Here is a 116,545-nt window from a genome sequence, read left to right as displayed (position 1 = left end):
TTAAAATCAGGTCTCTAAGTGCTGCCTCCAGAGAGAAGCAGCTCTTGACTATTCCAACTAAAATGAAACCACTTGCTACCTCCCTCTTATTCACCTCCATATTCTTTTTTTTCTTCCTAAGTGACATGGTCTTGCTATATTGCCCAGGCTGGCCTCAAACTCCTGGGCTCAAGTGATCCTTCTGTCTTAGCCTCCTGAGTAACTGGGACTGCAGGTGTGCACCACCATGTCCAGTTTGGACCTCTGTCTTTCATAATTTTATCTATAAAATTCAGTAGAATTATTTTTAAATCTATACTACTAGAATAGAAGCTCTTGAGGGCAGAGAGTGTGTCTTTTTCATCTTTGTAACCGAACATCTAGAAAAGGACTAGAGGAAATAGTAGTCCTATCTCAATTCATTCTTTCATTCACTCAAAATTACAGAATTCACGGGTCGGGGATTTACCTCAGTGGTTCCACCACCTGTCTTGAAAGCGCAAGGACCCAAGTTCGATCCCCCGTACCCAAAAAAAAAAAAAAAATTTACAGAGATCTTACTACCTGCGAGGCTTTGTGCTGGGGCTGCAACAGTGAATAAAACAAACGAAGATTTTTTTATTCACTGAACTTATTTATTAATACAGGAGTTGGGAGCGAGGGGGATGGAGACACAGGAAGTAATATAAAGATATGAAGAGAACTGTAAAAGAAAATAGAGTAAAAGTTTATTAGTTTTGATATTGGGGGATCAGGGAAGACCCCTTTGTTGAGGTGACATTTGAATATATCCATACACGTTTGGGAAAGCATTCTAGGTCAGAGGGAACAGCAAGGTAAAGCCCCTGAAGCTTGTGTGTACTGAGCTAGGAAGCCAATGGGGCAAGAGCAGGTAGTAAGTTAGTATGGAGAGTGGAGACCAGATCACTTACAGACTTACACACTAAAGAAAGACTATTTTATCCTAAGAATGACTGGGAAGCCCTAAAGGATTTTGAATAAATGACAATATTTTGTTTATTTATTATTATTTCTTACATGATCTCATTTATAAGTGAAGTTTACTGTGGTTGATTCTTTTAACTGTCCACAGAGATGCAAAATAAAAGCTGAAAGTCCAGTTAGGAAGCTACTGCAGATCTGCAAGATTAGTATTGCAATGGAAGTCGTAGTAAGTGGTTGGACTCAGAACGTACTTTCTTTCTTTCTTTCTTTCTTTCTTTATTTATTTATTTAGGTACCAGGGATCAAACTCTGGTCCTTGTGCTTGTGAGGCAAGTGGTGGAACCACTGAGCTAAATCCCCAGCCCTCAGAAGCTACTTTGAAAGTGGCATAGAGGTGACTTGCTAAGAGATTGAATGTGGGGTGTAAGAAAGTCAAGGATGTCTCAGGTTGACATGAATAACTAAGTAACAATGCCTTACACTAAGATAGAATGTGGGGGTACAGGAAAAGGGTTTTTTTTGGGGGGTGCATTCAGTTCTAGTTCAGACATCTTATTGGAGATGTCTATTAGATTTCCAGATGGAATAATAAACAACTATAAATATGAATCTGGAGCTCATAGAAGGGACAACTGGAGGCATAAATTAGGGACTAAGTTATAAATAGCCGTGGGATGGGGAAAACTCACTTATTAACAAGGAAGAGAAGCAGTCTAAAGACTGAGCCCTCTAATCCTGAGGGATTCCAACTCATAGAAGTCATAGAAGAGGAACATATAGAAAAATTTATTAAAAAGGAGCAGTCAAGAAAGAGGAAGACTAAGAAAAGTAAGGGGTCTTATAAAACAAGTTTTTAAAAAGTTCAAAGAAGGTAATATAAACTGTCATTCCTGCTCGAGATTGAAGCTGACTAAAAATTGACCATTGTATTTGGAAATATGAAAGACTGACAAGAGTGATTTTAGTGGCACTATGGGGATCAAAAGTCTTCCCCTCTGTATGGTTCCTGTATCCATACTCTGTGGACACCATTGCTATTACTACCAAATCAATGGCCATTACCACTAATTTCTTTCTTATTTGGGGTTTCCTATTGAATTTGAGGTTGTGATAATTATCTCTGTGAGATACTCAATCCCACTGAATTCTGTGATACTATATTCCATGGTTCTATTTTTATCTCTGACCATTTATTTCATTAGTGTCTCTTCTTCATTCTGCACATTCTCTCAAAGTGATTGTATCTATTCTTACAGTTTAAACTTCCATCCACACAATGATGACTCTCAAGTCTTTATTTCTAACCTAGGCTTCTCTTTCAAGCTATAGGCTCACAGATCTGATGGCTAGTGACACTTTTTTTTTTTTACAGCTTTATTATATAACTCATATAATCCATTCACTTAAAGTGCACGATGGAATGACAATGCACAAATATGTGCAACTGTCACTGCAGTCAATTTTATAACATTTTTATACCTCGAAAAGAAAACCAGTACTATTTAGCTATCACTTGCCCCCAACTTCCCATGCTGCCACCCAGCCCTAAGAAGCCATTACTTTTTTGGGGGGTGGGGGGAGGATTTTTGAGATAGGGTCTCGCCATGTAGTTAAGGCTGGTCTTATACTCATTATGTAGCCCAGGTTGGCCTTGAACTTGCAGTGATCCTCCTGCCTCAGCCTCCCAAATGCTGGGATTAGAGATATGAGCCACCGCATTTTTTGTCCTTAGATATTTTTATATTTTTTTAGGGCCAGGGATTTAGCTCAGTGGTTCTGCTGCCTGCCCCGCAAGCACATGGATCCAAGTTCGATCCCTGGTACCAAAAAAAAAAAGAAAGAAAAGGGAGATATTTTTATATTTTGAATTTTCATATGAATGGAATCATATAGTATGTGGTCTTTTGCAACTGGCTTCTTTCACTTATAACAAGTTTTAAAGGTTCATTTATGCTTTAACACGATGTTACTTCTTATGTTCAAACACTATTCTGTTGTATGGATGAATCACATTCTGTTTATGCATCCAGCTGTTTTTTGGGGGGTTGGGTTTTTTTTTGGAACTAAAAAAAGACTATTTATTGAGGCCAAGAGTATACAAACAATATAAAAATCAAAAGCTTATCTATCATTTAACTAACTTTCCTTTCTCTGCTTGTCCAATGAGAGTTGGATGTTATTTGTACATTTTCTAAGGGTCCTGATCTGTTCATGAAATCTTTATACAAGGGGAAACTGAGGGGCACATTCCTTAAGAGGCCCTTTGGGAGAACTCTCACCAGGGCAGGAGTAAATGTTCAAGTCTGCCTACTTCTTTCCCTTCTGCTTCCTGTATACTACAAAATAATCATCGCACACAATGGTGAGGCCTGCAGTTAGTGAAAAGAAGCTCTGGAAGCCCACTTTGGCCTCTTGACACTGGTCTAGGTCCGTCATGATTTAATTACCACAGCCAGAGGGTCTTTTTGATTTTCAAAAACCCAGGGAACTCCTCTTCCATGAGTATTCACAGGTCCTCCTTCATTAAGTAGCCTTTGTCCCCAGCAAATTTGTGAAACATAAACATCACGGTTTCCATGGTGTGTTCCATTTGGGACGGCATTTTACTGAAGTCTGTTGAAACGTGGGCTTGCAGGCTGTGGACGGTGGGCAGGCGGCTTGGGGGTGGGTTGAGGCAGGGTTTCACTATGTAGTTCAGGCTGGCCTAGAACTCAAGGCTATCCTCCTGCCTCAGACTCCCGAATGCTGTGATTACAGGCGTGCACCACCACATTGGCTTTCACTTTCTTGATGGTGTCCTCAAGCACAAACATTTTTACTCTTAGTAAGATCCAATTTTTTTTTTTTTTTGGTACCGGGGATCGAACTCAGGTCCTTGAGCTTGCGCAGCAGGCGGCATCCAATTTATTTTTTGATGTTTGTGCTTTTGGTATCATATCTGAGTCCTCTGCCAAACCCAAGGTTGTGAAGATTTTACCCTGTGTTTTCTTTTAAGAGCATTAACTGTAGTTCCTACTTTTAGGTCTTTGATCCATTTTGAATTAATTTTTTGAAATTCTATGAGCTAAGTATCAAACTGTTCTTTTGCATAGGGATAGTCATTTGTCCCAGCACCACTTACAGAAAAGACTTATTCTTTGTATACTGAATGACCTTGGCACCTTTGTCAAAAACCAATTGGCCAAGGAGCCGGGGGTTTAGCTCAGTGGTTCCATTGCCTGCCTCGAAAGCACAAGGTCCTGAGTTTGATCCCCGGTACCAAAAATAAAATCAGTTGGCCACAAATAAATAAGTTTATTTCTGGACTCAATTCTATTTCATTGGTTCCGATGTCTGTTCTCAGGCCAATACCACCTTGTCTTATCATTGTTTTGTACTAAGTTTTGAAATTGAGAGGTGAATTCTATTTTTTTTCAGTATGGTTTTGATTATTCCATGTCCACTGAAATTTCATATGAATTGCTTTGTTGTTATTTCTGAGACAGGCTCTCACTATATAGTTCAGGCTGGTCCTGAACTCACTATGGAGCCCAGGCTGGCTTTGAACTTGAAGTGATTCGCCTGCCTCAGCCTGCCAAGCCCTGGGATTACTGGCATGCGCTATCATCATATGAATTTTAGAATTAGCTTGTTAATATCTACAGGGAAGTTTCCTGGTAATCTGATGGATTGCACAGAATCTGGAGATCATTTGTTAGTGTAGCCATCCTAACAATGTTAAATCTTCTGATCCGTGAATATGGATGTTTTCCCATTTACTTAAATCTTTAATGTCCTTCAAAAATACTTTATAGTTTTCACAGTATAAGCTTTGCACTTTGTTAAATTTATTCCTATTTTTTCTCATTGATGGTGGTGTGAGTGGAATTATTTTCTTGATTTCATTTTCAGATTAAAATGTATAGAAATACTATTGATTTCTATTAATTTATTTACTTATGTATTTAGAGACAGTGTCTAAGTTGTGCAGGCTGGCCTTAAACTTGCAATCCCCCTGCCTCAGCCTCCTGATGCTGGGATTACAGGCCTCCACTACAATGCCCAGTTATATCTTACAACCTTGCTGAACTCATGTATTATGGATTCCTTCGGAATTTTTATATACAAAATACTTCCATCTATGAATATTACTAGTTTGGGAGAATGTTCAGCTAGCCTTGAGCATGCCGGGACATGTGCGCGCATGCGTCTGGTACAGGTAGGGCAGGAGCCCGCCATCAGGCTGAGCAGCCACAGAAGCCACCTTTCTTCCTTTTATCTTGCCTGTCTTAATTAGAACTTTCAGTACACTGTTGACTAGAAGTAGTGAGAGTGGATGATATCCTTGTCTTATTCCTGACCTTAGGAGAAAAAACATCCATTTTCTGACCATTAAGGATGATGTTAGCTATAGTTTTTGCATGATGCACTTGAGCAAGGTGAGAAGTTATATTCTGGCCAATGGCACTTTAGTATCCCAGAACTCATCTTTACTGTACCTTCTGTCAAACTCCGACTGCTCCTATTCTTATCTTAGTTGGCATCACTATTCACCTGTCTGAGGTTACATTCCCTAGAATCAGAGCCTGAGAAAGAGATTTTATACACATGGTTTATCAATAACCTGTGATGAGGTGAGGCAAAAGATAGAAAAGGGAGCGGAAAGTTAGGCAAAGATAGAGGTTCAGGTGATAGGTTTAACCTCCACTGGAAACTCTGTAACAGAAAAGGCACAATTGTCCCACCTTGAAGAAAGTATGTTCTGATTACACAATTAATGATTGCATATCATAATTGATGATGCTACTCCTATCGGAATCCCAGTGGACTTCTTTGTAGAAGCTGACACTATATCATTGGCTGTGGTGCTGTCCCTGGGAGGTCTTACCTCCTAGGGATGACCAGAAGTAACTTCTGTTGCCACAGGCTGGTTCTCAGGAGGAGCAGCCATGAGCTGGTGGCAGGTTGTATCATGGGTACCAATAGTGTGGGCTACAGTTTGCTTCTAGCCCTGCTCAGACCCTTTTGCTGTGTACATTACGTTAATATCACCCAGGTAGTTTCTCCAGTGTTCTTGTCACAATTTCTAGGAACAGTTAAAGAGAGGATAAATAAGCTATAAATATTCATATCATCCCTACCACCCATTCTGGTTTTCATCTCCCCATTTCTGCTGGTCTTAACTGGTAGGGGGACCCAGACGTATCCCTGAGGGTTCTGAGCCCCTGGTGACCATGCCCTTAGCAGCCACAGTTATTCACTTACCCATACACTTAAAACTGAGTATGAGAGGGGCAAGAGATATACCAGGGGTTGCTCCCATTAGGTAGCAGCAGTCTTACCCCCTCCTTATGAAGAACCAGGTATCCCAGACACTATGGTAACTTCTTTTCTTTGCCTAGTAAGTCTCCTGGCACTGTGAGCCCAAAGTAATCAGATGGCAATCATATCTTTAAGTTTCCTGAGATTCTTATGTTGTGCCAGTTGGAAGCAGGAACTGGCCCACAGACCTATAAAACTTAAAGTTGCAGAGCTGTGTGTGGTAGTGCATGCCTGTAATCCCAGTCCTTGGGAGGCTGGGGCAGGAGGATTGCTATGAGTTCAGGGCCAACCCAGGGTACATAGTAAGTTCAAGGCCAGCCTGAACTACAAAGCAAGACCCTCCCTCAAAAAACTACAATTAAAAAAACACTAAACTACAATAACAACAACAACAAAACCCCAAAACAAACAAAAAAGAACTTAAAAGTTGCAGAGACAGGAAACACAAATTCAAACGGATAACTGGGAATGGTGTCAAAAAGGGACACTTCTACTTTCACATCTTGGTTCCAGAGCCAGTTAGTGATAAAGTACCCTGATATGGTCCAGTAGGGTGTACACTTCATTGTGAAGGATAGTGCCCATCCTTGCCAGCACTACATTTGCCCCTAGTCAGGCATGGTGACACATGTTTAGCATTCCAGAGGCTGAGGCAGGAGGATCACTGCAAATTCAAGGCCAGCCTGGGATACATAGTAAGTTCAAGGCCAGCCTGAACTACATAGTGACACTCTGTCTCAAAAAATCAAAAACAAAACAAAACTGCCCCTTCAAAAGGCCATCTCACTGCTCTACCAATCCAACATCTTCCTCATGGAAAATAATTTGGTGGGATTAGTGGATGTCACTGCTCACATTACCATGGGCATATGCCCACTGGGACATCTGATTTGCCATTTAGTGGATTTTCTGTTTCAAGGCATTGCTATGTTGAGTCTTTGCATGGCAGTATTGGCTAAGGTACTACAGGCAGGGCAGGAAAAGCAAAGTATGTTATCAGTCCTAGTCAGGATACATTTTTACCTTTTGCAAAATAGAAAAGGGTCAGTATAACCAACTCTCCATCAAGTGGCCAGTTGTCTTCCTTGAATAGTACTGAACTGGGGATTCAGTGTTGGTCTCTGTTGCTGACAAACTGTCCATTTAGCAGTAGCAGTAGCTACATTAACCTTGGGGGAGAGTGGGATGCATGCTAAAAAAACAACAAATAGCCTCCATCTCTGCCACCATGGTGATTTTTTCCCCCCAGTACTGGGGATCAAACTGTGCCCAGCAGGTGCAGCCACCATGGTGATTCTGTTCATAACCACACTGCAAGCACTCGGCTATCTGCTGTAGTCCTGAACAAATAATCCTGTTCATTTGGTCATGTAGTGCTTTGGTGGTCAATACCTTAGTAAGTCCCTCTCATAGATTTATCCAAACGCTTGTCAGTAAACCTTGTTACCTATTTTCCTGTGTTGTTCCTTCCGAGCCCCTGAGTTCATGTATGCTTTATCTCAGGTCACTTTTTTCCCCAAAAGGGATGATCAAGTATGTTGCCTGAAACCCTACATATTGACAGGTTTTCCTCTCATCATTTTGGGGACACTTCTGAGTGAGGCTGAGACATCCCTGCCTGGCTTGTCGATTTTCCCCCTCTTGTCAAATGGCTAAAGGAATTCTCATGTGGCCATAGGTGTCATTTAAGAAAAAAGTAACACAACAAAGGAAGATGACATAAGGATGGTCGTGGCTTGAGACCTTCTGATCAATCTGACTTGAGTCACCAAGTTTGCTTGGGCCTCTTCCTAAAATGAATTGTGTTTTATGATGGATTCCTGCTATATCCACTCACCTTGATTTGGTTGGTCTGACAACCAGCGATTGTATGTGAAACTAGTCACACGGCTTTTGTTTGGGCACAGAGTCTCTACTGGTGCCTAACAGCATGCATAGTGGTGCATGCCTGTAATCCCAGTACTCAGAGACCTGAGGCGTGAAGATCACAAGTTCAAGGCCAGCCTGAGCTACAAGGCCAGCATGGATTATATACTAAGGCCATCTCAAAACAAAACAAATAAAACCTGACACAGGGGCTGGGGATTTAGCTTAGTGGTGCTGCCGCCTGCTTCATAAGCACAAGGTCCCCAGTTCAATCCCCAGTACCAAAAAAATACCAAAAAAACCCCCTGGAAATTTAGCTCAGTGGTTCTGCCACCTGCCTTGCAAGCATAAGGACCAGAGTTCGATCCCCGGTACCAAAAAAAAACCTGACATAGCACCACAACTGGGACTACTATTTGCTTAAGTTTCCAGTTGTCTACTGTTACCTACCATAAACCATAAAATTTTAGCAAAGGCTAGACAAGTGAAACCAAAGGAGGATATGATGGAGACCAACACTCTTGCATCCTTTAAGTTTTTAAGGATAAAACTAATCTTTGCCCTTTCCCCATATGTAGTATTATTTTTTATTCTTTGAGAGGTAGGCGTGCAGTTTCAGAGAATCTACTTGGATTTTCTGCCAAGTCCAAAACATGCTCTTTTTTTTTTTTTGGTACTGGAGATCAAACTCAGGTCCTTATGCTTGCGAGGCAGGCGTCGGAATCACTGAGCTAAATCCCCAGCCCAACATGTTCATTTTTATCTAACATCTGGAAACGGGAAATAAGCACAAAGTAGGTTTTAGACCCTTATTAGGTCAGCATTCCATTACCTCACTCCATATTTCCCTAACACAGAGTGAAGCTGGGGTGTTAGGAGAGCAAGCACTATTGTGGGGCCTTGGGTACTTGGTTATCAGTGTCAATTCCGGTTCTATATCCATTTCCCAACTCTTCTGGGTACTTTCCCTAGTGTGTGGTTAAGTAAATAAATGCCTCTCTTTCAACTGATAGTTTTGTGAGTCTAAGAATTATTGTAAGCTTAGAAACTAGACAAAGAATTGTGCCTTTTCAATTAAGTTACTGACCTTAGCCTTCTCAGCAATTTTTTTTTTGGTACTGGGAATTGAACTCAGGAACTTGTGCTTGCCAGGCAGGTGCGTGGCCACTGAGCTACATCCCTGGCCCCCTCAGCAATTCTTGATCTCTCTTATTTATAATTCTTATTGGCTGCCCAATTATCTTGCTCCTAGGACTACCCCTGTTCAGTTAGCCATGTCTACTTTGAGCTTGCCACATCTTGCTTCTAAGAGTTAAGTGTTGCCCTCTGGCATCTGCTATGTCAAGATCCTACTGCTCCTAGGAAAACTAGTTCTTGAAACATTTCCATCAGACCCAATCTAGAGACAGCCACTTCTAAAGTTCTCAAAATTGCTGGTACCCTTAAATCATTGCCTTTCCTATTGCCTTTATTAAAAAAAAAAAAAAAAACACAACTCCCAGACCCTTCTGAGGAATATGGTCAGCTGGTAGCCTTTTTTGTATGGTCTGCCATCACTTCATTTAATGAGGGCCATGTTTTTCCCCAGTTCTCCAAAGTCATCTCAACAGCAGATTATGACGACTTCATAAAGCTATGAGAGTATATTCTAGGGTTCCAGGAAAATGTCCCTATTATCTAAATTTCATACGAATACATGAAGCCACCTATACAACCACAAATTTATGATCTAACATACAGAATTTTAGACCAAAGGGGGATTTCCTATAAAGTTGAAGAGTAGCATAAAAATTTCATTAAATCTAAGCCTTATAATTTTTTGTTTTGTGCTGGGATTTGAACCCAGGGTCTTCACACTGAGCTAAATCCCCAGAGCCTTTTTTATAATTGTTTGAGAGAGAGTTATGCTAAGTCACTAAGTTGCCCAGGTTGGGTTTGAACTTGTGATCCTCCTGCCTCAGTCTCCCAGAGTGCTAGGATTACAGGTGTGTGCTACCATGCTCAATCTGTAAGTTTTTGTGGGGTTTTTTGGTATCGGGGATTGAACTCAGGACCTTGCACTTTTGACGCAGGCAGCAGAATTACTGAGCTAAATCCCTGGCCCCTGTAATAGTTATTTTTTAAACTGCTGAAAGGACAGGTTAAAAAAGTGCTAGAAGCTAAGTGTGGTGGTACACACCTGAAATCCTAGCATTCAGGAGGCTGAGGCAAGAGGATCGCCACAAGTGAGGCCAGCCTGGGCTACACAGTGAGCTCAAGGCCAGCCTGAACTACATAGTGAGACCCTCTCTCAAAAACAATAAAAAGTTCCTAGAAATGTTCTTAGTGACATATTCTTGCTACAGAACAGATTTTCTAAAGCTGACCCTCACATGAGAGAACTACAAATACACAAATGTGTCAGTTTGGCTAGGATCTATGGCAAGACTAAGGAGGGCCCCCAAAGCAATATTACTCAGAGGCAGTTTGTAGACTTGTGCTCATCTCTGAACATTTTGTTGCTTGTTTTACCAATCTGTGATATGAGGAATTAGACATTCAGAGTGTTTAGGAACTAACACTTGTGATATCCAAATACATACAGTGGACTCAATCTGCTGAACAGGGTCTGGACAACTTGGTGTTGTCATGCTTGCATGTGAACTGCACATCGGTCATGTGCAGTAGGACCACACATTGTTAACACGAAGGACTAGGTCTTTAAAAAACAAACCAAACCTGGTTCTTTTCTACATATAGTCCGAGAAGGCCTGCCCTCGGATACCAAGCTCTATCCTTCCACAAGGCCTAGAATAATTCAAAAATTATTTGTTTGTCTTGTTTTTGTGGTATTGAAGAATGAACTCCTAGGGCCTTTGCACTGAAGAAATAGTGTGTTGAGCGTAGAGAATCACCTGAAGTCAATTTGCCCATGTTCAATCCAAGTAAAAATAAGGGAGTGTCTTGGAAGCAACGGTAAATAGGGCATCTTTCAGATTCCTGGCGTAAGCCCTGGTCAGGTCACCAGAAGTGAGAGCTATGACAGAAAATGGGCATAAGGTTCAAATGGCAAGGTCCTCCTGTCCTTCCTCCCTTCTCTTATCCTTGTCATTTTGTGGCTGGAACTTTTAGGAAGAGAATTTTGGCTTCTAGGTACCATAAACACCATCACAAGTCCGACTGTGCTTTCCCATCTCTCAAAGAGTAGAGAAGTCTCACACTCAGACTTAGGCTCTTCCATGCTCTGATAAGTTATAGTACCTGGACTTTTCTTCAACCACCTGAGGCTTTAACAACATTTCCTTCCTGGGCCAGGGATTTAGCTCAGTGGTTTCGCCACCTGCTGCGCAAGCACAAGTACCCAAGTTCGAATTCCCTTGTACCAAAAAAAAAAAAGAACATTTCCTTCCTTTCTGATGCCATGGAGTATATGAGATCTTTAAGGGGTGAAAACGTTTAACCCAGAGTAAAGTGACATGTCAGGAGCTCACAGGGACTCAGATGATGAATGTTAATTTGTTCTGGCAAGAGTTATTTTCTAAGTAAATCGGACAGCCAGCTGAGGTGACCAGATATCCATCAAACATATGACAGACAAGGTCCATAGATTAACTCTGAAAGGGAAGCTCAGCTCAAAGATAATTTAGAAAACATGTTAACAGTATATTATTAACAATAATGTAAGAATTTAAAATATAGTGTCAGTTGAAGGGCTTTACAGATTAAACTACCCAAGAGGAAATGAAGATAGCTATCTAGTCTCCTTTGCCAAATGAGGTGTAGGCTGAGCTGAAGAAGGGTAGTGGAGGAGCCCAGAATGAATCTTAAGATTCACACAAACACACACACACACAAAATTCCCACATTGCAGCTTACAGAAACTGAGGAAGATTGGGAAAAGACCTGGATGAAAAACTGGCCATATTCCTCACTCATAATATTTATTAGACACTGCCTCACAGGGCCTGCAGGAAAAGGAACCCCAGCTGCTTCCCTCGCCCCTTCCCAAGCATCTTCCTGAACTAAGGATTCCCTCAGATGTCTCAAACCAAGACATACTAGGATAAGTACAGATAAGTACTATTCATTTGCCAGACCCGACACTACAATTATGTGTTTGCCAGGGAGGTGGGGAGCCAGTGAGAGCAGTGGATGGACTAGATGAGGAGAAACAAAATGGGCCCTTCTTTGTCACTACTCGAACTCAGAAGAGTTGGAATAAACAAAAAACAGAGGAGATAAGAGGACAAGCAGGGGGCAAAGGAAGGTCAGGGGCTGGGTTCATGTAGATCATACGGCATCGTAGAAAAAACCAGGATAGCCACTTGAGTTCTCAGGCTGAAATAAGGAGTTGAGGGCTCAGCACCTAGAGGGAAGAAAAACCCCAGGGCTTCTATTCTGACCCTATTGTGATTAGATGCAAAAGCCCTTTCCCTTCAGAGAATTCAAATGGTTTGTGTGAAGGCAAGAGGGCATGGTGACAGACCTACAGCCCCAGCCCAGGCTAAGTTTCTCCCCATTCCCAAAGGTCCTGCCCAAGAAAAGTACAGAAATAACCATCCCAGGATGCTGCCCCTGTTCCCCCAATCCAAGAGTAGGAGTAGAAACAAGGCACAAAGACCCTGGAATTAAAAAGTATACATCAGTGTGGCCATATATAACATTATTTTGGGAGAGGGAAGAAGGTACATGCCCCAAAAGGGATGCCTTCTTTCACCTGGCAGGCAGTTGGGCCTTTGCTAGTAGCAGAAACCACAATGGAGGGTTCATAGAAATCGCCTGCAGAACAGATCCAATTCCTAGAAAGGCAGAGGAAAAGCCTCAGTTGGTATGGCACAGTCTTGAATGGAACAACAGAGGGCGGTAGGCAGACCACTCCTGCAGGCCACTCCTGCCTCAGTTCCCAACAGTTCTGTTGACTCCAGATGTTCCCCATGGCTGGGACTCAGGGAGGAAAACATGTTCTGTTTCACATGATCAGACACTGTTCACCACTAGCACCCGGTGGGCCTGACAGATTGAGGGCATCCAGGTCAAAGTTGAGGCCAGGAGGCTGGAGAAGAGATGAAAGGACTCAGATAACTGCACATATTTCAGGTCAGAGCTTCTGAAGGTCCATCTCTAGCAGCAATAATTATCACCTTAGGTGGAATCACTGGAAGTTACAGATTTCTGGAAACTAGGAGCTCAGATTAAAATCTAGAAGACATACTTACCATCTCCCCAGCCAGCTCTTTTGGAGGATGGCCCAAATCCTGTAGCTGAAAAAGAAAGAACATGAGGTAGAAAAAAAATCTCAGAAAAAAACATAGGGGCCGGAAAAAAAAATCTGATTGGTGATCTCAGACTTCTTCTGACCATGCAACATGGCCTCTCTTGTGCTCCCTCCTCCACCCAGATGGTCTGGAGTACAGCATCCTTCCCAGCTACCTCCTCCATTTCACACCTAAGTGGACAGCATCAGTGGGAAAACAGCCAGAGGAAGCCTCACCTGCTGCATAAGATCTAGCACCATCTCAAAACGAGCCTTTTGAACAGCCTCGCTATCTGTGGGTGTCTCTGCTTCAAACTGCTCACATATTTTGCCCATGACTTTGTGCTGCTCCTGATATTTTTCAAATTGCTCTGGAGGTAGAGATTCCCGGTGACTCTGTAACCATTCCGGATACTAAGGAAAGAGACAATGGGTTGGTAAGAATTAAGTGAACAATGGTAGGGAAAGGAAATGAGAACAACCCTTAAAACGTGATAGGAAGGGGGACATGGGAGAAAGAAAAGCTAAATAATCAAGTCCATCATGAAAAGTACGTCATCTGGCTCTACAGACGTCATCTGGTCACTACAGACTGGCAAATTATTTCTGTAAAGGGCTAGGTAGTTAAGTATTTTAGGCTTTGAGGTTCTATTTGTGGCCTCTGTTACATATTCTTTGTTGTTATTGTTGCTTAATAATCCTTAAAAAAGGTAAAAACCAGTCAGCCATAGTGGTACATGCCTATAATCCCAGCGTTCTAGGAGGTGGAGGCAGGAGGATTGCAAATTTGAGCTCTGCCTGGGCAACTTAGTGAGACCCTATCTCAAACTAAGAGGAAAGAGAATAGTTCAGTGCAAAGGCCTTGGGTTCAATCTTGAGTACTGGGCGAAAAAATACAGTAAAAACCATTTTCAGCTTGAGAGTTGAACTTAGGCCATAAAAACCTTGGCCTGGTGACTTCTGGTCTGCACTGCTCATTTCACTCTTAGCCAATGTTGTCTTGTATTACTAGGATACTTCTATTCCCCTATTTTTTCTCTCCAGTAAAACTTTAAATTCTTTGATAGCAGAGACTATCATTTAAACTACTCTTAAATTGTATATAACATAAAGCCTCAGTGAATCTTTGTTGGAGAAATGAATGAAATATCAGAAATACAAGGGGTTGATCAGACAACCCAAACCTTGAGCCAGTTTACAAAAAAACTAGTGCTGAAGGATTTCCTTTTCTACCTCAGCATTCTCAGGGTGGTAGCTTTATTTTCCCAGAGACTCCCCCACCCCACACTCTTTTTTTGTACACTCAAGTTACTCTCTACAGGCTCTGAGCAAAGCAGCCCAAATGATGGTATGAGAGCAAGTATAGAAAAACAGAAATGGAAATCCACAAACCTTTTCTGTAATCTCCTTCAGTGATGGGTATAGAACATCCTTAGACAGTAGGTTTTGCATGATACTCTGCATTATGGGGAGGATGTTCCCTTCTCCATCCCCTTCATCCATGCCCAGCCCTTCCATGGCCTTGGTCAGCTCCTCATCCGACATGCCTGAGTTCTGTACAGGACAAGAGAGAGGTAAACAGTGCGTTGCCTTCCTGGGAAGCTTACAACCCTTTCAGGTAAGAAATACTTAAACATGCCTGTAACAAAAATAATGAGGCAGGGGCAGACTAAGGAAGATACCCACGAGTATCTGTCTTTTGAGAAAGCTGGTGAAGTATCTGAGAGTGGGCCCCTTATGTTCTCCAATCCCTTCCTCCTTACCTGAAGATCAGTGGCATTTTTGGCTAGTCCACTTAATGTCTCCTTTAGGCAAGTAGTGAATTCTTGCTGAGAGGTTGCATCACTACCTAGAGAAGATTAAAACAACTAGGATCATTTAGTATTTTAACAGTTTGCCTACATAGAATAACCAGGTTATCAGCTGGGATATGAAATAACTAGTAAATCACTATCACTTCAAATCTTTGATTATTGTTACTTTCATGGTCATTTCATAAATCCACATAGACTGTCAGTTTATTCTTAACAATGACACCCACAATAACTATGTCCTTTAAAATGGTCAGCTTTAGACAATCTTTCTATTGCTTTCCAACTTATCTCACCCTTTTCATTAAGCAAAATTCCTATATCTCCTCCCATTGCCTCACCCCACCCCATGTCTGCGACATCATAAGTGCTTTACTGAGAATTCTGGTGTCAGATATTTCCCTTTGTTTGGAGTCTCCTCACCCACTCTCCCAGCAGCCTCTGAGAGCTTTTGGAACTGCTCCACCAGGTGGGGCTCTTCCTCAGCCAACTCCTTCATTGCCTTCTCAAACTCTGCAGTGGCTTGGGAAGCCAGCTCACTGTCAAACAGTTCCTGGAAAAACTTCTCTTGGGAGGCAAACAGGGCATCCTGTAGGGGAGTCATGGGCAAAACAAACCTCTTATGGCACCATACTGTTCCTGGCTTCTGACAGAAGCCTGGGTAATAAGCTCTGGAAATGTAGCACTTCCCTCCTACCCATCTCCATTGGACCATTCCATCTACCTCTCCTGATCTGGATGGCAAGAAAGGCATCTGGCCATTGAGGAAAGGGTATGAGGTAGCATTATCAATTCAATACCTTAAACCTGCTCTTTTTTCAGAGAACTTCCTTGAGATTCTCTACTTAACCTCAAATCCTTATTTTACAAGGACTGAGGCCTGTAAGAGCACTCGGCAAAGTGAGGCCAAGGCACCCTCCCAACCTCCCCTCTGGCCCATAGGGGCCTGCCCCACCTCTGCTCAGAACTATGGGCCCATCCCCTCCCTCTCCCTTTAGGGGGTGATATTTATACTTTGGCAGTGTCTCCTGGCGATCTCTTCTGGGGCCCTGAAGCATCGGGGGCCGTGGTGGTAGGAGGAGGTGCTGGGGAGGGTTTGGCTTTATCGAAATCATCAAGAGCACCTTCAGAGACAAGAGACATGGTGTGTGTGTTGGGGATGGACAAGGATGCAAAGCTGGGTGGTTAATGGCCACTTAGGATTACCTACATTTTTTGGGGGGGGGGGATTACCTAAATTTTGAGATCAAAAAGAAATTCCTTAAGGCGAAACAAGTGTCCATCTAAAAGCTGGGAAGAGAGGGTTTAAAAAAGTTCGGGAGAGAGATCTCCACCTACACACTGTAATAATTCTCTAGAAATCTCACATCAATATCTAATAGGAGCAGAGGTCACAGATGTCCTCATCTCTCTGAACTCACACTAGAAACTTAAAGGGATTAATCTTTGGCAAGAAAGCACAAGATGTTCCACCCAGCTTTCCATTAATCCTGATATTACCACAAACTAAGGGGCTCCACACTACACTGCATGGCAGGGTATCACACTCTCTTATATTATCCTACAAAATAGTTTTCCCTTATCAAGCTCCTAGAGCTCTCTCTCGCCTCATTCTCGGCAGATAATCCTGTGCCAATTCAGAGCCACTTGGCACTCTTCACTGTTTCTGTTCACTTTTTTTACCTGCCCTCATGTATGTGACTGAGCAAAAGATTAAAATTTATTTATTATTTATTTTTTTGGTACCGGGGATCAGACTTGGGACCTTGCGATTGCGAAGCTGGCGGCGGAATCACTGAGCTAAATCCCCGGCCCAAAAGATTAAAATTAAAAAGAAAAGTTCACCTCTGTCCTGAAAAGCCTGTGTTGTCACCGACACTCTGCTTGTCAGGCCTAGGCAAAGGGCACTAGCCCCACTCTGGGCAGGAAACCAACAGAGGAGTGGAGGACAAGGCTAAGAAAGAAAAGAACATCCACTGGCTTTCAGGAGGATAAACTTAATTCCCCTAGATCTTTTCATCCTCGGTTTCTCCAAATAATGGAAAAGGAGTCTGCTTTTGCCACTGACATGATGAAAAAACTATAAGGGTCTCAGAAAAGAAAAAAGGCTGAGGGAAGTGTCTTTTATACTAAAGACAGGAAGAGGCAAAGAACGATGCCCTACGGGCTTCAGAATGAATGTGTAATAAGTGAGTGTCTGCTTCGCTGCCCACCGAGAGCTAAATGCTGATACTGGCGTGACGGGAGTTAGACTTTGAGAATTTACTAATTTAAAGCAAAGGGAGTTTGGAGAGAAGTCGTGAAACACCATCAGATGGTTACCATTCCTTCCCTCCTGCAGGAAAATTAAATGAGCAGCTAGAGGGCCCAAGGTGAACTCCTCAGCTCCCTTCGCGAAGGAGGGACAGGGTGACCCAAAGATTTTCTATGGAGTCGCAGGCAGACCTTTGCTCCTGGCAACTACTGGAGAGACTCTCACGCTCCTCCTCAAATATTTCAGGCTCACTTAACTCCGGAATGGGTCCTCATACCCGCCTCCTTAGGGCTTTTCCCTTCTTCGGCTCTTACTTTCCAGAAGCTCCTCCAATTCCCGGTCCGCTTCGGCCGCAACACTACAACCTTCCTCAGAAGTGGCCATCTTGCTGCCTCCGACTTGCCGTAGGAGGCCCGACTCGGGGCACCGCCTAGTGCCCCGCCCTCTAGCCCCGCTCCCCCTGCTTCCTGCAGCCAATGGAATCCTTGGCTTGTGAGGCGCCGCCATTTTTAAAGGGACAGGAAGCTGTGAGGTTTCGTGGGGTTTTGTTTTTGTTTTGCTTTTGCAAGAAACTCTTAAACTGGGCAGATTACTGTTATCTTCTGCCTGGTTTATTACTGGTCTCGAGTCTTTGCTCAGCTTCTCACATTAGTAGGAGAAGCTCTTCCATTATATGTTCCTGAGCTTTGGATAGGCTTCGTTAGGACAAACTTCCTAAAAATAACCAGAATCTATGCATTTATAACCGAGAAGGTAATTATGGTGCATGTCATTGTTTCCCTCCTCACTTCCTTCAGTATTTCACTCAGATGTCATCTGAAATGTTTACTTTGGTCTCACTAAATAAAATTACAACCCTTTCCCCCGACATTTTCTGTTTCCCTTCTCTCCTCAATCAGGTACACTGTCTGACATACTATGTACATATTTATCTTGTTCATTGTCTGCCACCCCCAGCCCCCACAAATGTAAGGACCATAAAGGTTAGGATTTCCACTCTTGTCTTCATTGCTGTAGTCCCATCACCTAGGCTAGGGCTTAAAATTTAGGCACTCAAAATTTAGTGGGCAATAATTAGCCACTCTCCCAGACCTCAATCAAGCACGCTTTGCCTAATCTAAATGAATATCTTTCATTTTCTATTTTCCATCAGAACTGTCAGGCTAAAGGACTCAAGGTCAGGAACTTAAAATTAAATATGAGACAGAAAAGGTGACTCTAGGACCTTGGACTGAGCAAAGGGAAATTTGAGTACAGTAGTAGTCAACCTGCCTTTTCTGATACAGTTTTTCACACAGAACCCAACCACCACTAGAGTGAAGATGGGGAAGGCTCAGGCAATGACAACTCTAGACATTTTCCTCCTTTGAAATTGTTCTATTGAGATCTGTTAGAATGTAACAACTGAAATAGACACATACCTATTTTATCTTCTGTTGTTTAAGATTTTGTGCTGAGTATCATGGAGAATAAGAGAGAAATCAGGGCCAGTTCCTGGTGTAACTACCTGAGTTGGGATCAGCTAGAAGTGAGATTAGAATCACACACACAAAGAAAGTATGATAGAAGATAAGAGACTTAAAAAAGGCAAGCATAAAATGCTCTAGAATTTTTTCTTAATTTTATTGGTTTCATTTTTTGGGTTTTGTTTTTTTTTTTGAGATAGGGTCTCAATATGTAGTTCAGACTGGCCTTGAACTTACTATGTAGCACAGGCTGGCCTCGAAATAACAGTGATCTTCCTGCCTCAGCCTCCTGAGTGCTGGGATTACAGGCACATGCCACCACGCCTGGCTGGGTACATTTTTTATATACATAATGATCACATTCATCATGGAGAATTTGTACCCGTACATAATATATCTTGATTCTTTTTTCCCCATTCCCTTCCCCTCCTTCAACCCCTTTCCCTCTCCTTATTTACAAAAGCTGTTTCCAATTTTTCTATTCTTTTTTACCTTTTCTCTTCTTTCCCTTCCCCCTCCTCCCTCCTTTGCTCTCCTTCCCATTTGAACATTTTCTTCCTACTTTCCAATATCTATCATCCATTTTCATCCTTATTTACCCTTTTGGTTTTTCACAAGAGAAACAATGTGATATTTAAACATGTGTGTCCAATTTATTTCACTTGAAAGTATGGTCTCAAGGTGCATTCATTTATCTAGAAATGTCTCAAGTTCATCCTTCTTTATGGAAGAGTAGTTCTCCATTATATATAAAAACCATTTTTTAAATGTTAATCCATTGATGGGCATTTGGGCTGTTTCCAGGATTTAGCTGTTACAAATTGTGCTGCTATAAACGTGGATATGCATATAGAGAAATCCCATCTAAATGATAAAAATTTTTCTTTTGAGACAGGATCTCACTGTGTAACCCAGGCTGGTCTTGAACTCATGGCAATCTTTCTGCCTCAGCTTCCTGCTTCATCACTTTCACCTTTTACCTTACACATTTGAGTACTGCATCAAGCATCAGATTTGGGACAGGCTTGTAAAACCGTATCTGTAAAAACCCTATTTTCTCACAAACACAAGTCATATATTTTGGGAGAGTTTTCCGAATTGGAGGTCATAAAACCTAATCCAGGCCTGGCACAGTGGTGCATGCCTGTGATCCCAGCACTTGGGGGGCTGAGGCAGGAAGATCACAGCGAGCTGAAAGCTAGCCTGAGCTACATAATGAGTTCCAATCCAGCCTGAACTACATAGTGAGACCTTGTCTCAAAAAACAGAACAAAATAAATCCCCCCCAAATTAAGTCCTTTTTGATCTAAACTACTATAATCTAATCCTTCCCTGGGTAACCTCTCCCTCTGAAACTTTTTATTTGTTAAGTTTATTGGTACATTTTAGGTATACATTATGATCATATTCATTTTTGGGAATTTGTACCTGTATGACATATCTTGGTTCTTGTTTTTTCCCATCCTCTGCAACATTTCTAACAATTTATTCCAGACTAACTTTTTCATTCAACTCCAAACTAATTACATGTCTATCTCTAATAGAACTATGTTAAAAAATATATAAAACTTACCTATCTGCTTTGCACTAATGTGATAATACAAGCATGTTAATAAGGAAAATACTAGAAATTAAGATAGAGTCAAAGGGGCTGAAGATTTAGCTCAGTGGTTCCACTGCCTGCCTTGCAAATGCAAGGACTGGAGTTTGATCCCTGGAACCAAAAAAAAAAAAAAAAAAAGACTCAAATAAAATAAATATGATTTATTATGATAAAAATAAAAAGATTCTTTCTTAAAATAAAAATAAATATGATTCTTTCTTAGCTTTTTTGAGACAGGGTCTCCATATGTAGTCCAGGCTGTTCTTGACTCATTATGTAGCTCAGGCTGGCTCTGAACTTGCAATCCTTCTGCCTTGGCCTCCTGAGTGCTGGGATTACAGGCATGTATCGTATCTGGCGTCTTTGCATTATTAAACTTGATTCTGCTTTTCTGTTTTTATGAGTGATATTTTTAATGTCAATATTTGTGTCCTTACAGCTGTCTTTATAGTGAATACTACTGCAAAAATATTTTAAAGTATGTTTTTAATATTAGTCTCTTAAGGACTTAGTGGTTCTTCACTTTTTTTTTTCTTTTTTTTGAGGCAAGGAAGGTCTCACGATGTAGCACAGGATGGCCTTGAAATCACAATGATCCTCCTGCCTCAGCCTCCTGAGTGCTGAGATTACAGGCATGTGCCACCACGCCCAGCTCCACTATTTACTGACTGATGTCATTCTTGTCTGATATTCACAATATGTATTTCACATATATTCATCATGTCTCCCCAATTATATAACTTGAGATTGTCAACTTTTTTTCAGATCTGTGTTTATGCTTGTGTGCAAATTTGGTGATTTAATTTGTAAACTTAAGGTTTTTATTTTTGGAAACATTTATCACCAACTTGCCCTATGTTTACAGAATGTTTATAATGAGAAAAATGCAATCAAAGTGGTATACAAAATTTTGAGAAGGCAGGCTTAGTTTGAGAACGATGTTTAATAGAACAGGAAACAGGGAGGTAGAACTTTCACACATAGGAAGGGGATCTAAAGATGGAGAAGGGATGGAGACAGGAAGGGGAAGTAAAAAGGATCAAGATGCAGTATGTCTATATATCAACTCCCCATAATGAATGTATTCATAATGTATGACAATCATCTATTTTAAAAAAACAAATCTTAAGCTAAAAATATAAAGGCTTGGGATGGGGATGTAGCTCAGTGAGTTTGCCTAGCATGTGTAACACCCTGGGTTTGATCCTCAGTACTAAAAAAAGTAAAATAGAATATAAAGGCCTATGCTTTTTGAAGCAGGTATTCCACTTGTAGTTTATTCTGACATACTTCTCCCACCCAGACAATATATGTTTAAGTTATTTATTGGGGACCCTGGCACAGGATCATAATCTCCTGCTCAGTGCTATGACACATAGCGAGAAGACAGAGTTAGAATTAAAGAGACAGGTAAGTGGGATGGCCAGTGCTTGAGCAAACAGCAAAGACCCTGAACAGCCAGAACTGTTGATATTTATTGGTGACACAACCATCGTGAAGTTGGGGTGCGGGGACCACATGTGGTTGCTAGGGATACATTGCTAATGTAGGCAAGGCTTGTAAAAGAACAGACAAAGCATTCTTTTGTTAGGAACAGAGCAGACAAGGTATAGGTTGTGGTTAAGAAATAACCTTATCTTTTCAGTTAAGAAGGTTTTAATTCTGGGAATAGAATTTGGGTATGAGTCACTTTGACCTTGGCTGCCATGTTATCTCATATTAAGCTCCACAGCTTCACAGGCCATTTCTCTGGTCTCTGGTGTGGCTGTTGGTGGAGAGTTTGTGCTAACCTGCACACCATCCACAGTGCTCTCATGAGTCACGTAGGCTTCGGTCAGACTCACTTCTTAAGCCAATTGTGGGGTTAACTCTTTATAGCCAGCAGTGCTTACAGCCTGCTTTGGGCATAATCAACAGGGCAGTCTGCCACAGTTTTCATTGCAATAATGTTGATAATTGCAAAAGATTGGAAGTAATTCAAATATTCACCAAGAAGTAACTTCATAGCTTATTGTACAATACATACTATGCAGAGAATTGCAAAGTTAAAATCTCTTAATGTACTGATAGAGAAAAATCTCTAAAGTATAAAAAATGAAAAAATGAGGTACAAAATGCAAAATGTTAAATAGCATGCTTCCATTTGTGTATGAAAGGGAGGTGAGGAAGAACATATCCGTATCTCCTTATATATACATGAAAATTTCTGGAAGGATAAACGGAAGCCACCAACAATGGTTGGCTCCTTTGAGAAAGGTGATAGGAGGGGCCGGTGATTTAGCTCAGTGGTTCTGCTGCCTGCCTCGCAAGTGCAGGGTCCCGAGTTCAATCCCTGGTACCAAAAAAAAAATGAGTTCCATCCCCGGTACCAAAAAAAAAAAAAGAAAGGTGATAGGAACTGAATGACTCAGGAAAGGGGTGGAAAGCTTATAGGAGAGTTTTTAATATTTACTGATTTCTGAACTATGTGGATATATTATTTATTGAAAAGCTGAATTTAAAATGTAAATCTTTTAAATCAAAGACATAGAACATCATTCTCCCCAGTTATTCTTAGCACACAAGTAAAATAAATATTTTATTATTAATATTATCATTAATGTTTTACTTTACTAATATTGCTGATCCTTGTAAAATATATATCATATACTAATTAATGTATGTATATTACAGGTAAAATACCTAGAACAAGAATAGGCATACAGGAGATGATCAATGGATACTGGCTATTATTAGCAATAGGTGGAAGGTGGCAGTCAAAAACAGGATAGAAGAGCTACTTCCTTGCTTCCCATTACTCTCACAACAGGTTAGGTCTGTGCTTAACATATATCTCACATTTATCCTACAAAAAATAGAATTTTTTTCCCTGATAGCAGGTATCTGGTAATTAAAGATCACTATTGAAGGACAGATATCTGTTTTGGTGGAGCAGCTACATGGAGTGAACAACATGCAAATGTTCAGGAAATAAAAGTCAAGCCAAGAAACTCTTGTAGAAATTTACTTTATTTATCATGAGAAACAAAGTATGACAATGGTTGTAAAGGACAAATCAATGAAAAGTGGTGTGCATTTTGGACAACTAAATAATTTCTTCTCAGGCCTTAAGTTTCCAGTACACAAGGTTACCTGCCTAGGAGTTTAAATGATCAAGTAAAATAGAGGATAGCGAAGAGTTTGGTGTGACTGAGAAGACACGGTATCTTATTTGTTATGTCCTACTCTTTTCTAGCAGAAAGGAAACAAAGGTTGTAGGGAGGTTAGGAATAAATACTAAAGGAATTTACTAAACAAATGTCCATTATAAAGTTTTTATTTGTTCCTTGCAAGAGCTAAGCTGGAAGAACAAGGCTAACTGTGACCACAAATGTTGTCATTCTGAGAACAGGAGGGGTCCTCAGGGGCAAAGATGTCCAATCTAGATGTCCTGATTTGCCACAAAAGTAGAGAAAAGGGACATTAAGTTTTATGGACAGCCAAACAGCAATAACCTAAGTGTGGCTGTGGGCAGAGGTTGGTGATATGAGGGTACAGGGACTAATTCTCTGAAGGAAAAGTCTATGATTGACCTACACACACAAAGGGGGACTTAGCGAAACTGAAGAGGACTGATCCTTAGACCAATCACATCTTTGCCAATCTCTGTTGCCTGTGGAGAGGAAAACAGAGGACCAAATTAGAGATCTGTGAGGTTGAGGACCCCACTTTGTTCCTATGCTCTTCAATCAACATTTGTTACTGAGAAATGGAGCAATGGAAAGAAGCTCTAGATTTTTCCTATACCACTGCCCCAGGAAAAAGGACTACAGTGGTTCTTTCTCTTCCTCCTTCCCTTGATATAGTATAGTAGATACTTTTCTTTTTTTTTAAATTTTAGTATTGGGGATTGAACCCAGGAGTTTATACATGCTAAGAAGTAAGCATGCTATCACTGAGATACATCCCCAGCCCTTTTTATTCATTTATTTTTTGAGAAAGGGTCTTGTTAAATTGCTTACACTGGCTTAAAACTTGTAACTTTCCTGCCTCAACCCTGAGAAGCTGGGATTACAGGCATGCACCAGGCTGCAGATGCACTCTTGAAAACAATACTTACTGTAGTGACCCTGCAGATCTGACCCTTGAACTCAGGGGAATAGCAGGCCCCACTGAGTGGACACTTCTCCACTGGTTTTCCACGGTAGATGGGCCGGTAAGATGCAGCACAAATGTCAAAGGGGTTGTGCATGTCATAATTGAGCTGACAGGCATCTGTGGGGTTCTTCTCACAGGCAGACAGGATTTTTCGGGTCTAGGAAAGGGAAAGGAACTTTATTTAAGAGGACAGAAAGCAACACACAACAATTAAAATGATCTCATCATCATGGTTTAGAAGTATCTTTGATGTTTTTGGGTTTTTTTGGTACTGGGGATTGAACTTGGGACCCTGTGCTTGCAAGGCAGGTGGCAGAACCACTGAGTTAAATCCCTGGTCAAAGTTTCTTTGATGAAAGATGCAACTACACTACATATGAAGAGTTAAGAACTGCCACTCCTATTGTACCAAGCTTTCTTCTTCTCAGTACCAAAGTGGCTCCATGTATCTGGATCCACAAATTTTTACAAAGTGTAGGAATTATCAGGGTAAATCCCAAAAAAGGATGAAAATAGGTTCCTATTGCCCAATAAGAATACTTTTAGGACAAAATAATAAAATGTGTACGTGAATTAGTAGCAGTCAAGATGGGATATCTGGAGTTTAAGGAAAAGGTTGGGGTTATTTTTGCCAACTGTTGCTCAGACAAAGGACTAATATCTAGAATATATTAAGAACTCAAAAAAACCAGATGCACACCTGTGTTTATAATGGCACAATCTGAAATAGTTAAATCTTGGAAACTGTCCAAATACCCATCAGTCAATGATTGGATAAAGATGTGGTTTTTTTAATATGATGGAGTACTACTCTGCCATGAAGAAGGATAAGCTTGAGACATTTCTAGCTAAATGGATGCACCTTGAGACCATACTCTTTTTTTTTTGGTACCAGGGATCAAACTAGACTCTGTGCTTGCCAGTGGCAGGCACAACACCTCTGAGCTACATCCCCAGCCCACCATACTCTTTCTTTTTTTTTGGTACCGGGGATTGAACTTGGGACCTTGTGCTTTCGAGGCAGACCCCAGAACCACTGAGCTAAATCCCCGGCTCCCCACCATACTGTTAAATGAAATAAATTGGACACACATGTTTAAAAAGCGCATTGTTTCTCTGGTGTGAAAAACCAAAAGTGGAAATAAGGGCTAAAATGTATAATAGATATTGGAAATGGGGAAGAAAACATTCAAATAAGGGGAACAAGGGAAGGGGAGAGGGAAAGGAAGAGAGGGACAAGAATAGGGTCAGGTATTTAGCTCAGTGGTTCTGCCGCCTGCCTTGCAAGCACAAGGACCCAAGTTTGATCCCCGGTACAAAAAAAAAAAAAAGAAAAGAAAGGGACAAGAATAAAAAGAGAATAAAGAAAAAAATGGAAACAAAGCTCTTGTAAATAAGGAGGGGAAGAGGATGGGGGGGAATGGAAAAAAAAGAATCAAGATATATCATGTACAGCTACAAATTCCCTAATACAAATGTTATCATTATGTATGTAAAATGTACCAATAAAAAAAAGTACTTCCTCCTAAAAAAAAAAAAAAAGAGCGGGGCTATTTGCAGTCATACCAGTGCCATGTATGAATAAATTATTACTTTGATTTCCAGGAACAAAAGGGAATACTCAAGTCAGTAAGTAAGCAGAGCGTGGCATTCTGTTGGCTCATTTTTGTGGAATGTTGTTATATATTTTTTTCTTTCAGAAGCAAAGACCGTGGTCTTCTGTGAGCAGATCTGGTTCCCCTACGGTCATGGAAGGAGCTCCTACTTACCTGTTGAGCCACCTCAGGCTTAGGTCCAAGTTCCAGCAGGCGCCGAGCAAAGGTGGCAGCTGTCTTGAAGTTCTTGAGCTTGAAGAAGAGGTTGAGGGCTGTCCGCAGCACTAGGATCATGTGCACAGGCTGCAGGTTGGAGTGGGTGAAATAGGCTGCCATCTGGTGGACAGAAAGAGGGACACATGCCAGGCTGGGGGATGTCATTTATCAACAGCTGCACATGCTTAAAAAAACAAAGCAAGACAACTTAACAAGCCTGGCTATATAAAACACAGAAGTCCTCTACCTCCTAGGTCTGGAGGACTGATGAGATGAGGAAGAAGGATGGAGAAGTGTTCTCCTTACAGAAATGGAACAAAATTTCTCTTCCTCCCCAGAGCCAGATCTGGGTTTGGAACCAAAGAATTTAGATCTTATGGAGGGTATAGGGGACACTGCCTCTGCAATGCTGAGTCCCACAGATCTTACCTCACAGATGCGCTTCTGCTGGTCTACAGTCTCTTTGGGCAGCTTCTTCCTCTCTATCTCCATGGACAAACCCACAATATACTCCCGGCAAATGGTGATGAGCTGCTGGGCCTGGACAGGTTGCAGAGGAAGGTCATGGTAGTGGACAAGAATGGAGGAAGGACAAGAATCTGGGGGTACTAGGTTTGGGACAAAAGGCTAGACTCCTCCTACCTCAGCAATCTCCTGTTTATTGTCCACAACAAGAAGTGGCACACTGAGTAAAATGGAACGAAATTTTTCCACAGCCTCCTCAAACTTGCCAACTGTAGTGAGCTGGTAGCACAGCTGCAACCGCTGGATGAGGTCATTCAGCTTTAGGCCTACAGCTGGTACACCATTTTTCAGCCCTGCATCCTTCCTAGAAAGGGGAAAAGTAGGAAGAAAACAGGATCATCAGTAGCCAACTAGGACTCAGTTTCTTTTTCTGGCAAACACGATCACAGCCACCCTGTTATGAAAGTAGCTGGGGAATAAGATGGCAGCAGGCGTAAACCTAACCCAACAAAATAACAAACCAAAGTTCTTTTCCTGCTAGGAAACCCTGTCTCTGGGACAATTCTGTGTCACTGAGGATAACATTTGAAATAATCCACCACAATTGAGACAGACAGAGGTAAGGAACAGGGGCCTTACCAATTGCGGTTGGGGTAGGCATACATGGTGGGAAGGCAGGGCAGAGCCTGATAGGTAGTACGGCCTCGGGCATATGTCTGTAGGAACAGTTGCTTGTAAGGGCCAAACTGGATTACTCCTACCTGGTCATGAAGGAGCTGGGAGAAGACAGGAAAGAAATACAAGGATTTTGGCTTTACCACTTAAAAACTAATTGTATGTAATGAATTCATTAACTTCTCTGTACTTGTTTTCTTATCAGTAAAATACATTTAATTAGAGCAGCTACTTCCTTATTAATACATATATTTAGGATAGTGCTTGGCACACAGTGAACATCAAATGTTAGTGGTTGTTGCAAGTTTGAGGCCAGCCTGGGCTACATAGTGAGTTCAAGGCCAGCCTGAAATACACAGCCAGACCTTGTTTCAAAAGATAAACCAACCATCTTCCTGAGGCCCTGGGCTGCACATACTCAAGAGGAAGGGCCAAGGTTATTTGAAGGAGACTTACCCGCATGGCTGTTTCAAAAGAGCCTGCCAGGATGTGATCAACTGGAAGCTGAGAGTTGTTGCACCAGATCTAACAAGAAACCGAAAAGTCAAACCAAATGAAAAACTGTCCTTTCTCTTTCCAAATTATCCTCCTCCATATCTATTAATAGAAAAGTATCCAATGATTTACACATTAATCAAGTGCTAGCCAGATCAGAAAGACATCCTCACAGAGCTGTGCTTTCCTACATACTTGAGTTGGGCTTGTTCCTTTGGTTGGGGGCACAAAGAACCCATCTTCAGCCCCACCAGCTGCCCCAGGGGGTACATCCTAGAGGAAAAACAAAAATGAAGTCATTTAAAAAAAAAATGAAGTCATTTAAAAAGTCTTTCAAGCACTTTGTTCTGCAGAATCTAAGACACAATCATTTACCTTATTTTCCACTTCTGCTGGGGAAAATACCCCCATAATAGGAGCCACTTCACCAGTAACCAAAAGCTCCAACTCAGATTTAAAAAGCTTGCTGCCCTTTCATAAGCTGTTGCTGGCACAGCCCTATCTCATTCTTCCAACTTGCAAATGGGAGACAAGCATCAGTTAGAGGCATTTCCTAGGTCCCCTCCTTTTTGGCTATAACAGGACAAATAGAAGAGGTGAGGCCACTAATTCTGACCTTCTCATTCTTCCTTCTTTCAAGTGGGAGATAAGCACTAGGTTAGGAGGAGGGTCTAGATAGCTCCCTAGTTTGAAGACCATAAGAGAGATGTGGCTGGTGATAAAGCTACTAGTTTCCACAAGGAGAAATGGAGAAACTTTCCAAGGGTGAGAATTCCACATACCAGCTCAGGGGGGAGCTCCAGATCTTCTTCCACATCCCAGCCACCTCCTTCTTCCTGTCCTTTGCCAAGAACATCATCCCCTAAACCTTCTGTAGCCTCCACAAACCCATCTGCAAGGAAAATCCAGATCAAAATAGACTTGGGTGATGGCACAATCTCAGCCAAAGGAGAGCAAAATGTTGAGATCCTAACTGGTTCCATTGTTTAGAAGCCTGGAAAACTGCCCCACAACTAGTCCCAATCCAAGGAGTTCCCCTCCCCAGAGCAGCATTCCTACCTTCATCCAGCTGCAGTTCTGCATCCTCTCCCCAGCCCTCAGTGCCAACCGTGTCAATGTCTATGTCAGCAGCCAGTGCTCCTCCCTTCCCTAGCAAGAGAAGAATAGCCAAGAGTCAGTTATAGCCCTGCAAGACTGAGATACAGTCTTCTCTGTAGGCAAACTGAATCCTTTTAAAGAGTTGCCCAGGATCTGTCTAATTATTTTCATGTATTATGAATTTTTTATTTATATGTTATGCTAACCTACAACAGATTTCAGAGAGAGGGAATAGAAGGGAGATAACCAACCTTCACGCTACTAAAAACTGGCTCTTAAACCACTTTTAAGTTACTAGTCTTTGGCTGCCAACTCTTGGAACTTCTTTCTGAGATCCTAAGCTACCAGCACTACAGTGTGTACAGGGCATGAGGACATAGGAAGGTAAAGGAGATAAAGGAAAAATCAGGGCTGGGAAGAAAATGCACCATCTGTTTAGGCTCTTACTTAGGAGAAGTGAACTAGCAGACATATTTGAGAAAACTGAAGGGTAAAGGTGGCAGTTGTAGAGGGTGGTAGTACCCATTTGCACATACCCACATGACAGAATTAGAGGTGGCTGAATTTGTACCTGAAGACTATGTCGTGAATGATAAAATAGTAGAACATGACTACATACATGGTAAAACCTAGGGAAATATACCAAAATACTTACAGGGGTTATTAGTGGTAATAGGAACAAACCCCCACCCCCAATTCCCAAATTTTCTTCTATGATTGCAAATAGCCATTCTCTGTACCACAAACTGACCGGCATTTCAATGCTCCGTAAGGCTTTGCATAGATAAATGGACAAATGAAACTAAACGCTAAGGGCACTCTCTAGGACAGCTCCTTACAAAATAAATGGCAAAAGTGCTATGGGAGAAATGGGTACTGACCTTTGCTGGCAATGGAGCCTTCAAAGAATCCTTTAGACACAGTTAGTAAGGGCCAGTTGGTATCCAATGGCATGATTGGTGCAGGCGGCTGGAGCAGCTTAGCATTAGGGTCAATGTCTGGGATCTGAGAGGTGGAAGAAAATAAAAGGTTTAAACACGAACAACTCTCAGGAATTCCTATCAGGTTATGGAGATTCCCTTAAACTCATGTATTTCTCAGCCTCCCTCTGTAACCAGGTGGGAGAGTTTTAAATTGTCCTAAGATCCGAGTTAATCCTGTAATCAAAGACACTCATATAAAAAATAAAGGCTCACTGTCTCCTTCTCTGGGTCAAATGTTTCCTTTAGACTCTCCGCCTCTTCATCTAAGCCATGAGTAGCAGCTGTGAGATAGGCGAGGGACTCTGTAAAGAAAACAGACATTTTCAAGGGAATATTGCAGTGGTAGGCCGACTCAGAGATGAAACACCTCTCCCACAGTGAACCCTGTATCCTAGTATCTGAGTAGCTGAATAATACCCTTCTCTTAAGTGCCGGCTGGGTTGGACTTATTAATTATCGCACTCTGGACAGACAAGGTAGAGGTAATGAGATGTTACTGCTGGGATTAGCTTACAATTGTGCCTTCTGTCTCCAGTGCCCCTTCCTTTTGTTGTGATACTGGGGATTGAATTCACTTACTACTTATCTACATCCCCAGCCCTTTTTATTTTGAAACAAGGTCTTGCTAAGTTACTCAGGTGGGACTTGACTTTGTGATCCTCCTGCCTCAGCCTTCTGAGTGCTTGTAAACCAGCTGCCATGCTGTGAATTGCCCTATGTAGAAGCTAATATGGTAAGAAAATGACATCTCCCAGACAACAGAGACCAAGGGTCTGGGTAATGCACACCCAGGTGACCACGTGTGAAAGTGGGAGTCCCTCCCAAGCTGAGCCTGGTATATTTGCAGTCCTGATCAACACCCTGATTACAGTCCTATTAGAAGCACTGAGCCAGAGCTAAGCCATGCTCCAAACTGTAAGACACAAATGTTTGTTGTTTAAACCACAAAGTTAGTACCCTCATTGACATGCTTGGGACTAAAAGTGTTTCAGAGTTTTTTGGATCTTGGAACATTCATATAGGCTTTACTGGTCAGGTACCCCTCATCTGAGAATCTGAAATCCAAAATGTTCCAAAATCCAAAATCTTTTGAGCATCATGTTGATATTCAAGAAGTTTTGGGTCTTGAAACATTTAAGGTTTTGGGTTTTTTGATTAGGAATGTTCAACCTGTACTAAGTTTTCAAGTAACTTATTATACAGCAATTAATTGGTAATGAATACAGTTACTTATCTTTAAGATCCATCATCAACGTTAATGACAACCTTGGGATCCTCCTGGACTTCTCTCACACACCCTACAGCTAGCACTTTAATAAAGTCATATTGGGCTATGGATGTAGCTCAGTGGTGCCGTGCCTGCCTGATAAATGTTAGAATCCTGAGTTCAATCCTCAGAACAGGGGGGAAGAGGGGAGTTATACTGCTTCTACGCTTAAAATATATCCCCAATCTGACCATTGCTCATTGCGCCACTAGAGTAGCACCCTGGTCTTCCCTTTTTACCTTGTTCCTGTATGTATCTCAAATATTTCTACAGTGCTTGGTGTTTAGTGCTTTCTCAAAAAACCAAACCAAACCAAACCTTAAATGTATATATGAATAAATAATGAGTGAACTCTCCAGTCTAGAAATAAAGAAATAAAATTCTGGGCTGGGGATTTAGTTCTGGCACCACACCTGCATTGTAAGTGCAAGGACCTGAGTTCTATCCCCGGTACCAAAAAAAAAAAAAAAGAAATAAAACTCTAATGCATCCAAACAATTACATTTACTAGAGTGTCTCTCTAGGAGATATATAGATATGTAAATATATTTTATTAATTTTTATGTGTATATTATCGAGCCTTGGGGTACTCTACTGCTGAGCTACATCCCCAGCTGTTTAAAAAATTTTTTTATTTTGAGACAAAGTCTTGCTAAATTGCCCAAGCTGGCCTTGAACTTGTGATCCTCCTGTTTTAGCCTCCCAAGTAAATAAGATTACAGGTGCACACTGCCATGGTCAGCTTGCTCCAAGACTTTCAAAACCTCTTGTCTTCCCCATGATTAACGGTTCTCTTCAGGGTACTGGTCAGAGTGGATATTCTGGTTGTAACTCCCTTAGGCTTTAAAGAAAATCTGAGCTTGGTATGAACATGTCATTTCTCCTGAAAAATGCACAATAAAGGGCAATTCTGTACCACTGTACATAAATAATGCAACAGGGAAAAAATACTTCTTAGGGGCTCCAAGGAGCCACTTACTCTGTCCACAGTTCTTTAGGATCCGCACTCGCTCAGACACATCACCCAGGTATAAGGCATTCTGATAATGGCCGCTCATGTCCTTTCTGATCTCAGCTGTGGCAAGTCAAGAGACACCAACTTAGGTTTTCTTTCTTTTTTATTGAGATAGAGTCTCGCTATGTAGTTCAGGCTGGCCTTGACTCACTATGTAGTGTAGGTTGGCCTCAAACTCATGGCGATCTTCCTGCCTCAGCCTCCTGAGTACTGGGATTACTGAGTACTGGGAAAACCTGCCAGGTTTTCTTTCTTCAGTTTTCTCTCCCCCTAAAACCCCTTTTCCCAACAGTGCTTTTAGGGGCCTCACCAATCTTCATCATCTTGCGAAGTTTCTCCAGGTTGCCAGTAATAAGGTACAGGAAGGAAAGTTTATCAAAGTTTTTGGTGCGCTGATAGCACATTTCCACAATCTGGTGGTTCCCCTGTAGCAGGGCCACTTCTCCCAGCTTCTCCCAGCAATTCTTGTCATCTAGTGCTTTAGCTGCTTCCAGAGCAATCTAAAGAACCCCCAAGATCAGTGTTAAGAGGATACCATGGAGGATCCCCTGTGACTCAAAACAAGGGACACTGTAGTCAAAGCTATGTGTCCCCAAATAAATTTCCCAGGGAAATCCCTATACTTTCAATAGCTCCTAGCTTTCAGCCTATTTCTGTTGAGAATTCTATCTATAAACAGGATGTCCTTAGATCCAAGAGTAGAAGAATCATATCACATTATTCTCATCTTGAGATATTTCCTAAAAAATTTAGTTTAAAAAAACCCCAACTAGAAGTTACTGATTTCACAGGGCCAGTTCTTGCTTAGCTACTGTTTTTTCCTACCTGCCAAGTTTGAAGATTCACAGGGGTTTTAGGAAAGGCCAAAGAAATTATAAAGGAAGTTCAGAAATAGAAAAAACAAAATTCTTAAGCTCTTTCCTTGTCTGAAAATAATACCTGTGTCCTCTGAGCTTCAACATTTAACATTCCTTCACCTAATCAAAATTAAGTGTCAAGGAAATAGTGCAAATTTTTTTTCAAATTTTATGCTATCTTGGTTTTATCTTGGAAGTTATTGAACTCAGACAAAGAAAGACAATGGTGGAAATGCTATGGCAGAAGCTGAGACAGGAAAAAGTAAAAATAGTCAAACAGCAATAGGAAGATGGCTCAATCTAACAGCTAAAAACAAAAATAAAAAACAAAATCCTCATCCTGGCTAAGGAAGCAAGTCTAAGGGCCGGGGATTTATCTCAGTGGTTCTGCTGCCTACCTCACAAGCACATCCCCGGTATGGGGGGGTGGGGATGGGGGGGCAAGTCTAGAATAATGCTTTCCCATTGCCACCCTCTCTGGTTTTATAAAATGATCTGGGGCCGATGACCGTATTCTTCTCACCTCAATGTTTCCACACTCCAGTGCCAGACTAAAGCGAGTTTTCTCATCCTTGACGAAATGCAGTGCCACTTCAGGGTAGCCCTTCTTCTGGAGGTAAGCAATGATAGACTGGCCTACCAGTTTGGCATTCCTCACCATGTGCAGTACCTAGACATTGGGGGTTAGGTAGGGCAGGAAGGAGAGATTACTGACAGGAAAAGAGAAGTGCTGCCCCTCTTAATACTCCAGGATAATCCTCGTATCCTACCTCATCATATTTTCGGTTGATCAGGGCCAGCTTGAATTTGAACTCCGTGGGATCAATGGTGAGTACCCGAGGACGACACTCCCTATCTAGGCAATACACATTGTTGCCCTTCACTCGTGTGACATAGATGGGTAAATCCAGAGTTCGGATGATCCCGTGGTCCCTAAGAATAGGGGAGTAGACAGCAGAACTTTCAGGGAGGTGGGATCCAGCCTGTGAAAAAACTGAATAAGCCCATGGCACAGCCTTTTATCTTATTACCTTCATCAAGTGTCACTTAAAAGTGGTGTACATAGGAAGTGACTTAAATTCATTTTATTCTTTTGTATGTTCTTTTGTATGTTCTTTTGTATGTTGGGACAGATGATATGATCTTTCTTTATAAGCTATTACTGTAGGGGCTGACAGATGTGACTATAGAAATGAGACCTAAAAGTTAAATCCTAAATTCTAATATACGATCAGTAGGACACTATGTACAGGTAATTCCTTCCTTATAAGTCACAAGTGATGAGACAGGAGGATCGCTGTGAGTTCGTGGCCAGCCTGGGCTATGTAGTGAGTTCAAGGCTAGCCAGAACCACATAGCAAGACCCTGTCTCAAAAAACCAAAAAAAAAAAAGTCACAAGTGAAAGTAAAATAAAGGTAAATATGAAGGTACATATAACACACAAACATAATGAAAAGCAGAAACCATTCTGAACTCTGAATAATAAAAAGATCACAAATTGAAATTTGTTGGTATAGTTAATGTAATACTTGATAATTTATATCGCCTACATGCATACACAGAATTAGAAGAAATACTGAAAATTAATGGGTTCTACATGCTTGGAAAGTAGTTTTACATTACCTAGTAAATGTGAAGATATGCATATTCTATGGTCTAGAAATTCTACTCTAGGTATACACTTTAGAGAAATATATGTATGTATGTACCAGCAAACATGTAAAAGAAGGTTTAAAAGAAATTGTAATAGCCAAAAACTAGAAATCTCTCAGTTATTCCTCAATTAGAACTGAAAATGGCATAATCATATAATAGGATATTATAAAAAAAAAACATATTAAAACCACAAGGATGACACATCATGTACAAGCACTCAATGATAAATGTAAATGTATTGTATACCTAAAATGTACCAATAAAAGAACTGAAGCAAAAAAAACCCCCCAAAACAAAAAAACAAAACAACAAAAATACACAAGGATGAATCTTATAAACATGGAACAAGATATAAAACAATATAGCCAATATGATTTTACTTACATACAGTTCAAAATCAGGCAAAACTAAATCATATTAAGACACACACTGGGTGGCAAAATTACAAAGAAAAGCAAGGAAGAAATTACCATAAAAACCAGAATAATGTTTGTTTTGGGTAGAAACAGATGGGTCTGTGATCAATAAGGGCCACACTGCAGATGGGGTGCTAGAACTGCTCTGTTTCTTTTCTTTTTTTTGGTACTGGGGATCGAACTTGGGACCTTGAGCTTGCAAGGCAGGTGGCGGCACCACTGAGCTAAATCCCCAGCCCCACTGCTCTATTTCTTGACTTGGGTGACAGTTACATAGATGTTCACTAGCTAACTTATTCACTATTGTTTGCATTTATACTTGTGTGATATTCTGTATTTGGGTTATATTACAATTTTTTTAAGGTTTTTTTTTTTGGTACTGGGGATCAAACTCAGGAGTACTTGCCAGGCAGGCATGCTGCCACTGGGCTACATCCCTGGCCCAACAACTTAAAGAAATTTTTTTAAAAAAGCAACGTTCTGATGGCACTAGCATGTGTGCCAGACAAGGCTTCCCCATGAAGAAAATTTGCACAGGACTTCAGTTACATCTCCTGAGACAGGACGAGAAGCCACCTTTTCCTACTTGTACCCCAGGTGACTCACTTACCCAGTGGTGACAGCATATTTGATGTGGTTGCTTGTGGTATAGATAAACACCCCACTCTCATCCCAGGCCCCACTCTTGACACGAATGTTCTCATGAATGTTACACAGAGCATCCAGTTTGCGGTTACAGATCACAATGGCTGTAAGAGGCAAAGGGCATGAGTGCTCTGTTGGACAGGGTGAGTGCAGTAGACTGGTGGGGTGGGGGAGGGAGAAAGGGGAGTATAAATCAGGGTGGATATAATGAAGACCTACCATGTTTGGCCAGTAGTGCCACATGAGACATGTCTGCTGACCAGATAACATATTTCACCTTGGAAATCTTCACAGATGCCAGCGTCCTGAGACAAAAGAGAGGCAAACATGAATGGAAATGATTTCCTTTTCTACAACTATGACCTATGTTTTTTCATCCTCAAATGAATTTAAATCCTGACTTCTCAAAGTAATTCCAAATAAACATTCCTGCCAAGTAGCTCAGTTAAACATTTTGGCTTACATTATGCACTCCCCTCTTTTTTAACCCTTGCCCTTCATTCCCTTGTATTTTTAGGGATTTACATATATCTGTGATCATCACTGGACTGTAAGCTCCTTTAAGTACATGCACTGTGCTATTCATCTCTGAGTCCTTTCATTCTAAGGCCCAAGAGCATTTATGCAGATAAGTACACTAAAACAGACAAATATGGTAAACAAGTCCCTAGCTATAATGCTGGTGTGTATGTGCAAGATGGAAGGGAAAAAGTGGCTGAAAAGAATCTTCGAGTTATAGAAGAAATGGTCAAGCCACATGGCAGACTCACTTGGTGGACAGGGGGAGCTCCTACTTTAGTGCACTCTCCCCACCACATGCCTATCTGCTCAAGGGCACCTGTTACATTACCGCTTCTGCTGCACATCAAACAGTGTGATGGAATCTGCATCCCGAAGCAGGAGATTGCCTGTGCCTGCATAGAAGATCTCATCACAGTTGGGCACTTGGACCTTTTTGGTGATCTCATTCTTCAGATTCTTGATCAGAAGCTGAAATGATATTATAGTTAGGGGTAAGAGAAGATGATGACAATCGATGACATTCTTCAGCAACTGTACCTCAGCAATAAACTAAGTATTTTTTTTCCTAATTCAATCACCACACCAGGTACATCATTCCAAGATGCTCTCCTTTTTTTCTCCCCAATACTGGGAATTGAACCCAGGCCCTGTGCACTGAGCTACATCTTCCACCCCTTTTTCTTTTTTTTGAGACAGGGTCTTGCTATATAGTTCTGGTTGGCCTTAAACTCACTATGTAGTCAGGTTGCCTTAAACTCACAGCAATCCTGCCTCAGCTTCTTGAGTGCTGAACTACAGGTATGTGCCACCATGCCTGGCTTATCTGTCATTTGACAGGGTCTCAGTGAGTCAGTAAATTGCCCAAGATGTGCTCAAACTTGCAATCCTCCTTCCTGAGAGCTAGGATGACATGTGTATGCTACCAAGTCCTTTGAAACAGTAGTTTTAGGGCTTAAATTTTTGTTAAATGTTTTCATGAAAGACTTTTGCTTATCTTGTGCTGGACCTATTACATTTCAAGTACCAATGGAGGTAGTAGGACAAGAAGGGAGATCTACTCTTCTTTTGATGCTGTTTTGGCTCCTGTAATCAAGAGTGACTTTAGCTGGGTCCTTAAACCCAGAGCCACAGTGATATCAACTCAATCAAGTCAACGTTAAAGCCTTTTATCTCCAGGGGGATTAGAATAGGGCTAGGGATAGTGGGAAAGCCAATACAAGAGGATCACAGCTGCTCAGGGGAGAATAAAGGAAAACAGTGCTCTTTATTTTACAACATATAGGCCACTACTAGAGTCCTCAAACTGCTTTTCACTTTTGGTCTTAACTCACCGAATGCATCCGATCTAGAACAGCAAATCTATTTCGAGCAACCCAAACAGCTGTCAGGCCTGAGGATCGTTTCCCTTCAGGAGCTGAGGAGAACAAAACCAAAGGGTAGAAGTGTGTGGTGAGTCACTGGCAGGTGACAGAGTCAGGTGCCATGGAACTGCCAGTCTTACTGTCTGCCATCTTGGCTTTGCCAGTTCAGCTGCTTCCTAACTAATTCAACCATAACCTGAGGCTATTGTTGAGTGACTTTTCCTCATCAGTTTCCTCCAAACTCCAACCCCCACCCCTGCCAAGCCTCTTTTCTGTAGGCCAAGTGGCTGCATTTCAGCCAATACCATCTAGTGGCAGACGGCTGGCCATCTTGGGAGACAGCACACTCCATCAAGCTAACGAGCAGGGCCTCCCTGGCCAAGCTGCAGCACAGCAAGCAGCCTGTCAAACTCTAGGACCTCCTATCTGAACAAGCTGGAGTAGAGACAGAGTCCCCTCCCCAGGACGCAGCTGCTCTGCTGCTTTTAACATGCAAATGCAGGCCTCCTAGTAGGGCAGGGTGAGGCAGAGCCTTCCCAACAAATCTTGACAGGCAAGCTCTGTTAGACAGTATTTAGCACCAAGCTGTTGCTCTGTAAATATCCATTCTTATTGCTCTGAAGAGAGTTATAAAATGTTCCTCAGTTCTGTGGCTGACTAGAATTTTGAAATGGACACTCTACTCTCTGAGAAACTTGTAAAAGATGCATTAAAATACTCCCTTATTTACTGTAACAGAAGAAAACTGGACAGACCATCTCTCCAGCCTTCCCCTGCTTTTTTCTTGCACTGAGAGTGGCAGGCAATTTATAACAGTGATCATTATCACAACCAACCCTCCCATTTTGGGCTGGGCCAGGAAACCACACTCCTCCAGCTTTTGCTCCCTCCCTCCTCCCTGAGGCCCATCACTTGGCTAATTATGATCCCTCAAAGGACAGACAGTTGAAAAGTGCTGACAAAACAAATGCTATACTAAAAACTATGCTAACCATGTGCTCACTTCGGCAGCACATACACTAAAACTACACTAATCCTAAACAGTTCTGCAGGAAAACAAAAGCAAGGGGGTGGGTTGGGAAGGACCAAGTCATAAGATTTGATCAGAAATACTTTCACTGGCTAATTTATAAGAAAAACTTTGATTTATAGATACTAAGTACATATACATTTCTCTCTCAGTGTGGTGATATGTTAAAGTGTGACTGAATGATAATATCCTACTAACTAGGCAGTCAGTAGTTGGTCTTTTGGCTGCATATGATGCAGCAACTGTTTCAAAAGACAGGAGGGCTGGGGATGTAGCTCAGTGCCACTGCGCCTGCCTGGCAAGCACAAGGTCCTGCTTTTCATCCCCAGGACCAAGAAAACAAACAAACAAACAAAAAAGACAAGAGGGATGGCAAAAAAAAAGAGTGAATCATATTTACAATAATGACCTGGTGGTATCCACAAAAGCGACAGAGCCAGCAAAGTATTTCTTAGGAATATGTTGAAGGGATCTAAAATATCATAAAAGTATGCTTGTATAAGTGGGGACCTGCAGCATAAGCCTCTGACCTGGTAACATCTATAAACCCATTGGAGCAAGTACACTGAAAGGAGCATAATTGGAGTTAAATCCATTCTGAGAAGGTTTCGTCAGCAAGTTTTGATAGCAAGGACATCAACAAGGGATGGTGGTGATGAAAGAGGAAGGCAGTGGTCTCAGCTGGATCCTAGGATCCCAGGTGGGGCACGGGGCTGTTAGCAGCCTCATCTTTTTGACATGCAAGAGGAAGCAAATCGGATCTGGAAGTGGATGGGGGAGTATAAATCCCTAGTCCCAGGATGAGACATTGCAGATTGGAACCACATTTTTAAATAAATGAAACTACCAGGGTGAAAGTCATATCATCTGACAATAAACTAAGATAACATGCTGTGCTGAAAGAGAAAATGGAGAGTTTCTAATAACCAAATTATAAAATATATATATCTAGCTGGGGTAATAAAATGGAGGAGGAACATGAATATTTCACACCATGGTCGCCTCTGATGCAACTATCAGCAGCACCTGCCAACAGACATGAATGATGTGGCCACATCCTGGGGATGGAATGTGAAAAACTTGAAGAGGAATGATGAGGTGGGTGAGGAGAGCTGGGAGCAGGAGGGGCAGACAAAGAGGACGCCTACCATCAGGATTCTGGGAGTCGGCATCTTTGGGGATGGTGTACAGATCATAGGTACTATTCTCTAAATTGCTGGCTCTCTGAAGAGGAAAAAAGGAAATTAAAATGTTAGTGAGAGGTATGCAAGATACTAGTTTATTTGACAGAGAAAACTGTTCCATTATATAGACAACAGTTTGAAACTATACTTTTGTCACTCTTCACCTGGGTATTTGACTATTTCCACATTAAGAATTACAGGGCTCTTAGCCAAACAACTTAGCACTGATGCCATTTTATTTTCTTTATCCTCTGAAGACACAGATATTATATGAGTGAAAGCAAGGATTGCTCTCTGTTCCACAAATTAAAAGATTAAGACCCCAATATTCTAGGGTCCCACCTAAGAACATCAACTTAAAAGTCTGCTTAGAAAGAAAAAAAAGACATTAAAGATAATAACAAGGAGAAAATGGGATTGCTATAATTAAAGAAGAACCAAGAATAGATACTAGAAATTGTATGGTTTTCATTCTTTTAAATTTGATCATCAAGGCACTAAAATTAGAATTTTTTTTTTTGCATATTGTGTGGCAAGAAACAGAGGGCTTTAATGACTCTGAAGGCAAATTCTCTGAAAAGAGCTAGCTTACAAAATCATCATTCTTCTATTTTCACACAAAGAGAGGGATCAAACACTCTATCACTTTTTTTTTTTTTTTTGGTACTGGGGATCAAACTCGGGTCCTTGTTCTTGCAAGGCAGGCAGCAGAACCACTGAGCTAAATCCCCAGCCCAAAGATCTAAATATATATATATATTTTTTGGTACCAGGGATTGAACTCTTTGTGCTTGTGGGGCAGGTGGCGGAACCACTGAGGTAAATCCCCGGCCCTCTCCATCACTTTTAGTGATCTGGATCATTTATCTCAATGCTTCATTAGGGTTAGATGCTGTTAGCCTTACGAACTTTCAACATGCTATGACAACTGAAGCCCACCTAGCTTCCAACTGTTCACTTTATCAGCTCTTATGAAATGACCATTAAATAGCTTCTAAGAAGCCAACAGCAAGGGCTGGGAATTTAGCTCAGTGGTGCTGCCACCTGCCTCTCATGAGCAAGGTCCTGAGTTCTATCCCCGGTACCCGGCCCCCCCAAAAAAGAAGAAGCCAATAGCAGTGCTCTAAGGGCAATAAGAAAGATATCTATGGAAAATGAGAAGAATCTAGAAGGACTTCATAGGTTACTTACCGTACACAGTAGGACTGCATTTTCTGCTGGATTGTATGACATACTGAACACTGGAAATTTGGAACCACTGGAGATAAATCAAGAAAAAGGAAAAAAAAAGGGAATGGATATAAGAATAGAAGGAAGAATGGAATTACCCCTTAATCTTCTACTTACCCAATCTTTTTTTTTTGGTGACACAGAGTCTCATCACATAGTTCAGGTTGGCTTCAAACTTACTATGTAGCCCAGGGTAGCCTTGAACTTGTGGCAATCCTCCTGCCTCAGCCTCCCAGGTGCTGGGATTATAAACATATGCCACCCCAATCTTTATACATACATCCATCACTCTTATACTCAGGAATAAAAATAAATAAATACTGCACTTTTCCCTCTTCTTTCCTTTAAGGCTGTGGTGGTGAACCTCTGGCATGTGTGCTGCAGTGGGCACACAGAGTCCTCTCTGTTGGCACACGAGCCTAGTCACCCCAGCATCTGAGCATCAAATAACAGTGTACATAGAGGCAGTGTTGGCACTTTGCACTAAATAAGTAGGTTTGGGGTTGCAGTTTGGGGACTTAGTCTCTAAAAGATTCGCCATCACTGCATGAAGGCTTTTGAACTTATAGTTCAAAAAAGCAAACACTAGTCGAGTCCATTTATTCACCAGAGGGTAAGGTTAGCATGCACTGTAGTGGGTTTGATTTTGCTAGTGTATGAATTCCTACACATAATCACAGTGGACACCACAGAGTAACATGGTGTGATCTGTCTCTGGCTGGTTTCTCTTGTCCCTTGGATTGTTCGCACAAACCCATCATTTTATTGTAGTGATGCTAGAGGGTGGTTATCAACCCACATGCCAATGTTTGCCACCATGAATGTTTCAGCATGCTGATGCAGCTGGCTTTCCAAAAGGACAGTTCTTTTTGCCAGGCATCCCAGAGGTTATCATATTTTCAGAGTTAAGAGTTTCTGGAGACATATATTCTAGTTTAGAGTGTGTACATTTTGCTGGAAAGCAAAAGAAAATTGTAACTCTTGGACAAACCTCTGCCACAGTACTTATCACCCTGTACTATAATCATTTAGGTCTACCATCCACTATACCATGAGTTCTTCCCTCAAGGCAGAAATGCCAAATAAAAAGCAAAAAGGGGGCCGGGGATTTAGCTCAGTGGTTCTGAGGTCGATCCCCGGTACCAAAAAAAAAAAAGCAAAAGGCCCATCACCAAGAAACTTTCTCTGGTTTGTAAAAGACCTGGCAAAATGTAGCAGTGTAACCTCCTTCCCACCCTAGGTTTGCAGGGGAATTCCCAGTCTATCAGGGCCACCTTCTTAGCTACCTTGCTAGGGTTTAAACCGAGCAGACTATGCAATGGGGATTCTAAGTGTGACAGGACATGAGATTCAAAAGGCTGTTTAACAGAAAAAGAGTCCTATTCCCCTATTTGTGGGCAATGTATCATGATGACAGCTGAAAGGCTGAAAAGAAAAAACAATTCTGACTTACCTCCGCAACTGCATTACAGCTACATCTTTGGAGCTGTTGAAATCTAGCTGACGTAAGAATCGGTCCTTGACATAATGCAGCATATTGCCATGAACAGCATAGGCTGGGCGTTCTCGTTCCAGTTTAAATACAATCATTCCACCATCATGGCCTGGAGGATAAGAGAAAAAAAGGAGACAATTAGCTATAGGCAAAAAAGAAAGCTAGAAACAGGAACACACAGGGTGAGGATTATATATGTATGTTAAAATCAAAGACAAGACACCTGCTATGGTTTGGAGGTAGTTTGTCCCTCAGGAGTTTGTGTGTTGGATGCTTGGTCTTGAGTGTGGCAGTGCTGAGGTAGGAGTTTTTCAGAAGGACAGGGAAGGCTAGAGGAACGTGATGAGGCCACTGGGGAGCTCATCTTCAGAATCCTCTCTGGCTTCCTGTCTGGCCAAGTAATCTCCCTTTTGCTTGCCCTCCTGCCCTGATGCTATCTGGCAGGTCATGACACAGCCAACAGGCCCTCGCCAGGGGACAAACAGCCGGGACCACCAAATCTTGGACTTTCAGCCTCCAAAACTATGAGCTAAATCAATCTGTTTACTTTATAAAATACTCAGTGTCACGAATTTTGTTTCAGCAACAGACAAATACAACACTAAACTATACTTGCTAATCCTCCTAATTTTTAGAATCTTTATTCAAATAATTCTCTGCGTATCCTTTCTTTTTTTTTGATTTTTTACTTGTTTAATTTGAAAACAATGAGCACATTAAGTTTACATCCCATATACGAGGCATTTCTGAATTTGATGGCTGTGTTACATCATTTAAAAATAATATGACAACTGGTGGCACAGTATATGCTCTTCAAAGTGCTGTGAAACAGAAATAGTGTAAATTCAAATCCATATTGGTGAGCAGCAGCAGACTGCTCTGATGCCTCCTGGCAAACTTTACATGTTAGCAAAATAACTCCTAAATTGGTTTTTTTTTTCCTGCATTAAAACAATGAGTCTTGGATGATAAAATAATAAAACATAAGGTACATTAAATCAAAATTTTACAAAAGTTTAATAATGTTTTAGATCAAAAAAGGAGACATTAAATAAATCATTCTTTTTTTTGGTACCGGGGATTGAACTTGGGTCCTTGCGCTTATGCAGCAGGCGGCGAAACCACTGAGCTAAATCCCCAGCAAAATAAATCATTCTTAATCTAAATTAATTTTTGTTGGATCTTACTTTTCTATTCTTTTAAACAAGCATTTTGAATACTTTTTAATAATATAACTTTTAGCTATACTCTCAGTTAAAATAAAAAAGCAACAAGTTATCCTGGTAGTGTGAAAATATCTTCCCATTAGATTCACAGAGATATTTTTTACCATTCAATCAGGAAAAAACTTGGATCATTATCTCAAGAAAATGCTGCCTAATTTGAAATTTGAAGTTCAAAGTAGTTTATCTAGGACATTTTTATCTTTGGGCCACACAACCCACATACAGACATTTTATTAAAATACCGACCTTCAGGTAGATGCCCAAAAGAAAAGCCTTTCTAAAAATGAATAATGAACTCTGAAATTGGCAAGTTGACATCCTTTTCAAAATTATGGTAATATTTATTGGTAAAATTAAATTTATTAAATTTTATAAGATCCTTCTTCTGACTTTAAGTAGTAGTAAGAAGCCATCACTGATAATGAAAGTTATGTAGTGATAAAAAATTACATATTTGGTCAGAAAATAAATCATTAACCTGTAATTCTAATGACACAGTAATAATGAAAAAAAATGATTTGTTCCTAGAAACAATTTGTTTAAGCTGATTTTAGACAATGAAAATGTATTTCTGAATGTACATACTGCAAATATAAGTAAAATGACTGGGTGGGGGATTTAGCTCAGTGGTTCCGCCACCTGCCTCACAAGCACAAGGACCCAAGTTCGATCCCCGTACCAAAAAAAAAAAAAAGAAAAAAGAAAAAATGACTAACACTATTTCTGTTAACTTTCTAAGATGTAAACATTATCTTAATACATCTCTATCCATTGAAGTATGAAATAGAATACTGGAAAGATTAATTATTGTTAAATATTTCAGTTGAACACTCAAAAGCAAAGTGTTTTGCCAGTGCAGGAAAGCTATCTACAAAATATCCACCACATGTATGACGCAGTCTGGTCCATGCTGTTCCTCTCAGTGGCTAACATCACACACGCCGTGTTTATAGTAACTGCCCCCTTGATACAGAAGGAATGCTCTACCTGGATTTTTAATGCTACCTGTATACTATCTTTTAAAACTCAATAAAGCCAGCTAGTTTTTTTTAAACATATAAATCATTTCTTTGGAAGGCAGGATGTTATTTACCAATAAATAACTGGCCATAAAGGAAAGTATGGCATTCACAGACTTTTAGCTTTATACAGAAGCTTGGCTAAATTTAGACAACATAAAAATACATACCACTAATAAACAAGCCACCATCTTTAACAATTTAAATACATAATATCATGACAGTGAGCTTTAAGTAAGAATATATTATTAGCAAGCTTTCTTCTCTATGACTGGACACAATTTGTATTCCTAACATAGTAACATTAGAATTATTTTTTCAAGATTCCTGTGGAGCTGTACTTATTTCACTTCCATGTGAACTGCTGTCATCACTACTGTGTCCAAGCCCAGAGGATGAACTTTCTGAACCATAATCTACACCGTTTTCTTTCTTTCCTTCCTCATCTTCTTCAGGGAAACGTCTGTTCATTATGGCAAACTTGTGAATGGCTTCTTCCACTGAGTATTTGGTCTGCCCAGAAACACATGCCTCAATGTCCTCGGCGTTCAGACGGCTCTGCAGGAAGAGGTGCAGGCTGCTATCTGAAAGCAAAAGTGCGTTCTGTAGGACTTTTCTGAGGAAATCTTCCTAACCCTGACGACGCTGATTAACATGCTGGCGATTGTTCATATTGAAAAACAGGTTTTCAGATTGAAGTTCTGGCAGTTGCACCAGCATTGCATTACTCTGGAGTCTCTGTCTCAGCCACACAAATTCTCTGTATCTTCTTCATACACAGGATGTTTTCATTGTAAAACACATGCTCTTAGTGTGAATACATATCTCATAGTCGACATCGATATAAGAATGCCAAAAGTCCTCCTTCTGAATCCTAGGATCTTGGACCCAGACCCTTAAAATCCCTCTTTCTGTTGTTCTGGAAACATCTTCAGCACAGGATACAAGCAATCAGCAGCTCCTCAGGACAGGGCACTGCAAGGCCAGCTAACCGAGACAAGGTGGCGGACTTTGCTGACTCAAAGGTGCAGCGGCAGGGGCAGGAGTGGTGGCAAGTGCCCAGGAGCGCCCTGGAGTGCAGCCCCTTAGTGGCCAGCGGCCCGCGCCCCCTTGCCCCCAGGTATAGCCCAGAGTCTCTCCGCATGTGGCTGTCCGCCTCCTGCTTCCGCCCGCCACCTATCTTTTTTTTTTGGGTACCGGGGATCGAACTCAGGTCCTTGCGCTTGCAAGGCAGGCGACGAAACCACTGGGCTAAATCCCCAGCCCTATCTATCCTTTCTTAATAACACATCACCACTGCCACCTGTAGGGACAGCCTTCTCTGGGCTCCCCAACACTATGTATGACCTCCATTATAGTACTAATCACCCTGCACTGTAGTCATTTAGGTCTCTCACCTCCACTATATTATGAGTTCCTTAAAGGTGGAAATTATAATGACTTCTCACCTCCCTTGTTCCTTAGCAAATAAGAATATAAAGAGTATTTGCTTAAAACATGAATGATAGTTTTAAAAGCTTTTACAGTTATGTTTTTTAAAGTTGTGCTCTCTCCCTACTGGCATCGTCTGTTCCTTCGAGAACCCTATTGTTCTTTTTTTTGGTACTGGGGATCGGATTCAGGACCTTGCACTTGCAAGGCAGGCGGCGGCACCACCGAGCTAAATCCCGGGCCCAGAGAACCCTTTTGTTCTTGTACTCCTACTGGCTGCTCCCTATATATGAACTAGTGTCACTTCCCTCACAAAATCTTCCACTGGCTTCCCATTCACTCAGAATAAAATCTTAAGTTCTACCTGTGGTCTACACGACAATGCACAAGCTTACATGGCTGCACTTCCTAATACTTAGTCCACGACTCACTGTGCTCTCCTCCCCTGGCCTCTCTTGATGCTCCTCCAACATGCTGAGCACTTCTTGTCCAACTAACCGTTCTTCACATTTGCTGTTCCTATTGCTCATACCCTTTGACCTTTTTTGTCTGTACTGGGGACTGAATGTAAGGCCTTCAACAGGGATACATACCTAGTGCTTTTCTTTTTTTTTCGAATTTTGAGACAGTCTCACTAAGCTGCTAAGTTGCCTGGGCTGGGCCCAAACTTACAATTCTCCTATCTCAGCTTCCCAGAATGGTGGGATTACAGGATGTACCATGGTGCCCAGCTCCCTTTCACTCTTCTGAACACTCAGTACAAAGTAGCAATCCCCATACTTGTTCCTCTTTATCCCCTGTATTTTTTTTTTTCCTGTACCAGGGATCAAACTCAAGACCTTGTGCTTGTGAGGCAGGCATGGTGCCACTGAGCTAAATCCTTGGCCCTCTCTTGTATTTTTGTTTAATTTTTCTTCAAAGCATTTTTTACTACACATTTTTTATATTTACTCTTTATGGTCTATTTCTCTTAACAACAGATGAAAGCCTCATTAAGGGAGGGACTTTGTCTTATGCACTGCTTAAACATGGACATGCAGAATAGGGTCTGGGGTTCAACAGGCATTTGTCAAAGAATGAATAAAATTTAACTTCTAGTTTATCAATTTGAGACTTTTTTTTTCTTCTTTTCCCTATTTCATTTTTAAATTTTTATTTTTATTAGTACATGTTTGCAGTACATAATGATTAAGTTTATCATGAGGAGTTGCTAAATGTACATAACATATCTTAATTCTTTTTATATCCCTTCAGTCAGAGAACTCTAAGTGTCTAGTATTAGCCTCCTAAGAGTTCCTAGGAGCTAATTTATTTGTTTATTTTTGGTACCAGGGACTGAACTCAGGACCTTGAGCTTGTGAGGCAGGTGTGGTGTCACTGAGCTAAATTCCTGGCTCTACGAGCTAATTTAAAAGAACAAGGTAAGGGCTGGGGATTTTGCTCGGTGGTGCCGCAGCCTGCTTCCCAAGTGGAAGGTCCCGAGTTCAATCCCTGGTGCCAAAATTAAAAAAAAAGAAAACAACAAACTATGTGGATCTTGGTAGAGAAAAAGCACTAAAAGATACTTTCCAGGAAGTAAGAGGGGGAAAAAAAGCAGAAAAACGTAAACTAAGTGGCTCTGAAAAATTTTACCTCTGTTTCCCTACTATGCATTTAGAGGAGACAAAGCTAATGAATAATCATTTTCGAAACTTCTAAAATCTGAACTGAAGCAAGAAAAAAAAAAAAGATGAATAGCCCTTACCTGCTGCAAAGAGGTTAAGGTTGGGGTGGGCAGCCAGGACCCAGAAACGATCATGGTCCCTGCGGAAGGTCTGAACCCCAGTCCTAGGAAAGAAAAATATTAATTTTCTAGAAATGTAGGAAAAAAAATATTGAATGGTAAGCCTGAAAGTTGACTTAAAAAAGTAAATCCAGGAGAATAAACTTCCTATCATAATTAAAGGTATACAGCATAACATAAATTCTACCAAGGAACAGAAAGGAAACTTCAAACTGATCCTATTATTCTGACATTTCAATTTCCCCCATTCATCACAATTGTATACTGTTTTTTCATGCTATACTTCTTCTATATAGCTATAGAACTGGGGGAGAAGAATGTGTTTAAATTTAGAGGATAAAAAGAGTACACATAGTGTTATGGGTCATGTCTAGATGTCCCCCTAAAGCCTCAGGTGATGATAGGTGGAGGGCTTTTGAAGAGTGTGAATAGGGCTGGATCTAGATCATGTGATAATGGGATTAAGAGTGTGATTACTTCGATCCCCAGTACCAAAAAAAAAAAAACAAAAAAATCACAAAGAGTGTGATTACTCAATCAGTCCACTGATTGGTTTGGCACCTGCCCTAAGCCCGACAGACAGCTTAGATCGAATATAAAAGGGGCAAAAAGAAGCTGCTAAGGTCACTTAGACTTGCTGCTTGCTGCTCTCGCCTGTCTGCTTGCTGTGGACTGTTTCTCCTCTGCAAGGCCCCTCTGCCATGCCAAACTGCCTTGGAGCCAGCTGACTATGAACTGAAACCTCTACAAACTGTGAGCCAAATAAATCTCTTCTCCTTTAACTTTGGGTATCAGGTATTTTGTCTTAGCAACAAGAAAAAGTAACTAAGACAGACAGAAATTTCTATTTGATAAAAAAATTATACATATTAGATGATCTAATTTTTCTACATACTGAAGATTACTGTAAGAGATAAAAAGTATTCTAATTTTTTTTTTTTTTTTTTTGGTACCGGGGATTGAACTCGGGTCCTTGCGTTTGTGCAGCAGGCAGCAAAACCACTGAGCTAAATCCCCGGCCCTAATTTTTTGTTTTTTGAGACAGAGTCTTGCTATGGAGCCCAGGCTGGCCTCAAACTCTTGGCGATCCTCCTGCCTCAGACTCTTGAGTGAGATTACAGGCACGCACCATAATCTAATTTTTAAAAAGAGAGAACAAGACAGAAAGGGGCTTTCCCAAGGTTTGGTCACACAACATCAATGCCTCTCTTACCGCTTAGACATATCCCAGACTCGAATGCTCTTGTCTTCAGAATTGCTGAGGATCAGCTCTTGGCGAGGGTGAAAAACAGCACAAGACACATTGTTGTAATGACCCCGGCAAGTGTCAACCTCCCATGCCTTTGATTCTGAAGGACAAAAAGAATGAAGTCATCATAAGTCCTTACTACCCTAACTTTTGGATTTGGATATGACGTTCTCTCAATCAACTGATAGGTGCTACTATAAAATACTAAATAAGCAATTTTCTTTTCTCTTCCTTCCCTGTTTCTTTTTTGTTTTATGGTACTGGGGATTGAATCTAGGGCCTCATGCAAACTAGGCACATGCTTTACCAATCAGCTATACACCCAGTCCCATAATTTTCTCTCTCTCTCTCTCTCTCTCTCTCTCTCTCTCTCTCTCTCAGTATTGGGGACTGAACCCAAAGCTTTTGCACTGAACTACATCTCCAGCCTTTTTTTTTTTGGTACTGGGGATTGAACTTGAGGCCTTGTGTTTCGAGGCAGGTGGCAGAACCACTGAGCTAAATCCCTGGCCCCTCCAGCCTTTTAAAAAAAATTAATTTATCTAATACTTTTGGTTCTTTTGAAACAGGATCTCAGTATATATTTCAGGCTGGCCTTGAACTCACTATGTAGCTCAGGCTGGACTCAAACTTTCAATCCTTCTGCCATAGCCTCCTGAGTGCTGGGATTACAGGGATGTACCACCATATCTGGGTAGGTTTCTTAATCTTTACATATGTCTCTGTTCTCTCATTCTGATCCTTATATGGATTATAACCCTCTATTCCATCATTCTTCACGCTTTTACCCTGTTTTAATCAGATGGCATTTATTGCTAGTGGTCATTTTAGAAGAAATGTAAACTACTTACAATGGAAGCTTTATCTGTTTTGTCTACAGTGTCATACAAAGTAGACTGTCAATAAATATTTGTCAAGTGAATGGATCCATTCTTTTTTTTTAACCATTCTTACTCTTAACCATGTTCATATACCTCAAAATCAGGAAACCATCAAAAGAAAAAAGGGGCCAGGAGTGGTGATGTACACCTGTAATCCCAGCACTCGGGCAGCTGAGGCAGAAGGATTGCTGTGTTTTCGAGGCCAGCCTCTGCTACATAGTGAGTTCAAGGCCAGCCTGAACTACATAGCGAGACCCTGTCTCAAAAAAAAAAAAAAAGAAAAAAATGGGGCAATTTCTAATGCTCCCAGAAGTAGCATAAGATAATCATCTACAGTGGGAAAATAGGTGCAAGTACAGCAAATCTGGCTCCTTTACCTTGCTGCTAATCATCAGTTTCTTAGACATGGTGATACTGTCACTGATTCACTCACCATTCATGCGCCAGATCTTCACTTGACGGTCATCTGCCCCAGATACAATAAGGGGCATAGTAGGGTGGAAGGCAGCCCAGTTTACGCCACGATCATGTCCCTGTTTAAAAAATAAAAGAAGTGGTTCTTCTAAAACAGCTTTATAATCATTATTCAAAATAAATAAATGAATCATGCAGATGGTTATAAAAGATGTCTCTGATTTATTCTTTGTATACAAAGACTCAAGGGACTATGCCACTGTAAGGTTTTGAACATTAGAATTACCACGTTAAGGACCGGGGATTTAGCTCAGTGGTTCCACCACCTGCCTCGCAAGCGGAAGGTCCTGAGTTTGATCCCCGGTACCAAAAAAAAAAGGATTAATATTTCTACCTTCCCATTCACATTCACTTGCACTTAGGATAATGTGCCTAGCTTTTGACTTGTCCACTTTTATCTTCTTTCTCTAGCTAGTTATTAACATCTCAAAAATAAAAATCTATTCTATAACAATGAAGAAATTCTCAAGGTGTAGTCTGGAAACCCTTGGAAGATCACCAAGATCCTTTAAGGAAGTCTGTGAGATCAAAACTATTTTCATAATAACACCAAGACCGTATTTGCTTTTTCGTTCTTATTAGCTCTTGAACGTACGGTGGAGTTTTACCAACACTTTGGGAAGGTTGACAATGTTATCACTCTGATGGCTAATGGTTTTAGGCCGGGGGGTATAGCTCAGGGGTAGAGCATGTGCTTAGCACATGCAAGGCCCAGCACCAAAAAAAAGGTTTTAATGTCAAATACTGTTAAAATTAGCCCACATAAACAAAAACTCTTTGGGGTTCTTAATAAATTTTAAGGGTATAAAGAGGTTTCACCGCCTGCTGTGCAAGTGCAAGGACCAGAGTTCGATCCCTGGTACCCCCCCCCCCAAAAAAAGAGATCCTCAGAACAAAAGTTCAAGTGCTGATTTTAAGATATCCTCTCCTCATAGGATGCTATGAAAGAGCAACCACTGTTGCCAGGTTAGGGATGAAAACTCTGAGGCTCACAGTCTTCTGGTCAAGGTCACCAGCCACTAAGAGAACAAACAGGGATGCGGATATGACCTCTGGTAGGAGCCAGGGGAGCTGAGGTCTTGATGGAAGTAATCACACATAGCCCTGCAGGCTAAGGGCTGGAGACTGTACCACATGTCTCCACCTCAGATGGGCTGAGATCTCCAGGAAGCACCACAGAATTGCTACTCCTCCTTTGACACCTTACTTCAGGCAGAGGGAGGAAGACATCTTTTGCCTCAGACATGCCTCCTAAGGCACGAGCAACCAAAATAGGCTGTGTTACAGCTGCCCTGCACCCCAGCAAGGGTACCAGTCTGTGCTCAGTAAACGCTATGGAAGACCCTAAAACAACAGACTGTTGCAAGCCACTTGGTAATTCTTAATTCTCTAGTAGCCACAGTAATAAAAGTGAAAGAATATTAAATTAAGTATGTATTTTATGTAAAGCAATATATCCAAAATATCAGCACTTAAGTATGTAATAAAAAAAGATATCCTATAACCTATTTTTATAGTTGTACTCCAACCCGTGGCAAAATCATGGCTAAGATAGTTTTGATTTAGAAGTATTTTTGAGGTATCATGGTGTGATTAAAAGCACCTGGGTTCTGGAGTCAAACAGACCAAGTTAAAATCCCATTTTTTCCATTTACTAGATATATGTGAATTTTGCTAAACTGTTTAATTTCTCTAAATTTTACTTTTTTCATCTATAAAATGAAGTTAACAACATATATTTCAGTAGACAGTCATCATGAGGGTTAAAGTAGATGTTTTGCTTTTAGAAAGGAAGTAGTTTCTTTCCTCTATGTTTTCTATTTTCCCACTATGAACAAATTACTTACACATGGTTAGCTTAGGGTAACTTAGATTAAATTTCTTTCTGCTGCCTCCTTATAGGAGGCTTGAGAATAGGCTCTGTGTGGGGTGGTGATACAGCCTATGCCCAATTTTCTTCCTTCTTCACACTGGATTCATATGGTGACATAATTCTCCTGCAGGTGACACATAAGCTTCATCTCTTTGTCGGCTCACTCACAGTTCTATTTTCTGTGCCTCAAACAGTGCATGGCACCTAGTAAATATTTGTTAAAGGAACGAAAAAAAAATGTTGGGCATGGTGGCACATGCCTATAATCCCAGCACTTGGGAGGCTGAGGCAGGAGGATTGCAGCAAGTTTAAGGCCAGCCTGGGCTCCACAGTGAGTTCAAAGCCAGCCTGAACTACATGGTGAGACCGGTTTTAAAAAACAAACAAAGGAACAAACAAACAAAACAAACAAACAAATGGCATGTTGTACTTTCCCTAGAGGACAAACCATACTCAGTCATTGGCTGCAGAGATAAATACCTCTAGTACATGCTTCACCACTGCATCCGTAGTTCCAAACAGATCAACCCCAGTTATTCCTCTCACATCCGACTCCACTGCGCCAGGGGACAAGTTTTTTTTCCTTAGGCCTTTGAAGGAGTAAGGAGTGGGATGAAGATGCAAACGTGTTATCAAAAGGCACAATACCAGGTTATGGGACAGACTAACATCAAAGAAGGGAAAAAGAAATTTAGAGACTGAAAAAAGAAAAGATTCAAGAGCTCCTACCTATTTACAGAAATGTTCAAAATTCAGAAGTACATTCACTATCTTCTCTTCTGCTCACTCAACACTTCCCAGACCCACTACTGGGATTTCTTTCTTCAGGAGGCCAATCAAAACTTCCGACACAGCTAACTTCCTCAACAAATCTCACCTTATGAGCTGTCTATTTCAGGGAATGCTTACTCTCAATTCTTTGATATTCTTGAAATGTGGCCTCAAATGGTAAAAATTCAGTTTCTACTTTCAACTTCATGAAATCTGTAACAACTTTTTTCTCATTATTTTGAAGAAAAGCCATTTGGGGAGACCACAGCTCAATGTTTCTTAAACTGAAGGCTCTAGGGCAACTCATAGGGAAGCTCCAAATGTGTTACAGAAACAAGTTAGCCCTATTTAGGACAAAACAGCTATTTGGTCTGGAAGATAATATAAAATACTTTATATAAAAGAGATAACTATACAAAAAGTATATCATACCACCTACTTGACTCTTCAGCAGGGCACAGGACAATTAACACTATCATATCCTTTTAAATTCTTGCCTAAAAGGCTTGTTATAGATCTGAATATACATATTTTATCATTAAAGCCTGTAGTTGCTGTCCTCATTGGGGGGGAAGTAGCCCAAAATATGAAAACAATCGCCAAACATACCAGGATAAGCAGCATCTTATTTGTAGAAGGCCCACATTTATGGCTCATCTACATCCATCTTTAAAAGCTATTTATGCTATAGTCAAAACCAAAATTATGATAACAATACAACCACTTTACATTTGAAAAGCACTTGCAGTTTTCAAAGCACTCCAACAATATATTACATGATCTCATTCCAATGACAACCCCTTGAGATCAGCAAGCAGATACAATTAACACAAGTTTACAGACAAGAAAACAACAGTTGGGACTAAAATCTCATTTTTTGAAGCACAGGAATGGATGGAAGATGAAATTACCTAGCATTTGTAAAATAAAATAGTCTATAATAGAGGAAAAATAAAACCTATCCTTGAAAATAAAATCTAAGTAGTTTCAAGCCAAATTTTGGCATCTGTAGGAAACTATGAAAACTTAAGTTCAATGAATACACTCTTTATTTTAAAATCACAATCTATATATACTCTGTTCAGCACTTGAGAAGCAAGAGCTTAAGTGATCATGAAAGTTTTAATTATTTTTTTTCCCCCATCCAAGAAGGGTTTTTACCCAACAGGTAAAGAAACATAAAGTTGATGCTTTTTAAAAAATGCACTCTCCCAAGGCTTCATAAATACATTATCACAAGGATGCCTCCTTTCACTTATTTCACTTTTTCCTTTAATAGGATCTGTCAACTTTTTCTAATGAGTCTGGTGTATGAAACAGATTCAAAGAAAGATACAAAGACAGACAGCTGTGAGGAACTTCACCTCCAATAAGCTTCAACAAACACATTAGAAGGAAAGCTGTATGACAGAATGGAACCCTTTGTTGTACTTGTGTGTAATGATCCAGGAAAAGGGGAAGGGTGAAAAAGACAGATGAATAGTGACAGGCAGTGAAAAGATACTTAGAGAAGAAATATTTCAGCCTTCGACAAGCCACTCACTAGGACTGCACGACAGATGGAAAATTTCTGCAGCAGCTACCCAAATCCAGAGGGAGAAGAGAACACTCTCAGAATGGACCAGTTTATGCATGCCTCCCAGTGGGAACCAGGGGGAGCAGTAAAGAGAGAGGGATGAAGACAAGAATTGGCAGCATATTAATACTTTTTAGTAGTCATTTCAAAGATTGAGCCTGCATTACATGGGCTTGACATGCAAAGGTGAAGCATGTTAAGAATCTGTCAGTTTATTTGAAGGCTGTGCTTAAAAAAGTAGCCTAGGTTGTAAATTACTCCATTTTAAACAAATAGATTTTCCAGGCTAACACAAAAGACTCAGGATATGCCAAGCCCCAAGGGGTTCAATCCTCATTAGAGAAGTATCAAGAGATGGCTTTTCCATAAATAGTTCAACATTCTCTTAGTGGTTACTTACTAGCTCAGAGAGGATCCCTTTCTGAAAGAGATAGTCAAAATGATCAGGATTTTCACCAGTCCTCTTACATTTGGCAGTGTTCAGTCTCTTACTCAGAACTAACTTTTCTCTTTTGGAAATATCAGCTCTGGCCCCTAACAGATCTGAAAGCTAATTTTTCTTCCTATGATCAGACTTATTTGAGCCAAAGACAAAAAGAATTCTGATGAAAAGCATGCCTATTTTTAGAAAAGGAAAGAGTAAGTGCAAAGGTCTAGTCCAAAAGCTTCCACTTTGTTAAATACCAAAGCATCTCCTTCCACTCTGGTTAAGGGATTATTTGAAGTTAAGAGAGTTGAGGAATAGAGAAAAACATTTAGAATGGCAAAGAAAGCAATAATATTAGTACAGCACATTAGCACAAAACTGTCACTGTCACATACACAAAGTATAGCAATTGCAGTATTATTGTATCATAATCCATGCAATTCACACATTCAAGAGCACACATAAACCCCACTGGGGTTACACTTTCTGCCTCTCTCCTCTGATCTAGGTCCTTCATTTTGATGCAAAATGTTTCCTGCCCACAAAAGGTAAAGAGAAGTATTTCTTGCCTTGGCATTTCATGATCACCAATGAGAATCCAACCATCTGACTGCTCCAAATTGCTTCAGTTAGACCACAGGGAACATGCTGTGCTAACCACAGGTGGCACAAACAGTACTCTTAGAGTGGAGCAGTATAAGCCCCTTCTCAACCCAGTGTTCTGGGAAAGAATTAAGCCCTAATGCCTAAGGCCATCAGTTTAGGTACATAACAATTTCTCTATGATCTAGGATGGTATTAGCCACATACTATTCCCAGAAGCACTGAGAAAATAGTTACTGAAAGTAATTACTGTAGTACTTATTTTTCTCACAGAATTGGGGTTGGGAGAGACTATTCTAAACAACTGTCCCTCATCAGCTAGAACAGCATAAACTGGAATCTAACTCCATCAGGTTCCTATATCCTGAGACAGAGGGTGCTCTGAATGTGTGCACAGTGAAAAACCATGTAAAGCCATAGTTAGGTTACTGGATGAGTGAGTGCCAAGCTCCATGGGAAAGTACTGGCAGTGATGAGAGGGCACAGGCTCATAGTGCCTTGTGCCCAGCTCTTCCTATTCGCATGGCTGGTCACATCTGGGTGTACTTCAAAAAGCCTAGTCAGTCTGACGGAAAACTGCAATGGCAAAGCCCTACAGGAAGGAATACAATTGCCCTACCTCCAATATAATCTTGTTTATACCATTCCCTTTGAAAAGTACAAAGACAGCATGATCTAGAGGTTCTGTTCTCCAACTGTCCCCCTCTTCCTTTGGCTTGCTTCTATGCCATGTGAATCTTAAACAACTGTCATTGCTACTGCAACATTCCAAATACTATATGCAGTAATCCAAATTTTCAACTTAATTGCATGTAAAAATAGCAAATATCATATTGCCTCAGCCCACTGTGCCGAGGGAGTTGGATAACTTATCACCTGAGCCTTACAATGCAAAAGAGTGATTCTTTTATTGCCACAAAGAACCAAGCAAAGACCTATAAAGGAGACTTCCTTTTATGGGACAAAAGACTACTTTGTAGTTTAGTCACAGACTTTTTTTTTTTGGTACCGGGGATGGAACTCGGGTCATTACGCTTGCACAGCAGGCAGCGAAACCACTGAGCTAAATCCCCGGCCCTAGTCACTGACTTTTCAGAGAACTCAATCTCCAAGAATTTCAAAGGCAACAAATAAAGACAATACAGCAAATGATAAGAAAATGTGACTGGGCAAAGATGCACACAATTTAAGTCTCATCTGCCTATCTTAACACAAAGCTCTTCCATTTATCTCAAAAGCAAGGGTCTTTCTCTGCATTAAAATTCTCTGGTTTGCAATTTATTACATCTCCTCTATATAGCACTAAACATACATTTATTTATTTATTTATTTATTTATTTATTTATTTATTTATTTATTTATTTTTGGTGCCAGGGATTGAACTCAGGACCTTGTGCTTGCGAGGCAGGCACCGGAACCACTGAGCTATATCCTCAGCCAGCACTAAACATTTAAATCCTTTCTCAAAATCATAATATGTAAATGATCCAAGGAGAAATTATCCCAATAATTTAAAATCTAAATTATTTAATTTCTGGTCCTAGAGGTCTGCCTATTAAAGGGCATTCTGCACATAAAAGTCACCAATTCAATTTTAACCCATGTTCTTACACTAAAAAAATCTAGTACTGTAGAAGGATTTTCCAACTTCTAAATAAGGCAACAAGACCAAGAGTCTTGTTTCTCTGCATTAATCTATTTTCAAAATTTCTTGTTGTTAAATCAAGGATGTATTCTTTCTTATCTGAGTGAAAAGCTTAATTCTTAGTCAAACACTCCAAAGGCATATTCAGAGATTTTAACTAAAAATATGACAAAAATTCAAATGAATTTTCTAGAGTAATCACTTTTCACAGAAAATACTTCTAACATGAAGAACCACTGAAACAGATTCAATACCCTCAGAAACAAAGATGCTATTGTACAGGACAGAATAATCTAACTTTTTCTACTCCAAACCAACTACCCTCACTATTTTAAGCAATTGCAGTTTTTCGCCAGACATGACAAGGCTGTCCCCTGAACTTGGGCAGCTCACCAGAAATATCCCAAACGCGCACAGTCTGGTCCAAGCTGGCTGATACAACCAGGTCTTCTGAGGGGTGGAACTGAGCACACATTACATAATGATTGTGCCCCGTTAACACACTGTAAGAAAAAAAGACAATACTAAATTAGAGGTGGAAATCAATAGACTCCTAAGCTAAATATCTTTCAATAGATGGTTATCCAATTATACTTTTATAGAGGCAAAGGTAGATCATGCTAACAATTTTCAAAAATAAGCAAGGGCACCTGTTTTATTGCTGTTTTGTTTTTTGGCTTTTTTTGGTACCAGGGATTGAACTCAGGACCTTGGGCTTGTGAGGCAGGCGTGGTGCCACTGAGCTAAATCCCTGGCCTAAGGCCACCTGTTTTAACAATAACTGTCTTTTTTTACTCTAATGCTTTAGTATTTAAATACTAAGTTCAGGGGAACTGAAATTACATAGCTCGCTAAAGAAATATTAAAATATGAAAATAAGGTTGGGCATGGTAGTGCACGCCTGTAATCCCAGAACTTGGGAGGCTCAGGTAGGAGGATCACTGCAAGCTTGAGGCCAACCTGGGTTACATAAGTGAGTTCAAGGCCAGTCTGAACTGCATATTCAGATCCTGTCTTAAGAAACCAAAAATAAAGAAATAAATGGGATCTTAGTAATTTATACTACAAATTAGCTGCTAGGTTTTTTGGGGTTTTTTTTGGTTCCGGGGATCGAACTCGGGTCCTTGTGCTTGCACAGCAGGCGGCAAAACCACTGAGCTAAATCCCCAGCCTGCTGCTAAGTTTTTTAAAGGTATCCTTAAAGGATATCATTTTAAATGGTCCTTACCTCTTCATAGAAAGTTCCATGAGCTCCAGACCCAAACACAAAGACTCATTGTTGTCCCTGACTGAGATTTTATGGAACAGAACTAAAAAACAACTACAAGTTCTTGTTCCATATATATATTTAAACTTCTTGTTCTAAAAGACTAACTATATGACTTCTTCTCCCAGGTAAGAAATTGTCAGGAAACTCAGATTTATGCATTACTAAAGAAATTGTCACTATACTGTATTATTTTTACTTGAAAGCATCCTACAAATATAATCAGTAACTAATTAGCAGACATGATCCACTTGGGAAGGGAGATGACTATTCTGAAGGGAAGCTGATTAGGAAAAACTAGGAAGAATTAAGATTCTTTTTGAGGCTTCTGCCTCCTGCTTTACCAGACACACGTTCTAGACTGCCAGTTCCACACTCGAATGGTCTGATCGTCTGAGGCACTCAGAATCCAAGGATACTCCTGAAAGATATTTCAGATAAAGACTCTGAACATTAAGCAAACTTGTTCCACCAAGCTCCTATAACTAATTTTCTCTTTGGAGAGCATTCTTTGCCTACAACTTCAGCTATATTAACAAAAGGATTGCTACTTCTCATACTAGGCTAGCTGCCATCTCTTACCACTCTACCAGCTTTTTCCAACTTAGGTCCTCTCAGCTATATGACATCAGAAAGGCACAATAAACTCTCAGAGGCAGAGAGTATACATTTAAATTTACCCATATATTTACATGTGTGTATTCATACCATGGCACTGTGGTTCTAGGACACACAATACAAAAATGACAAGTACCAAACAAATTGTTTTGGCTGGAAAGGGTAGGGTCATGAGGTAATCAATACTGACAAGATCTAGCTTGCATGTTCAGTACCAAAGAAACAAAGCTGTACTGGAACAAAATTTTTGCATCAAAGTGTGTTGAGTACCAAATTTGCTGAGTTTCAAAGCAGGTGAGTACCAAGGTATATGACTGTATTTATATATAATTAATTTTATAAACTAAAATCCAGTGAAAGGCTCCTCTCCTTTTAACTCTAGGACAGTAGTGGCAAACTACTGGCATGTATGTTGTTTTCTTTTTATGCCAAAAGATGTTAATGTGTGAGTTGTTTTTTCTAAACTGAAACCTCAGTATTCAGGTTTAATTGCAGTGCTGGTTCTTTTGGATAAATAAGTAGGTTTTGGGTTGCAGTTTGGACAAATATCTCTAAAAGGTTCACCATCACTGCTCTAGGATATGAACACTGATTTATAGTGTGAATTCTTCATGTCAGATCATGCAGTTTCAAAAAATTTTCAAACCTTAGTAACTAAAGCATCAAGTACCATATAAAGACAATTTTGCCTTTTTGGAGTCTGTAAGGTTGTTGAGAAAAGAAAGTATTTCTTATTCAGTTTTATATCCAATAGTTAGCCCAGGACTTAGCAAGTACGAGGCACAGACATATATATGGAACAACAACAACAAAAAAATACAATTTGTCTTAGCTTTCCAGGTAGACAGCAACTTGTTCTACACAAAGTCTTTGGCAAGTGCTTTATGGTAATGACAAGTAATTCCTACCTAATAAATTCATTTATTGAATACTAGTTATTCTCAAATATTTTAGTTGTAATTTTCTCATTCTCTTCTATCCCAAAATGTTTTAATTTTATAAAGGAAATAATGTATACTCAATCAGCAAATACTTGTTTATTTCATTATATTTTTTCTAACTTAATTGAAGAAACTGTTTACTGAGAGTCATGGAATAGAATTAATTAATTATAATGGCACAGAATTATAGAAAATTCTAGCCAGGTTGGGAGTGGATTCAGACATTAGAAGTCTCTAATCTGTAACTCACTAAGTTTACTACGATACATAAGAGATCAAAGAAGACAGTAAACCTGGCTAAGGGAATAGGCTTCAAAAGAACCCCAAATCCTAGGACAGAGGGATAGGATTGTTAATATCTCAAAAAGTTTATTAGCTCATCCAAGCATGGTCTTAGCTTGACCTTCCTCCAGACACACCTACCACTTACAAATAACACTTTACATGGGATTAGCCTGCAAACTTTTGCTAGCACAACACCGAAATAAAAATCCCTGGTTTTCTTGACAGAGAAACAATAAAGCTCACTGAATCCAATTAAATTAAATTCAGTACAGTGTAATCCTGAGTGCTTCCTTTTACAGAAGGAAAGAAAGCAGTTTATGGCCATACCACCCTGAACACCCACAATCTTGTCTGATCTCAGAAGCTAAGCATGATTGGACCTGGTTAGTACTTGGATGGGAGAAGGAAAGAAAGCAGAAAAGTCAACTCTACATCCTAGAAGAGCTACATCAATAACATAGTCTGTTATCAAAGTACTGGGCTCTTGAGAGCAAGTAGATTACTAAGAGGAAAATAAAGCATGTGCCATAACTAGAGCCACTGTGGCTACTTACATGATGAAAAAATGTAGTACGAATATAATCCAAGTGACCAAGCAAGGTGAAAAGACAGCGCCGAAGCTTGTAATTCCAAACCTGCAAAGACAAATCCAAATAAGGCATAGGATAAAAAGGTTTTGAACTTCTGAATGGCTCAGGTTTCTCAATGAACAAGATTAGATCTGTAGTTTGGCATTTAAAAAAAATTTTTTTTTTTTTTGCAGTACCAGGGATAGAACTCAGGACCTTATGCTTGTGAGGCAGGTGGTGGCACCACTGAGCTAAATCCCCAGCCTCGGCATTTTTATTTTTTAAAATTTATTTATTAATTTTTTTTTTTTGATCGAACTCGGGGGCCTCGGCATTTTTAAATAAGTAGGAACCATGTTAAGGAGTCTTGTTAAAGACTGGGGGGGGAAAGGGATGAAAATATTGGTCAGCTAAACAAAGTGGGGGGTCAGGAGATGATGTGGGTAAAGTTAGGGAAGAGCTAAAGATAAAGGAATTGGGTTTGATCCCCAGCACTGCAAAACCAAAAGGATTAACAAATTATAGAAAGTTGTCTTTCTTTGCAGTGGTTTGTTTTTTTTTTTTTTTGGACACAGGGCTTTGCTATGTTGCCCAACTGGCCTCAACTCTTGGGCCTAAGCAGTCCTCCCATCCTCCCGTTTCAATTTTTCTAATAGCTGGAATGACAGGCACATCCCACTGTGATTGCCTGAGAAATCATTTTAATAGCAGAAGATAAGACACTTACCAATTATTCAGTTAACTTGTATTCTCAGTTTAAATACAGATCCCTGTACTGTACTTTACCTATCATCTTAACAAGTAGAATAGACCCAAGACTCCAAAGAGACATTATCAAAATTCCTAATTTGGTGGCAAATAATGCTCATATATCTGTGGACTGTACTTACTTTTTTGGAAATAGATTTGAACTCGTTACTATGAAAAATACTACACTGTTCAGGCTAAAATAAGCAGAGAAACAATAATATTCAGATATAAAGTTGAGTTAAATACTACTGTATCAGACATCAATGGACACAACTGAAGAAGACACTAAAGCCAGGATCACAAATGTAAGATAGCTCATCCTCCTCATCCACAAATCTACTAAAATGAGAGGTCAGATGCTATTTTTTTTCTTTTAAATTCAACTTTTAAAAAATTTCACTGTATTTTTTTAATTCTAACTGGGCCCACTTGTTATTATTGTAATCTTTTTAAAATTAAATTTTCTCTCTTTCTGACATGATCTTGCTTTGTAGCCTAGGCTGGCCCTGACATTCATAAACTCACAATCCTGCTTCAGCCACTCAAGTGCTAGGATTACAGGTATAGGTGCCATTGTATGTGGATAGAAAAGTAGTATCATTTGTTTTGCTTCTTTTTGGACCGGGGATCGAACTTGGGACCTTGCGTTTGCAAGGCAGGCGGCAGAACCACTGAGTTAAATCCCTAGCAGTAGTATCATTTCTTATAACAAATTCAGACAACTCAAAAGTGGGATCTTCCAAATAAGAATGTAAGATCTTTAAAGGCAAAGACCTTATCCATTATGTTCAACGTACTACTTTGGCATTTAATAAGGTGGCTGACACTTCGTACTTATTCTGAACATACGTATAAAAATGTGAAATGGTAAATAACATTAAAAAATGAAAGTATTCCATTACCTTAATCTTCATCTGTATATAAACATGAATGTAGTAAAGTTTCACCAAAAAATTAGATTACACCATAAATATTACTCTTTAACTGACACCTTCCCCTTTTACAGAGTTCAGTGTTTCATATTTCTAGCTCTAACTTGTCCTGACTCCTTTAACATCCTCACTAGCTCAGAACTGTGAACCTTAAAAGACCTAGAGCATTTTAGACTAATGCTATGGCCATTTGCTAGGCTTTCTGTCCTGTTCTTTGTACATGAGGATAATATTAATGCTACTTTCATCTGGCTATAGCAAGCAATATTATGATCCACAGACATGATTTTTCATGATAATCCTTTCTCATGAAAAAGTTTTCAACTTTATTAGTCATCAAGAAAATATAAAATAAAACCATGCCATATAAATTAAAACTCACCAAGCTAGCTAACAGAAAATTCCTACATTTAATAGATTTTATTTATTTATTTTTTTGGTACTGGGTATCGAGCTCAGGTCCTTGCACTTGCGGGACAGGTGGTGGAAACATGAGCTAAATCCCCAGCCCCTAGATTTTATTGAAATACAATTTAAATATCATATAATTTACTAGTTAAGGTAATGAGTTTCAGTATGTTCACAGTACTGCAACTAGCACCACAATCAATTTTTGAATGTTTTTCTCCCTCTAAAAAGAAACTCATACGGGCCAGGGATTTAGCTCAATGGTTTTGGCTGCCTACTGCGCAAGCGCAAGGACCCGAGTTCGATACCCGGTGTCAAAAAAAAAGCAAGAAACTCATACTTATTAGCAGACATGTCTCACTTCCTAGTAACCCTTTCCTTCAACTATAAACAACTACTAATTTACTTATTATCTCTATAGATATACTTATTCTGGACATTTCATATAAATGGAAAATACTAATTTAAAAATATTAAATAGAAATTAAATTTAAAATATTAATTTAAAAAATACTAATCATTTTTGGGATACATATACATTCAAAAAAGCCTTTTTTTTTTTTTTTTGATACTGGGGATTGAACTCTGGTCCTTGCGCTTGTGAGGCAGGCAGCAGAACCACTGAGCTAAATCCCCAGCCCCCAAAAAAAGCCTTTTATTAAATGAAATCCAGTGTTTCTTAAACATCATAAGAAGCCCAAGTTAATCAATCTCTCCCTCCTTCTCTCTCTCTCTCCAATACTGGATATTGAACCAAGGCCCCTGAGTATGCTTGCTAGGCAAGTGCTCTACCACTGAGCTATCTTAGTGGCTTTTGAGGCCTATACAGTGGGTCGAGTTTCCAATAACTGCCTCCAGAAGGCAGTGCCTAAAAACTAAAAACAGAAAGAACATAGCTCCTTATAATTCTAATGCCACTTTCTCCACAGGCAGCAGCCATATAATCTACAATATATTTCTAGAAATAGTTAATAAAAAACAGTACCTTTTTTAATGAAGTACACTTAACTGGCATGGTTGGTCATATAGACTTAATGAAAACGAATTGTAGAAGTAACTAAAGTAAACGATTTATTTTTCTAAGTTCAAAGTTGCTGGTTCTAATTTTTATCTTTATCACAGTCAATCTTTAAAGAACTGCTTTTGTTCTATCTGCTTTCTCACCTAACACTACACTAAGGTCCTAAGATCACTAATGCTCTTCTAATTTGCCAATCCAAAGGTTACTTTTTTGGGCTGGATCTTATCCTGTTCACTTTCTCTTTCCCCAAATTTTCTCCTTCCTTGGCATCTAAGAGGCTTCTGCTTCTCCTTGGTTCATCGTCAACCTCTCACTCTACCATCTCCACCGCCCTCTTCTCTTAAATGATGGTTTGTCTTCTTACTTGATGACTCCCTGAGTAATATCTTCTACCACTTCTGCTTTGGCTCCCTCCTTCATGGTAATAACTCCCAAATATACATCTAATGCAGTCATACCTCTACTAGACTATCCTTTTGGTACCTCAAACTCATTGTCCCCACTTCAGAAAACTGTACCTCCCCCTAATTTTCCTTTCCTACTTAACAACATCCTTTCTACCAGTGACTTAAACTAAAAATCTCATTTATTTCCCCTTATCATTACTCCAATCTCCATCTAACAGAATTGCTGGTCAGGCATGGGAGGCTGAAGCAGGAGGATCACTGCAAGTTTGAGGCCAGATTGGGCCACATAGTGAGTTCGAGGCCAGCCTGAATTACACAGCAAGACCATGTCTCATAAAACAAAGCAAAAAAAGAATTGTTTCACCTCCCTAGGCTCTCAAATCCATCTCTCTCTCTCTCAATTTCAAATGCTACTGCCCCTCAGCTCAGATTCTGTTCATCTATCATAATGGATTTATACAATAGTCTCCGACTTGGTATCTGTGGCTCAAATCTTACCTAACTTATTTATTTCTTTATACTACTACCTGACTAATCTTTTTTTTTTTTTTCCTGTACCGGGGATTGAACTCAGGACTTTGTGCTTTCGAGGCGGGCGCGGTGCCACTGAGCTAAATCCCCCGCCCCTACCTGACTAATCTTAAAAAAAAAAAAAAAAAAAAAAAAAGTAAATCTGAGTCTGCTATCACTCCTATATTTAACACCTCACCCACTTTGAGACAGGGTCTTACTATGTAGTCCACATTGGCCTTAATTTATTATGTAACCCAGGCTGGCCTTAAACTCAGGATCCTCACTTTCCAAGTGCTAGAATTACAAGCCACCATCCCCAGCTTATTTAAACCCTTTTAATGATCCCATATCTGCATGGTGACATGAGAACTCCTGAGCACTGCAAACAGATCCTCACAATCAGATACCATCTCATTTTTTGCTCCTTCTCTCACCTTTTCACAAGTTTTATTCCTATAAAAATACTTAGAGTTTCTCAAATGTACCTAGCTATGTCATGCCTTGTCATGCCTATCTCCACACCTGAACTGTTTATTTCACTTTTTATAACTATCATATCACTCAACAAACTGCACATGCTATTATTTGAATATATGTTTATCTTCTCTATTAAAATAAAAGCTCCTTGAGAACAGAAGCCATTTCTTATTTAATTTTGAATTCCCAAAAAAGAATCTGGTACACAGTAAGCATTCAATAAATGTTTGCTTGTACATGCTCGGGATAATGTTAAAATCCTAACTCTGCATGAATGAGCCATCCTGTCTTTCAGTCCCTTCCATATTTCCCACACCTTTCCACAGCCTCTGTCCTTAATTCCCAGTGACGACAGACCCTCTATACCTTAATCTTATAGTCATCTCCTCCAGAGACGAATAGTGGCTGTTGCTTATGGAAGTCAATGCCTCGTACTGGCCCTGGGGAAGAAGGCAGATGATAGATGTTAGAGGCAGCTATTCTTTCAAATCCCTAAGGCACTGATGGCAAACATTTCAGAGATCAAGTGCCCAAACTGCAACCTTGAGCCCAGTTATTTATCACAAAGTGCCAACACTACAATTAAACCTGACTATCGAATGCTTGGCTGCTGGGGCAACTTGGCTCACATGCTGACAGAGAGGGCTCTTCATACCCGTGGTGGCACATGTGCCACAGGTTCACCACCACTGCTCCAAGGTGATTCCTCTTCAGGATTTTTCAGTTCTATCCACAAGAACTGGGTGTGTTTTTGCCTGCTCAATTGTTTTTGTTTGAGAGACAGAGTCTCACTGTCTTGCCCAGGCTGGTCTCAAATCCCAGGGCTCAAGCAACCAATCTATCACAGCCTCCCAAGAGCTGCGACCACAGGTATGCACCACATCATCTGGCTTCCCTTTCGTTATTTATTTATTTATTTAGTATATGTTTGTGATATATAATAGTTACATTCATCTTGGCATCTTATCAGGGAAAATGGTATGCATACATATCACATCTCCCTTCCACAGTTTAATCCTAAAGGAATCCATGTCAAACAGGGCTTAAACTATCCTAGAAAACAATAAAGACATATTTCTTTTAACTTCCTCTTAGGAACTATCTTACCATCATGTTCATCAAACTTGTCAATGAGGGTGCACATCCGATAGTCCCATAGCTGGATGACCCCATTGTGTAAACTGGTCAGGATCCAGGGTCGTTTGGGGTGAAAACTGAGCCCTGTGTGGCAGGGGAGAACAGAAAATTGTATGATGAGCTAAGTAAGACCCATGATGTCACCTGTTAATTCTGATAACAAAAAGGATTACAGGTTCATTCATTCAATGTACTTGATGGCTTTTTACTGGATGGCAGACATTGTAACTTTTTGTTGTTAGGTGCTGGACTTTTTAACATTATCAGTAAGATTTATTTTGAGAATCAGTTAATAGTAAGAACAATAAAAGTAAATGGACTGATGTCTGTTTTATTGTTGCAACATACTTTCTCTTTTTATTAGTAGTTTGAAGTACACAGTGTTTACATTCCTTGTTTGGAGTTGGTAAATACACATAACACATCTTAATTCCTTTTTTCATCCTGTATCCCTCCCCTCTCTCACCTTCTTCTATCTCTTGATCCCCTTCCCCTTTGAAAATGATCTATCTTCCTACTTCCTATTATCTACCTTTTATTTTGTTCTTTATTTATACTTTGGGTTTCTCATGTAAGAGAAACCATGCAAGATTTAAGCTTGTGTGTTTGATTTATTTCACTTAACATTATGGCCTCAAGGTGCATCCATTTTCCTACAAATGACTTAAGTTTTTCTTTATGGCAGAGTAGTACTTCACTGTGTATAAATATCATATTTTCTTTATCTATTCATCCATTGGTAGACATATAGGCCACTTCCAAGATTTAGCTATTATAAATTGTGCTGCTATAAACATCAGCATGCATGTATCACTCTAATACTGTAGTATGTCTTTAACTCTTTAGATAAGATACCTAGAAGGGGAACAGGTGGAATTTAAGTGGTAGACTTCTACTATATTCCTTTAAATATTGTTGGGCTTTTTCTAGGATGCAGTTAAATTACTTAGAATCAGTTGATCATTTTAAAGCTTGCTTTTAAGTTTTGTTACAGTAGGGCCACAGCAGCCTTTAGTCTAGGTCAGCGATGGTGAACCTTTTAGAGCTTTCAACAATACAAATAGCCCCCCAAAATGGGCATCTGAAATGAGGAGACATTTCTCACACAAAGAAGTAGACACGGCAAATAAACATATAAAAAAATGTTCCACATCACTGGTCATTCAAGAGATGCAAATGAAAACAACGCTGAGATTCCACCTCACTCTAGAAAGAATGGCTGCTATCATGAAATCAACCAACAACAAATGCTGGCGGGGCTGTGGGGAAAGAGGGACCCTGCTCCACTGCTGGTGGGAGTGTAGACTGGTGCAACCACTATGGAAATCAGTATGGAGATACCTCAAAGAACTAGGACTGGAAGACCCATTTGACCCCCCTATATCCCTGCTGGGGACCTTCCCCAAAGAATTAAAAGAATCATACCACATTGATACATGTGCACCCATGTTCATAGCAGCAGTTTGTAATACCTAAAACTTGGAAATGCCCATCAACTGGAGACTGGATAAAGAAAATGTCGTTTTTTAATAAAATGGAGTACTACTCTGCCATCAAAAATGAGAAATTAGAGACATTTATTGCTAAATGGATGCACATTGAGGCGATATTCTTAAGTGAAATAAACAGGACACACGTGTAAATACCGAATAGTTTCTCTGGTGTGAGAAACTGAAAGTGTAAAAAAGGACTAAAAGGTATAATAGATAATGTGAAATAGGAAGAAAAGGGGCAAAGGGGAGGGGGAAATGAGAGCGGTAGGGGAAAGGAAAGAAGGGAATGGAATTAATATGAGAAAATGAAAAACTGGAAACAAAGTCTTTGTAAATAGGGAGGGATGGAGGGGTTGAAGGGAGAGCAGGAGAAGGGGAAAAAATAAGAACCAAGAGAGTATTTAAAGGTGCATATCTCCAATGATGAATGTCATTATATTGTACACCTAAAATGTACCAATAAAAAGATATACAAAAAAAATTTGAAGAGATCATATATGATTAAGAAAAAAATAAAACTCTCCAATTGAAAAAAAACAAACCCAATACAAACAGCCCACTGTGGCACGTGTGCCATAGGTTTGTAACCACTAGTCTAGGTCTAATTTGGAACTACTTACTAATGTCCTGAGATCCCTTATATGATGTTCTTAATATCAAGAAGTCTTTCCATTCTGCCTGGTAAGAACATAAATTATTCTCAACCCTTTGTGAGATCCAGGTATTGTTCTGCTTTCTCCTTTTCCATGGTTCTTTTTAAAGTTTTGGATAGTTTTCTCATGTGCGTAGGCAAATCGGTACTGAGACAAAGGTGTGAGGTAACACCTGGAAGATCTCCAGTGCTCTCTCTGTGCAACTACCCTCTTCTCTGGCATTTTTCCTGGCAAGATTTAGTCATCTTTGCTTCCCTGAACTCTAAACTCTCTCCTCTGCTAGTCTGTAGAGCACTTCGCTATTCTTTCACTGCAGTCAGGAAACTCTCTCTAGGCAGTAAGCTAAAACAATTGTAGGACTCACTTTATTTCCCTCTCTCACGAATCATTTCCTGCACTGCCTGTTGTCCATTTTCTGAAAACCTTTATTCTAAATATTTTGTTTGTTTTTTTGTTTTTTGGTACCGGGGATCGAACTCGGGACCTTGCGCTTGTGAGGCAGGTGGCAGAACTACTGAGCTTATTCTAAACATTTTGTTCAGTTGTGTAGCATATAATGCAGAAAGGCAAATCTGGTCCTTTTTGGGCAATCATGACCATAAATGGAAGTCCCCACAGGTAACAACTGCTAGCAGTTTGCAGCACATCCTTTAAGAAGTTATGAGGTGAGGACTCAAGGATAATAAAGGCCCATTTCAACCATCCAGGTCCCAGAAATTCTTAATGGTACCCTTCACAATCAAGATTTCCATGCAATTTAGAAACTGCTCAGAATATATTCTCATACAAGTTATGTCCTCCTGTTTTTGAGTCTAGCCAAGCTCTGTAATACATACTTTCCACATACTTTCTCATTTTAATTCTTTCTGTGAGAGATGCTAATACCTTTATTTTATTTTATTTTTATGTACCAGGGATCGAACTCGGGTCCTTGCACTTGCGCAGCAGGTGGTGAAACCACTGAGCTAAATCCCTGGCCCAATACCTTTATTTTAAAGATGAGGAAATACAGACCTAGAGATATTTAGTTAGTGGATATTTGAGGATTCCAAAGCAGCTCCTCCTGATTCCAAAGAACAAGTTCTTAACTACTATGCTGCATCTTACTAAACATTCCAGATATATTTTTCCAGTTGTTATTGGACCTTCTCTGATTTTCTCATTTTAACATTCTGAGAAACTACTGCAATCTCAGCCAGTTGCCCTCCAAAAAAAAAAAAATTACTAAAATTTATTCGCTATTTATTTGAAATTCAAAGAAAACTGGGTTTTCTGTATTTTATCTGGCACCTCTATCAATCTCAGACATTACTGGGGCTATAGGCCTCAGTGCGCTATTTCCAATAGGGAATAAGGTTCAATGGAAGCACGCGATGTCGAGATGGTGGAGTCAGGCCTCCTTCTAATAAGGAACCAGTACACTCTCCGAGAAAAGCTACGACGACTGAGGTCCAGACTCAGTGCCCAGGGCTGCTCCATACAACACGCTCATCAAAAAGCTAAAAGGTCACAGGGCTTTGGGAACAGAAGAATAAAAGTCAGGAGCACAGCCCCCAAGAGAGGAGGGGCAGGGAAACAGGCAGCAGGCCTAAGGGGTCTCCTGTGGTGCAGGAACCACCTCAAACGTAAATCAAAGCCCCAGGGCACACAAAGAAGAGAGGACTGCAAAGCTGCCCGCCAGGCCTAACCCCCCCGGGTCCCCCTTTGGGTCTGTCGGGTGGGCCCAATTAGAGCGGCAAGTCCACCAGTTCTTTCCCGGTGACAGCTCCGCCCGTGACATCCAGGTTGCTTCCATGTTACCCCTTTTTATTTCCATTACCTTTGACTCGAGCGCTCTTGGTCTCGAACTTAGTTAACATCCTTCTGGACTACGGTTCCGACGGCTCCGACGACCGATTACCGGGTCCGCCACTCCCTGCTGCACTTCGAGCGCCTCCACGTCAGCGACCCTCCGCCACAGCTGCCGGAAGATCCGCCACAAGGGGACTTCCGGTCTCTGGAGCGCCGAGCCACAGAGACGGCGGCTGTCGTATCCTAGAGAGGCCGCTAGGCGACTGGAAAGGGAACGGAGGCTTCCGCTCTGCGGAGAGGCAAGATGGCCACGGCCGGGGGCAGCTCTGAGGCTGACCCGGGAAGTCGGGGTCTTCTTCGCCTTCTGTCGTTCTGCGTTCTACTGGCAGGTGAGGCCTCCCCGCCCGTGAGCTCAGCTCTGTAAGGGGAACCCTCCGGATCTGCCCAACCGCAAGCGCCGGCGTTTCCCTTCTGGTCCTCGCTGCCCCTCTGTCCCCCACCCTGTAAATCCTCTTTCTCTTTCGTTCCCATGACAGAAGTTCCCCCTTTCCCTGGACCTTTATCCCTTCTCCTCGGCAAGCCGTGTCACTTCATTCCTTCCTTCAGGCCTCTTTCCAGTCGGCTTTTCTCCCACTTTGTTCGGATGCCTCGTTTTCTATAGAGCCACAGCCTCTCCATCCACAATCAAAAGGGACAGGTGTGAAAGTTCAGCTTCCTTCCCCAGGTTTAGACTTTTTGAAGCCAAAACAGCCTTGTTCTGTTGGTGCTATGCGGCACATAAAAGAATCCTCATTCCTTCCTGTGTTGATTCCATAAACTCGTATCTCTGTCTTTCATTAATAAAGCGAGACTAAGGTAGGTTATGGGTACTCTTAAGTAATGATTCAAGGAATTTAAGGCTTTTATAATGTGCATAGGTGTTTCCTTACACACATTTTCTGATATGTGATTTTCTAGTTGATTGAATGCTAAAATTCAAACATACCTGTATGTTTGGGGTTTTTTGTTTTTTTGGTACCGGGGATCGAACTCGGGTTCTTGCGCTTGCGAGGGAGGCAGCAGAACCACTGAGCTAAATCCCCGGCCCAAACATACCTGTATGTAACCATGACCAGGATGTCCCCTAAATTCACTTTGTTTTTAAAGATCCCCAAAGGAGAATCTATAGCTGTCCTACACTATATGTACACACAATTGACCTGCTGGTGTTAGATGAACTGAATAGGTGTGTGGCATTAGGTTTCTCCCAGTTCTGTTCAGACTCTCAGGAGAAGTCTCAGAAATGTGTTTTTTATTGTTGTTTTTGGTGATCTATATTCTTAGACCAGTGATCTTTTCTTAACTAATTAGTAATATACATACAGAATAGAAGAGCACAAGTGTGATCATTCATGCAAGCAGAAGTTGGCGCATCAAACACCTTTCCATTGACAAATCAAGTTTTCTGTCTCTTAGCTTCACTGTCATTTGCTTTTCGTGGAGTCTTCTGAATCACATAGCTGGGTGCTTATGAGAGCATTTATCTATTTCAATAATATGTCCAAGAAGTGAAAAGAGTGGACGTTTGTCCCATTTTAGAAAGTATGATATTGAATGGTTAACCCAAGCTGTGAATTAAGCCAGTGATATTATAGAGACAAGGTATTGTCTCTTAACAGTTTTTGTCTTCTGATCAGGTTTGTGCAAGGGAAACTCTGTGGAGAGAAAGATCTACATTCCTTTAAATAAAACAGCTCCCTGTGTTCGTCTGCTCAATGCGACCCATCAGATTGGCTGCCAATGTGAGTTGAAGTTTTGTTTTTTTTTAAGTTGAAGTTTTAATTGGTGTTTGTGGCCATTGATATTTTAGTTGTGCCCTAGATACTAAGAAGAATCTATGCACCTTAGGAGTCTTGGTGCTCAAATTAGACTATGAGTAGGAGATGATAGAAAACCACCTGTTGAACCAGCAAGATAATAAGAGCTAACATTTAGTAAATTCTGTATACTAAGCTTTTTACATGTGCATCTCATTTCATCTCCACAGCGACCTCAATTAGTTCCATTTTACAAATGATGAGACTGATACTTAGAGAGGTTGAGTAACTTTCCAAGATCATGTTGGTATTAAGGTATGATGCTAGGATTTGAAACCCTGGTCATTTTCTAAGCCAGGATTCTTAATGATCCTCCTGTACTGGAGAAGTCCCATATTCTATGGAGACCATTCACTGCACTCTTAAGTATCTTTTGGGAACCAGAATGAGCTTCTTAAAGTCAACTAACTAGTTGACAAGAAGGCATTGATTATGCCAAATAGTTGGGAGAATTAGTGAAGAATTTCTAATTATACTTTGTAAATGTTTTTCAACACAAAGTGCCATGACAGCACAGTTATAAAAACTGTAAAAATCACAGAGAACAAAATTGTGATTGAAAGACTGAATCACTTTGCTGCTTAAGCTATTATCTTCAGGGTTTTTTTTTGTTTTTTTTTGTACCAAGGATCTACCTCAGGACGTTGGGCTTTCGAGGCAGGCATGATACCACTAAGCTAAATCTCTGGCCCTTCAGATTTTTTATCTTCTCTGGATAGTAACTTTGTCATAATATAGTTTTGCAAGTGAGCAGGCAAGTTGTGGTCTGACCTTGGCTTCTTCATTATCGAACTGATCACTTCTGAATTTCAGTTTACCCCTGTACCAGTGGTTGGAATAGTTTTGCACAAAGCTGAAAGTCAAAGCGTCTTTTAATAGATATTTATTAGTGATGTTGAATAAATAGCATGATCTCAGTACCGTATTGTATGGTTGCCTGGAACTTTTCAATTTGGTAAGAGTAAACTGAGTGATTGGAAGGTAAGAGACTTTCTCAGGGAGGTAGTTAATACTTTTTCTACCTGTTCTTTCCTGAGCTACATTATTATTAATTGCCTTATGTGTCTGCTACAGGGAGCACTGGGAATGAGTTGATGGGTTGATTGATTCCAAACAGCCATAAATACGTTGTTTGGTTTTTTTTGGCATTGGGGATTGAACTCAGCAGGCGGCAGCACCACTGAGCTATATCCCCAGCCTCATAAATATGATTTTTGTTGGACTTAGTTTCTAAACTAGATTTGGGGATAAAAAAGTCAGGTCCATAGTGGGCTGAGGCCAGGCTACTGGACATGCCAGAACCTCACTGTAAATGCAAAAGGGTATGACTCCATCCTCCTGGAGCTGGGCTCTGAGAAATCCCCTTTGGAAATGAGTCATTCTGCTGCATGTTCTTCAAGCAGCCCTGTGGGAGACAAAGCAGTAGCCTCTAGAGATAAAGCCAAGTGCCAGTACAGAGAAACAAGAGGGGATGGGCTGGACTCTGGCCACTTCCTCATTAAGATCTTGTTTCCCTTTCAATCTACTTATTTCTAAGTCTTACTTCATCATATCTGTCCATTCTTAGCAGGCTACACCCTCTTTATTTGGAGTTGGCTGGCATAATGAAACTAAGGAGAAAAAGAGATCCAGATTTGATTTTCTGATTTGTAATAACCTGTTTTTACTGGATCCTTAAAATACTCAAAGAGAGCTATCTATTTCAGTTTCTTCTTCCTCCCTGCCTCCCTTTTTTCTATCTGCATTGAATGAAGCAAAGAAGGATAGAAAAGCTGCTCCTCAGTGAAGGTCCAGAGAAAATAAGCAAGTTACTAAAGACTACACAATCACCTGTTACCCAGATTAGAGTCCACGTTCCTTCAGCCCAGTATCATAGCTTGTCTTCTTCCTTTCCTTCCTAGAGCTGAAGTTACATATTTTTTGATTTACTGCACCAGCTTTTTCTTGTCTCATTTTTATTTATTTTTATTTATTTTTGGGGGGGGGTACCGGGGATCGAACTCGGGTCCTTGCGCTTGTGCAGCAGGTGGTGAAACCACTGAGCTAAATCCCCAACCCTCTTGTCTCATTTTTAAATGCTATGGCAGAATGTTGTTAGAACTTTCATTGATATCTGGATCTCAACTAAACTTGTTCCAGACTCTGCTATTCTTCCGTATTTTATTATCACCATTGAAATGAACTTGTTAAATATTTACTATTTATAAGGCATAGTTAAATGTCGGGAGCCCTGCCTTCATGTCTAGATTTTATCAGATCACATAGAAGAAAAATTTTGCTTAGCTAGCAGTTAGGAACTGGTTATCATTTTTGTCTCTTGCTTGTTACAAGTATTTTGGTCCCTTGGTCTAGAAGCACATTTCTTTTCTTTTCTTTTTTTTTTTCCTGCGGTACCAGGGATTGAACTCAGGACCTTGCACTTGCAAGGCAGGCGCAGTGTCGCTGAGCTAAATCCCCAGCCCCAGAAGTACATTTCTTATGCCTGACTATATATAATAAAGAACTACATGTGGCTAGGCATGGTGGTTCATGTGCAGATCCAGCCTTGGCAATTTAGGGAGACTGTCTCAAAATAAAAAATAAAGCGCACCAGGGATTTGGCTCAGTGGTGCCGCATCTGCCTCGCAAGTGCAAGGACCTGAGTTCGATCCCTGGTACCAAAATAATAATAATAATAATAATAATAATAATAAAAAGAGGGTTGGGAATATAGCTCAGTGATAGAGCACTTGCCTAGCATGTGTGGAGCCTTGGGTTCAAGAGCCAACGCTGCCCCCCCCCACACACATAAAGAACTGTAAGTGGTATGTTTTGAAAATGCATATTCCTGGGCCCCATCTTTAGTGATTTTAATTTAGGGGATCTGAGATAATGCTCAAGCATCTGTATTTGTTAAAATTCTATGGGCTGGGGATGTGGTTCATTGGTAGAATGCAAGAGGAGCATTCATAAGGTGCTGGCTTCAATTCAATCCCTAGTGCAAAAATAAAAACAAAAACAAAAATCGTCCAAAGGGATTCTGATACACAGTCAGAGATGAGTCCTCTTGCTCTAAAATATTTGTGAATATCACATCCAGTCTTTATACAGTAGACTGATAGGGACCCTTGGGATGTCTGTATATGAACCCTGAGGAACTCGAGGGATTTTGCCAAATTTGTCAATTTATGTAGAGTTTGAGACATTTTGGACTATTAATCATCTATCCTCTAGATTAGTACTTCTCAATCTTTGTCACATCATGAGATGTATAGACATGTTATTTGTGTACCATCTTGCATGTATAGAAATAGACTTACTTATAGCTCACCCTGGGATAAATGATGTCTGCAACTGCCTGCCAGGGTCCAACCTAGGGACTTTGGAAACCCGAGCTCCCGCAGGAAGTAGGGCAATCTATCATTACATCTCAGACCCATTCAAGGCCTATCATTGGGGATCTCCATTCGTGAGACCTCAGAGTTCTGGATTAAGCTCACCTAAAACTAGCCAGGAGCAAGTTTTAGAAATGGCACAGGAATGATGATCTAGGAAGGCTACTGGGGCCAAGGGAATCTACATATGTTTTCACGAAGGAAGATTCAAAGCCAGAATTCTAAACTAGAAATCTAGAATCTGGCATTTCCTGGAGAAAATGCAGATATGAAAACTTGATCCTGTTCTAGAATCTTGTGTTTATGGGTAAATGACTGAATTGGGGAAAAAACATGAAGATTACAGAGCCTTTCTGGCATTTAATGTACAAGACTACTCATAAGTCTTCTTGGGCTCTTCTGTCCTCCATTCTTTCTTCATATGGAGCAAAGGCAATTTAGCTTTCCAGTTTAAGACCAGCAGTGGCTAAGGTCACCCAAATATATTGTGGCATCTTTAAAGATAGCAGATCTACAGGATCAGTATGGCAGTCAGAATTGTCAATTGTGGGAGCTTTAATTCTACCCATTCTGTCCTGGCAGCTTCAATTAATGGGGACACAGGGGTTATCCATGTAGTGGAGAAAGAAGAGGACCTGCGGTGGGTGTTGACAGATGGCCCCAACCCTCCTTACATGGTTCTGCTGGAAGGCAAACTGTTTACCAGGTAAGAACTGGATGTGCCTGCTGGCAAAATATATCCAGAGAAGAAAAGACTTGGTGAGCAGTCTTCACACTTGTGAGGCTGCCCTGGTCCAGTTGGGAGAGCACAAAGTCAGTCTTCAGAAAGGAAGAGTACCATCAAAGGGAATAATATCCGTGACCTTGAAAACATTCAACCCAGGCAATGCCACACACTTGTGATCTCAGCTACTCAGGAGGGTGAGGCAGAAGGATCACAAATTTAAGGCCAGCCTGGGCAACTTAATAGAGACCCTGTCTCAGAAAAAAGGGTACAACTCTAGGGAGGAAGGAATCGTGCCCGAGACCTCTGGGTGGCAAGGTAGCTGAGATTAACCCTGAACTCAGCTTGGCCCATAATCCAGGCCCCGAAATTAGACACTGAGAAAAGTGACAGTTCTGGTTCGCCTGGTTCTCTATTCATTTCCATCCTTAGGAGCAGAGTTCTGGCTACCTGATGTCTTCCTGTCTCTCATGGCACTCCCTGTCTGTTCCAGGCATATAATGGAGAAGCTGAAGGGGAAAAACAGTCGGATTGCTGGGCTTGCAGTGACCTTGGCCAAGCCCAGTCCCACCCCTGGGTTCTCTCCTAGTGTGCAGTGCCCAAATGATGGGTTTGGTAAGATCCCAAAAGAAGGCTTACTATTGCTTCCATCTCCAGTCTCTTGGGGGCGGGGGTGTGTGTATCTGTCTGTGTCTGTGTGTATTGTAAGCAGCTAACTCCCAGACAGAAGACAGTGTTTGCCTTTGCCACTCAAACCCCCACCTTGCTCCTCTTCCATTTTCCTTTCATCATTCCTTCGAGTCACATGCTCAGCCCTAATCTGACAGCCTAGTGTCCCTTGATGCTATTATCTCTCCATCAGTGTGGACGGTGTTAGATTCGTGCCTGCATCTTTGGGTCACTGCCCCTTTTTGAACTCCTAGTCCCAACTCTGTGATATCCTGACCTTCCTCCCTCACTTGGTTCCTAAGTGTTTGGTGTCTCCATAACCTATCCTCCTGGGGCCGGGGATTTAGCTCAGTGGTTCTGCCGCCTGCCTCACAAGCTCAAGGTTCCAAGTTCAATCCCCGGTACCAAAAAATAAAAGATAACCTATCCTCCCAACCCCTCCTTCCTCTTTGCAGGTGTTTACTCCAACTCCTATGGGTCAGAGTTTGCCCACTGCAAAGAAAAGCCATGGAATCCTCTGGGCAGTGGCTTGGCTTATGAAGATTTTAGTTTCCCCATCTTTCTTCTTGAAGATGAAAATGAAACCAAGGTCATCAAGCAGGTAATGACTCTGCCACCTCCTAGCAATTCCAGTGAGAAAGAGAATTATTTTTCGGGCGCACACTTTGAAAAACAGTTGCTCCAAAAAAGAACTAAGAAGTTCATTTTCCTCACATTTCCCTCTCCTCCTTCTTTCCCGCCCCGATATCACAGCATTAAAGGCTTTTAGGCTAGATGAAAATAAAAAGAATATTTGACAGAATAATAGGAAACAAGGAATTGAGCCCTGGTTAAGATAAAAAAGCTGAGCATGGTGCTGCACACCTATAATTCCATCAGTTAGGAGGCTGAGGTAGGAGGATCATGATATGAAGCCAGCCTGGGCTCCATAGTGACACCATGTCTCAAAAAGCCAAAACAACAAAAGAGCATTAGACTAGGAGTTAAGAGATTCAGTCTAGTTCAGTAAATTCTGAGGTTCTTTTTAGCCCTAATATGCTCCTAGTTGTAGTCAAGCATCTTCATTTTGACACAAAGAGCAGTTAAGAGATTCATCCAAAGTTACAAGGTGAGTTGATGTCCAAGCTGTCTTGAATCTTATTTTTGATCTCTAGATCAGTGCTCCTTATGTCAGATCACATTAAGAACAGTGGCTGAAGCTCCAGATTGGGCCAAGCCATTTGGGATGGGATAAGTTCATCTGTTCCAAGTAAGCCATTGAGCCCATGCCCCTTTCCACGTATTGAGGAGTTTTTCTGTTTGACCTTATAGATCCTGTGGTTATACCAAGACACCTGTAGCTCAGGGACAAATGTTTAAGGATGGAGCTGGGCCTTCCTCTTCCTGGGAACTAAGGGAGGGACTCCACAGCTGTCTGTCTCAGTGGGGTCCCTCTCCCCTTCCAGTGCTATCAAGATCACAACCTGAGTCAGAATGGCTCAGCACCAGCCTTTCCACTGTGTGCCATGCAGCTCTTCTCACACATGCATGCCGTCATCAGCACTGCCACCTGCATGCGGCGCAGCTTCATCCAGAGCACCTTCAGCATCAACCCAGGTAGGACAGATCTCAGCCACCCTGAGTGTCCTGAGGTGGGGGTAGGACAGGGTCAGGCCAGGAATACTGACAAGACTAGGTGGGGAAGGAGTGGACATGGGCAGCAAGCACTGGGTGGGAGAAGTAGCACAGTCTAGGCAGCTTATACCGGATGTAAGTACAAGATAGCAGAGAAACCAACCTGGAGCTGCTGAAGTAGAGAAAATGGCCCACAGAGTCCATGGAGCACTGGTCAGAGAGGTCTCACAGGCTTTCTTTATAGCTGTCCACTCCCTCAGTCCTATTCATCTCTCATTGTTTGTGTCCTGTTCAGAAATCGTCTGTGACCCCCTGTCTGACTACAATGTATGGAGCATGCTCAAGCCTATAAATACATCTGGGACATTGGAGCCTGATGAGAGGGTAGTGGTTGCTGCTACCCGGGTGAGTGTTGGACCCTGATCAATATGGGCTGGGCTGGCTCAGAAAGAGCTGGCAGGCCTCTCCTGGGCATATCCAATTTCAGAATTGCTACTCTAAAGAGCCTCAAGTGGAGGGGGAGCTGGGCAGTTGACACTGGTTGTATCCATCGCCCTAGCACATTCTCTTGGCTGGAACGGGAAAGGGGACTTGGGCCCCATCCTAATTTCCAGTTCTAAAGTGTACCTCTCCTGCCTTCTCTTCTGCTGTACTCAGCTGGACAGTCGTTCCTTTTTCTGGAATGTGGCCCCAGGGGCTGAAAGTGCAGTTGCCTCCTTCGTCACCCAGCTGGCTGCAGCTGAAGCCTTGCAAAAGGCACCTGATGTGACCACCCTGCCCCGCAATGTCATGTTTGTCTTCTTCCAAGGGGTAAGGGATCTTCACCTGAGCTTGGGCAGCCGGGTGTGGGGATGGTGAAGCTGGGGTTGGCTCTTGGTTGGGACAATCCCAAAACTAGACGTGTTAATCAGTGCGGAAATTCTGAATGTGTCTATATGTGTCTCCTTTGGAGTTTTATTTTAGGAAGCTTCTATGCCCTGAATTGGTGCATTACCAACTCCCTCACTCCCCCACAATAAGATCTATTTGAGGCCTCCTTTTATCCTTTTTTTTTTCCGATACTGGGGATCAAACTCAGGACCAGCACTACTGAGCTAAATCCCTGGCCCAGCCTCTTTTACTCTTATTGTCTGCATCCCCTTTCTGCTCTGTGAGGGATCCTGCCACTCCCTACTGGTACCCCAGCTTGTCTGTAGTCTGAGGAATAGCAGACACATAATGGTCCATGTTCCCTTTGGGCCTTTACAAAGGCTGCTTTTCCATTTCTGGGCTGGAGAAGTCCTGTGGTTCATACATGTGAGGGATGATGACCGCTGGGAGGTCAAGGAGGGAGGAGGGGAAGTCACATGGCCATGTAAGCTGACTGACCAGCAGTTGTGAAGGTCCCAGATGGTAGACTTCCTACCTATAGTTTTGATGACTTGGCCTTCTTTGAGGCTGCCCTAACCCTTTGGAATTTCTGTTGCTTTTCCCATTCATCTCTGTCCCCCCAGGAAACTTTTGACTACATTGGCAGCTCAAGAATGGTCTACGATATGGAGAAGGGCAAGTTTCCTGTGCGGTTAGAGAACATAGACTCATTTGTGGAGCTGGGACAGGTGTGCGGCTTGTGTCCTTCCTACTTAAAGCTTTCTCCTCCATTCTGTTGTCCTTGCTGCAGGCACCACCCTCTTCCCCTGACTCCTTCCCCCCCAAGGTGTGGGCCAGAACAGGAGACTGACTGTAAGTGTCACTGGTTTATCCTTCTCCCAGGTGGCCTTAAGAACGTCTCTAGAGCTCTGGATGCACACAGATCCCATGTCTCAGAAAAATGAGTCTGTGCGGAACCAGGTAACCCAGTAGCTCACACCCGACCCCTGCTTGCTCCCACCAACCCCTAGGGCCTGTGAGACCAGATAAAAGAAAGGATTCGATTGGGTGTTGGCTAGGGGATGACTATCCCAACCATTATTATTTGCTGGGAGGAGTTGTGAGCTCAGTGACATCCCAGTGGTTCCCTGGGTTGGGAGTTCTCTGGCCATTCGATGCTTACCAAGTGACCACTGCCCGTTAGGGACAAATGAGAGACTAGCTCCCTTTTCTCCTTGCTGCCCTGCCAAGCCTTGCCTGTGTGAGGCTCCCTGCCCAAATTGTCTTCCACCTTCCCTTTTTCTTTTTCTTTTTTTGTTGGTACTGGGGATTGAACTGAACCCAGACCTTCACACTGAACTATGTCCCCAACCCTTTTTTTTTGAGATGAGGATCTCAGTTGTCCAGGCTAGGCTCAAAGTCATGATGCTCCTGCCTCAGCCTCCTGAGTGCTGGGATTACAGGCCTGCCCCACCATGCCCTGCATGTTCTCTACTTTCCTACTGCTTGCTCAAGGCCCTCCCTCCCTACCAGGTTCAGCTTTAGGCCTGAGTTTTTCCATACATTCCTCTTCCTATTACTCTAGCGTTTGTTGTCATCCCTGCTCTGGACTTCTGTAGCACTCAGAGAACTGGTTAGTTAGCATTCAGCATTTAATTTTTATTATTTGCCCTTTCCAATTCTGTACAACAAGTAATAAGTGAAACAATCCACTGCAGATAAGGCAGATTCCTGAGGGCAGGGAGTTGACCTATCAAGGTGAAAAAACACAGGCCTCTCTGTGCCCTAGTTTCCTAACTAAAAAGAATGGTGGGAGCTACAGGAAATTCAGAGAGCCTTCCTTGGTCCTGAGAAGTTTGCAGAATGCAGAGCTAGGAGAGTGTAGCGGAGCTTCCAGGCGGGGGACCTGAACTGTAGAGCACTTCTGGCCCCAAGAGAGACCTCCTGCTTCCCGTTCCCCACCTCTCATCACTCGGTCTCCCTCACCCCCTCAGGTAGAGGACCTTCTGGCCACGCTGGAGAGGAGTGGTGCTGATGTCCCTGATGTCATCCTCAGAAGAATTAATCAGTCCCATGCCCTCCCACCATCTTCTCTGCAGCGATTTCTTCGAGCTCAAAACATCTCTGGTGTCGTTCTGGCTGACCATAATGATTCCTTCCATAACCTGTAAGAATCCCTGGGACCTGCACCCTTCTCAAAGGGAGTCTGTACTGCAGTCCAGGAGAAAGGTTACCATCTCTCCTCTCCTCACACCACCTCCTCCAAAACCTCCAGGCAGTTTATGTTTTTTGCTCAGTAATCTGTGCACATCCAACCTGGTCCCCTCATTGACTTGATGTCCATCTTAGAAAATCATCTTGACCCTCAGCCCTTTCTAGTGCAGCCGTCCTACACTGTGGTCCACTGCTCCTCAGGGCTGCCAGCAGAGGGCAGTGTCTCAAGAGTGTGGGAAAGTGGGAGTTCCTCCACTGGAGGAGAGAGCCCCCCCCAGGGCCTGCCCACTGGTGCTACAGACAGTACTGGTGCTCCATGAACAGTAACTTGTTCTTGCCATGTGGTAGGTACCTGTGGCTCAGTGGCTGACAGGGCTCCGGAGATCAGAAGTGAGGCACACAGTTACGTCTTTCCCGGTCTGGTACCCTAAGCTGCTCTAAACTTGATGCCTGGGATGACGAGACTTCTCACACAGGCCAGATCTTTACCTCCTCAGCCTCCTTGTGGCCAAACGAGTTTCTGAGTAAAAATGCTTAAGCTCTGGCTCTCCAACTCTAGCAAATAGCCCCTTCTCATCCATTTAGGAAAGTAGCATTAGTGTCAGCTCTCTTCTGCAGATCGTTCCTCAGCACCAGCTGTGGGGTGAGTGATAGTTCCTCATTTAACTCATTTTGGACTTTATCGTGTGGCTGATTTGACTGTAGGTAGGGTGGGGATTTTCTAATGGGAAAGACTGAGAGCTCCCTTAGCCCCTCTTTTAAAGTCTTTTTTTTCTTGGAGCTCCCTGAGACCCATTGGGCTGATTTGGTTGAAAGTATTTGTACAAATCTGTGAGCATTCCTGATCCTAATACCTGCTAATTCTTTCTCTGCTCCCAGCCACCCCCTGTTCATGGGAACAGTCATACATGTGTTCTGATGATATGTGGCAGAGTCCTCTGAAAAGCCCCTGAATCATCCTTCTATGTGTCCAGCCCAGACAATTTAAAAAGAGTCTCCTGTGCTTAAAGATCTCAGTTTATTTACCTTTTCTGCCTTACCCATCAGGAAGTCTCTGTATTTCATTAGCCACCCCCACCATCACTCCAGCTTCTGCATTCTCCATGCCTTTGATAATGGATCCTGATTTTTTTCTCTCTCCATTCCCCTGGATGATGAAAAATACGATGTCAAAGTCCTGCATAGGGGTATTTGAGTAGGAGAGGGGCAAGCCCCTGGCTGAATGTAGCCAAGGGTCTTGCCGGCTTTCCTGGCAGCTATTACCAGAGCATTTACGACACTGCTGAGAACATTAATGTGAGCTATCCTGAGTGGCTGAGCCCTGAAGAGGACCTGAACTTTGTGACAGACACTGCCAAGGTAGCGCCAACCCAGGCTGGGTGGGAGCATGGGACGCACAGTGACAATGGTTAGAATGCCAGTGCCTGAGGCTCTAAGGGATGAACCATTCAGCCCTCTCCTCATCTGCCACAGGCCCTGGCGAATGTGGCCACAGTGCTGGGACGTGCACTGTATGTGCTTGCAGGAGGAAGCAACTTCAGCAACACAGTTGAGGCCGATCCCCAGACGGTAAGAGCAGATGGCCCCGCTTCTGTCCCTGATGACACAGCAGGCTGCCCCATCCTTTACATCCTTGCCTAGCCTCCTATACTTTGGAACTCAGTGTGCCTCTGGATGCTCTTGGGTCGGCCTCATCTGTACCCTTGCGAGCTGCCACCGTCTCCCCACCCTAGACTGGTTCATGCCCCACGACTGATCTCCACTGATTCTTCTTGCTGGCCTTGTTTCAAGCCATGGGGTTTTCTCTTCCTGCTGTTGCAATCATAGGTCACCCGCCTGCTCTATGGATTCCTGATTCAAGCCAACAACTCGTGGTTCCAGTCTATCCTTAGACAGGACCTAAGGTCCTACTTGGGTAAGCATCAGGTGTGAGAAGGGGGACCCTTAGCCAAGGTAAGGTATGGAGAAAAAGGCATCATTTTGGTTTAATCTTTATTCTTTTTTTTCTCTTCTGTTTTCTTTTCCTGTTTTCCTTTCTTTCTCCTGATGTTTGTTGGGTCCTTTTCTTGTAACCTTCTCTTCCATGGCTCCTGCCAATCTGGGACCCTTCCTATTTGTGCCTATCCCTCAATCACCTTGCACCTCCCTTCCCTTTGGCCTGCCATCAGGAGACGGGCCTCTTCAGCATTACATCGCTGTCTCCAGCCCCACCAACACCACTTACGTTGTGCAGTATGCCTTGGCAAATTTGACTGGCAAGGTGATCGACCTCACTCGAGAGCAGTGCCAGGATCCAAGTAAAGTTCCAAACGAAAACAAGGATGTGAGTGGCGGTGGGTGTCGGAGGTACCCCAGGGGCCTCTTTCCCTTGGGAAAGTCAGAGGATCTCCTAGACCCAGGTGGACCCAGGGGGGTGGGATGGAGAGGCGGAGGGATCCAGTCCCGTGAACTTGAATGCTGAGGAAGCTGAGGCCTGGGTGAAATTGAACCGCCTAAAGGGTAAAGGGACAACAGCCAGTTAGCTCAGTTGGTTCGAGTGTGGTACTGACAGGGGTGAAGGGAGCAGCTGGGAAGAGGATGCCAGCCCTGTGTTGTGGCCCATCTCCCTGTGCAGCTGTATGAGTACTCATGGGTTCAGGGCCCTCTGAGTTCCAACGAGACAGACCGGCTGCCCCGGTGCGTGCGTTCCACAGCACGACTGGCCAGGGCCTTGTCACCTGCCTTCGAACTGAGTCAGTGGAGTTCCACTGAATACTCTACGTGGACTGAGAGCCGCTGGAAAGACATCCGGGCTCGGATATTCCTGATCGCCAGCAAAGAGCTTGAGGTGAGACCGCAGGAGGGAGGTGACAGTGAACTAGTTGACTTCTTTCTCTTGTCTCAGACCCCTTCCATCTGCCTTTTGCCGTCAGTTTTCAGTGCAAAAGCTGCAAATCTGTCCTTGGTCTGCCCAAGTGTCCCATTGACAGGCTTCTCCTCACTGGTACTTAGACTGTGTTTGTTCTGGAGAAGCCATGGATCCCAGAAGTGCTTTCACGGCTCCTGCTCCTGTCTGTGTTCCCCAGCTAGCATAGTGGGGATGAGTCAGTTAGGGAGCCCCTGTCATTAGTCAGTAATGTAGCTGCCATGAGGGAATCAAAGCTGTGGGGCCTCCCTTCAGGATGCTTAAGATCTAATGCAAGAAGGAAGAACAGAGAGACTTCTCTTTTCAAATGAGGAATGTTAAGTCTGTAGATTAGGAAGATGTTGCCCGTGACTGTTCCATATGTGGTGCCTGAAGCCAACAGCAGAATTCCAGTGTCCCTGTGTCCCAGCCCCAGTTGACCTAAATGCATTGAGTTCTGAGGACACCTTTCTCTTTCCTGTCCTCCTTTGCAGTTTATCACCCTGATGGTGGGCTTTGGCATCCTCGTCTTCTCTCTCATCGTCACCTACTGCATCAATGCCAAAGCCGATGTCCTTTTCATTGCTCCCCGAGAGCCAGGAGCCGTGTCTTACTAGAGGACCCCAGCTTTCCCTGCCAGCTTGGCACTTCACTTCCAAGATCGTTTGTCCCACTGGGAACAAACCACTAGTTTGTCACTGGATCTTCTCTGGGCCTGTCTCAGACTGGAGTTAATATAAAGGAGTGGAACTATCCAGAAGAGACGGGAGAGATAAACAAGTCACACACACACCACCCCCCAGCTCCCTTCTCTCCGATTCCTCCTTTTCCCTATCACTGTAAGATTCTGGGATTATAATAGAAGCTTCCTGCTCCTATTTGAACTCCTGAGCTCCCCACTCATACTTGCCGGTCATCAGGATGCCTCACCCTGTCCTGCCCTCTGTCCCTTCTCGCCCCCACCCCATCCCTGTACCCAGCCACTTTGCAGACCAGGAAGGAGGAGGCAAAGGGCTGAACATCAGGATTCTGCCACAGTGAACCTCTGGAGAGGAGGAGAGCTTCTCTGGGCTGAGCCTGGTGTTCCTGCCCGCTGTTGGTCCTCCAGGTCCTCAGATGGCACGTTAGGGTGGGCGTACGGCCAGGTGGGTATCCCACCTCCAGCTCATGGTGCCCAGGTGTACTTTTCATTAAGCTGTAATATCTATTTTTGTTGGTTTTTTTTCCTTTTTTTGTAAATATATAAATAGCGAGTTTCATTAAAATAGATTATCCCACACAACTTACACTGTTACCTGTTACTCCTCCCTGACCATCAAGTTCAGGAGAACCTGTGTGCTGTGCTGGCGGGACTGGAAGTAATGAAACTGTTACCTTGCATGCTCTCTTCTCGGTCCAGAAGACCCAAGGAGGAAGCCCCATCAAGTACTTTGCAGTCCTTTTAAAAGAAGTGCTCTTGGCTGAGCCCTGGAGCCCTGGAGCCCCGCTTATGAGAGCAGTCTCAGCCTAGTTTTTTCTCACTTTTATAGTGGACAGCCACTTCTTTATTCACCTGTGCCCCTGGCTAGGTACAGAGATAAAGTGAATACAACCCTTACCCTTGAGTATCTCACAGTTGGGGTGAGGGAAGAGTCTGCAATACATCCAAAATGCTCTCTGGATATATTGCACTTCTGTGATCCTGTGCAATAGCATGTGGTGGGATTCGGGGCAGTGGGTGATGTCTGAGTTGGGATGAATGAGTTCCCCAGGTGTGGAAGCACAGTCGAGCAAAAGCCAGAGTCATGCTCGGGAAATGGTGCTATTTGTGTGCCTGAGCCATGAGAATCAGCAGGAGTTGAGGCCGGGGTCAGACCTAGGGATTTTGGGTGGCTTCCTCAGGAGTTTGGACCTGCTATGGGCAGTGGGCTTTTTGTGGACCAAAACCAGAGTGGTTTAGAACTATTTCAGAAGGAACCACAGCTCTGGGAAGGCTGTAATTTCACGGAGGCAGAATTCTGGAGTACTGCAGAACTTCTAAGTGATCGTGGGCAGTGGCTGAGTCAGCTGAAGGGGGAAGAGAAGTGGCAGGGTGGGAGCTGAGGCCCAGCCTTCTCGATGCTGGTGAGGAAGCCAGTGTGACACATGCCTGAAGGCCAGCAGCAATGGAAAGCTGGCTGTGAGCACACATCCCCAGCACTCCTCTTAGTTCTCTGATTGGGCTGTTTACTTTTCTGAATCCTGTTGAGAGGAGGTAATTTTTCTCCAGGTTTCTCTCCAAGTTCCCTCAAGGGGGCATGTTCGGGGTTCTGAGATAGGAAATACACCCTGCTGCTCCCCCGCCCCAGCCCCCCAGTTGGAGCTGGAGAAGCTGTGTGCTGTGCTGGCGGGAGCCATGCACAGCTGCCACTGTCGTCTGGGCCAGCTCCATGCCTCCCTCGGCCAACAGGTCTCCCAGCGGGCAGAGCAGTAAACTCCCTCATCCTGCTGGCAGCTTCGGGAAGTGAGGACATGGCTGGGTACCAGGGAGGGGGCTGAGCAGGGAAGCTGAGGCTTGGGCAGAATCAAGAGATCAGGGTGGGTAAGAAGGGTACAAGATGCAAGGTCGTCCATATCTTGGCCACCACTACCTCAGGGAGAATCCTGAACACAAGCTTGTCTTCTGCCTTCCATACTCCCTAACCCCCACCCCCAAATGGGCCCCTGCCCTGGCTCTCGGGAGAGGCTAGGCACCCTGGGAGGCGTGCAGCCACCCAGATGACCACCAGAACCGGCAAACACCCTCTCTGTGACCATCATGCTGGTGCCTCACCAGGTGTCCCTTGTGCCCTAAAGGCCATAAGTGGCAGTGTATTAAGGGCCATATCTTTTTTTTTTTGGTACTGGGGATCAAACTCAGGACCTTGTGCTTGCAAGGCAGGCGGTGGAACCACTGAGCTAAATCCCCGCCCGCCATATCTTTTTTTTTTTTTTTTTGGTACTAGGGATCGAACTCTGGTCCTTGCACTTGTGAAGCAGGCAGTGAAACCACTGAGCTAAATCTCCAGCCCCCCGCCATATCCTTTTTGACCCCTTAGCTTCTCTCCCCTGTATCTAGGCCTTGTTTACTCTGTGCTTTCTGAAGAGGATCATTTTCCAGCCCTTTCCCCTTCCCTAAGGGCTCCCCTCCTCCCCATTGCTAGTCCACTGTACCCCTTCTCTTCCTCCCAATCCCTGCCCAGGTCTCTACCTGTTGACACCTCTCCTCTTCCCTCAAGGCTGGCCCTGAAGGTTTCTAGCAGCTGATTTCTTTTTCCTAACTTCTGGGTAAAGGGATTACTGTTTCCTGTTTCCCACCTCTAGGTCACTGCTCCCAAAGGCACATCCTGTGAGGTTTTGTTTTTTTCTTTAATCTAGATTCTGGTGTTCTGTATTGAGATCCTTACTCAGTATAGGACTTTTGTTTCTTCAAGGGAACTTACAGTAAGACCTTGGGAATTACCTGTATAATCTAACTTGTTTGTTTTTTGGTTTTGGGGTCTAACTCATTTGCTAGATAAGGAAACTAGTCCAGAGGAGCGATGTGGCTTTGTCCAGGGTCACAGAGCAAATAAAGAGTTGGGACTAGAACATGTCATATCCACATCCACCCAAGCTGCCAAAGCTGCAATAAACATTTGTTGAGCACAGCTATGGGCAAGGCACTCTGTCCCACCATCTGAAAGGGGTAAGAGTGTGGTCCCTCCTGCAAGACTTCAAATCCAGTCCAGATGTCAGGAAGGGGCCTAACAAGATTAATAACCAGGTGTGGCTGTGTGTGCTTCTTGCAGGATCAGTGCCCTAAACAAGTTTCTCCTGAGTTCAGAGAATGGAGGGTTTTCTTTTGGCATTGGGCCAGAGAGGAGGATCCTCATGATGTGGGAAGAATGCAGGACCAGATTTTCTGGTCTGCTACTAATGCTGTATGACTTTGGGAGGGGCATCCTGTGTTCTCATCTATAAAAGATATTTGAGGGCCAGGGATTTAGCTCAGTGGTTTTGCCGCCTGCTGCACAAGCGCAAGGACCTGAATTCAATCCCCGGTACCAAAAAAAAAAAAAACCAACAACGATATTTGAACAAGGAGCTGCTCTCTGAGGTCCACCCTGGCTATGTCTGTCTTGTTCTGGGAAGGGACAGCTGAAGCTGTACCCCCCCCCCCCCACCGCAAGCCTTTCACCCTAAACTCCTCAGGGTAGGGACCATTTGAAAAGATGATCAATTCATGAACTCTGGGATAACAGAGGGTCAGTTCTAGGGTGGGACGCCTGAGGGGCACTATTGTCTCCTAACCCAGGGATAGCAGGAGTTTGAAATATTATGACATAATATAATATAAAAGAGACCCTGTTACTCCACAGCCCATCCTCACAAAAAAAGGAAGAAAAAAAGAAATGAAGGGAGAGAAAGAAAAATGAAGGAAAGGAAGGGAAAGAAAAAAGGAAGGAAGGAAGAGAGAAAAAAGAGAGGAAAAAAAGCTCAGCCGGAGTGGGCAGAATTGATGAGGAACAGAGGCCCTTGGAAGGTCGGGGTCCTGGGGGCTTGGGGTTGGATTATTTCTTCCTGAATTCAAGTGCAGAAGGCACAGGAGCTCCACACCGCTGCTGTAGAGAAGAGCAGTGGTAACCCTTGGGCCCAGGCAGGGGAAGCGTGGAGCAGGAGTGGAGGTCATCTCCGGAGGCCTGGGAGAAGCCATTAGTCTGAGGTGATGCAACCATGGGCAAATGTTACCAGCCTCTGGCTCAGCTGGGTGGCTGCTCAGGGGCTGGAGCTGGGACCCTGGAGTCCTGACTCTCTCGTCCCCAACTCACAACTGAAAGGGGGTTAGAGAAACCAGGAGGAAGGGAGAAAACACTGAGATGAGAGAGGGCATCCAGAAAAAGTTAGCTAGTGAAGGAAACAGAAAAAAGCATTGCTAGTCGGCTGAAGGAGGAAAAGGAGCGGGGAGAGGGGAAGAAGAGGAAAGGGAGCCCGAGGGGAGGAAGGCCAGGCGGGCGTGGCCAGGAGGGGAGTAGGCCCAGCACTGGTGTGACAGATGGGTGGACACAAAGAGGAGAGCTTCGGGGAAGACAGATGGATGGGGGAGGGAGGAGAAGAGGCTGGGGGTGGGGGCGCTACAGTGGTTGGAGGCCCTAATGAGACTGGAGATGGCTCTGCCTAAGGAGAGGTGAGTGTGGAGGAAGGAGAGCGAGAGTGTGGAGGCCTTAGGAGACAAAGGCGGAAAGCCTAGGGGGCCAGGGCGCAGGGAAGGGGGGCTCCCTCTCACCCAGGCTGGCTTTGAAGAGAGTGACAGATTGTTTAGTGAGCCAGAGTGGAGACCCGCCGTCACCTTCTAGGAGCACGGAGAGAAACTGACAGAGACCACGAGCAAACAGACCAGGAGAGAATCCCAGAGATGAAGATACTCCAAGACGTGCTGCCATTTTCCAGAAACAACATCTCCTGCCCAAGCTTCTCCTGCTTGCCTTGCTTCTGTGACCCCAACATGGCCAGTCTGACAAAATAGCACCCCAGCCACTGGGCCACTCCTGGGGAAGGGTCAGGCAGTGTGGCACAGCGAGGGTTAACGCCGTCTGCTCTCCCTGCCAGTCGCTTGCCTGGTTGGGTCCCCAGGGCTCCCCACATATGTCACCCCCTCTCCTGCCAAACCCACTGCTTCCCAGCTCCTCCAGGCCCTCCCCCACCCTCAAGGACTGGGCCCAGCCCCCGAGTCTTCCCTACCCATCCAACTCCCTCCCCCAACAATCTACCTCCTTGGCCGTCTGGGGATAGAGATTTGTGAATTACAATCTGAAAAAGTGAATGCCTATAAAACGTTAAATAACAACAGTAAATCGTAAAGATAGGCCCATCCTCCCCACCCCCAAGCCCTGTTCGTCCTGCCCTTCTCATAGCGAAGACCTCCACGGGGCTCTTTCTTCTTGGGGTCTGAGTCTGCAGGCAACCTTAGCTGACCTCAGAGTTCTCCCCAGCTTTCCTAGATCACAATGCCTCAGACACAACGTGTGGATGAAACTTATCGCCACCTTTACATCACTGCACAAGTGTGGGGGGCTCACTATGAGCGCTTTGCACTTTTCCCAGCACTGTCCCACCCATGATTTCACCAGGATATTACAACAGGCCCTGGAGAAGCCCGCGTTATCTCCATTTCACAGATAGCAAAGCAAAAGCCAGTTAAGGGACTTGTCCCACATCCCCAGGCCCTGGATCCAGGTCTAACTGACTCCAGGTTCATAGATGTAATAGTCTTTTCCACTATACCATGATTTTAGCTCCTCTTTTTCACATGAGTATATTCATTTCAACTACTCCCCTAAGGGGCAAAAACCGAATCCCTGTGGGCAGTGTAGAGCTGGGGACCCCAGAGTCCAGGATGCTGGGCTGACAGATGCAGGGGAGAAAGATGTGGTCCCCAGAGCACTTGCTCCCTCTTGTCTACCATCAAACCTAGGCTGGCACTGGGTAGAGCTCAGGCTCCATGCTTCATGGAGGTTGCAGACCTGAAGTGTCTCAGCATAAGTCTACAACGAGGAAGGCTGGCATGAGGAGTTTTGACTTCTTCCCCTCTTCACCCATGTCGGCCCTCGTGGTTCCTTTCTGCTTCAAGGGTCTCTCTAGGTTCTGCATATGTTGTCTTCTGCATCTTACCCTTCAGGACCTGGGCCCCCCATTTCAGCAACAGTCCCTCATCTTCGTCCTTCTGTTTATTGTGTCTCCCCACCTTGTCTCTTAGTCTTCCACAGTTTTTGTTTCCTCACAACTGTCTTCCCTCTGCTTCTCTCATGGATCTGTGTCTCCTTTCTGTCTTGGGGCCTCCCTCAGATTCTGCCTCAGATTCTTCTCAGAATCTCAGATTCTCCCAGAGTCAGCATCTCTCCATCACCAAAGAGCCATATGTCCTCCATGTCTGCCTTCACCCCACCCCGTGTCTCCTAATGCTTTCCTCCTCATTTTAGATCTCTATTCAGTCTCTATCATCCTCCATGCCCTGTATCACTGAGTGCTCCTCCCCATCCTCCCTTTTCATGTGTCTCTCTTATGTCTCCATCTCCCTCTGGCTGCGGCTTCCCATGTCTGCGGCCCCTCCACCTCTGTGCCCCACTGACTTTGGTTTTGCACCTTTTAAAATCTCTCCTTGGATCTCTGGCTCCCCGTGTCCTCCTTATTTCCTCCTGCTTCCCCTCTCCAACTCCCGTTCTTTCTGCAGCTCTCATCTCCCCCATGGCCCTCTCTCCTGAGTCTCTCGTTCTCCCAATTTCTGGATGGGCTGGAGGGCAGGAGGGTGGGGGAGGTAGAATTGTTGTTGCTGGGGGCTCATTAGATGGAGATTGGTTTTTAATCAGCACCATGGCAATGATGATGCAAGAACTGAGATGCCACCTGATCCCCTGCCCCCCAGCCCCCCTCCTCAAGCCTCCTTTCCCCTCCAGCTTAGCCCATCTGCTGGCGCCTGGGCACCTGTCTGGGCCTGCCCAGGTGGGAGTTGGCACCTCCCAGATCTGGGGGTGGGGAGGAGTGGGAGCTTGGGGAGGAATTATGGAACTCCCCATAGGGAATGCCTCACCCTGGAGGAAGCTCAGAAAAGGTTGATCAGCCACAGGGAAGTGGCACATCTCTCCCACAGCCTGAAGGTGGGCTATGCTCCTACTAAGGTCTAAGCCCATTACAGGCATTAGCACACCTGACCTCCATGGCAACCTAAGAAGCCCATTTACAGAAAAAGACATTGAGGCTCAAGAGGCTGTTGTATTTGTCCAAGGTCACACAGCCAATAGCCTTCTTCACTGTATCACCCGTCCTCTGGGGTCCTCTCCAGTCATGGCTCATTTTGGATACTCACGAAGGTTCAGTGAAGACCTTCAATAGCTGGAAGGGGCCTTTCCATATGGAAAGCCCAGCCTCTGTGCCCCCTCCCCAATCCTGCTGCCCTGCAACACACCTGCACACTCTGGTGCAGTCACGCACATGCATGCTGGGCTATTGGTGTGAACACACTCAGTGCTCATTTGTACAGAATTTTGTATCTCCTTTTCCTGTTTATTTGATACTCTATACACTCAAAGCCTTTTGGGGCTGCCCTGTCCTCCTCTCCAGGGCCCTGCCAATCCCCCCTGGGCACATCTCCCTTGTGTCCTTTTAGCCCTTACCTCTTTCTTCCAATGAGCCCTAATTCTGAATGGTTTAGGTTGGGCTGCTCAGCCTGGAAAAACTCCTTATAGGGGTCTGTGCCCAGAATCTGATCCTGTTCCTGGCCTGTGATAGGGTAGGTGAGGGGATGGAGCTGGAGAGGGGGGTGTGGGGGTGACTGAGTCTCAGGATGATGAGGCTGGGAGCCTGAACAGCAGCCAGAGGCACCTGGCAAGCCGTGGGCACCTGCTTTACAGGATGAGAACTCAGTCAGGGTGAGGACTCTCGGGTCCTCTTTTGCCTTTGAATGCTGTCTACTTGCTCTTTTCTCAGTTTCCCTGTTAGTACCTTGGGAAGCTTTCATGCCAGGGAAAAAGGGAGCTGAGGAAGAGGCTGTGTCAAAGTCACACAGGGACTCTGAATGGGACTATGGCACTTAAACGGACCTTGCTGGGAGCCTCTGCCCTGCCGCCTCTGGTGTGGGAGGCTGAGGGGGTTCGCCTATGGTCCTGCCCTGGCTCTCGCCCCAGCCCCACCCCTTCCCCAGCTCTCCATTTCTTGCTTATGAAATATGCATGGAGAACAGATGTCCCTGCTCCCCCACTCCCTGCCCCCCCCAGGACCAGCCCCCGCCCCCAGCTCCCGGGGGGGTTCCCAGGTCCCTCTGCCAATGGCTGCCTGGCCTGGCTGTTTAATATTGATGAGGGGAGTGGGTGGGCCAACCAATGGAGAGCTGGGGGTGTGTGTGTGTCTTTCCATATATATATATAGTCATAGGGCTGGGCCAGCTCAGGTGTGTTTGTGTCTGTGAGTGTGGGTGGCCCCCATACCTGGCCAAGCCCACTCCTTCTACCTGGGCCCTCCGTCTTCACCATGTGTACCCCTCTCATCTGCCCTGGAACCTGGACAACCACGCCCAGCTGCCCCCGAGAGCTCTAGGAAGCTGATCACTAACTTTGCAGACGGATGAGCCCTGAGCAGCCAGAGGAGACCGGGCTCTCAACGCTGCCCCCTGTCCTGCCCTACCGGCTTGGATCCCTTGACAGGATCCTCCTAGGTAAAGGGGGGAACCATGGGCTGGGGACAGGTCGCTGTGTCCCTCCCTTTCCTTCGATAGAGCCCCTCTCAAAGCATCCCTCTACTTCCCATCTCTGCCTCTCCCGCTTCCTTACTCCTCTTTGACTCTCTTTGTGCCTATCTCTCTTCCATCTATTGATCGGGCTGTAGTAGGCAGAAGTATGGTGGGAAATCCTATCCTGGATGTTTGGAATTACTGCTTCACTGATCTTTGGAGCCTGGAACTTTCAGACCAGAAGTGGATTTGGGGGTGAGGGCTTGATGGGGAAATAGAAGCTGCTGAGAGAGAGAGAGAGAACCGGGCTGTGGTGGAGGTGCTAGGAAACTCACAGCTGAACTCCTGGTTCCAGCCTGGGCATGGGAGTGGGGAGTGTACTGGGAGATGCTCGAGCACTACTGACATCCCTCCTCGTTCCTTTGGATCCAGAATAGGGAGTATGTTTCTTAACCTCAGTGTTAGCCACCATCTGTTTTGTGTCTTGGTTGTGTGTGTACCTGTCTTCCCCACCGTCAGATGTTGATGACTTTGGATCTCCCTAGAGCTTAGTAACTATTTGTCTTGACTTGACTTGGACCTGTCTTCTGTGTGGTGGAGTAGGGCAGGGCTTGGTGGGTCCTGGCCCCTGTGAGAGTGTTGTCAGGCAGGAGAGCCAGAGCTGGGGAGCAAGGAGAGATGGTGACTGTGAAGGAGCTCTGTGCCCCTGTGTCTGACTATAAAGTGAACCTGGGGGTCATAGTGAGTGGCCCACTGCTCCTGTCCCCACTCCTCCCAGGAAAAGCCCTTGCCCCAGCCTCTCCTAGGCTGTGTCCCTGCTGCTTTGCTTGACCTGCTCTGGTCCTGGGACAAACAAACCCTGGTCACGCCCCATAAAGATATTGCTAAGAAGTTGTCTATGCTTGCCCTTGCTGGCCATATCTGAACCACCTTGGGCTATGGGAGAGTGTGGGGGTGGAAGGCTGATTATGTTTTCTTTCTTCAGTCTTTTTGGGGTCTCCAAAAGGCTGGGGGAATGGCAAAGGCAAAGGTCCTGAGGATGGATCTGGAGGAAGGGGTGGTCCTGGGTGGGTAGACTGTGGTGAGAAGAGATATCTTGCTTCCTCTGGTTCTACTGGTCAGGGTGCTAGGACCTGGTGTCTACAGAGGCTGTTGGGGAAGTTTGGGGATTGGGAGGGACTGAACTAGAGCAGCTGTGCTGAGCTCCATATGTCCCTGTCTACTCTACAATGGCCAATCTGTGTGTTTACCCACCCCACCCCCAGAAGTGAGGGCATAGAGGGCCCCTGACAGGGACAGGATTGCAGGGCCAAAGCTTGCAATTCTCCCCCACCAACTGGGAAAGTATCATTGCTGAGCTATGACTCCAGTCCTGCTGAGATCCCCCCACCCCCATTTATGTATTACCATGGTAAAAAAAACCACCCACATACAATAAAATATGCCATCTTAATCATTTATAAGTGTACAGCTCAGTTGTGTAAGGCATGGTCACATTATTGCAGAACAGACCTCCAGAACTTTTTCATCTTGCAAATGTGAAACTCTATACTTATTAAAGAACAATTTCCCTCCCCCACCTTCCTTCAGCCCTGGCAACCACCATTCTAATTTCTGTTTCCATGAATTAGATTACTTTAGACACCTCGTATAAGTGGAGTCACTGGCTTACTTCACTTAGTATAATGTCCTCAGAACTCATCTTTGTCGTAGCATGTGACAGGAAGCCCTTCCTTTTTAAAGCTGACTTATGTCTATTTCATGTATAGCCCATGTATTGTTTATCCATTCATCCACTGCTGAACATTTGAGTTATTTCTACCTAGTGATTGTGAATAGTGCTGCAAGGAACATGAGTATGCAAATATCTCTTTGAAGCCCTATTTTATTTTGATATATACCCATAGATGGGAGTGCTGGATCATATGGGAGTTCCATTTTTAATTTTGTGAGGAATATCCACACTGTTTTCCATAGCAGTTGCACCATTTTACAACAGGGCAGAAGTTTTTCCGTTTTTTTGTGCCCTTGGCAACATAGATTTTGTTTGTTGTTTTATCACAGCCATCCTTAATGCAGATGAGGTGATATCTCACTGTGGTTTTGATTTTTCTAGCGATTAGTGATGTTCAGCACCTTTTCATATGCTAGTTGACCATTTGTGTATCATCTTTGGAGAAATGTCTATTCAAGCCCATTGCCCTTTTTTTTTTTTGCTACCAGAGAGCGAACTCAGGACCTTGACCTTGCACTTGCCAGGCAGGTGTGGTGCCGCTGAACTAAATCTCCATTTTTCAAATGGGCTATTTGATATTTTTGGAGTTGTAGCACTTCTTCTTATGTCCTAAATAATCTCTCAGCAGATATATGATTTTCAGCAGATATATCTTTCCTTTCATTTCATAATTTATGTTTGCTCACTTTTATTGTATTCTTTAATGTTAAGTGTGATATAGTCCCATTTGTGTTTTTGTTGTTGTTGTTGTTGTCTGCCTTTGGGTATCATGTCCAAGAAATCATTATCATGTCTACTGTCGTGAAGATTTCCCTCTATGTTTTCTTCTAGTAGTTTTACAGTTTTAGGTCTTCAGTCCTCTTGTTCAGTTTTAGGCTGCCTGGTGTATCCTACCCATCATCTCTCCTTCTCCTTTTTTGTTACTTTATTTACTTATATACTAGGGATTGAATCCAGGGCCTTCCAAGGGAGCCACACCCTACCCGCCTCCCGTAATTTTTTATTTTGAGACAGGGACTCACTAAGTTGCCCAGGTTGGGCTCGAACTTGCGATCCTCCTGCCTCAGCCTCTCAGAGGCTTTGATCACAGGCGTGAGCCACCACCCCTAGCTTCCTGTCACTTTCTGGATTCTCTCCCTCTGTTTGTTGTTGTTGTTTGTTTGCTTTTTGGTACTGGGGATCGAACTCAGGACCTCGCTCTTGCAAGGCAGGCGCGGTGCCACTGAGCTAAATCCCGGCCCTCTCTTTCCTTCTTACTACTTCTTTTCTTACTCCTTTCCTGCTGTTTCTTCCGCCCTGCCCTTTTCTGCCCGCATGGTTCCGCTTCTTCCGCCACACTCACAGTTGCCTGCCCCTCCCAACTACCTCCACCCTCACCGCTCTAACTCTGAGCTGCCTTTCCCTTCCTTCCCGCCTCTGCCAACACCCCCACCCTGCTCTTTTTCAGGCGCCAGACTGGATCCCTGACCATGGAACCCTGAAGTGGCCCGGATTTCCAGAGCTCAGTGGCAGACCCTACCCCACCCCCAGGCCCCTCCTGCCCCTCCCACAGCCGGTCCCGCTCCGAGAGGGAGGGGTGGGGAGGGCATCCCGGTCTCGCCGGGCAAGGCGCTTCCAACATGATGCTCAACTCCGACACCATGGAGCTGGACCTGCCTCCCACCCACTCCGAGACCGAGTCGGGCTTCAGCGACTGTGGGGGCGGGGCGGGCCCCGACGGCGCCGTGCCCGGGGGTCCCGGAGGCGGCCTGGCCCGGGGCTCGGAGCCGGGGGAGCCGGGCCGGAAAGACCTACAGCATCTGAGCCGAGAGGAGCGGCGGCGGCGGCGCAGGGCCACCGCCAAGTACCGCACGGCGCACGCCACGCGCGAGCGCATCCGCGTGGAGGCCTTCAACCTGGCCTTCGCCGAGCTGCGCAAACTGCTGCCCACGCTGCCCCCAGACAAGAAGCTCTCCAAGATCGAGATCCTGCGCCTGGCCATCTGCTACATTTCCTACCTGAACCACGTGCTGGACGTCTGAAGCCAGGCGTCTCCGCCGCCCTTGCTGCGGTCGCTATGCTTAGCTTTCTTGAGCTGCCGCCTCTTCTACCCCCGTGTCCACGTTTTCAGAGACCCCAGCCCCCGACCCTGTCCCGTCTTGTCCCTTCTCTCTCCCATGGGGGGGGGGGGTCGGGGCAGCAGAACGGGAAGGAGGTCAGGCTGGGGTCGGAGGGGCTTGGTGGAGGGTGGGCTCTGGGGAGGCGGGGGATGCGTGAGGGGATACTTGCCAGGGAAATCTCAGCAACTGCGAATTGCAGCAAAACTTTTTGCTTTTCTTTTGTCCATCTGGTTCCTGAGACTCCCTGACCCCTCCCAGCCCAACTACACTGTTCTTTCCTCTGTGTGATGTTAGAGAAAGGAGCACTTCCTTCTGGGATAGGGATGGCGTCCCCACACAGCCCAGCGGGTGATGCAGAAGGCCCAGGCCATGGGTCGGTCGCCGTTTCACACCTGCCTCCTCCACCCCAAGCCCACCCTGAAAGTGTGCCAGCCCCACACGGGTACCCTGCTCTGGTGCAGGGAGGCTGCCCTGTGATTGCTCTTGGAATGCTAAGTTCTCCTGGCCCGAGAGTCTGTTTATTACATTTATTTTTCCATCCTCAAGCTGCCACCCCAAGTGAAGAGACACCCGACCCGGACCCGACCTGGTCGCTGAGCCCAGGGCTCGCTGCGGGGGGCAGCAGTAGAAGGGAGGGCCTTGGAGCCTACTAGAGGAGGAGAACTTACTGCATTTCTGTGATCCCTCCACCCTCGCACCAAACTCCCAGCTCCACAAGGATATTTATTTACGTATTTATTTATTTATCTATTTATTTACTTATTTATTTATAAATATTGCTATTTATTGCCGAGTTGTGCACTTTGGGGGTAGAGTGAAGAGGTCTCCCAGCAGCTCCAGTGGGGCCTCTCTTGCTCCCTCCCTGGTTACTTCTTTCCTTTTCTTGCTCCTTTTCCAACCCTGGTGTGTGTCAGGCTTTCCTCTTCTCACACCTGTATCCCTTCCTGTCCTGACCTCCTAGTCCTCTGGAATAGCCACCCCGCTCCCAGCTCCAGGGCACTTGGATTTCCTCTCTCAACTCCCTCCATCCCCTGACAATCTCACCCGGTCCTGTCTCTCTCTCTCTTTGTTCTCTTTCTAACCGTCCCCACGACTCTCACTTCTTCCTAATATGTCCAAGAGCAGGCCATAGGGTCTGTGCCCTGTGTGTGATTCCTTCCTGTTGCATTTTCAATTTCATACAAAAAGAAAAATTAAAGTGACCTCGTTCTAGCACCAAATATGGCTGTGGCTCAGTTGCCTGGGTTGGAAACCTGGCCTGCAGGTTATGGTAGGGTGGGCACTGAGGGCCCTAGGCTTTGAAGGGTTTTGTTGGGGGAGGACAGGTCATGAAAGTTCAGTGTGGTGGATAAACAAAGACAGAGAGAAGGGGCCTAAGGGGGAAAGAAGTCAAGGGAAGGTGGAACATGAAAGTCCCAGCTCTACTCTCTTAGAGTCCCATACACCCCCATCTTGGCACTCACTGAGTGACGCTTTCTGGCTTCCCTGATGTTGTGCTGCAGCTCCTACCTCCTATGGGCCTGAGAAGAAGCTGAGTGTTCCAGTAGAACTCAAGTTAAACATGTGTGGGTCCTTGCAGCTGGGAACAGCCATGGTATGCCAGTGAGACATTGCTTCCTTCTCTCTTCTCCCTAGGGCAGCTCAGAATCCCTAGAAGTCTCAGTTCTTGGTGTATGTTGTGTTTCCCAGCCTTAGACTACTGGGCAGAACGTGACAGAGGACCTGGGACTAAGAGAGGAATGGGGACAGGGGTAAAGAAAGAGTGCTGAACAGACATCAAAGGATCCTGGAAGAGATCCTAAAATCAATTTCTACATGAGGAAATTAATTCCAGAAAAAGGAAGGCTCCAACCCAGGTTCTTTATGCTGTATGCAGCCAACTCTCTGCCTCCAGAGTGACCCAGCCCAACAGGTGGACCCCATATTTTAACAGGCACATGGATAAACTAGTGAGGATTCAGAATTTGTGTGGTCAAGAAGACAAAAAGGCTGAAGACCGACCACCACTTCATAGAAAGAACAGAGGTTGAAAGTTGAAAGAACAGAGAGTTGAAAGAACAGAGGGTATGTGTGTTGTTAAGAATATATTAAGGGATACCCATCTTCAGATACGGAAAGAAGAAACAAAAACAGACATCCTGCGTGGCACCAGAAGGCAGAACCAGGACCCATGGGTGGAGGTTCTAGGAAAGCAGATTTTAAGCGCCCCAAAACTTCACAACCCTGGAGCTGTCCAGCAATGGAAATGCCTGCCTCAGAAAGTGGCAAGTGGCACTCCAAGTGGCAGGCTGGAGAATCAGCTCCCCGGAGACTCCATAGAACTTATTCCTGCCTCGGGCCAAGCACGTTTCCAGATCCTTTCCAAACTCAAGGTTGTAGGAGAAGGCAGAAGGCAGAGTGGGAGGGAAATGCTGAGACATCCTTCGGTGCCTCAAGGGCTTTCACCATTTATTTACTTATTTATTTAGGTGCTGAGGATTGAACCCAGGGTCACATACATGCTAGATAAGCACTCAAACACCGAACTATATCCCAGCCCTCCTCGAATTTTATTTTGGTAGAAACCAGTTTTGGGGGGCGGGCAGAGTTTCACTATGGCTGGCCTTGAACTAGAGTTGAACTAGCCTTAGCCTCCTGAGTGCTATCAATTTTATTTTGGGACAGGATCTGGCTAAGTTGCCCAAGTTGGTCTCAAACTTTTGATCTCCCTGCCTCAGCCTCCCAAGTAGCTGGGATTACAAGCAAGTGCTACCACGCCTGGTTAGGGCTTTTTCATCTTTTATGATCGAACAGTGATGTCAGCAGCAAGAGGGGTGTAAGTTAGACTGGGGGAGGAACTTCTACACAGAAAAAGATTTGACATCTTCCCTTCCCCGTGTGAGTGAAATGCACTGTGCTTTGCCCAGAGCCTGGAAAGGGGGAGGGCTGAGCTGAGATCTGGGGATCTGAGGCCGCAAAGGGCAGAGCTGGAAAGAAGCGGAGGAATCGTGGACCCCGACACCTTTGTTTAAAGGCAGGTACACTCCGGTCCAGGCAGGTCATGTGACTCTGCGGCGAGGCGAGGCACTGGGGTTATAGCCGAGTGTGATGTCAGCTCCCAGCCCTGAAGCGCTTTGTGCCTCTCCGTGCTCTGAGCTCCAGCTGCCCTCCTGGACTGGAGAGCAGAGGGGTTAGGGCCCCCTCCCTTCTGGGGTCCCTCAGGACCTGGGGGTGGGGAGCGGGGGGGGGGCAGCTGCAGCTGTTCTACTGCTAACTCCGAATTTCTTCAGATAATCAATTGGCCTCGGCTGCCTGCCTCTCTGGTGGGTAGGACCAGGGCTGGGGAGGAGGTGGAGAGCGAGAGGGAGGGAGGGAAGGGGACAGGCGACAAGGGCAGAGGAGCCAGGCAGGAGAAGAAGTCTGCTCTGAGGGCTTCATTTCCCATCCCCAAACCTAGCTCATGGGCCAGGAGCATGGGGAGGGCAGTCTGGGGGCCCAGGTGAGTAAGATTTGTGTGCACCATCCTTTCTTCCTCTTCCAGCCCCTTCCCAAGGATCCGGCCGGTGTTCACAGACCCTTCCCGCTGTCCCCGCCCTCTCCATCCGGGGATTCCACAGGCCCTGGCATCCAGTCTTACTGCGACTGCTGCCCTCTGCCCTCTGCCTCACTCCCAGGGATAGGGCAGAAGGTAAAGCCTCAGGGGTTTGAAAGTGGAGGTCTCTAAGCCACTCCCCCTTCCTACACACACACACACACACACACACACACACACACACACACACGCTCTCATTGTTGTAGGCTGTCAGGCATATGGCTCCTTTGTGCCCACACAATGGAGGCCCTGTCTGTGCCCTTTCCCAGCCTAGGCATGGCATGAGGCCTGCTTCCCTCTCTCCGTTCACAGTGTCCCCCTTCTCCATCCCCAGCTGCTGCCTGCCTCTTTGCCTTCTCTTCTTCCTCTCTCTGGAAGGCCCCTTCTAGCATCCTTCCCTTTATCTTTCGGTCCTTTCTTGGGTTCCTTCCTGCGCTCTTGAATCTGACTAGGTGAGGAGTGTGGGCAGAAGAAGGAAGCTGACAGGAGGATCGCAGGCTTAGGAGGTTAGTGCAGGGAGATGGGAAGGAAACAGAGAGGCCATGAGGCCGAGAGGGAGTGGGGAGGAGGAGGCTAGAGCAAGAGAAAGCCCATAGGGGTAGCCAGAGGACCTGCATCCCAGTTCCACATTCATGCCACAATGAATAAACCACATGCCCTCCCTGGGTGTCAACTTCCTCATCTGTAAAATGGGACAATAAGACCTGCCAGGGTGTTAGGAGGATTAAATGAGATTGCCATGAAGGTATTTAGCACCAAAAGTGCTCATCAAGATCAAGTGATACCTTGGGGTTAGTAAGTAGCAGTCGACCTGCACTGCTGTACAGTTTGTGGACTGTACAGGGCACCAGGCCAGGGCAGTGAAAGAGCCTGACATCCATCCCCCTTTCCACTAGACCAGCCGAGCTCTAGTGAGGATGTGTGCATCTTCAGAGGAGTAGCCCAGTAATCAACCTCCACGCGCGGGTTCCTGAGCATTGACCAGGAATTCAAATGAAAAGTAGGAGTCCTGATCACCTTGGAAACCAAGATAGAGTGGGAGACGGCAAGAGGCATCAGAGAGGGAGACCCCTGGGTCCAGTCTTGGGAATAGGCGAACTATGAAAACAACTAAACTGAAGATGGAGACATTGCAGCTGAAGAGAGAGGATGAAGAAACAGGAAAGCAGACCCTGTGAGGGAAGGCTCCAAGAGGTGTGTTGGGTGTTGGTCTAAGGTCCTTTTTCTGGTTTCCTTCTTTATTTTCTCCTTTAAGCCAATTTCTGTGAGCCCTGATATTGGCTGTTGAACACTGCCCCCTGCTGGCCACTAGCAGAGACGTTTTTATTCTTCCCTGTCCGTGGCTAGGAGCTGCTAGGAAACTGGAAGAGAGGAAAAACCCACTATACTGGCGACAAAGATCAAAGGAAATGTGGTGGGACCTGCAATCCAGAATATGTTCCTGGGCCGGGGATTTAGCTCAGCGGTTTCGCCGCCTGCTGCACAAGCGCAAGGACCCCAGTTCGATCCCCAGTACCAAAAAAAAACCCAACAACAATAAAAACAGAATCTGTTCCTAGCAGAGGTTTTAGGAAGGTGAGGGAGGACAGATTACTGACTGAGGATAGAGACTAAAACGCATTGAGATTTCATTTACATATATTAATGGTCTATAACTTTCAGCCCACTCCCCATTTATGCCTTTTTCATTTGTTGTGTGTCTGTCTGTGTGTGTTTTGCATCTGGGGATGCTTCCGTGCCTTTGTGGTTTTGTACATGCCCGCATCTGTGTGCTTGTTTTTATGCCTTTCTTTAGGCAGGAATCTGGGTGACAGCAGTCAGGTAAAGAGCAAGGGCAGCAAGCTGCTTAATTTCCTCTTCCCTAGGGCCCTTTCCTTCCCTCTAGGTTCTACCTCTCCTTTTCAACTCCATCAGCCACATAGCTCTTTACAGGTCACATTTTTTTCCCTTGTTCCTGCACCACTTTAGACATTTCAATCTCAAAGACTCGCTCCTCTCTCACCTGGACCTTTGGGCCTCCCAAGTGAAGTGAGGCACCTGGGGGAACCCTGAGATCACAGCCCCTCTGCTACCTACCTGATTTCTATCCTGCCTGGCATTCAGGTCCCTCTTATAACTATGTAACTACCTCCTTTATTGGTGGATTCTATTTTATTTAGTGTAACATTCATTTATTACATAGCCAGTAGGCGCTATCCTGGTTCTGAAATACAGACTCAGGAGCCCCCCATCATCTACTTGGGAGAGGATTGTGGGGAGACAGACAGATAAATGCACCAGTGTCCTGACAGTGAAAAGCACATGCAAGGAATAGAATCTGTGCAGAGAAGCAGTGATGAACTCAGTGGGTCCTGATGAGAGAGGGAGCTGCGAAAAATATGAGCTGGGTCTTGAGGAACAACAGGGATTTGCCAGGTCTGCAGAGGTATGTGCAGTGACTTCCGTGGTGCTGCCTAGAGCTCCCTGCACAGATCTCCTCCTTCACGGACAGAGGCACTCTCTTCCCTAGCTGTGGGAGTGCAGACTCACAGCCAAGTCCCTTTCCAGGACTCCCTTTTGAGGAAGAATGCTCCCTCCCTGGTCAGTCTGCATGCAGTGATTGGTTGAGGTGGGTTATAAGTCCCCTTCCAGAGACAACCAAGGAGGGCTGTCCCAGTATGAGAGTCCCTAGGGGATTGCAGGAGGCTCCTGCAGCAATTGCATTGTTTTCAGTGTGTTCCTCTCCTTCCTTCAGCTTCCCTCACACCTAGAGCTGTTCCCAAGAGCACTCCTGAGAACACTCTCCTGCATGCAGAGTCAGAGAACCCATGTTTCAGGGACCGCTGTCCAAGGCAGTGATATTCCATGTAGAAGGCACTGTTTTAGGTGTGAAGGTGAGGCACCCTAGGAAGGCTTGGCGAAGTTTGGTGCTGATGGAACAAAAATGCAAGGGGCTGGTGGGGCAGGGGAGGGATAGAGCGTGATCTGGGAAGGTAGGCAGGTTCCAGGTCAGGAGAGGTGTTGTAGGTTATGCTAGGAAGCTTCTGCCTTGTGATTGAAAATCAGTGGACAATCTCTAGTAAGGTACACAGACACTGTCACCAGGTTTATGTTTTAGACGTATCACTTTGAGGACCATTCTGAGGAAAGCACTGGTAAGATCTGTGCAGGGGACAGGCCAGCTGCAAGAAGGGATGGGTGTGTATATTTGGGCAGTGGCACAAGGAACAAGGAAGAGACAACAGTTTTAGGGAAGCCATTTCAGTGGTAGCTCTCACAGGGCACGGCAGTGTATTACATGTGATCAGGTAGAAAAGAACTCCCAGGTTTCCAGCAGGGGAACCTGGATGAAGAGTGGTGCCACTTTCCAGAACAGAGTCCTGAGGAGGAGAAGCTTTGTGAAGAATTGTGGTGGTGGTGGTGCGGGCGGTGGGAATGTGGTGACATAATAAGGACAAGTTAAACAAGAGCTCTCTGAGAGCCTTCCCATGGAGCTGTCCAGAAGGAATCGGCTCTGTAGCTGAGGAGCTGGACCTTTTTACTAGGACTTCAATCTCCAACTTCTCATGGCCTAAAGTGGCCACGGACTCCTCCCCTCCCCAACCTCCTCCTTCTCTCTTGGCCCTGGCCACCTATGCTGAAGTGCACCACCAGCATTCAGCGGCCTGGACCACCATACCTTTCTTCCCTGTTCCCACCTCTAACCCAGCATCTCCCTCATGACTCATTTCACCTCCTACATGGGACTTGAAACTGTTCTGCATTCTCACCATCCCCACCCCTGCTTTCCTTCAGCTGGTCTATTGCAGCTGCATAGCTGGTCTCCCCACCACGTGGTGGCTCCCTCTTCATAAGTCCACCCTCCAGACTGCCATCAGATTTCTGCAATTGCAGATCAAACCGGGACATCTCTATACTGAATCCTTGTAATGGGTGCACACCTATAATCCCATCAGTCTGGGAGGTAGAGGCACGAGGATTACAAGTTCGAGCCCAGCTTTGGCAATTTAGTGAGATCTTGTCTCAAAATAAAAAAATACAAAAGGGCTGGAGGTGAAGCTCAGTGTGAAGGCCCTGTGTTGAATTCCCTATGTCTTTGTTACTTTTCTCCTGACACCCACAGGTTAAAAGGGAAAGGTTTATTTCAGCTCACAGATTGTAGAGGTTTTAATCCATACTTGGCTGGCTCCAAGGTAGGGTGGCATGGCAGAGGGGCATTACAGAGGAGAAAGAGTTGATGTGGTGAGCCAGGCAGAAGGCAGCAAGCAGCAAGCAGCAAGCAAGGGCAGTGGTGGCAGCAGCAGCAGCAGCAGCCTTCTTTCTGTCCCTTTACATTCCATCCAGTCTATTGACTAGTGCCAAGCTTATTGATTGGTGCCACCCACACCCAGGTTGGGACACCCTTATCCCAGCATTGCAGCCTTATTCACATTCACACACCCTAATCCAGCCACCTTTGAAACTCCCCATCTATGACTGTATAAGGCTTTGGGGGAACATCTAATACAAGTCAAAATACCCTATGCCACAATAAACAAAATTCCTTATAATAGTTTCCCATTATTTATTAGAATAAAATCATCCTTTCTCTTTCTTTCCTTCTTTCTTTCTTTCTTTCTTTCTTTCTTTCTTTCTTTCTTTCTTTTCTCTCTCTCTCTCTCTCTCTCTCTCTCTTTCTTTTTGTACTGGGGATTAAACCTAGGGCCTTCACACTAAGCTATATCCCCAGTCCTTTTTTTATTTTTAAATTTGAGACAGGTTCTTGCTAAATTGATAAATTACATGGGCTGTACCTGAATTTGGGATCATAGGCACATGCCACCACACCTGGCTTAAAATCCATGTTGTTCAACATGGCATGAAAGTTGCTTCATGGCACAGCTCCCACCAGTCTTTCCAGCCCTATCTGTCATTGTTTTTACTTTATGCCATAACGGTCCTCAGAAGCTCAGAGCTCTGAGGCATGAATAGAACTCCACCTTGTTTCTTATATCTTTGCCCTCACTAACATGGTTTCTTCTCCTGTATGTCCCCTGTGTAGGTCCTACGCATCTTTAAAACAATGCAGATGTCCTCACTTCCAGAGCCCTGCAACATGAGGTACCCCAAGCTTCCCCCTCATCTCACTGAGCTCCTGTCTGTCTGTGCAAATCTATGACTGCACTCACCCCCAAGCAATTTTCCTGAATCCTCTATCTACACCACATGGGTTTCCATGTGACTTGGAGTGAGTTACTTAAAATCTTTGAGCATCTGTTTCTTCATAAGAGACAATAGGTATCTGTGAGGTAAAGGTCTTGGCCCAGTGCTATTGCCTCAGCAATGCTCAATAAATAGTGGCTGTATTATTGCAGTTTATGCTTTTATTCTCTCCTACTTCAAATTGTGGAGTGGTCCCAGCATTGACTATTCCCATTCACTTTGAGAATATAGATTTGTTCATTATGATCTATCTGACATTTCAAATGGGGTTCTTATATGCTATTTTCCCCAGAACTCCTGTCTTTTTCACTTAATTGGAAACCAAAGGAGTAATAATTTTTAAGAAAGTGTTTAAAAATTACCACAGTAAGCACACATTCCTCCCCCAAAGTTATCCCCAGTAGCCATTTTGTCTGTATCCTTCCAGACTTTGCACTTTAAAACTATTTTTTTTTTGGTACCAGGGATCAAACTCAGGACCTTACACTTGGGAGGCAGGTGGTAGCACCACTGAGCTAAATCCCTGGCCCTTAAAGCTATTTTTAAAGCTGGATTCATGAATTTAAAATTATATAGTATATTTGCTGTTAGATTTTTCTTTTGCTTAACATGTGCGGTGAGTTATTTTTCCTTTAACATTATAAACATTTTTCTATAATTGAATATACAGACTATTTTTAAAATCTGTGAATGTTCAAATGGGAAGGGAAATAAGGGAGGAGGAAGGGGAAAAGAAAAGAAGGGACAAGAAAAAAGAAGAATAGAAGGAAAAAATGGAAACAAAACTTTTGTAAATAAGGAGGGGAAGAAGGGTTGAAGGGCGAGGAGAGGAAAGGGAAGAAAAGAAGAAGCAAGATGTATCATGTACAGGTACAAATTCTCTATGATGGGGCCGGGGAGTTAGCTCAGTGGTGCTGCCACCTGCCTCACAAGCACAAGGTCCCGAGTTCGATCTCCAGTACCAAAAAAACCCCCAAAATTTTCTATGCTGAATGTTATCAGTATATATATCTAAAATGAACCAATAAAATTTAAAAAACTTGTGCATAGAACAAATGTGTTACAATTCATCAAACCATTCTCCTGCTCTAGTGGACACTTAGGCTGACTTCAAGTTTTCAGTATAACTGTGCTGCAGTGCACATCAGGTGTATGCAAACATTTGTGCCCTTTGTTGTTCGTTAAGTTTATTGATACATTTTAGGTATACATTATGATCACATTCATCAATGGGAGCTTGTACCTGTACCTGATATATCTTGGTTCTTGTTTTTTCCCCATTCCCCTTCCCTCTCTTCCACCCCTCCACCCCTCCCTATTTACAAACACTTTGTTTCTGTTTTTTCCTTCTTTTCTCATATTTTTTATTTTTCTTCTTTCCTTTTCCCCACCCCCTCTGTACTTCCCCTTCTGCTTTGGACCTTTTCTTCCTATTTCATATTATCTGTTATACATTTTGGTCCTCATTTACACTTTCAGTTTCTCACACCAGAGAAACTATTTGGTATTTATACATGTGTGTCCTATTTATTTCACTTAAGAGAATGGCCTCAATGTGTATCCATTTAGCTATAAATGTCTCTAGTGTATCACTCTATGGCTGAGTAGTACTCCATTTTATATTAAAAAAAAACCCCACATCTTTATCCAGTCACCAGTTAATGAGCATTTGGATTATTTCCAAGAGTTAGCAATTACAAACTGCATGCACTTTTCTTTTTACTTTTTGGCAATACTGGGGATTGAACCCAGGGTCTTGCTTATGCCAGGCAAGTGCTCTGCCACAGAGCTGCAACCTCAGCCTTTTTATTTTATTTTGAGACAAGGTCTTACTAAATGGCCCAGGCTGACCTCAAACTTATGATCCTCCTGCCTCAGCCTTCTGAGTTGCTGGAATTACAGGAATATGCCACAATACCTGCCATCTGGGCTTTGTGAGCATTTTTTAAAGTTAGATTCCTAGAAATGAAATTGCTGGATTAAAAAGAAATTTAAAATTTTGATAGATAATTCCAATTGCCCTCCAAAAAGGCCTCGATATTCATTCTTTCAAATCATGAGGGAAAGTGTACATTTCTGGACACCCTTCATTCACATAATGCACAAAAGAAAATAACACATTTTTCTTTAATTAGAATTTTCCTTATTATTTGAGATTGATGGTAATTCCATGTATTTATTACACTTGTATTTCTCCTATGAATTTCCTGTTCATATCCTAGCCTATTAAAAATATTTGTTTCATCCTTTTTATTTGATGCAAATTTTTTCTTTCAAAATGCAGGCAATTTTAGGTAAAATAAAAATGTCTTTGTTTTTAGCCTGGCATGATGGCACTGTGGGAGACTGAGTCCAGGCAGGTTGAGCCCAGCCTGGACAACTTAGTGACTTAAGGAGATTCGGTCTCAAAACAAACAAAAAAGGCTCAGTATAAAGGCCCTGGGTTCAATCCCTTGCACAACAACAATGAGGATAACAACAACAGCAACAACAACAACAAATCTTTGCTCTTCTCGAAGTTGAGCTGCTACAATCCATTACATCTCTCAGTTTGTGGGACAGTAAATAATTGGTCCATGCCTCCCTTTTTCTTGCTTCCTCTTTCCACATCCCTGAAGCTTTTCTTCTTGCTACCTTCCCATGGAATCTACTTATTTATGTAGTGCATTTTTATCTGTGTCCTGTCTAGATTTACTAATCATGTCTTGCACTGTGGGCACAATCTCTGCTGTTATCTGAGAAATTATTTCTGATTTCATTTTTTCAAGATCCTCTTTCGTTGCCAGTTCAGGGAGTCCAGGTGGTTGAGTATCAGATTGTTCCATCTTGTTTCCCTTTGGGGTTGCTGTAGGTGATCTGGAAGTCTGTTTTTGAGGCTTGTTTCCTTTTCGTCTCATTTCCACGGGGGTGGGGGTAGGGGTACTGCTGGAACCTGCGCGGCTCACCTCCTCTGCCCTGGGAGTGGTGGAATGGCAGCCCGGGAGCCTCCTCCTGGGTGCTGGGGTTGACTCCTCCTTGAATATTCAACTTGTAGAGGTTTCAGTCCATAATCAGCTGGCTCCAGGGCAGGGTGGCAGAGGGGCAACAGTTCATGGTGGACTGAAGGTAACAAAGCAACAAGAGCTGTAGTGCATGTCTTTAAGTTTACTTTTCCTTCTTGTATTTGCATGCATATGTATTCATGATCAATATATTATTTTGTGTATTTTAAATTTCAAGACAATATCAAAATGTACATTTACTATACTTTTCTTCTTTTACTTTCATCTTATTATACATTGTGCTTTTAAATTCTATCCTGCTTTTGTACATGAGATAAAATTTAAAAGACGATGTTAGGGTGATCTAGCACATTCTTTATACCTATGTATACTAGGTGCACATTCCACAATCTATCATATGAGATTTTCCCCCCAATTTTTTCTGCAATGAATATTGTTAAGTTATTTTGTGTATTATTTGTAGGATAATTTTGGTAGTATGTTCCTAAGAATGGAACTGGATCATAGTCCATATACGTATTCACTTGTACTTGATACTTCTATAAGTAAATTATAAATTGCCCTACAAATATATCAATTAATGCTTGAATAGTGGCTTATGATGATCTCTATTTCCACGGTAGAAATCCTTTCAGCACTTGAAGTTATACAACTTCTAAGGTTTGCTGCTTATGTAAAGCCCTAAATATTATTTTTCTATTTGCTGTTTAATTGTTTGAAAATTTCCAGTTGATTCTAAGATCTTTATGGTCATAGTTTTGTAGGAGCCATAAGATTATAGCGAGTAATTCTTTTTCGTGCAGAAAAGTTTTATTCAGTCAGATTTATAATCTATAGCTTTTACATTTTGGGCCTTGGTCTTCCTTGCTGTAAATTCATAAAACAGATAAACAAAACTCCATTGCTCTTTTCTTCATAATATTTGTGTGTGTGTGTGCATGCGTGCGTGTGTGTGTGCATGCGTGCATGTGTGTGTTGCTAAGTTGCCTAGGCTGGGCTCAAGCTTGTGATCCTTCTGCCTCAGCCTCCCAGAATACTAGGATTACAGATACATACCACCCGGCCTGCTCACTGCTCTCTGCTAATAATTACATTATTAGTGTTGTTTTGCCTTTGGCCTTTTTTCTATCTGTATATAATTTTTGGCATTCAACTTTACTTTTTCCAAATGGTTATCCACTTGTTCCAATGCCATTAATTAAAAATCTATCTTTTCTGTACAGGAACATTTTACTTCTTTCTTTGCAATATTTTTTAATCTATATTTCCTCTCTCCTTTTTTTTTTTGGTACCAGGGATCGAACTCAGGACCTTGAGCTTGTGAGGTAGTCCTGGCGCCACTGAACTAAATCCCTGGCTCCTCTTTTTCCCTTTTTTAAGTTTTGACAGTCATTTTTATAATCTGGGCACAAATTCTTTGTCAAATATGTGATTTTTACATACTTTCCCCCTTTTAAAGTCACTTTTTACTCCCTTAAAGTGTCTTTCGAAAACAGAAATTCTTAATTATGGTAAAATTAATTCATCATTTTTTGTGGATCCTGTTCTTGTTATCATATCTAAGAAGTAGTTGCCTAGTTTACATTTACAAAGATTTTCTATTATATTTTATTCTGGAAGTTTTATAGTTTTAGGTTTTATATTTAGTTTTTTTCTTTTTTTTTTTTTTCCCAGTACTAGGAATCAAACTCAGGCCTTGGAGCTTGCCAGGCAGGCATGGTGCCACTGAGCTACATCCCCCTAAATATACTAAAACTATATTTAGGTTTTTTTCCCTCTCTCTTTTTTTTTTGTTTTCTTTTTTTGTTACCGGGGATCGAACTTGGGTCCTTGAGCTTGCAAGGCAGATGGTGGAACCACTGAGCTAAATCCCCAGCTGCTTTATATTTAGTTTTATGGTCAGTTATTTCTCTCTTTCTAAGGACTGATCTCAGGGCCTTACACATACCAAGCAAGTGTTCTACCATCTAAGTTATAGCCCCAGCACTAGTTCTATGATCCATTTTGAGTTAACTTTTGTGTATGATGCAAGGTGTAGATTGGAGTTATTATGATTGTTTTTGCAAGTAGCTATCAAATCATTTTTTACTAAATGACTACTCTTTCTCAAGGCATTAGCCTTGTCTTTTCACTTTTATGAATATTTAAATGACCATGTGTAGATCTGTTTATGAACTTCCTATTGTGTCCCATTGAACGATTTGCCCTTCTTTATGCCTATACTGTTCTGTCCTGATTACTGTAGCTCAATGAATCCATTGTAGCTTAATAAACTTTGAATTTACATAATATAAGTCTCTGAACTTTATGCTTTCTCAAAGTTGTTTTGGTTGTTCTAGGTCCTTTGCATTTCCATATGATGTTTAGAATCAGATTAATTTCTATAAAAAGAGATTGCTGTGGGTTTTTTTTTTTGGATTGTATTGAATCATAGATCAATTTTGGGAGAATTGAAATCTTAATATTGAGTTTTACAATCTATGCACAATGCATACCATACCATTTATTTAGGTCTTCTTTGATTTCTCTGAGCAGAGTTTTGTAGTTGTTTTGTTTTTAGAGACAGAATTTCACTATGTTGCCGAAGCTAGTCCTCAACTTCTGGCCTCAAGTGATATTACTGCCTCTTGAATGCTGGGAGGTGCCACAATGCCTAGCTGTCTGTTTTTAGTGAATAGGATGGCATATCTTTTGTCAGATCTATCCCTAAGTATTTAAAGTTTTTTTTGTACTATTTTTATTTTTATTTTTTGGTACCGGGGATAGAACTTGGGACCTTGTGCTTGCGAGGCAGGCGGCAGATCCACTGAGCTAAATCCCCAGCTTTTCTTTGTGGTTTTTAACTGCAATTCAATTTCTTTATTAACTACAGGGAGAGTCAGATAAATTTATTTCTTCTGGAGCAAGTTTGATATTTTGTTAACTTTGTTTGTTTGTTTTGTTTTGTTTTTCTGGTACCGAGGATCGAACTCGGGATCTTGCACTTGCAAGGCAGGCCCTGGAACCACTGAGCTAAATCCCTGGCCTCACATTTTGTTAACTTTGAATGGATCTATACATTCACTAAGGTTGTCAAGTTTATTGTCATAAAGTTGTTTATAGAATTATTTCCTTTTAATGTTTGTAGGATATTAAAGTGATACGATGTCTCTCATTCCTGATACTGGTCATTTGTGTCTTTTTTCAGATCACACTAGCTAGATTTATGTGTTTTATGCTTTTGGTTTCATTGATTTTTTTCTCTGTTGCTTTTTGTCTTCTATTTATTTTTATTTTTGGTTTTTTTGAGACAGGGCCTTGCTATGTAGCTCAGTCTGGCCTCAAACTCACTATAGAGCCCAGGCTGTCCTTAAATTCACAGTGATCCTCCCGCCTCAGCCTCCCAAGTGCTGAGATTACAGGTGTGCAATCACCATACCTGGCTTTGTCTTCTATTTCATTGATTTCTGCTTTAGAGTTGTCTTTTTTCAACTTCCTTAAATTTTGCTTTAAGTACTGATTTCACAAATTTTATTACATTGTTTTAAAGATGTTTTTAAAAATTTTGTTCTTGATTTCTTCTCTCACCCACAATCTATAAAGAATTGAGTTGTTTCCAAATGCTTAGAGATTCTCCAGATATCTCTCTGTTATCAGTATATAACAATACCATTTTTGTCAGAGAATATATTTTGTATTATTTGCACTGTTTAATATGTATTAACCTTGGTAAAATATATCTGTTTTGACAAATGTTCCACGTGTATTCAAAAAGAGTGCTCTTCTGTTGCTCTGTAAAATGTTCCAGTGGATGACATCAAGTCAGTTGATAATGTTGGTCAAGTCCTTTATATCTCTGGTAACTTTCTATTTGTTCTGTCAATTTTTAAGATATGGGTATTGAAATTTCTGATTATACAAGTGGATTTGTCAATTTCTTCTTGTAGTTGATTTGTTTTTTGTTTCATGTACATTGAATCTCTGTTATTATTATTAGGTACGTAAATGCTTAGAATTGTTATCTCTTCTTGACAAATTAACTCCTTTATCATTGTGAAAGGACTCTCTTTATCTCTGGTAATATGACCTACCCTGAAATCTACTTTATTAACCACTCCAACTTTATTTTGATTAGTGTTAGCATGGTATATTTTTCCATCTTTTATCTTTATTTTGTCTAAGGGCTGGGTATTTAACTCAGTGGTTCTGCCACTTGCCTCCCAAGAAGAAGGTCTGGAGTTTGATCCCCGGTACCAAAAAAAATTTATTTTCTCTTTGTATTTAAAGGAATTTCTTGTAGGCAGTATATATTGGCTATTGTTTTTCTCTACTAGAGATTGAACTAAGGGCTGTTCTACTATTAGGCCACATTCCCAGCCCACTTTATTTTTTACAGAGTCTTGTTAAGTTGCCCAAGCAGGCCATAAACTTTCAATTATCTTGCCTCAGCCTCCAAAGTGACTGAGATTACAGGTATGTGTCAATGCTGTTTTTAAACTGGGATGTTTAGACTATTTATATTTAATATGGTTATTGATACAGTTAGGTTTAAATTTTCCATCTTGTTATTTATTATTTATTTATATCATCTATCCTTTGTTTCCTTTTTTCTTCTTTTTCTGCCTTTCCCTCTGACACATAAATAATTGAAATTCAAAACAGAAAATACAGTAAGAGAGGCTCAAAGAAAGATTTGGAATTTTAGAGAAGGGAGGTATTAGGCTAAACTAGTGGTGCCAGGATTGTTTAATAGAGAAACCATCATCTGTATTGGATCTTGGATATGGATGATGGTGCAAAACTCCATACAGAGGGGACAAGATGAACAAAGGGGAATGGGTTAGAAAAGCATGCATTTGCCACCAGGAAGAGTATATTTTCCAGAGGGATCTGAAGAAGAGTGGCAGGAGAAGATATGGCAGTTACTTCCTAGCTTCCTTTGGACATCTTCACCCTGATGGCCTGCAGACACCTGAGACATCTGTCAAACAGGTCACATTCCCACCCTTTAAACCTGTTCTCTTTCAATGCCCAAGTTTGAAGTGCACCACTACTATCTGCCTTAATTACTATACTAGCAGCCTCTGCATCATGTTAAATGCCTCCTTGTTCTTAAACCCTGTCCACTACCCACAGGTTTCTTCTCAGATTTAAGCTTTCTTATATGTGTCTCCATAGTCATGGAGTCAGCATGGCCCGCCTTCACTTCTCACTGCTCTTTCCATTTGTAGGCTCTTCACCTTTCAAACCATGCCTCCCACAGCCACTAACTCCATGTACCCACTGAGACAGGATGTGGGATTCTGTGTGTGTATTTTTCTGGAGAGAGTTTGACTTTCATAGAAGTCTGAAAGACAGACAACCCATAAAATGCTGCCCTGAATCTTTATGCCAAATGAAAGAATTAGTGCTCAGTTAATGTCATTGAGTTGATAGACTAGGGGATAAGAAATTGAGAAACCCATATTTTAGGTTCAAATGCAGCTGTTAATTAGGTGTATGATTCTGGGCAATGAATTACCTAGTACCTTAGTTCACAAACTTGATTCTTTCCACAATTCTGGTCACAACTTGAGCTGAACAAGAACTGAATCAAATTCAGTGGGTAGGGCAGTGCAGAGTAGGAGGCTTCTGGGCCAACCTACCACCACTCCCAACATAGAGGAGGTGAGCTGAGTGGGTGCCAGCAGCAAACCATGCTCCCCCCCCCGCCCCGTCGAAATGAGAAGACATGTAAACAAGCCTCAGAACCAGAATCCCAGATGACCTACAGCAACCTCAAAGGGAAAGGAGATGGAACACTCTGGTACTGAATAACCTGGACTCCCTGAACTAGCAACAAAAGAGGATCTGGAAAAAATGAAATCAGAAATAATTTCTCAGATAACAGCAGAGATTGTGCTCATAGTGCAAGACATGATTAATAAATCTAGAGAGGAGCTGAGGAACATGATGGAATCCCAACATAGGAAACAAATGGAATCCATAAAACAGATGCAAACAGATTTCCAGGAGATGAAAAATTCCATTTAAAGTCTGTGCAGCAGAATGAGCCAATGTGAGGACAGAATTTCAGATACAGAAGATAAGATTGCAATTAGTGACCAGGAAAAGAAAAATTGCTATAAAATTGTAAGGGACCATGAGAAATCAATCCAGCTGCTGCTAGACGATGCAAAGAAGAGTAACATAAGACTGATCGGAGTCAATGAAGAAATAGGAGAGAGTGCAGATGACATAAAAAAACTGTTCACAGAAGTGATGGCAGAAAACTTCCCAAGCAGAGGGAAAGAACTTGACATACAAATAAGTGAGGCATGTAGGACTCCAAATAGCCTTGATCAAAAAACTTCTACACAGAGGCATATAATTGTTAAAATTCCAGAAACCCAACAGAAGAACAAAGTTCTACAAGCAGTTAGAGAAAAGAAACAAATCACATACAAAGGAAAGCCCATCAGAATCATAGCAGACTTCTCAATGCAAGCCCTCAAGGCAAGAAGAGCTTGGAGTGACTTATTGCAAACCCTAAAGGAAAACAACCTCCAACCCAGATTGATGTACCCTGTAAAAC

At 43.0% G+C, this 116,545-nt stretch overlaps 4 protein-coding genes and 1 pseudogene across 10 annotated transcripts; 2 read left to right on the top strand and 3 right to left on the bottom strand.

The window, feature by feature from the left end:
- Positions 1-11,992: 11,992 nt before the first annotated feature.
- Pex19 (peroxisomal biogenesis factor 19) lies at positions 11,993-17,830 on the bottom strand. 6 transcript variants are annotated; one of them, XM_087190945.1, is made up of 9 exons: positions 17,704-17,830; positions 16,150-16,259; positions 15,559-15,724; positions 15,088-15,173; positions 14,717-14,878; positions 13,562-13,738; positions 13,287-13,331; positions 12,788-12,869; positions 11,993-12,436 (listed from the first exon to the last, which is right to left on the bottom strand). In XM_087190945.1, exons 1-8 carry the CDS (start codon positions 17,771-17,773, stop codon positions 12,837-12,839), a joined length of 849 nt encoding a protein of 282 aa, XP_087047071.1. In that variant the 5' UTR covers positions 17,774-17,830; the 3' UTR covers positions 11,993-12,436; positions 12,788-12,836. The 6 variants fall into 6 exon arrangements, with proteins under 6 accessions (XP_087047071.1, XP_087047072.1, XP_004858775.1 ...); XM_087190946.1 differs by adding an exon at positions 16,981-17,089 and having other exon boundaries at positions 11,993-13,123; positions 17,704-17,805; XM_004858718.4 differs by having other exon boundaries at positions 11,993-13,123.
- A 5,619-nt stretch (positions 17,831-23,449) lies between these two features.
- Copa (coat protein complex I subunit alpha) lies at positions 23,450-71,254 on the bottom strand. Of its 2 annotated transcripts, none has more exons than XM_021239851.2 (33): positions 71,050-71,254; positions 67,055-67,168; positions 66,314-66,387; positions 61,425-61,505; positions 59,371-59,447; positions 58,153-58,262; positions 53,218-53,327; positions 50,824-50,923; positions 49,474-49,609; positions 48,222-48,304; positions 42,760-42,910; positions 41,268-41,334; positions 40,041-40,116; positions 37,833-37,915; positions 36,830-36,969; positions 36,199-36,284; positions 35,945-36,110; positions 34,032-34,194; positions 33,785-33,931; positions 32,715-32,904; positions 32,369-32,464; positions 30,336-30,424; positions 30,021-30,144; positions 29,101-29,190; positions 28,824-28,933; positions 28,237-28,314; positions 28,003-28,071; positions 27,511-27,647; positions 27,049-27,235; positions 26,836-26,946; positions 26,365-26,526; positions 24,558-24,752; positions 23,450-24,110 (listed from the first exon to the last, which is right to left on the bottom strand). In XM_021239851.2, the coding sequence occupies exons 1-33, from the start codon at positions 71,087-71,089 to the stop codon at positions 24,051-24,053; spliced, it is 3,702 nt and encodes a 1,233-aa protein (XP_021095510.2). In that variant the 5' UTR covers positions 71,090-71,254; the 3' UTR covers positions 23,450-24,050. The 2 variants fall into 2 exon arrangements, with proteins under 2 accessions (XP_021095510.2, XP_004858772.2); XM_004858715.4 differs by having other exon boundaries at positions 35,945-36,083; positions 71,050-71,235.
- LOC147823971 (sorting nexin-10 pseudogene) lies at positions 45,222-45,911 on the bottom strand (annotated as a pseudogene).
- Ncstn (nicastrin) lies at positions 71,236-86,487 on the top strand. Its single transcript, XM_004858716.4, has 17 exons — positions 71,236-71,410; positions 72,698-72,802; positions 76,834-76,957; positions 77,469-77,590; positions 78,100-78,245; positions 79,090-79,240; positions 79,554-79,663; positions 79,916-80,068; positions 80,752-80,856; positions 81,011-81,088; positions 82,102-82,274; positions 83,578-83,680; positions 83,795-83,890; positions 84,149-84,236; positions 84,490-84,644; positions 84,936-85,148; positions 85,700-86,487. Exons 1-17 carry the CDS (start codon positions 71,326-71,328, stop codon positions 85,820-85,822), a joined length of 2,130 nt encoding a protein of 709 aa, XP_004858773.1. The 5' UTR covers positions 71,236-71,325; the 3' UTR covers positions 85,823-86,487.
- Positions 86,488-94,071: 7,584 nt separating this feature from the next.
- On the top strand, positions 94,072-98,314 carry Nhlh1 (nescient helix-loop-helix 1). The gene is made up of 2 exons (XM_004858713.3): positions 94,072-94,389; positions 97,587-98,314. Exon 2 carries the CDS (start codon positions 97,759-97,761, stop codon positions 98,158-98,160), a length of 402 nt encoding a protein of 133 aa, XP_004858770.1. The 5' UTR covers positions 94,072-94,389; positions 97,587-97,758; the 3' UTR covers positions 98,161-98,314.
- The last annotated feature ends 18,231 nt before the right edge of the window (positions 98,315-116,545 follow it).

The sequence above is a fragment of the Heterocephalus glaber genome, unplaced genomic scaffold (assembly GCF_053883595.1).
Source record: "Heterocephalus glaber isolate CG9 unplaced genomic scaffold, H.glaber_assembly_v1.0 deba00001561, whole genome shotgun sequence".
Lineage (NCBI taxonomy): Eukaryota > Metazoa > Chordata > Mammalia > Rodentia > Bathyergidae > Heterocephalus > Heterocephalus glaber.
Note: the sequence above shows the minus strand (reverse complement) of the source record. Positions and strands in the feature narration are given on the sequence as shown.

Excerpts from the sequence above, each read along its gene's own strand:
- Nhlh1 (XM_004858713.3), top strand. The coding sequence starts at position 97,759 with ATGATGCTCAACTCCGACACCATGGAGCTGGACCTGCCTCCCACCCAC.
- Copa (XM_021239851.2), bottom strand. The coding sequence starts at position 71,089 with ATGTTAACTAAGTTCGAGACCAAGAGCGCTCGAGTCAAAG. Across the intron at positions 37,916-40,040 it reads CGACTCCCAGAATCCTGATG|CTCCTGAAGGGAAACGATCC; the intron begins GTAGGCGTCCTC and ends TGTTCTCCTCAG. Across the intron at positions 24,753-26,364 it reads AGCCTGAGGTGGCTCAACAG|ACCCGAAAAATCCTGTCTGC; the intron begins GTAAGTAGGAGC and ends TCCCTTTCCTAG.
- Pex19 (XM_087190948.1), bottom strand. The coding sequence starts at position 17,773 with ATGGCCACTTCTGAGGAAGGTTGTAGTGTTGCGGCCGAAGCGGACCGG. Across the intron at positions 15,174-15,558 it reads AGAGGCTGCTGGGAGAGTGG|GTAGTGATGCAACCTCTCAG; the intron begins GTGAGGAGACTC and ends AATCTTCTCTAG. Across the intron at positions 13,144-13,286 it reads AAGAGCTGGCTGGGGAGATG|TCCTTTCATCTCTTCTCCAG; the intron begins GTAAGTATGTCT and ends CAGTTATCTGAG.
- Ncstn (XM_004858716.4), top strand. The coding sequence starts at position 71,326 with ATGGCCACGGCCGGGGGCAGCTCTGAGGCTGACCCGGGAAGTCGGGGT. Across the intron at positions 79,664-79,915 it reads TAGTGGTTGCTGCTACCCGG|CTGGACAGTCGTTCCTTTTT; the intron begins GTGAGTGTTGGA and ends TGCTGTACTCAG. Across the intron at positions 83,681-83,794 it reads TTGTGACAGACACTGCCAAG|GCCCTGGCGAATGTGGCCAC; the intron begins GTAGCGCCAACC and ends CATCTGCCACAG.